Source organism: Pongo pygmaeus, chromosome 4, assembly GCF_028885625.2.
Source record: "Pongo pygmaeus isolate AG05252 chromosome 4, NHGRI_mPonPyg2-v2.0_pri, whole genome shotgun sequence".
In the NCBI taxonomy this organism is placed as follows: Eukaryota; Metazoa; Chordata; class Mammalia; order Primates; family Hominidae; genus Pongo; species Pongo pygmaeus.
Window position 1 is genome coordinate 10,463,799 of NC_072377.2, and position 121,491 is coordinate 10,585,289.

At 41.6% G+C, this 121,491-nt stretch overlaps 3 protein-coding genes across 4 annotated transcripts; all 3 read left to right on the forward strand.

The window, feature by feature from the left end:
• Positions 1-9,221: 9,221 nt before the first annotated feature.
• MARCHF6 (membrane associated ring-CH-type finger 6) lies at positions 9,222-88,512 on the forward strand. The gene is made up of 26 exons (XM_054489768.2): positions 9,222-9,647; positions 31,904-32,000; positions 32,863-32,936; positions 35,913-36,056; positions 41,089-41,161; positions 44,420-44,588; positions 45,631-45,820; positions 48,191-48,252; positions 48,856-48,888; positions 51,373-51,424; positions 54,957-55,015; positions 56,226-56,306; positions 56,551-56,619; positions 56,700-56,774; positions 57,557-57,691; positions 59,754-59,873; positions 61,293-61,393; positions 64,793-64,930; positions 66,005-66,209; positions 69,111-69,180; positions 70,166-70,347; positions 71,947-72,081; positions 78,405-78,494; positions 81,064-81,196; positions 84,558-84,693; positions 88,106-88,512. Exons 1-26 carry the CDS (start codon positions 9,629-9,631, stop codon positions 88,194-88,196), a joined length of 2,733 nt encoding a protein of 910 aa, XP_054345743.1. The 5' UTR covers positions 9,222-9,628; the 3' UTR covers positions 88,197-88,512.
• Positions 88,513-89,906: 1,394 nt separating this feature from the next.
• Positions 89,907-120,043, forward strand: ROPN1L (rhophilin associated tail protein 1 like). 2 transcript variants are annotated; one of them, XM_054489769.2, is made up of 6 exons: positions 89,907-96,455; positions 96,579-96,750; positions 102,408-102,531; positions 104,112-104,273; positions 116,212-116,387; positions 119,865-120,043. In XM_054489769.2, the coding sequence occupies exons 2-6, from the start codon at positions 96,620-96,622 to the stop codon at positions 119,962-119,964; spliced, it is 693 nt and encodes a 230-aa protein (XP_054345744.1). In that variant the 5' UTR covers positions 89,907-96,455; positions 96,579-96,619; the 3' UTR covers positions 119,965-120,043. The 2 variants fall into 2 exon arrangements, with proteins under 2 accessions (XP_054345744.1, XP_063520731.1); XM_063664661.1 differs by having other exon boundaries at positions 89,907-96,750.
• On the forward strand, positions 118,987-119,607 carry LOC129037534 (uncharacterized). Its single transcript, XM_054489770.1, has one exon. It carries the CDS (start codon positions 118,987-118,989, stop codon positions 119,605-119,607), a length of 621 nt encoding a protein of 206 aa, XP_054345745.1.
• Positions 120,044-121,491: the final 1,448 nt, after the last annotated feature.

Sequence of the window (121,491 nt, forward strand, 5' to 3'; positions counted from 1 at the left end):
CATAGACTGAGTGGCCTAAATCCTATAAGAACACTAATCCCATCATGGGGACCTTGTCTTCACGACCTCATCTAAACCCAATTATCTCCCAAAGGCCTCACCTCCTAGTACCATCACATTGGGGATTAGGATTTTAACATATGAATTTTGGGGGGACATAAACATTCAGTCCATGAAACAATAAAGACACACGAGAAGCTAACGAGAGATTCAGCGTCAGAGCTCAATAGTTTCCATGAATAATGGAGTGAGATATGCCAGATAATTCCTCAAGGTTCCTTTGGATTCCATGTGTCTAAGATAAAAACTCTTAGGAAGAGTTTCACTTTGGAGCAAATACACAATTTCAGGTTAGAAGTCAAAATATTAGATGAAAATGTATGATCTCTCCACAACATCTGTGGGGGACTGGTTTCCAGACCCTGCACCCAAAATCCATGGGTGATCAAGTTCCTTATATAAAATAATATAGAATTTGCATGTAACCTATTCATATCCTCCCATATACTTTAAATCATGTCTAGATTACTTATAATGCCTAATACAATGTAAATGTTATATAAGTTGGCATACTATATATCTATGTTTGTTTGTTTGAGACAGGGTCTCACTCTGTCGTCCAGGCTGGAGGGCTGTGGCGTGATCACAGCTCACTGCAACCTTGACCTGGGCTCAAGTGAACCTCCCACTTCAGCCTCCTGAGTAGCCGGGACTACAGGCACACACCACCATGCCCGGCTAAAAAAATTTTTTTTGTACAGATGGGGTCTATGTTGCTTAGGCTGGTCTCAAACTCCCGGGCTCAAGCAATCCTCCTGCCTCGGCCTCCCAAAGTGCTGTGAATACAGGTGTGAGCCACCATGCTTGGCTTGTCATACTATTTCATTTAGGGAATACAGACAAGAAGAAAAGTCTATACATGTTTAGTACAGATGAACCTATTCTTGATCCACAGTTGGTTGAATCCATGGATGCAGAACCCATGAACAGGGAGGGCCCACTGTAGATTTATTTATTTATGTACGTTTTTTTGAGACAGTCTCACTGTTGCCCAGGTTGGAGTGTAGCGGCACAATGTTGGCTCACTGCAGCCTCTGCCTCTCAGGTTCAAGTGATTCTCCCACTTCAGCCTCTCGAGTAGCTGGGATTACAGGTGTGCGCCACCATGCCTGGCTAATTTTTGTATTTTTTTAGTAGAGATGGGTTTCACTATGTTGGAAAGGCTGGTCTTGAACTCCTGGGTTCCAGTGATCCTCCCTCTTCAACCTCCAAAAGTGCTAGGATTACAGGTGTGAGCAAGCCCCAGCTGTATATTTAAAGAGACTCATCAATTAGAGAGAGACTCAACTGCATCCTAGGGAGCTGACCTAAGAATCACTGTAGCCATATGCAGCACAGGAGCCTGAAACTCTAGGCTCAGCTGCAGCCTTTTCAGTGATGAAGTCAATGCTTAAGTCTAGACTAGTGATGAATAAGGTAGCTGTAAGTATGAATAGAATAGTTTGTCACCCACTGCTGGGTTTGCGTCCTCCTCCAAAAAGGCCCTCTTTATTTGCTTCCTGTGGCTGCTGCAGTAAATTATCACAAACTGGAAGGCTTAAAACAACAGAAGCTTATTCCCTCCCAGTACTGGAGTTGAGAAGTCTGAAATCAACGTGTTGACAGGGCCACATTTCCTGCCGAGGCTCTGAGAATCCATTCCTTGTGTCCTTCAGCTTCTGGTGGCTGCCAGCATTCCTTAGACTGAAGCTGCATCATTCCAATCTTTGCTTGAACCCAGGAGACAAAGGTTGCAGTGAGCCGAGATTATGCCACTGCACTAAGAAAAAAAAAAGAAAGAAAAGAATTGGAGATTGACACAAACAGAAAAAAGAGGTTTTATTTTACTGGAAAAATTATGGGAGAATTTTGTGATAAAGAGCTTAGAAGGTTTTGTAAAATAAACTTATCTTTATAAATAACAAGAATGTTTTTAATAACATGAACTTTCAAATTTCAGAATAATTTTAAAATTTGACTGTCCTGCTTAATGAATAAGATAAGAATGAAAGGATCTGAGGACTTACTTCATAGAATACTCAATAAATGGTGAGACTTGGCAGCCACCACTTTAACCAAGTACTCAAACTCAGAATGTGAATCATGGCACAACCTGACTTTCTGGCCTCCTGATGTACTGTAATATGAAAAACACATAAGTGGCCAGGCGAGGTGGCTCACGCCTGTAATCCCAGCACTCTGGGAGGCCAAGGTGGGCGGATCACTTGAGGTCAAGAGTTCGAGACAAGCCTGGCCAACATGGTGAAACCCCTGTCTCTACTAAAATACTAAAAATACAAAATTACAAAAATTAGCTGGGCGTGGTAGTGTGTGCCCGTAATCCCAGCTGCTCAGGAGGGTTAGGCAGGAGAATAGCCTGAACCTGGGAGGTGGAGGTTGCAGTGAGCCAAGATCACACCACTGCACTCCAGCCTAAGCAACAGAGCGAGACTCCATCTCAAAAAAAAAAGAGAGAGAAAAGAAAAACGCATAATCATCTATCAAATATTCTTGCAAAAACATGTTTAATTTGAATCAGATTAAGCCTCTAAGCCTACCTGCTAGTTTATAGGAAATACGGGGCTAAAGGAACAAGCTAATGACACCAAGAGGAATCAATCAGATAAATCTATAATGAAGGACATTCATTGCATGAAACAATTGTTCTATGGTCTTCCAAAAGGCATTGTCATTGGAAAACAAAAAGTACTAGGACCATTCTAGACTAAAGGAGATGGACTATCGAGACCAAACCAGTGGCAATAAGGGAAACCAGATTGGACCCCTGTTAAACAAACAAACAAAATTATAAAGGTCATGCTTGGGACAATTAGAGAAACTTTAGAGTCTATATATTATTAGGGTGTGGAAATCATTTTCAAGGAGATTATTCTAACCTTAGGAGATACATGCTAAAGTATTTAGGGGCAAAGATGTTCAAATATATATATTTTGGCCAGGCTCGGTGGCTTGTGCCTGTAATCCCAGCAATTTGGGAGGCCAAGGTGGGAGGATCACTTGAACTGAAGAGTTTGAGATCAGCCTAGCTAACATGGTGAAACCCCATCTCTACTATAAGTACAAATGTTAGCTGGGTGTGGTGGTGCACATCTGTAATCCCAGCTACTTGGGAGGCTGAGGCACCAGAAGTACTTGATGCCAGGAGGCGGAGGTGGCAGTGAGCTGAGATCACACCATTGCACTCCAGCCTGGGTGACAGAGTGAAACTGTCTCAAAACAAAACAAAACTATATGTATATACATATTTTTGGAACTGTATAATATAGATATATTATATATAATATATATGGTTCCTTTCTGTATCATTGGAAATATATAATATATGTTATATATATAATATATGTTACATACTTCCATATATTATATAATAAATATATTATGTATAAAATATATTATGTATAATATATTATATATGATATATATCATGATATATTATATATATAAATATAACACCTCATATATAATATAGATTATATATTTCCAAATAATACAGAAAGGAATGATATATATATTATATATATTATATATATAAAAATATAATATCTAATATATAATATAGATTATATATTTCCAAATGATACAGAAAGGAATGATATCATTAAAATAAATATGGCTAAATATTAACAATTGTTGAATCTAGGTTGGGCATGCAGGTGTTCATTATACTAATCCTTTAACTTTTCTGAATATTTCAAAATGTTTATAACAAAAGTTTGGAGAAAAGAACAACTGGTCTTCAAGGCCTTCATTTTAGTGACAGTCTGGGTTAAATTGTAAGTAATTTTTATGTGAATATTGTATAAGAAACACATGGTGCTCTATTTTGATTATTTGATTTAACTCAGTGTATATCACTGTTGAGCATATCTGCATGAAGTACTGACAATGAATTCATTATAACCAAGAAATCCCAATGTAAGAGCATAGGCACACTAACCCTAATGTATGGTTGTTACTGGATTGATTTTTCAGCTATGGTATGAATTTGTCTTTTCCTAAGAAAAGCATTCACACACATGTTGCTATTTCAGTGACATAAAGTATCTCCTGGAAAATCATACATTACTCATTCAGCCAAAATTTAGTGACACCCTACTATGTGTCAAGCCCTGTGTTGGCCTCGGGATACATCAGTACATGAAACGAGGCCTCTGCCATTGGGAAGCCACAGGCCGCAGACTCTCACATGCCTAAGGACAGCCGTGCCCTCACCCATTGAAAAGTGCAGGGTTCTCTGAAGATTTTGCTTGCATGCAACCTAAAAAATTATGCATTGCATATCCTCATTTCTTGATGAATACAATTTTATATTTTATGTTTAAATGGTGGCAAAAGATGTAATTCCAGTTTAAAAATTGAGATTTTAAAATAAAATTGTTTCATTACTCTTTTTTAAGTAGTCATAGTGTAGTAGCTTTATAATCTGTGTTTGCTAACTTCCACACCTGAGGTCTTTGTGGATGGTTTCTTCTACCTGTTGTGTGTTAGTTCTTGTGCTATGTGTGTGTTGTCACACACACACACACACACACACATCTATCTGTCAAAGAATCTCCACAAATAAATTTCTAGGGACAATGAGTAGCACACAGGTATATTCTTCCACAGAGAACTTGTGTTTGCTTTTGCCAGGTGCTTAGGGGGTCCCAGCAGTCCAAGATTACTTCAAACTAAACTCACTGCTTAAGATTATTGGATCACTAGGGTATGAATTTGGGGTACAGTCTATGCCAGGGCTGATTCATGGGTATAAATTTTCTGGAACTTTTGAAAAATAAGGCTCAGATAAGTTTCCTAGAACTCTCCAGGAGAAGTCAGATTTACTTGGTTCACCATTCCCCTGAGATACCAGCTGTGTGGGTCTTGGGTGAGGATCCTGGTGGAAGGTCTCTTAACAGATGCCTTTCCTTGGGCAGGCTCTGGGCTTTGACAGTCATCCTTTTTACTGCTAGAAACTGTCAAATAGAAGTTCAAGTTTGCCTGGTTCAGCAAAACAAAAGCAGCCTTCATGTTCCATTTACTTTTTGGTATTCTCTCTTGTCCTTAGATTTTGGCCTGGTAGGCCAGGCATGGTGGCTCATGCCTGTAATCCAGCACTTTGGGAGGCCAAGGCAGACAGATCACTGGAGGTCAGGAGTTTGAGACCAGCCTGGCCAACATGGTGAAACCCTGTCTCCACAAAAATTCAAAAATTAGTCAGGAGTGGTGGCACATGCCTGTAATCCCAGCCACTCAGGAGGCCGAGGCGGGAGAATTGCCTGAACCCAGAAGGCAGAAGTTGCAGTGAGCAGAGATCACACCACTCCAGCCTTGGCAGCAAAGTGAGGAAGACTCTGTCTCAAAAAAAAAAAATTTGGCCTGGTAGTTACCTTACTATTTTTGTCAGGCCTTCAGTGCTTTTAGGAATCTGTTTTCTATATTTGATATAGAATTTCCAATTGTTGGTCTAAAAAACCCAGTCTGCCATAGTCTTAGAAAGGGAAGTGAACATCACTACTTTTCTCAATACTTTAAATGAGAGGTTCTTTTAACCTAGGATTCATGCATGGAGTTCAAGGCATCTATATACCCCCCTGAAATTGCATGCAATGTTTCGTGTTTAACCAATTTTTTCTGGGAACAAAATCCATAGATTTTATCAGATTGTTAAAGGTGCCAATGATAGAGACACCCTCAAATTTGATAACTATTGCTTTAGAGTTCTATCAGTACCTAGTAATTTTAATTAAAAAATGATTTTAGAATGATTTCAAACTCACAGAAAAGTTCCAAGTAGAGTGCAAGACAATCTCCACATTGTCCTCACCCAGATTCGCCAATGTTAACTCTGCCCTGACCCCACACACAATTAGTCTTTTTCTGAACCATTTGGGAACAAGCTTCAGACCTGAGTCCACATTACCCCTAAATGCTATAGTGGGTATTTCCCCAAACAAGGATCTTCCAAATCGAGAAGTTAACATTGCTACAAGACCATTCACAGAACCTACATAAGTTTCAATTTTTCAATTTCAACTGTCTCAAGAATATATTTTTTTAAAAGTTGGGCTGGGCGCAGTGGCTCATGCCTGTAATCCCAGCACTTTGGGAGGCCGAGGCAGGTGGATCACGAGGTTAGGAGTTCAAGACCAGCCTGGCCAAGACAGTGAAACCCCATCTCTACTAAAAATACAAAAATTAGCCAAGCATGGTGGTGGGCACCTGTAATCCCAGCTACTCAAGAGGCTGAGGCAGAGAATTGCTAGAACCCAGGAGGCAGAGGTTGCAGTGAGCTGAGATCACGCCACTGCACTCCAGCCTGGGCAACACAGCAAGACTCTGTCTCAAAAAAAAAAAAAGTGTGTAATATTTACTTCACAGGATTGCTATGGATGTTCATTGGACATAATAAGGAGTTTGGTTAGTTGTCATTGTTAGTTTGTTACAGTTACACTGTGTCCCCCTACACTTCCTCTCTTACTCATTGCTTATTGGGGTATGGAAAGCCAGCATTGCTGTAGCATTCTCGCAGCACAGTAAACACACACACACACACACACACACACACACACACACACACACACACACACACACACGAGGCTGGAATCATGGGTATACTATGTCTTTAATAAAGTATCTTTCTTGGCCAGGCACAGTGGCTCACACCTGTAATCCCAGCACTTTGGGCGGCCACGGTGGGTGGATTGCTTGAGCCCAGGAGTTCAAGACCAGCCTGGGCAATATGGTGAAACCCCATCTATACCAAAAACAAACAAACAAAAAAACCACAAAAATTAGCTGGATGTCATATGCCTGTAGTCCCAGCTACTTGATACCCGGGAAGCTGAGGTGGGAGGATCACTTAAGCCAGGGTGGTGGACTGTTGCAATGAGCCAAGATATGCCACTGCACTCCAGCCTGGGTAACAATGTTTCAAAAAAAAAAAAAAAAGTATTTTTCTTGATTGGACAATGAGAATTCTAATTATAATGGGTATCTATTGTTTGGTCCTCCCCCTTCTTGTGGGAAACGGTCTTTCTCTACTTCCACAAGGTAGTGTCCACTGTTCTTACCTGAAATGGCAGTTACAAGAACATGACAATGTCCATGTTCTTAAAGATCCTAGATCTTTGGCACAATCATTTTATTCAGGGACAGGCAACTAGCTGGACCAATGAACTAGCCTTCCCTGAGAATTTTTAAGTTGGGACTAGAGATCATCATCCTTACCTCGCCTGTCTGATGATGAGACAGAAGATGAAATGTTGGGAGCTGTCAGTGGCCTTGTTTCCAGACATATGGAGGAAGCTGGTCCAACAGCATGAAGCCAATGTGCAGAGAGAGTGGCAGAGCTGAGCCATGGGGGCAGGGCGGCATTCTCGTTCTAGTAGTCCCAGCAGTCCCTCCCCTTCTTGGAGTCTGTCCGTATCAACAGTACATTCCTCCCTTCTGCCTAACAGTTGAGTTCCCGTCAATGGCAACCAAGAGAGGTGTGACTGATTCATGCATTGAAAGGGCTGTTGTGAGAACTAGTGCCTGACTCACAGTGGGGACTCAACAAATGTTGGTTTATTACTCTTATATTTAACGCCTAAAGTCTGAATGCGAAAAGGTTAGGGCAATTCCAGAAGGAATTACTATGCAGAAGGGAAAACTGGTTAACAGGTTAACTTTCCTTTGAACATAAGGCACCTAAAGACAAAAAGAAGGCTTCCTCCACGCCCCCCATACACACACATTCCCTTCATCCTAACCTGGCTCTGCAGCTCCGAGGGTCACATACCTTCCCTTGGCACTACCAGTACTTCCTTCAGCAAGTCTCAGTCTTTCTTTCAGAATCCTTCGCCCTTATGCCATATAACATCTGATCGTCCCCATCTTTGCCCCTAGTATCAGCAGGCCAACACGTGCTCTGCTACAGGTCTTACAGGGAGGGTGAGCTCTTGGAGTTGGATCAGAAGGAGAGGGGCTGGGGAAAGAGCGTCTTCAAATTGTTTCTTTGGAGGTACTATATATAAACATATTTAGGCAGGGCATAGTGGCACATGTCTGTAACCCCAACACTTTGGGAGGCCGAAGCGTGAGGATCGCTTAAAGACAGGAGTTGAAAATCATACTGGTCAACATAGTGAGATTGCAGTGAGCCACTATCGCGCCACTGCATTCCTGCCTGGGTGACAGTGCGAGACCCCTTCTCAAAAAAAAAAAAAAAAAAAAAAGGAAGAAAAAAATCATAAGCAAACAACAACAAAACAAATTTAAAGACTGGCTGTCTGCTTTAATTCTCAGGGCCAGCCCTTGAAATCCGTGGGTATTATTATATAGAGTTTGAGTTCTTTCCTCCCTTGAGTAACATGAGTGACATCAGTAACATTAGTCAAGCGCTGCTCTTTTTGAAAGACTGTATTTCATTATTTTTATTCTAAACCTTACTCTGTTTGATGAAGATTGGGGGAGGGGCCCTCCCAATTCTATCACTCACACATAACAGAGGTTGCTAGCATTCTTTATTTGTGCTAGGTCATCTGCATATTGTTTAAACATTTTTCGAGGCTGGAAAGACAGCTCCCACTCAGGCAATTCTGACGTGGCGGCCCTTCTAATTTATATTCTCTAAATAATTCTTCATTTAGAGAAACAGTCAAGGATTACAGTGAGGGAGGGTGACGTGCTGACGAGGACAGAGCTTGGCTTTTGATCATTCTTCCCTTAGCTCTGCCCAGGCAAGCGTCCCTAACTCAGGGTATCGGAACCGATCTCCCTTAGAGGAGGATTATGTTTCAACCACCAGCCTCAGCGGTTTACTCAAACAGTCCTTCCAGCCAAATGGAGAAGTCTCCCTGAGAGTAATTTTGGTGAAGTCAGCTTTTGCCTTTTTCATCACAGGCAGGCTTTAGTAGTTCCTCAAAAGGTGCACCACAACTGCCCGGGTGCCAAACAGAAATGCTGATGCCTGGGCCCACTCTAGCCATTCGGCCTCGGCATCACGGTGCGGGAGCGTGGGGCGCAGACTCGCATTGTCACAGGCACCTCCCGGCCTTCCGAAGAGCCCCGCGCCGGGGCCTGTGTCTCGCACGTCGGCTGGGGCGGGAGCTAGGTTCTCGCAGCCTCCTCCCACCGCTCTGCGCCTTCTTTGCCCCTCCAGAAGCCGCCATCAAAGCTCAGCTCCTGATTAGGTTTAGGCCCCGCTGTCCGGCGCAGTCTCGGCGACTACCCCAGGCGGCCTGGCGCACGCGAGGATTCGCCGCGCCCCAGAGGATGGTGCCTCCCCTCCTTAGCAGCCGACCGACAGTGCGCGCCGCGGCCGCCGGAAGTGACACCGCCTGTCGTTGGGGAGCTGCCGCCCCTTCCGCCTCGGCGCCCCGCCCAGGCCTCGCCCCTAGGTGTTCCCGCCCCTCCCCCTCCCGTGTCGCTCGCTTTCTGTCAGCCTCTCTCCCTCTCCCTCTCCCCTCTCCTTCCTCTCGCTTCCTCTCTCGCACCTGAGCGTACGCACCTGCCCGGGCCCGGCTCCCTCCTCCTCTCCCCTCCCTCTTTCCCCGCCCGGCCGCGGGAGCCTCGTGGCTGCGTCACCGCCGCCCCCCCAGACAAGATGGACACCGCGGAGGAAGGTAAGTCGGCGACGCGCGGCGCCCGAGCCCTTGCGTCGGCGCCTGGGTTCGTGCCCCGGCCAGGTCCGCGGCGCTCGAGGTGGGCTGCTGGATCGCAGCGGGGCGGGCGCCTGGGCCGTTTGTCCACCCGCTGGGCCTCTGGGCCGGGGAGCGGAAGGTGACCCTCTGCGCGCCCCCCGCCGTTTCCCGCCCGCGCCGCCGAGGGGGGCGGGGACCCTGCCGGGCAGGGCCCGGGGCCGGGGCCTCGGGGCTGCCCCAGGTCGGCGTGGCCTCCCTTGTCCCCGCCGTCGCGCGCTGGCCCAGAAGAGGGGGCCGCTGTCGCTGCCGCTGCCGTCCGGGGGCGTTTTCCGCACCCTTCCCCCACTGGGTTTTGTCTTTACGTCCTTCTGCGTATTGCTCGCCAGGCCCTACCCCCCCTCGCGACAGAACTTCTTTGTTGACTTTGAAACTTCGCGAAAAATACCCCGCCAGGTGACGGCCGAGTGGAGTGAGCTGACCCCTATTGAAAAGCCTGGTCCTCGGCTTGCCTGCCGCTCGAGAATCTGTTTACTAAACGGGGAGGCTCTTTTGTTGCGATCCATTTGGTTTTAAATCCTTGACACCTATAAGCAGGGTTCTTTTTGTTTTATTTTGCGATTGCGTGTGTTTTGGATACGGTTACATTGAACAGACTGAACCTTGTAAAATGAATACTTAAGATATAAACGTCCACACCTTATGTCTCTTCAAGCGCATTTTCTTACCCACTGAAGGTAGTAGATTATTTTTAACCAGCTGTGTTTTTACATGGGTTTATAGAGGAAATTACTAAATTTTGCCTTTTTTGATGTTCCGGTTATCGTGCAAATGCTTTTCTACTTTAGGTATATTTATGGGGGTATAAGCGTCTTTCAACCTTATGGGTTGCGATTTTGGCGATTTTAAACGAAAATGAATTATCAAACGCCGTCATGGAGTGCAATAATGAGTGAAAAAAGTTTGATATTATCTATGTAATGAGTTGATAACGACTTATTTTTTTTTAAAGAAGTCTTGCCTTAATAAAAACCTCAACTATAACATGTGGCACTTGATGTACATTCGCGTTCCATCTTCGTAAAAAGCCTGTGGAATAGGTAGGTATTATCTTTTATACATGTGGAAATGTAGGCTTCGTTATTTTAATAGCTTGTCGAAGCTTTACACAGGTAGTAAGAGACAGATTTGAACCTAGGCATTCTGATTGCAAATAATTTCCCTTTCATTATGCCACAGTGTGTTTATTATATACACTGAGTGTAGCTGATCGCCACTGGAGACGCCTTTGGAAAAAATAGTAAAGCGAAACTGCTGAAGGTTGGGAACTATTTCTTTTTGACAGGTGGTCCTTGCGTGTAAATTTCCATCTACGTAGGTTTCACATCCTTTTAGATTCAGGTTTTAATGAGTAAATCTAGTAAGGCATGTATTTATCACAGGATAGGTACGGACGTATTACATTCAATTCTCATTCTTTTGGCCTGGGCATTGCTACTTGCATACTTTTATGGTGTGACAGTAATCTGTGGTAATTCAGGAATTGCGCTCAAAGCACATATGGAATCATGAAATATTTTCATTGTACTTCTAGTGCTTGAATATATTTTTTCTCTTCTAAAATTATACTCAGGATAAGGTATACATAACATTTATTTATTGAATACTGTTCCCTATTAAAATAACATGTGCTGAAGACTCAACGTGTAGTATGTGCTTTACTAAACACTTTATATACATTTCATTTAAACATCGTTAGGTAGTCGGCATTTTCATTTTACAGGTGAGGAAACTGATGGTTAGTATGATTAAGTAACTTGTCCAAGATAATACAGGTAGTAAATGGCAGAGGCAAGATTCAAGCTCATGTCTGTCAGACTCGCACTTAAATTAGGTATTTATTTATGAGTGTATACTAGAAGTCCAATGTTGAAATTTATTTTTGTCACTCCCTCTATAGGATGAATCATTTATATAATTTGGTGGACACTTTATTTTGCTTTATTTTGTTTTATGAAATTATTAGTCATGAAATGCAAGTGAATTTTAGTGCTGTACTCTCATGCCTGCTTTTGCAAAATTCCAGTTTGGAAGTCTTCTGCCATTTTTACAATTAAAATTAAGTTGAAATAACACTTAAAGAAAAAGGGAGGGTTATAGAGGATTAAAAATGATAGAGCAAAGATGCCAAAAAACTAATAAAAAATGTTCTATTTGTGAAATCAGTTATTATAGGTTATTTCTTTAAAAAATGTGACTTAGGTTTTTTAAATCTGATTAGAAATTTTTTGGTAGGAGATATTCAAAATATGGCCAAACATAAAACGAAATTAAAAAAAAATCAGTATCACCTACTTTTGAAAACACTAATACTGTTGTGGTTCTGTTTTTTATTTATTTTATTTTATTTATTTATTTTTTCTGAGATGGAGTCTTGCCCTGTGGCCCAGGCTGAAGTGCAGTGGCATGATCTCTGCTCACTGCAACCTCCACCTCCTGGGTTCAAGTGATTCTCCTGTCTCAGCCTCCTGAGTAGCTGGGATTACAGGAGCGCGCCACCTCGCTCTGCTAATTTTTGTATTTTTAGTAGAGATGGGATTTCACCATGTTGGCCAGACTGGTCTCGAACTTCTGACCTCAGGTGATCTGTCCGCCTCAACCTCCCAAAATAATGGGATTACGAGTGTGAGCTACCGCTCTTGGCCGGTTCTCTGTCCTTTAAAAATATATTTTAATATTCTGAGCAAAGAGATTAAGAATGTTACAAAAACATCAATCGTGCATTTAGTAAGTCTTCCCTTCCTTTTAAAAATAGCACATTGCTTGCCTCTGATGGTACCATATATGATAGTCTGATGCTCAGAATGTTATGCATTTGTAGTAATACTCAGTTCCAACATGGCCCTTTCATACTAATTGTTTGCTAGATTTTAAAGATCCTTAAAGTGTTTTCAGTATTAAATTAATTTTTGCAAAATCAACAGGTTTATAATCCATTCTCATAATACAGGGATGGACAAATCATTCTTAGTGTGTATATGTTATTTGTATGAGTGCAGATGTGTTATGTCAACTGCTATCCATCCTCACATTTTTAAACTTCAGAGCTATAGGAGACCTTAGACATTTGCCCTCCTCATTTTATGGGTTAGGAGTCTGATCTTGCAATGCACTGAGATTTCTCAGTTTCAGAGAAAAATCTATCCTTTGGTCAAGGATATACTTTTTTTTTTTTTTTTTTAAAGGAAAAGCAGTACAATATTGGAATAGATGTTGCAAGTGTTGATGTGCAGTTCTCAAAGATAATATTAAACATTTTGTCATAGAATGCCCACATTTCGGCTCAGTGATATAAAGCTGAGGGTTTTTTTTTTTTTCTTTTCCATTTTGCTAAATTACTGCTTGTATTAGCACAACATAATACAAAGTCTTAGTAATTTTGTTACAGAATACCAAAGCAGCTGTTCTTTATGCTTTATGGAACATATTCATTCGAAAAGTGTGAAGCTAAACAGTGTTATGGTTGATCATGTTCTATATCACTGTGGCAAAAATTTGAGGTAACTTAAATTTGGAAGAAATGAGTTAAAAGGATAGAAAGTTGTCAGAATCAGACAGCTAGTTCCTCTCTTTCTAGAACCACAGGGTCTTCTTTGTTTCCAGAGATGTCTGCTGCATGTGTCTTACCACACATTACCTTTCACTGTTTTGGCATGCTTGTGACCAAGCATACATGCATTTATTCATTAAATGTTTATTGAGGACCTGTTATGAGCCAGGCACTATTTTATGCATTTGGGCTAGGCAAGGAACAATATAGAGAAAATCCTTTTTTTCATAGCTTACATTATAGTTATTAGCTTAAGACAAAATAAACATGTAATAAATTATATGGCATAACTAGAAGGTTATAAATGCTGTGGAGAACAGTGAATTGGGAGGGAATAAGAAGTGCCAGGATATGAGGGCACGGGTTGTTGTTTTTTTTTTTTTTTTTTTTTTTTTTTTTTGAGACGGAGTCTTGCTCTGTCACCCAGGCTGGAGTGCAGTGGCGCGATCTTGGCTCACTAGGGGTTGCAGTTTTAAATATAGCAGTAAAGGCCTCACTGAGGAGCAAAGGAGAAGGAGTTAGCCATGCAGATACTCTGGGCAGAGCATTCCAGGCAGAGGGAGTATAGCCTATGTGAAGTGTCTAAGATGGGAGCATGCCTAGAGTATTCAAGAAATAACCAGGAGAGCAGTGTAGCTGTAATGGAGTAAAAGAGTTGGAGAAGAGTAAGTATAATATGAGGTCAGAAAGATATGGAGCCAATGGGGAGAGAGCATGTAGGACTTCATTGACTTTTATAGTGAGATAGGGAGCTATGGGAGGGTTTTGAGCTGACGTGGGACATAAATTGTCTTGATATGCAGCCAGCTTTCTGTATTTGCGGGTTTCACATCCGTGGATTCATCCAATGTCAGATGGAAAATACTTGGAAAAAAATAGATGATTACCTCTGTACTGAACATGTACAGCCTTTTTTTCTTGTCATTATTCCCCAAACAATACAGTATGATGACTACATAACATTTATGTTATAATTATTCTAAGTAATCTAGAGATAAGTTAAAGTACAGTTGACTCTTGAACAACATGGGTTTGAGCTACATGGGTCCACTTACACATGGATTTTTTTCTTCAATAAATATATTGGAAAAAATTTTGGAGATTTGCAACAATTTGAAAAAACTTGCAGATGAACTGTGTAGTCTAGAAATAGTGAGAAAGTTAAAAAGTTATGTCATTAATGCATAAAATATATGTAGATACTAGTCTGTTTTACTCACTATCATAAAATATATACAAATCTGTCATGAAATGTTAAAATTTATCAAAACTTATACACACAAACACGTAATGGAGACTGTACATGGCACCATTCACAGTTGAGAGATGTAAAGAAACTTAAAGATACAATATTAAATCATAACTGCATGAAATTAACCCTAGTGCATACTGTGCTACTGTAATAATTTTGTAGCCACCTTCCGTTGCTGTTGTTGTGAGCTCAAGTGTTGCTGTTGTTGGAGCTCATCTCTCCAGTAAATTGTATATGGTAAAAAGTATCTCTCTGGATTCTCTTGTATTTTTCATTGCATTTAGTGCAGTACCCTAAACTTTGAATAACATGATGGGATCCATATGAGGTGCCACTAAGTGATGCTGGAAGTGCTCCAGGAAGCTGAAAAAAGGCATGACATGAAGAAAAAGTCAAATTGCTTCATATGTGCCATAGATTGAGGTTTGTAGCTGTGGTTGCTGGCCATTTCGGAATGATTTATCTTGTAAACAGACAGGTATCAATAAATATGGTACAGTGCTGTAAATGTAATTTCCTTCTGATTTTCTTAATTTTTTTCTCTAGCTTTATTGTAAGAATGAAGTATATAATATAGAATACAGTATATAATATTACAATACATATTGTAAGAATGCAGCATGTAATACAGTATGTGATACATATAATACAGTTTATGCATTCATGGCATAATTTTATTTTTTTTGCTCCTTCTAGGCTACACAGTTTATCTGTTTTTTTAAATTGTTGTGAATTTCCAAAAAATTTTCCAATATATTTATTGAAGAAAAAAATCCATGTATAAGTGGACCCATGCAGTTCAAACTGTGGTGTTCACAGATCTGTACTTTAAATCATCTCTAGAGTACTCATAATACCTAGTATAATGTAATACAAAGGCTGGGTGCGGTGGCTCACACCTGTAATCCCAGCACTTTGGGAGGCAGTGGCAGGCAGATCACCTGAAGTCAGGAGTTCGAGACCAGCCTGGACAACATGGCGAAACCCTGTCTCTACTAAAAATACAAAAAATTAGCTGGATGTGGTGGCGGGTGCCTGTAATCCCAGCTCCTTGGGAGGCTGAGACAGGAGAATGGCGTGAACGTGGGAGGTGGAGCTTGTAGTCAGCCGAGATCGCACCACTGCACTCCAGCCTGGGCAACAGAGCAAGACTCCATCTCAAAAAAAAAAAAAAAAAGTAATACAAAATATGTATTAATCTACTGTTTATGTTGTATTATGTTATGGTAAGGCTTCTGGTCACCAGTAGGCCATTAGTAGTATTATTCCATTAGTAGTTTTTGGGGAGTCAAAAGTTGTGTGTGTGTGTGGTGTTTTTTTTTTTTGAGACAGAATTTTGCTCTTTTTGCCCAGGCTAGAGTACAGTGGCACCATCTCAGCTCATTGCAACCTCCGCCTCCCAGGTTCAAGCGATTCTCCTGCCTCAGCCTCCCGAGTAGCTGGGATTACAGGCATGCACCACCATGCCTGGCTAATTTTGTATTTTTAGTAGAGATGGGGTTTCATCATATTGGCTTGAACTCCTGACCTCAGGTGATCCGTCTGCCTCAGCTTCCCAAAGTGCTGGGATTATAGGCGTGAGCCACCGCACCCGGCTGTATGTGGATTTTTGATTGTGCAGGAGGTCGGTGCCCCTAACTTTTGTTCAGGGGACTCCTGTATATGGAAGGATGTGCGTAGGTTACTTGGAAATACTATGCTGTTTTACATAAGGGACTTGAGCATCTGTGGATTTTGGCACCTGTGGAGTTCCTGAAACTAATCCCCCAGGGTTACTGAGTCTATCTCTTTCCTGGTTAAGACAAGTTTTTGTTTGTCTTAAATTCAAATTTCTGGAAGCTAGAATCTCACTGGCTCATCTTGGGTCAGTTACCTATCCTTTTGATCCAGGTAGCTGGGTGGTGGTGGGAAAGGTAATGGAAGAATAAGAATCGTGACTGGCTGTGTCCATTCTTGAGCTGGTAAGACCGTCTAAAAGAGATCTGCTATATTGCTCAATTAGAATACTTTTTAGACTAAAGTCCTGTGAGTGATTATTGCTGAGCTATCCTCTTCCAGACGCCTACTTCCTGTTTCTTCCAGGCCACGCTTACTTTAGTGGGTTTTACTTCTCTCCTGTAAGAATATGAAGATCACTTATTTTTAGTATAATACAGGTAGAACAGAAAGAGTTCTTAAAAAGTGAATAGGAAGTAAGAACCCCCCAAGGGAAAACTTAATAATTCAGACTGTATTTTAGAATGCTGTTGCAGTAGGCGAGATGAGATATAGGAGCTGCATTAAGGTAGAGGGAAGGCAAAGAATGGAAAAGCAGAAATAGACCAAGGTAGAATTAATGGAACATAGTAATTGAAGAGGTAATAGGAGGAGGAGGAGTTAAAAATGATTGATTTTTATATTATTTCAAATGGGAATGGAAAGAGATAAGTAGTTCAGTTTTAGACGTTGTTTTAGTTTGCAGGGGCTGCTGTAACAAAGTACTACAGACTCGGTGCTTAAGAGAAATTTATTTTCTCGACTCTGGAGGCTAGAAGTTTGAGATGAAGGTGTTGGTAGGCCTGGTTTCTTCTGAGGCCTCTCTCCTTGGCTTGTAGATGATTGTCTTCTGTGCCTTCATGTGTTCTTCTCTCTCGATGTCTTCATGTGGTTGTCCCTCTATGTCCTAATCTCTTCTTTTAAAGACGCTAGTCATATTGGATTAGGGCCCACTCTAAGGACCTCATTTTAACTTAATTACCTCTTTAAAGATCCTGTCTCCAAATATAGTTACGTTATGTATACGTGCAGGTTAGGGCTTCAACACGTGAATTACGGGGGGAGGGGCAGTGCAATTCAGCCCATGATAGACATGAATTCTTGAAGGCTTGGAAGACTGAAGCATTCCCTGTACACTTACTTTTTATAACTTAACTTCATTATAATATCTTTTTTTTTTTTGAGACGGAGTTTAGCTCTTGTTGCCCAGGCTGCAGTGCAATGGCGCGATCTTGGCTCATGGCAACCTCCGCCTCCTGGATTCAAGCGATTCTCCTGCCTCAGCCTCCCGAGTAGCTGGGATTACAGGCATGCACCACCACACCTGGCTAATTTTGTATTTTTAGTAGAGGTGGGGTTTCTCCATGTTGGTCAGGCTGGTCTTGAACTCCTGACCTCAGGTGATCTGCCCGCCTCGGCCTCCCAAAGTGCTGGGATTACAGGTGTGAGCCACTGTGCCTGGCTATAATACCATTTTTACTTTCCTGTCTCTCTTTTTCCCTTCTGTCACCTCTTAATGTATTCTGTAAAGACGGAATCAGGTTAATAAAGTATAATTTACACACAAATTTACCCTGTTTAGGGTGCAGTTCTGTTATAACACTTTTGAAATAGAATATTGGAGATTCCATGTCTTTTTTGATTACTTCCCCATTTACCAAATATTGGGTACATATCTACTACGTATCTAGGACCTGTGTAACAATGTTTTCTGCATGTTTCATTTCTTCATTCCAAGTCCTTGAAAAGTGCCAAGAGGCATTTCTATTGAATGGAACAGTTTGAAGAGCATTGATGTAGCTAGAGTAGTGGTTTCCAAAGCTTTGTCCCAGGACCCCTTTACATTCTTAAAATTGAGGACCCAAAGGACTTTTGTTTATGTGGGTTTTATATATAAAGATAGATATTTACCATATTAGAAATGAAGAATGAACACACATTATTTAGAATATTTAAAAGTAACAATAAACTCAATATATGTTAATAAAAATAACGTTATCTGGATTATTATAAGACAATTGGATTCTCATCTCTCCCTTTGCAGTCACTTTGTTAAGTGTTTTGGTTAGTGTATATAAAAATTCGGCATCACACAGATTTATAGCTTGAAAAGGGATGAATATTTTCAGATGTTTGTATATTCTTTGATACTATGTCAAAACTTGACAAGTGTTAGTTGCTTAATGTTGTATCTGAAAACATGGCAATCACCTTAAAAAATTAAATTAACTGTTAAATTATAATCCATTGGTCTGATAGTGTAGGATAGAGTCCAGAAATAGATCCACACATACATGGACAGTTGATTTTTGGACAGAAGTGCAAAAGCAATTGCATAAAATATAAAGGATATTGTTTTTCAACAAATGGCACTGGAATAGTTGAATAGTTGTAGGAAAAAAAAAGTTTGAGCTATAGCTTGTGCCATATACCAGAATTAACTCAAAGGGCTGTTAGACCTCAATGAAAAACCTAAACCTATGAAACTTCTAGGGGAAAATATAGGAGAAATTCTTCGGAATCTTGGATTAGACCAAGATTTCTTAGGTATGACTCCAAAAGCATGATCCATACAAGAAGTGGATAAATCGGATGGCATCAAAATTCAGAATTTCTTTCAAAATTAGAAAGACACTGTTAACAGAATGAAGACAGGATACAGAAAATATATCTTATAAGGGGCTTGGAGTATATAAAAAACTCTCAGAACTCAGTAATAAGAAAACAATAACTCAGTTTTTAAAATGGTCCAAAGATTTGTATAGACACTTCACTAAAAAATACATGTACATGGCTATTAAGCATATGAAAAGATGCTAAGCATCGTTAGTCAAAACCGTAATGAGATACCACTTCACACCTACTAGGATGGCTATAATCAGAAAGAACAGGTAAGTGTTGGTAAGCATTGTAGAAAAATTGGAACCTTCATTCATTACCGGTAGGAATGTAAGATAGTGTGACTGATTTTGGTAATTACTCAAAAAGATAAACTGAGTAACCATATGACCCAGAAATTTCATATACCCAAGAGAATTCAAAAAATATATTCACACAAAAACCTGTATATGAGTTAGCAGTATTATTTATAATAGCCAAATAGAAACAACCCAGTGTCCCATCAACTGATGAGTGGATAAGTGTGGTCTATTTGTAAAATAGAATATTACCCAGCAATTCAAAGGAATTAAGTATGGATGCATGGTACAACTTGGATAAATCTCATAAACATTAGGATAAGTGAAATAAGCCAGTCACAGAAGAACATATTTTCTATGATCCTATTTGTGTGAAATGTCCAGAATAGGCAAATCTATTTATAGAGAAATTGGTGGTTGTCTGGAACTGGGGAGAGCAGATGGAGTAGGAAGTATCCACTAATAGTTACAGGGTTTCCTTTTGGGATGATGATAATGTTCTAAAAGATTATGGTGATGGTTGCATAACTGTAAATATACTTAAAACAATTGAAGTCTTTAAATTGGTGAACTTTATGACATATATCTCAATAAAATTGTTAATTAAAACTACTGTGAGGTATCATTACATACCTATTACGGTGGCTAAAGTGGTAATAGAATGACTGACCATACCAAGTGTTTGTAGGGAGGTAGAGCAGTTGGAATTTTCATATACTGCTGGTGGGAGTGTAAAGTGGTACACCACTTCTGGGGAGCAGAAAGCAACCTTCCAGGGTACAGGTGAGCCAAGGTTGATGGGCAGTTATGCAGAGGGAGTTGGGATATCACTGTGTGTACCTGTGCAAGTCCTGGAGTGTGTTGGGTCCTCATCAGCAGGGCTGTATGAAGGTGTTCATTAAAACAAAACTACTGATAGTGTGGCAGGAGCTAGAAAACACCCCTTTCTTCTTAGATATCCCTCCAGCACCCTCTACTGGCAAAGTTTAACTGCCCCCAGCCAAAAAAAGAAAAGAAAAGAAAAGAAAAGCTTAGCATCCCTATCACTGAACAGGGACTGAAAGGGAGAATTTGGAGTTGAGAAGGGGATACATGAATAACTAGCTCATTACTGCTGAAATTGTTGGAATCATTCATTGCCTGTGCTGCTGAAGCTTGATGTTGCCCACAGCTATTGGCAGAATCTCCACCATGACTTGCGTATCTGTTAGCAGGAGTCTGCAGTACCTGCCATTAGCTGCAACTGCTGGTTTTTAGAAACAAGTAGAAAATGGTTTTGCTGTTTCTCTGCTTCTTTTCTATTTTTATTTTTGAGATAGAGTTTCGCTCTTGTCGCCCAGGCTGGAGTGCAATGGTGCAATCTTGGCTGACTGCAACCTCTGCCACCCAGGTTCAAGCGATTCTCCTGCCTCAGCCTCCTGAGTAGCTGGGATTACAAGCACACGCCACCATGCCCGGCTAATTTTGTATTTTTAGTAGAGACGGGGTTTCTTCATGTTGGCCAGGCTGGTCTCGAACTCCTGACCTCAGGTGATCCACCCACCTCAGCCTCCCAAAGTGCTGAGATTACAGGTGTGAGCCACTGCACCCAGCCTCCCTGCTTCTTCTGATCTCACAGAAGTGCTTCTCATTGACAGACTCTAACTTAAGCCTAGTTGGCAAGGAGGCCAGAAAGTGCAGTTTTCAGGCTTCCAGGACCAACAGTACAGGTGAATTTTTAATTTAGTAACGATAGTAATCTGGTGAGCTAAAATAAGTAAACTTTGGGGTACATAGAGAATTGGAATTTTCTTTTTTTTGAGACAGAGTTTCGTTCTTGTTGCCCAGGCTAGAGTACAATGGCGCGATCTCGGCTCACCGCAACCTCCGCCTCCCGGGTTCAAGCGATTCTCCTGCCTCAGCCTCCCGAGTAGCTGGGATTACAGGCATGCACCACCACACCTGGCTAATTTTGTATTTTTAGTAGAGGTGGGGTTTCTCCATGTTGGTCAGGCTGGTCATGAACTGCTGACCTCAGGTGATCCGCCCACCTCAGCCTCCTGGGATTACAGGCGTGAGCCACTGCACCTGGCTGAGAATTGGAATTTTTAAACTGTGTTTGCAAGACCTAATTCCCAAACCCACATGTTTTGTTTATGGGTATACGCTCACTCTCAAAAAGGAAATATTTTTTGTAAAACTTGAGCAGTTAAACATTTTTTTTTCTGCCTGTAATTGTAAAAGTAGCAATTAAACACTATCTACTTGGGGACGAGAAAGTAAGGAAAAATTACCCATGTTCTCGTCTGCCCAATTACAGTGGCTATCATTTTTTTGCATTTTCTCCTTTAGGCTATGGTGTTTTTACCTAGTTGGAAGTAAGGGAGTGTGGTCATTTAAAAATGTTATATCTCTTTCCATATTAGCAAATAGTTATATATACATGTATATATATATTTTTTTGAGATGGAGTTTTGGTCTGTTGCCCAGGCTGGAATGCAGTCACTCAATTTTGGTTCACTGCAACCTCCACCTCCTGGGTTCAAATGATTCTTGTACTTCAGCCTCCTGAGTAGCTGGGACTACAGGCGTGTGCTGCCATGCCTGGCTAGTTTTTGTATTTTTAGTAGAGATGGGTGTCGCCATGTTGGCCAGGCTGGTTTCAAACTTCTGGACTCAAGTGATCCATCCTGCCAAAGTGCTGGGATTACAGGCATGAGCCACTGCGCCTAGCCTTGTATTTGCTATTTTTAAGGGACTGTATACATTCTATATAGTGAATGTGCACCATTTATATAGCTGCTTCCCTATTTTGGGCTATATAGGTTATCTGCAGACATTTTGAGTAATATTTTTAATATATTTTCAAAATTGTCTACTATAATTGTAGCTACTAATTGTAAAAATTTTATTGATAATTACATATTAAACATTCCTTGTTTACTTCGGCCAGATGAACAAGGTCAACATTAACAGTTATATGTGGCATAGTGCCACGGTTATTACTTGAGACCGTCATTATGAGACTGAGTGAAGGGGGACAAATGTAGAAATGAAAACTTAAGACAAAAGAAACTTTTAAAGGAAGGGTCCAGGGGAAGAAAAAGAGGGCTCCCTGCTTCTAGTGAGCAAAGGCAGCAGCGTAGCTTCCACAGCCCTTTGTATTTATTGGGTAGAAAGAGCAGGGGGGAGGTGATAACGACTGGTCAGCTGCTTAATTGATCACACGTTCATATTATTACTAACAGGCTTCAGATGTACCTAATCACAAGAAACACTGAGCTTGGGGTGTGACTGCCTTCAGCATTCCTTCTGGGTGGCATAGGCAGTTTGTCAGTTTGCCAACATTCTGTGTTTATGAGAACAGTTTGCTGTTCACTCTTATAGCCTCCAGTGGTATACTGAGTTGATCACGACCCTCAATCTTTCGGCCTCCAACAGTTACAAATCATGTTGATGGCATATCCCTTGATATGATGTGATATGATAAAGATGCCACTTTATGTGATTTTTCCTTCCCAAAACCCATAGCCCCAGTCTATTCATGAATCATGCAATTTCCAATAAACAGACATTCTACAGTATACCTGACCAGTACTCCTTAAAATTGCCAAGGTCGTCAGAAACAAGGAAAATCTGAGAGACTGCCCGAGCCCAGAGGAGCCCAAGGAGACATGACAACTAAATATATGTGGATCCTAGAACAGAAAAGGGACATTAGATAAAGACTAAGGAAATCGGAATAAACTGTGGATTTGAGTTAATGACAATGTATCAATATTGGTTAAGTGTAACAAAAATGTAACAAATCCTAATAAGATGTTAATAGTAGGGGATATTGTGTGCTGGGTATATTGGAACTCTGTACTCTCTTCATATTTTCTGTAAATCTAAGACTGTTCTAAAATCTAAAGTCTGTTAGTAATAAAAAATAATCCTTTGTATATTAAATTATCACTGATTTAACACCAGAAGGTAAGTGGAGAGATTTTAAAGTCTTACATCAAAGAACTTTCAAGATAGATAATAGCTTAAGAGTTATAACATGTACCCCAAAACTTAGAGTTTTATTTTTTTCCTCATACTAGGCACTTAGGATAAATTATTGAACTGTACTGTTGGCTAGAAAAACTTCGATGAAATGGGCTGACTTCCACAGTAGGCACCAATTTGATAACCTTCTCGCATTGGTGGTGGTTTTCTTTCTTTCTTTCTCATCTCCTGGGCAATCTCCATAAGAATTTGAAAAATTACTAAGGATTTGAAGGTTTTTTTTTATTAAAAAAAAAAAACCTATTGTTTATTGAGCCAAGCTCTTTGGTGGAATCTTTAAAAGGTATGCGTGTGTAAAGACATTAGGTATTCAAATACAGCAACAAAAATTGCTACAGGATTAAATAGAAATTTCCCTTTGAAAACCAGGAAGAGCTTTGCCATATTGTTTCTAAGTAGGTTTGCGTTCATAACAAGCAAGATGCCCTGATTTTCCTTTGGCCTGAGCAAGATTCATAATTTTACTGCATAAGAATCTGATGGGGGGGAGCCTCAATCTGCCACAGAACCTACTTCGGTGGTTTAATTTTTAGTAAAGGACTTTAAGCTGAGCCTTTTGTAGACTTCACTTTTTTTGTAGCCTTGGCCTTGTTACTCTGTTGAGGTTTTGGGTGGTGGGTTTGGAACTAGTATACAAAACAGGCTATTCTTTTTTTGACTTTGTATGTTTGTAATAGTCGTACTTGCTTCATGTTTTTGCAAAGCTGCTAAGATTCTGTATAAAATAGGATCAGCTAAGTTATGTCATAGTCACAAACTACCCTAAACCTCAGGAGCTTAAAGCATCAAAAGGTTAATCACTTCTTGGCCAGGCACATTGGCTCACACCTATAATACTGGCATTTTGGGAGGCCAACGCCAGAGGATTGCTTGAGCCCAGGAGTTTGAGACCAGCCTGGGCAACGTGGTAATAGAGAGACCCTGTCTCTACAAAAAATAAAGAAAAATTTAGCTGGGCATGGTGGTGTGTACATGTAGTCCCAGCTGGGAGGCTGAGGCAGGAGGATCACTTGAGCCCAGGAGTGTTTTTTGTTTGTTTCTTTTTGAGATAGAGTCTTGCTCTGTTGGTTGCCCAGGCTTGAGTGCAGTGGCGTCATCTCGGTTTGCTGCAACTTCCGCCTCCCAGGTTCAAGCGATTTTCCTGCCTCTGCCTCGCGAGTAGCTGGTACTACAGGTGTGTGCCACCATGTTCTGGGTAATTTTTAGTAGAGATGGGGTTTCACCATGTTGGCCAGGCTGGTCTCAAACTCCTGATCTCAAGCAGCCTGCCCACCATGGCCTCCCAAAGTGTTGGGATTACAGGCGTGAGCCACCGTGCCCAGCCAGGAGTTTGAGGCTGCAGTGAACTATGGTTGTGCCATTGCACTCCAGCCTGGATGGCCTGGATGACAAAGTAAGGCTCTGTTTCTTTAAAAAAAAAAAAAAAAAAATTCCAATGTGGGTGGAGGGGGAAGTGCTTTTGCTAACTGTAGTCACTGGGGAACCCAGCTTGATGGAAGCTCCATCCCTTACTGCATGCTTCCACGCCCGTTGAGGCAGGGAAAATGCAGTGTGATGAATTGTGTTCATTGGCTTTCAAACACTTCTACCAAGAAGGGGTACTTGTCATTGTACCTCATATTTCATTGACCAAAGTAAGTTACATGTCCATGCCTAATTTCAGAGGTGGCAGGGAAGTACAGTTTCAGTGTATGCCCAGAAAGTGGAAAGTGAGAAATATTTGGTGACCAATGCTGATGATTTCCACAGTCCCTAAACAACATCAGTTTCTACCTGGTTGGATGAAAAACATGTGCTTATTGGGTGTACACTTCAATCTACAATTTCATTAGATGACATTTTAGAGAGGGAACAAGTATTTTTTTTCATGTCATCCTTCTTTCTTATTTGTTCTTTCTTCCCACATGTCTGTGTAGACACTACTATAGAAGGCCTTTCAATTTCATTTTTCAAATTAAAGTATAATTTAAATACAGTAAAATTTACCTTATTTAATATCTATTTTGACAAATACATGCAGTCATGTAGCCAGCACAGTCAAGGTATAGAATAGTTCCATTACCTGCCCTTGCAAATATCCTTTACCCTTTTATAGTCAACTTTGTCCCCCATTTCCAGCCCCTGGCAACTACTGATCTGTTTCTATCCCTATCGTTTTGCTTTTTCTAGAATGGCATAAATAGAACCACACAGTATGTAGTCTTTTGAGTCTGGTTTCTTTAACTTAATACAATGTTTGAGGGTTATCCACATCATCGTTGCATGTATCACTAGTTCATTTCCTTTTATTGCTTAGTATTTTATTGTAGGGATGTACCACAGTTTATCTGTTACCCAGTTGTGGAATTCTTGAGTTGATTGTTTCTAGTTTTGGGGAATTAAGGATGAAACCATTATACATACTCACATAGGTTTTTGTGTGAACATAAGTTTTCATTTTATCAGGTTAAATATATGTTAGGATTTCTGGATTGTCTGGTAAGGGTGTTTTTATTTTCATTTTTTTGCCCTTTCAATAAGTATGGGAGTATCTTACTGTGATTTTTTTTTTTTTTTTCGAGACAGGATCTTGCTTATAAACCCAGGCTGGAGTGCAGTGGCGCCGTCATAGCTCACTATAGCCTCAAGCTCCTGGGCTCAAGCAATCTTTCTGCCTTAGCCTCCTGAGTAGCTGGGACTACAAGCAGGCGCCATCATACCCTGCTAATTTTAAAATTTTATTGTAGATATGGGGGGTCTCCCTATGTTGCCCAGGCTGGTCTTGAACCCCTGAGCTCATGTGATCCTCTTGCCTCAGCCTCCCAAAGTGCTGGGATTACAAGTGTGAGCTGCCATACCTGGCGTTACTGTGATTTTTATTAAAAAATTTGATTGTGGTAAAGTATATGTAATAAAATTTACTATTTTAACTATTTTTAAGTATATACTTCAGTGGCATTAAATACACCTTGTTGTGCAACCATCACCATCTTCTTGTGATTTAAATTTGCATTTCTTGAGTGACTTGAACATTTAAAATTTTTTATTCCTCTTTTGGTGTGTTCAGATCTTTTGCTGATTTTTTTTCAAACCATTTTCTTTCTTTTTTTTACCTAACCCAGCACAAAGCTGATTTGTTTTTTTAGTTTTCTTACTGTTGAGACCTTGATTAGTAAACTGGACAAAGAACTTGAACAGATAATTCACAAAGAGAACTTGGTAAACTGTGGAAATGTTCAGGTTGGCAGTAATAAAACCACTTTTTAATTAGCTGCTGTACTACCTGGTTATTTTTTATCTTTATATTTCAGTAATTTATGTTTTACTAGATGGAGCAGTCTGCTGTGCAAGTGGGAGAATATGATAAAGTTGGAGGAGCAGATAAATAGAATATTGACATTATGAAAAAAATAAAACATTCACGATAACCTGATTGCTTGATGAAGGTAGTTGTGGGGAAGAAGCATGATAAGGTCAAAAGGAGAGTACTCTTGGAATTGGGAGCTAGTTTTTAATCCTCATTTGACGCTTGGTTGATAATTACTTGGTTCTCAGTAACTGAAATAGAATTAGCTATTCTTAGATTTCCAGCCAGTTTTCTGAAAGTGTGACAGTTCAGTAATATCCTAGATCTCTTGTATACTGCCTTCTCCTTAGTCTTGTGTGGCCTTAGATGTGTTATATTACACTACCCCTTTCAACCTCAGTTTCCCAAACTATGAGATAGGTATTGTGAGGAGTAAATGACAGAATACATTTGGAGTGCTTTGAACTGTGTGTAGAGATGGTAGGTGTATTAGTCTGTTTTCATGCTGCTGATAAAGACATACCTGAGACTGGGCAATTTACAAAAGAAAGAGATTTATAATGGACTTACAGTTCCATGTGGCTGGGGAAGCCTCACAATCATGGCGGAAGGCAAGGAGGAGCAGGTCACTTACAGGGATGGCAGCAGGCAAAAAGAGAGAGAGCGAGAGCTTGTGTGGGGGGAACTCCTGTTTTTCAAACCATCAGATCTCGTGAGACATCATGAGAACAGCATTGCGAAGACTTGCCCCCATGATTCAATTACCTGGGTCCCTCCCACAACACGTGGGACTTCAAGATGAGATTTGGGTGGGGACACAGCCAAACCATATCAGTAGGTAATGAAATAAAGGGTGGTTCTTAACTGATGTCAAAGTAACAATTGAATGTTGTGCTTTTTTATACTTTTTTTCCTTTGAGGCAGTGGCTAGTCTTTTAAAATGCCTTCATTAAAGTTTCTACTACATTATACCAAATAGAAATTAAAAGACATGCAAGTTGCTGCTGGCTGGTGTCTATAATCCCAGCTATTCAGGAGGCTGAGACAGGATGATTGCTTAAGGCCAGGAGTTTGAGACTAGCCCGGGCAACATAGTGAGACTCCATCTCCTAAAAAAGTTAGCCGAATGTGGTGGTGTGCTCCCGTAATGCCCACTCCCCATAGATATTTCAAAATAGTAATTTTTATTGCTGCCAATGTGAGTAGGCCAAAAAAAAAAAAAAAAAAAAAAAGGCATGGAGACATGGAAGATCAAATGCCAATTACTTAAAATTAATTTTGAGAATATGAAAACATCATTTTGGATTTTGATGTTTTCTGCTCCATAATGGAGCAGAAAATTAATTTTCATTTTCCTTATATTTGTTTTTCTCCTAAGACCCAATTGAGGGGGGAGAAAACCCATAGCATCTTAAAGATCTTTATTTTTTTTATCATGTCTGTGTACTATTGTTAGTGGACATAATGCTTTATGAAGTGTGGTCATTTCAGTAGTTTTATAAAATATGTTTTGATTTAAAAGCATGTAGCAATAGTGATCATTAATCCATTCATTAGAATTTTTTATACTTCATTATACAATTGACTCTATGTGAAAATAGATGCTAGGGAGATTTTAAAGAGTTATTAATACTGCTTGGAAATAATAATATGTTAGAATTCCCTTTAGGATTTTTTTTTTCCCCACTTGAGACCTAACCTGTCATTGTTTTCATATAATCCAGACCACTTAAAGTAACACATGATTAATGCACTTGTTCTTCCTCTTGACGAACTCCTTGAAGAACAATTTTGGAAGTATTTATTAATTTGCTTTAAAATAACAACACTCATTATGTGTTAATGTAAATACTATTTTTTGTGAAAATAACTATTCCAAACTCCCAAAATTGATGAGGAAAGTGGATTTGTTTTATATTTGCCAATCTCTTTAATACCTATTTTAATGAGAAGCAGCTGGGTCTTTTCATCTCTAGCTGCATTCATTCTATTGTCTCATATAGCCTCTAGAAAATACCACTGCAAACTGGCAAGACAATAAGTGAAAAAGAAGTCTTAGGGGCTGGGCATGGTGGCTCACACCTGTAATCCTAGTGCTTTGGGAGCTGAGATGGGAGGATTGCCTGAGGCCGGGAGTTAGAGGTTACAGTGAGCTATGGTGGTGTCACTGCACTCCAGCCTGGGTGACACAGCAAGACCCTGTCTCTTAAAAAACAAAACAAAACAAAAACAATAACAGCAACAAAAAACTTAAGTGTTACTAGGATAGTAGTTGTGTCTTTGCATTCTCTGAGTGAGAAACTTGGGATCCCAGTTCTCTTCTCTAGGCCAAGCAGAGCTCTGGGGCTTGATTTTAGAGTTGTTGGGTTTGCTTAGTATCTTGTTTGTTGGTTTGTCATTCAGAAGGACAGGGGTCTTCTGAAAAATCAGTGCCCTAATTCATGTGTGTGTCTACATCCTTCTAAGTGGAGATCCGTGTCTCTCTCCCCACTCCACCTGTCCTGTTCCACCATTCGCTAGCTGGCCATCCACTTGGAGTGAGCAGTGCTTCCTGTGGTGAATGTGCCCTGGAGTTTGCCACTGCTTTGGTCCCGACCACAGCTTTCTCAGGCCACGCAGGGCTAGGTTGCCTAGGTGGCAGTGTTTTGTATCATTGAATGAGCCCACCAAGGGACCAATTGCTGTACCCACATGGATATCACTCCACCTGTTGTCCTTGCATCTCACAGGCAGCAACGTGCCAACAGTACTGTCTTTGCCATACCCCAGGCCATAGTCAATGGCTGACCGGTCACGATGTTCCTGGAGGGCAGCGTCCCACGGGTGGGACACCCTTTGTCATGCTGTGGCTGTTATACCCTACTTCCTACTTGCACAGCCATCTGAGTGTGGGCTAGGGAGCCCAGACCCTATGCCTGGGATCTGTACATCCACACTTGCACCCACCCTCCCTGGTAGATCCTACAGTAGTAGCACATGCCAGTCTCAAAAGTTAATCCACAGTATTGTTGTGAATGGCTGGATGAGGATTCAGCTCCTATATAGATAACTGGTTATTGTAGAACTGATCCACACCTGTGGCTTCAGTGACTCTGGTGATTCTAGGTAACAGAGATCAATCACCTTTTCTCCCCACCCCCGCCATGGCCCTGTCACTCTTAGGTGGCAGTTTTAGTGCCTACTGAGGCGACCACTGTGACCAAGAATCTTAATATAGGGAATCTCAATTTGGTTCTGCAGAGAGAGAGCCTGATAAATTAATAAGCTATCTAAAGAATGCAGCAGGCACAAATTACCCACTCCCAACCCTGGAGGATAGTGATTAAAACAACATAGAACTCTTTCAAGGCCCTGTAGTTGGAAAGAGTCCAGTTTAAATCCTTTAAAGAGGATCTATTGCAGGGCAAGCCTGGTGCTGGCAGCCACGGTAATCCCACTTTCAATGTGGTGTGCTGAATTCCTGGCAGTTAAAATGCTTGTTTTTGGATCTTACGTGCTGCCGGGGTCCATTGCAAGAAAGTCCATGCCTCTTGTCTTTTGGTACCTTACGGGCTCTTCTTCCCTGAGTTTCCCTGGAGCTGAAGTGTGCACTTTGAAGAAAATTAGTGTTCAAAGTAGCGTGGGCTGCCTGGATACTGCTGGTGGGAATCGTGGAATGGGAGCGTGGTTCTATTTTGTTTGTGTTGGAACTTTGAGGAAGCTTATTAAGCAGGGCAGTTGGGGCATTAGTATTGCACCGCTAGGACTCAAATTCTGGGCCAGTAATAAGACTGATCAGAGTGAAAGCTTTTGCCAAGGATGTTTTCATTAACCAAGAATGAAGGTGAAAGTGGGAAGTTTAAAGATGTTCAGGTCCTGTATAGTTACGAACATAAATGTGATGTTGACCACTGCATTAATGTCCATGACCCACTAGCAGCTTCCAGGAAACCAGAGCCCTTTGGGTTGTGGTAGGGGGAAGGTCTGTGTTCATAGCTGAAACTGAAAGGCAACAGCAGTAGAGACAGCTTAACTTGAACATGAGCAACCTTACCCACTTCCAGCACAGACAGGATTGTCCCATTGATAGTTATTCTGTGTGTTGGGGGTGCATGGCTTTTCTACTTGATGAGGAGATTTGACTGGTAGTTAATCAATAACCAGGGAGACTAGCGTGCTAACCAGTTAGGTGAGCATTCGGCATCCCCCAATTTAGACAAATGGCATTCAGCCATCTGAGATTGAGCAGTTAGGCTCTGGATCGCCCAACTGGTTAGCACACAGATAGATCTCTCCACCAGCCTAGAAAAGGCATGCACCCCCACCCACAGAAGAGTAGCCACAGGCCTGTGATGCTCTTCAATGCCTGTAACCATGCACCACACTGCTCTCGGCATGTGCTCACTTGAATTCGATGGATGCCAGAGACCCGTTAAGTCCATTAGTGATGGGGATCGGGATTGTAGTAAGTCGTTGTTAAGGAAGAATTCCCCGTGAGAGATTAGGCCAAAAGTGTGCATTAAGTTTCTGCCCATTCTCCCTCCGATAGGCCACTAGGGATTGGCTCTTGGCCCTGACGGATAGCTGAGAACGGTCTAAAATACAAGTTATAACCAGGGTTCCCTAAGTGGACCCGGGTAGGAGATTTAGAGTGAGAGTGCGAAGGATCAGTCGCGGTTCCTCTGCCGTCGTGCTGCTTTGGGGCCACACCAGGCAGAAGACAGACAAATGTGCCCCTAGAGTCTTGTAGTGCTGGGCATGAGGGGTGGGCTGTGGTCCAAGGACCCCTTAGCGCTGTCCCTTCTGCTTAAGGTGGCTTCTGGCTCATCTCTCTGTGGCCTGGTGCCTTTGTGGCTTTGGGGTATCCCCTCCCCCCACCAACCCTTAAAGTGTTTGTATGTGTGTGTGTTTCTGTGTCTGCCTACCTTACACTCTTGTGGGGTGGGGTGACACAAAAAGCGTGTCTTCTAACTGCTGTTATTGTGGTGAGTCCTCACATGTGTTTTGTGGAGTTTAGGCTGTTAGGACTTTAAACCGTTAAATTGTTAAGATGAGTTTAAAACTGTTAGGACGCTAATGGTTACCTGATTTTACATATTTCTGTTATTTGTTGTGGAGAGTGCAGTTTTAAATAAAACCATCTGTTTCTCTTATTTTCAACTTTGGTTTATTTAAAATCTGTCATACAAAGGAACAACTTATCTTTTAATACATTATTTAGGAGTTTTTTAGTTTTAGATATATACTTGAATAGCAACTTAATCACAACTTTCAGTTCTCCGTACTATTAATGTTTTGTCAAGTGATAGATTCTTGCTTTAATGTTCAATATTTTGGTTTGTGCTTGTTTCTTGTTTTTTTAAAAAAGTTATAACCAAAGGAAATTCAATTTTCCTTTTTCATTGACAGACATATGTAGAGTGTGTCGGTCGGAAGGAACACCTGAGAAACCGCTTTATCATCCTTGTGTATGTACTGGCAGTATTAAGTTTATCCATCAAGAATGGTAAGTCATACTTTTAGAAAGTTGTGTGAGTCTGAGCTTCAGTTTTGTCATGTATACAGTAACAGGGATCATTTCAGTGTACTTTCTCTGTAATTATTTTTAAAATTTTTATTGTATTTTCCTGAGCACAGGAAACTAAAAAAGCCCTTTTATTGTAAAAATTTAAAAATTTGGAAAAGAAATTATCCATTAATTCTTAATATCATGGCTGTTATTTTGGTGTATCGTCTTCCAGGTACACGTAATTACCCATTGTTTATTTCTACCATGGAGAGCTTATTTTGTTCTCTGAAAGTGTTATGATTTTCTAGTTTTGCTTGGCATAATAGTAGCTTACATTTGTGAAGTACTTTTTGCCAAGAACTGTTCTTAGTGTTTTGTACATCTCAACTCATTTTTAATCCTTATAAGAAAACTGTGATGAGGTGGAGTATTATTATTATGCAGATGAGGAAATTGAAGCATGGGAAGGTTAGATAACTTGTCCTGGGCCACATAGCCAGCCAGTTAGTGGCAGAACCAGGATTCAGACCTAGCTACCAGGTACCAGTATTATCAGACCAGGATTAAAACTGATGTTGATGCTTAGAGATTCTTTCATGTTCATTTCACTTTGAGGAAATTACAGTTTTGATTAATTGAACCTTTTTTAATGGTAGAAAAATGTGTTGTTTTTATCTCTAGCTGTTGTAGTTTTTTATTCTTAGAAGGCAGTTACAAAAAGTTAAGAATATTCTAAATTTGAAAATTTTGAAACTAAAAGCTCTGTGATATATACATTTTTAATAAAAACAATGTTTTCAACAAAACTAATGTTTCTTTGTTGTAAACACTGTACTTATGAATCTGTTTATAATTACAGCTTAGTTCAATGGCTGAAACACAGTCGAAAAGAATACTGTGAATTATGCAAGCACAGATTTGCTTTTACACCAAGTAAGTTCTTTAGACATTTTCACTGCATTTTTTTTGGTTATCACTCGTGGCATAAAGGTGTTTAATATGATCAGTTGACAGAGGAAGGGGGAAAAAAGTGCTTAAGCACTTTAAAGCAACTATTTTCAGCTTGATTTTCTTTGATAGTAGTAGGAAGTCTTGATATTTTATTTAGGAAAATATTTTGAAAAACTGTATGCTCTCTTTTATCACACACATATGTTTGAGATTTGTGGGGTGTTTTTTTTTTGTCTTTAAAAATTTTTTTACTTTTAATTATAGACAGGTTCGAACACATGCAAAAATCTAACAAGTCCACATGTACCCATCACTTAGTGTCAACTCATAGCCTGTCTTGTTTTACATATGCTCTTGTTCCCTGCCTCTTTATCCTTTTATTTTTTTCTACATTATTTAAAAAATAATTCTGCCATTTATAATTTCATCTGTACATACTTCAGTATGTATCTCTAAAAGGTAAGGGTTCTTTTTCAAAAAACGTAACTATAATACCATTATCCACCTAGAAAAATAAACAGTGATGCCTTGATTTCATCAAATATTCAGTACTCTTCAAATTTGGACTACATTTTGAGTTAAAGTTGTATAGATTAGAATAGTCATAAAGATAAAGCTTTTTTTTTTTTTTTTTTTTTTTTTTTGAGACAGAGTCTTGCTCTGTTCTGTTGCCCAGGCTGGAGGGCAATGGCGTGATCTCAGCTCACTGCAAGCTCCACCTCCCGGGTTCACGCCATTCTCCTGCCTCAGCTTCCCGAGTAGCTGGGACTACAGGCACCCACCACCACACCCGGCTAATTTTTTTGTATTTTTAGTAGAGACGGGGTTTCACCATGTTAGCCAGGATGGTCTCGATCTCCTGACCTCATGATCCGCCCGCCTCAGCCTCCCAAAGTACTGGGATTACAGGCGTGAGCCACCGCACCCAGCAAGCTTTTTAAAAAATAAAAATAAAAAATAGAGAGGGGGTCTCACTATATTGCCCAGGTTGTTCTTGAACTCCTGGCCTCAAGCAGTTCTCCTGCCACAGCCTCCCAAAGTGTTGGGATTACAGGCTTGAGCGACATTGCTTGGCCAAACGAAGTTTTAAATTACCATTTTTTTCATGAGGCTAACTTTTAAGGTCAGTATTTCATAAGCCTTTATAAAATATTTTTCAGCCTTTAAGGTTTTAACTATAATTCCTGTGCCTATTAATATTTAATATGTTTTATCTCAAATAAGTAGAGGACTGTGCTGGCAAATTATTAAATATTTGAAGCATAATTTTTCATTCTGGGATCCCCTATATTGCCTTCCCTTACAAAGGATTTTTGTGTTTTAGTTGTGTGTGTGTGTGTGTGTGTGTGTGTGTTTAAGCATCTTGAGCTTCTCAATATAAATGCTGTAACTTAGTGTTTTACTTTGTCTTTATTTGATGAGTATAAATGATTAAAGTTATTACATTTTCACTTTTGGAGCTGTATATTCATCATAAAAAAGTCAATTCTGTTATTTTGTAGTCATTAATTTTCTGTAGTATGTAAAAGCTGTACAGCTTGTCAAGATTCATAGGAAACTGAGACTAAATAGGTGAGTATCTTCATGAAATTCAGTTGATAGGAAATACGTGGGCTTTTACTTTGAGGCCAATAGAAGCTTGTTTTGTACATTTTAATTTTCATTTGATAGTTATATTCTCTATTTCTTTTATCTTTTGCAAAAAATCTCTATTATTCTTGCTTTTAATGACTTGCTCTTGTATACCAGATATCCTATTGAAGTCAATGATCTGTGGGCATGTGTCATTAAAAGTTGCTATTTGTGGCCAGGCGCTGTGGCTCACGCCTGTAATTCCAGCACTTTGAAAGGCTGAGGCAGGCGGATCACCTGAGGTCAAGAGTTTGAGGCTAGCCTGGCCAACATGGTGGAAACCCTGTCTCTACTAAAAATACAAAAATCAGCCAGGTGTGGTGGCAGGCGCCTGTAATCCCAGCTACTTGGGAGCCTGAGGCAGGAGAATCACTTGAACCTGGGAGGCGGAGTTTGCAGTGAGCTGAGATTATGCCACCGCACTCCAGCCTGGGCAGCAGAGTGAGACTCTGACTCAAAAAAAAAAAAAAAAGTTGGCTATTTGTCAATTATTTCTCAGTGTTTATAGGTGTGAACAGTTTTGTGATAGCGTTCTTATAAATTTTAGATCATTACTTTTAAACCCTGATATATCATAATTTCTTGTTTTGGCCTTACTGGAGAAAGAATTGTTTGTTTTTCCTTTATGTTCTTTCCGAGCTACCTGTGGTAGAGGTTTTTAATAATAGGCAGTGGTTTTTTATTGGAACCATTTTAAAAGGGAATCCTTTTAAAATGTGGCAGAACTTTTCTTTTTCTGAATGTGTTGAGCCACATTTCGCAGAGTAGTGGGAAGATCTGAATTTATCATTTGAAATTTTAAGTATTATGCTAACATTGGGAAAGTGGCTAACAAATGTCAGTGGGATGTTTGCTCCCACATGAAATGATCTGCTGCAGACTGTTGTGCTTTTTGAGTGCTATTTAATGCTTATATTTGGGGGAGTGTTGATGGCTTGTTGTCAGCTTCATCTTTTGCTCCTGTTTGCTTTATTACATCTTTTGTAGTTTGGGAAACCAGATGATTATATTGGTTGAATGTTAAAATATGTGTAAATGGGCCTTGTATGAAGTTCATGGCTATTCGGAAGGGATGTGAACATCTATTGAATTTTTTTTCCTGCCCAGAGGCCTTTATTGATTTCCACATTTCACATGTGATTTGCCTCATAAATGACTTCTTGGGTAAATGTGATATTATAACTATTTGGTTTATTTTTTTTAAATAGGAAGAAAATTAAGCACAAGGCAAATATTGGAAGTTTAGTTAATGTCTATTTTATATTTATGAATTAAGCTATTTTCGAATCTTCATGAAACTGTAAGTACTTTTTTTTCCGCTTGTAGTTTATTCTCCAGATATGCCTTCACGGCTTCCAATTCAAGACATATTTGCTGGACTGGTTACAAGTATTGGCACTGCAATACGATATTGGTTTCATTATACACTTGTGGCCTTTGCATGGTTGGGAGTTGTTCCTCTTACAGCATGTGAGTATTCATGCCTCTGATTGGAGTTATTTAAACATTGAATAACTACTTAATATTATAAAGCAATATTGCATCATATTATTATTTGACTGATGTTTAGTTATTTGATTGTCAGAATGTCATGTATTAGGAAAGCCTTACTTAGAAGATGTTCATCTGAACTAAGAATGAGTTTAACAGGTCAGTTTTTTGAATGAATGTGGGAAAGAACACAGCATACAGAATGGCTAACCATGAAAGTTCATGAAAGCATTGAAAAAATCAAATCAAATCATAATTAGATATGAAGTATGTTAGAGCTTTCAAGGACTACAAAAGACGGCTGGGCACGGTGGCTCATGCCTGTAATCCCAGCACTTTGGGAGGCCGAGGCGGGCAGATCACGAGGTCAGGAGTTTGAGACTAGCCTGGCCAACATGGAGACTGAGGCAGGAGAATTGCTTGAACCCAGGAGGGGGAGGTTGCAGTGAACTGAGATCGCACCGCTGCACTCCAGCTTGGGCAACAGAGCAAGACTCTGTCTCGAAAAAAAAAAGGACTGCAAAAGATGAATTCTTTTGGGATTCTGCAAGCCTCCTTTAAAAAAATACTCACATGGCCGGGCGTGGTGACTCACGCCTGTAATCCCAGCACTTTGGGAGGCCAAGGTGGGAGGATCATTTGAGGTCAGGTGTTCGAGTCCAGCTGACCAACAAGGTGAAACCCCAGCTCTGCTAAAAATACAAAAATTAGCCGGGTGTGGTGGTGTGTGCCTGTAATCTCAGCTACTCAGGAGGCTGAGACAGGAGAATCACTTGAACCTGGGAGGCAGAGGTTTCAGTGAGCTGAGATCATGCCACTGCATTCCAGCCTGGGCAACGGAGTGAGACTTCGCCTCAATAAAATACAAATAAAATTTAAAAATACTCATACATGTAATGGTCATAAATAATTGGGAGGCTTATCTTTCAGATATAGGAGGCTCTTTGGGAGGGTGATATACTAATCAACCCCCCTAATCAATCCAAAGAATCCTCTTGGATTCTTTGTTGTTCTTATAGACATGGAGAGAAGTACTTAGTATATGAGTGGCAGAGTATATAGGTAAGATTCATTAGAGTTAAACTAAATGTTTAATTAGTATAATTAATATCTTCATGTCTCCTTAAAATATGATAAAATAATCTTGATTACCTATGGAAATGAAATTCTTGGAAGATACCAACTAGTAGAATATAGGTACTGTTGAAGAGTGAGTTAGCTAGAAAATTGTATCAAGGAATTCTCCCAGGATGAAACTCAGAGGGACAAAGTAGTTACAAGTATGAGAAATAAATATTGACAAATGGAGGCTAGTCTGTCCAGTAAGGAGTTCCACAAGGTAAAAGAGATAATGGAGATGAGGAAACAATTGGTGTCTTTTAGATTGAACGAGAAAACTGACCACGGTAAAGGAAAAGTCTCACGAACCTAGGCATATTCTCAAGTTTTCTAGAGCTGGGTAAGGTGGTGATGGTGATAGAGGTATAGAGATTGTGTGCTTCCAGATTATCCTACAAAGTAAAGAAACGCAGAGTGGCATCAGACTTAAAATTAGCAATGTTGAATGCTAGAAGACAATGGAAACTCAAAATTTGATGTTTTTGAACCTAAAATTCCCTTTCTGCAAATTACTCTCAGATGGAAGGACAAACTACAGATGTTTCAATAGATGTGAGGGATTGGAAAGTTTACTACCTTAAACCTTTTTGAAAAAACTGAGGATATACTTTACTAAATGAGCAAGGAATCAAAGAGAGAAAGAGTGAGATACAAAGACGAAGTGTTTCATATAGCTAAGTCTCAATTGTTAATCTGCAATAATTAATAGTTTTTGGGTAACAGCCTGGAACTAAAATTCCAGATGATCTTAACGTGGGAGAAATTGTGACAGGAAGATAGAAATTAAAGCTTTTAAAATTGCTTGTCTCATTTGTGGGGAGATTATAGATGTTCTAGATGTAGATAGAAAAATACAGCATAACTGTGCATTAAAAATGTAGACTAGACTTATAACTACCCAGAACTGGACTCAAAACTACATTGTTACATTATTAATGACAAAAGTGCCACCACAGATCAGTGGAAAAAAGATGGTCTTTTCAGTAAATGGTATGGCAACAATCAGATGGCCATACAGAAAAAAATGAATCATGTCATTACCTCAGCCTAACACAGAAATTAATTTGAGATGAATTTAAAAGCCTGAATGTGAAAGTTAAAAAGAAACTTCTAAAATAAAATACAGGAGAATAAGCATAAAACAAAATATTAGTAAATTGAACATAATTAAAGTTGAGCACTTCTGTTCATCCTTAGACACTTTTAAGAATAAAAGGCAATTGAATTCTGGCACTCAAAAAAAAAAAAATTGAAAGCCATGGAGTGAGAGAAGATATTTGCAGTACACATATCCAACAAAGGACTTGTATCTAGAGTATATAAATCAATAACAAAAAGGCAAACACATCCCAATTAAGCAGTGGACAGAGGTTTGAACAGGTATTTCTGGAAAAATAACTAAATATACTAAGCTCTCCGTATCTGTGGGTTCTGCAATGCTGACTGTGGAATTTGAGCATCTGTTTATTTTGTTATTGAGGAGAGTCCTGGAACCCATTCCCCATGGATACCAAGGGATGACAGTAGCCAATAAACACATGAAAAAGTGCTCAGCATCATTAGAGGAAATGCACAAGGAGGGTGACTAAAAATAAAAAGTAGACAGTGCCAAATGTTGCTTAGGACGTAGAGCATCTGGAACACGCATACAGTGATCGAGGGGGAGTGCATATGTTATAACCACTTTGGAAAACTGGCAGTATCTACTGATGCTAAATATTACAAATACCTTGTGATCTAGCAGTTCCATTCTTGGGAATAGAACTAACAGAACAAGAACTTTCTGTTCACTAAAGGACGTATGTATAAGAATGACCACAGCAGTTTTATTAATAGTACTTAAAAACTGATATCAGTCAAATGCCTATTAATAGTAGAATGGATACATTGTGGTTTATTCATGCAACGGAATACTACATAGCAGTGAAAAAAGAGCTGACTGTTGTGACATGGAATAACATGGATTAATTTTGCTTCTTTGACAAAAACAAGCCAGGCACAAAATTGTATGATTGCATGTGTGTGAAATTTTAAAACAGGTTACATTCATCTATAGTGATAGAGATCTGAATAGTGGTTACCTTTTGCAGGGGCTGTTGCCTGGGAAGAAGCTTGAGGGAGCCTTCTGGGGAGCTGGAAGTGTTGAACATCTTGGTTTGGGTGGTAGTTACCCAAGATATACATATTTTAAGAATTCACCCATCTGTACACTTAAGATTTATGTAAAATATACTTTAATGAAGACATAACAAAACTCAAAGGCAAGTGCTAGAAGAATAGAAATAGGATGAGTGGGAAACAGCAAATAAAATTTGGAAATTTCAAACAAAGGCAGGAAAGAAAGGAAGGGAAGGCAGAGGAAGGAAGTAGGGAAATAAAATTAAATACATCTGTAATCATAAGTGTTTGGATTTCTCTGTTACAAGAGAGCTTCGTAGATGTGTAGGTATAAAACTTGCACTACTACAAGAGATAAATACAAAGGAGCACAGGTTAATGCTAAAGATACAAAAATAGTTTTGTTAGCAAATGGCTAACAAAAGGCCAGAGCAATATTAATCAGCCAGTTATCTTTCAAATACATTAAATGGGACAAAGCATTATATTTCATATTAATAAAAGGGCATAATCCACTAAGAAAATAGAATTAAAGAACTTTCATACACCAGAAAGCTGGGCCTTGAAATATGTAAAGCATTCACAGTCATAGTGAAAGACTTACATGCCTCTTTGAAATCAGTAGATGAAATAGGCAAAAGTAAGGACTTACAAGATTTAACAGTTATTAATCACAAGCTTGATTTCTGTTCTAATTTGTTTATATACAGATACACACAATTTAAATTACATCACACGATACGTATTCTGTAACTTTTCTCTTTAGCTTAGCATCGTATCCTGGCGGTCTTTCCATGTACGTGAGTGTTGTGCTGTCTTATTTATTTTTTTTAGCGATGCACAGCACTCTAGTAAGAAGGCCTATTGCATATGAATCCATTTACCTATCTAAACATTTGGTTTATCAGTTTTACATTGTTACAAGCGTACTTACCTGAGTATTTTATAAACATGTAAGTAATTTTTATTACAGAAAATCTTTTCCTACCTTTCCATTTTGACTTGGTTTTGAAAACAGCCATTGAAGTCACTGAAAATCTGAACTGAAGTCTCCGATACAAGGCTATATAGGGAATGCTTAAGCTAATACACAAATAGTGGTTTGAAAGAAAGCCTCAGGTTTTTATTCTTGTGCCCCATTTTCAAATCTGTGGTCTGTTATCTCATTCTGTCTAGAATTCTGCCTTCCTGACTAAAAGACTTTCTGCCTTGATAGCAGTACATTCACCCATACTTTGTCTTTCTTGAAATGGCCAGAATTTAGAATAATTATATTCTGTATTTTAGAGGACCTGTGAATCTGTGCTTTTAAAATATTGGTTGTCAGGTTGCCATTTACGGCATTGCAGTACATACTCTACTGAAAAATTCTCTTAATTTCAAAGACTTATACCTCCAAAACTGAAACCTTTTATTATGAGCAGACTTAATAAATTTTGGAATTCTAGAATTTAAAAAATTCTTTATATTATAATTTTGGAGATCTTTACTTTAGATTTTTCTTTTCAAACATCTAAGCTCATTCAATAAAAAAAAAGCAAGTAAACCTAGAGAGAATCTAAGCGCTAAACATGATTGTGTAACATTTACTCTTCATTGTCACTATATTTGTGCTTGACTGTGTTTTTAAAAATTTAATATTTTGAGACTTGTAAAGATTAATGTTTATTTCAGTGGCATTTGTGGCGTTCCACTTTACCTCTGCTTTCTTGAGCAGCTATGTGAATTCATGATGTGAGTTGTGACTGTATGCCATCATGCTCTTTTTCGGTAGGCCGCATCTACAAGTGTTTGTTTACTGGCTCCGTGAGCTCACTACTGACACTGCCATTAGATATGCTGTCAACGTGAGTATTGAACCTCTGTGACGAGTGTTGCATGATGTAGATGATGCTTGCTTTTTTCCTTGCATATTTATTTTTATAATTTGTAAATTCTTTTGAGAACAATAATTTATGTCTATTACACTAACAGTTATAGCTGCAGTAGAAGTAGCTGATAAATGTAAATGACATTTCTTTTAAAACATACTACCTGTTTTATAGGACTGTTTTGTAATGATGGGATGACTTTTCTTTCTTTTTTTTTGAGATGGAGTCTCGTTCTGTTGTCCAGGCTAGAGTATAATGGTGCGATCTCGGCTCACTGCAACCTCCGCCTCCTGGGTTCAAGCGATTCTCTTGTCTCAGCCTCCAGAGTAGCTGGGATTACAGGCACTCGCCACCATGCCTGGCTAATTTTTGTATTTTTAGTAGAGACAGGGTTTCACCATGTTGGTCACTCTGGTCTCGAACTCCTGACCTCAGGTGATCCACCCGCTTCAGGCTCCCAAAGTGCTGGGATTACAGGCGTGAGCCACCGCGCCCGTCTGGGATGACTTTTTAAATAGGTTGTCATGCAGTTTGAGATATATACTACTGTCTTATGTTCATAAGAGTTTTTTTTGTTTTGTTTTGTTTTTTTAAATGGAGCCTCGCTCTATTACCTAGGGTAGGGTGCAGTGGTGTGATCTCTACTCACTGCAGCTTCTGCCTCCTGGGTCTCCTGCTTCAGCCTCCTGAATAGCTGGGATTACAGGCATGTGGCACCAAGCCAGGCTAATATTTTATCTTTTTAGTAGAGATGGGGTTTCACCATGTTAGCCAGGCTCGTCTCAAACTCCTAACCTCAAGTAATCTGCCCGCCTCGGCCTCTCAAAGTGCTGGGATTACAGGCATGAGTCACTGTGCTTGCCCAAGAGTTCATTTTAACATGTGTTTTTAACATACGCATTTGAACTCAGATTTATTTTTTAAATGTTTTCCATGATTATTAGAATATAAATGCTAAGAACTTGCCTGTAGTTACTTTACTATATCTTGACATTAAGCATTGTTGCTTGCCTTATATTGGCAGGCTTCTTTTTCCCTCTCACCTAATTGGCTTGAGGGTCACCTGAATTGCTTTCATTAGACTACTCATTGACTCCAGAGGACCACTGGAAGCCTAGTGGGCTAGTCAAAATAAATTATAAACATGGCTTGGTTTCACAGTCCTAAGCTGCCTTTTACAGTTTGAAAAATTGAGCCAGTTTTTCTGATAGCAGTTGTGACCAAACTACTTTTTTTCTGAGTAATATTTTATACTTTCTATAGAATTTTTTTTCTGTGAAATTTTACTTTAAATTTCCTTAATGTCTTATCAGTTTCTGTGTATTCTGTAGCTCAGTAATTGAGGTCATCTCTAGGTGCACTGTATCAGTTATCTATTGCTGCAAAGCAAACTGTCCCAAACCTTAGTGGCTTAAAACAGCTACCATTTTATTGCTTATAATTCTGGGGTCAGCAGTTTGGGCTGGGCTCAGCTGAGCTTTTCCTCTATTGGGCTTGCCTAGGTCACTCAGCTGTTTTACTGGGACTTAATGATCTAAGATGGTTTGTCTGAGATGCCTTGGTTCTCCTCTTTGTGGCCTCTTATCTTCTAGAAGGCTAGTGGGGCTTCTTTACATGGTAGTCTCGGCAGCATTCTAAAAGGGCAAGAGAAGAAGCTTGCAGGCCCTCCTCTGGGCTCTGGAACTTGGGCAGCATCACCTCTGTCCAGGATTCACTAAACCAGCCCAGATTAAAGGAATAAGGAAAAAGGACTCCAGAGTTTGTCACCGAATGTTTAAAATCTGTAACAAACAGGATTATTGCTGATGGCAAGGAAGATGTAAAGGGGATATTTTAGTCCCAACCTTTCAGAATTTAATAGCCTAGAGAGTTCCTTACTAAGGTGGTAGTTTGGATTCCTCTTTTGATTCAGGACATATTTGCAGACTATATTTTCCTAGAGGCCATACCAGTTTAGTTTAAGTTTGGAGCTGCTGGGTCAAGGTCTACCAGATTGACCCTTCTCAGGTTTTCTATGGAGGAAAAAAGTGATTCCATTAAAATAATGGATTTTCCAATGGCTAAGAGTCCAGAGGTTTTTGAGTTATCTGTGAATAATTCCTAAATCATAAACATGGACTAGGGAAGGAAAGATAAGCCTCTTAAGAAAGGAAAAGGACAAAATGGTCTTCAGTATCACGGTATTTGATGCATTTTCTTGTATGATTACTAAAGGAAACATACTTTGCCTTTCTGGATTTGTTGAGAAACTAATACACTTTTGGTATGATTGCAGTTAGCATCAAAACTTGATTTGCTTTCTAAATGAAAAACTTCTTTTTTTTTTTGAGACGGAGTCTCACTCTGTACCCATGCTGGAGTGCGGTGGCTCAATCTCGGCTCACTGCAACCCCCGCCTCCTGGGTTCAGGCGATTCTCCTGCCTCAGCCTCCCGAGTAGCTGGAATTATAGGTGCACACCATCATGCCGGGCTAATTTTTGTATTTTTAGTACAGATGGGGTTTCACCATGTTGGCCAGGCTGGTCTCAACTCCTGACCTCAAGTGATCCGCCTGCCTTGGCCTCCCAAAGTGCTGGGATTACAGGCATGAGCTACTGTACCTGGCCAAGTGACAAACTTTTATAAAATTTATAATAGACCTCTTTGTCTTACATATGGCATACTGAATATCTCTCAACCTTCATTTCTTTATGTTGTCATTAGACTTATCTGGAGGAGCTTCTCCTCTTTTCTGATTTGATGATTCTATTAATTTGTGTGGGTTCAGGTGTCAGCTAATCAAGTTTTTAAACGTGTGTAAAATAAAGATACAGAAATTCTTAAGAGTTGGACAGAGTTTTAACCTTTGGTAAATTACATAAATTTAATGCATGGCCTTTGTCAAGTGTTAGACTGCTTTTGTCTTTTTTTGCTTGCTGCCTTTCTGTTTCTAGGCCATTTTCAAAAGATAGGCTATGGATAGGTAATTTCTATATAGTTCTGATGGTATTTGATGCCTAAATAAAATACATAATACAAGTACATAAATATGTATAGGTTCTCTTATAAGTAGAATTTCACCATAATCACAAATAGTTCTTTTGGAGAAACTTGAGATTTTCATCCAAAAAGTTATGATTTATTTTTCTGGCTGTTTTTTTTTCTGAGACTTTAGTATAAGAAATTTTTTTACCTTTGTTTTCCTAATTTTAAGTCTTCTTTGGAGTAATTATATGTACTTTTTTTTTTAATAGGGAAAATTTGTTGGCAGATTGTTTGCAGGGTTGTTTTGTGGTGACGTGCACACTGTGTGCATTCATCAGCCTGGTGTGGTTGAGAGAGCAGATAGTCCATGGGGGAGCACCAATTTGGTTGGAGCATGCTGCCCCACCCTTCAATGCTGCGGGGCATCACCAAAATGAGGTAACTCCCCCTACCCCAAAATTGATTTTATTTAGGTAGGTCATGAGAATTATTGTTTCTCTCTAAGTCTCAAACTCTTGACTTCCATGTCCCTCATAAACATTCTTTTGTTATTACAAAGGAAGGCAGTGGAAAGGTTTGGGTGAAGATGAAGAGAGATGTGAAAAATCAAGAAAGTAGTATTATGACTTTGCCTCTTAATTTTCTAGCTAGAGTGGGAACAGCATTAGGAGTTATACTGAAGTCCATGTGCACAGTCTTACCCACTGAGCAGAAATTTGAAAATATTTCCTCAAGTGTTTGATAACAGAGCATGTATGTATATATGTATGTACATTTTTTAAAAAATGTATTTTCATCCCTGATGCTGTCAATAAAGACAAAGGCTGTCTTATAAAAAGGACTACAGAGTGTTGTTTTTAAGAGAGCCAGATTTGTTAACCATTTTCTATAATGCTTTGTGAACTGTTAATCTGCTAAATTATACTGAATGAATATGTACACGTGTTACGAAGTGAGACTATGTTCTTATATACTAAAATTGATCCCACATCAGATACATTTAAAAAAGATGTCTTTGAAAGGTTTTCTTTTTAAAAAGAATTTAGTAGAATTTATATTTGTTTTCTAGTTTTTTGTTTGTTTTGGTTTTTTGAGATTGGGTCTTGCTCTGTCACTCAGGCTGGAGTGCAGTGGCATGATCACACCTAACTGCAGCCTCACAACCTCCAGGCTCAAGAGATCCTGCTACCTCAGGCTCCTGAGTAGCTGGGACTACAGGCACAAACCACCATGCCTGGCTAACTTTTTAATTTAAGTACAGATAGGGTCTTGCTGTGCTGGCCAGGCTGGTCTTGAACTCCTGGGCTCAAGCAATCTGCCTGCCTCAGCCTCCCAAAGTGCTAGGATTACAGGCATGAGCCACTACACCTGGCCTAGTTTTTTTTTTTTTTTTTTTTTTTTTTAGCAGGAATAATGTGATTTGGAAACAGAGCAAAACAGACAAGTGGATCTAAATTTCTGGGCTTTTCTGTGATTTTAGGCTCCAGCAGGAGGAAATGGTGCAGAAAATGTTGCTGCTGATCAGCCTGCTAACCCACCAGCTGAGAACGCAGTGGTGGGGGAAAACCCTGATGCCCAGGATGACCAGGCAGAAGAGGAGGAGGAGGACAATGAGGAGGAAGATGACGCTGGTGTGGAAGATGCGGCAGATGCTAATAATGGAGCCCAGGGTAATGGCTGCTTGTGTGTCCTCACTCTTCAGCACTGCAAATCTGTTCTCAACTTGCATTGAGGAAAAGGGCTGGCGTTTTCAAATTTTAATGTTGTGAAGTTCTATTTCTAACTTATTTTTACTTTATTTTGGCAAACTGGCATTTATGGATGTACATATGCATAAATGTGTGTTTTTCTATGAAACAGGGCATGTTTTGTGTTTTAAAATCCTTTCTACATGGGACTTTTTTTTTTTTTTTTTTTTTTTTGGGAAACTGAGTCTCACTCTGTCGCCCAGGCTGGAATGCAGTGGCGCTATCTCGGCTCACTGCAAGCTCCGCCTCCTGGGTTCACGCCATTCTCCCGCCTCAGCCTCCCGAGTAGCTGGGACTACAGGTGCTCGCCACCACGCCCGGCTAATATTTCGTATTTTTAGTAGAGGCGGGGTTTCACCGTGTTACCAGTATGGTCTCGATCTCCTGAACTCTTGTGATCTGCGCGTCTCGGCCTCCCAAAGTGCTGGGATTACAGGCGTGAGCCACTGCGCCCGGCCTACACAGGACTTTTTTAATAGGATAGATAGGAAGAAACTATTTTTTAAGTTGGATTAGGTACTACTTTTTTTAAATAAAGGACTTTGATACAGATTTACCTCATTCATTTGCTTCTCTCTTTCCATGTCTCATGAGTCAGTGCAATTTCTAAGATTGAAAAAGAATCTTGAAGTGTATACTGCAGACAAGATGCCATCTAAATATATCAACGTCTCGTTTTCTAGCAGTGTAAACTCTAGAATGTAAAATAAGATCCAAGACAGGAGATGGGTAGATCACTTGAGGTCAGGAGTTTGAGACCAGCTTGGCCAACATGGTGAAACCCCATCTCTACTAAAAATACAAAAATTAGCTGGGCGTGGTGGCGCACGCCTGTAATCCCATCTACTTGGGAGACTGAGATAGGAGAATCACTTGAACCCAGGAGGCAGAAGGCAGAGGTTGCAGGGAGCTGAGATCATGCCACAGCACTCCAGCCTGGGTGACAGAGCAAGATTCCGTCTCAAGAAAAAAAAAAAAAAAAGATCCAAGACAGGGTCTACCAGTCAGCTGTCGGTCACTCACTTCCCCTCCTCCCTCCCACCACAGTTTTCCTGTCAAGCTTTGCACTATCTCTAGTTCTACTTGGCATGCCTGATATTTTCGTGTCTCTTTGTCAGACACTCTGTTAGACACTGAGCATATAACTGTGACCAAAACATTAGGCTGCTGCATTCCTGGAGTTTCTGGTTTAGTGAAAAAGCAGGAAATACACGTCATGATAAGTGTTGTGCAGGTTGCTCTGAGGATGCTGTTGGGGAGAGACCTATTTAATTAATTTACTTTTTTTTTGAGACAAGGTTTTGCCCTGTCACTTGGGCGGGAGTACAGTGGCAGGAACACAGCTCACTGTAGCCTTGACCTTTTGGGCTCAAGTGATCCTCCCACCTCAGCTCCCCAAGTAGCTGGGACCACAGATGTATGCCATCACGCCCAGCTAATTTTGTTTTTGTTTTTGTTTCTTGGTAGAGATGGGTTCTCCCTGTTGTCCTGGCTGGTCTTGAACTCCTGGGCTCAAGTGATCCTCCTGCCTCAGCCTCCCAAAGTGCTGAGATTATAGGCATGAGCCATTGTGCCCAGCCTAGACCTATTTTGAATAAGGTTTTCCAGGTAGCTCAGAGTACGTGGTATTTGAGCTGAGACCTCTTAAGGATGAGAAAAAGTGACTTGTGTAATGGTAACAGGGGGCCTTTGCAGGGAGAGGTCAGAGGCTCTGAGAATACAGCCTGCTGCTACCCTTGGGTCTGGCCATTCTTTCTTTCTCTTGATCTAATACAGTAGCTTCTAACTATTCTTTCTCCTTCCATTCTTGCTCCACATAGTTCATATTACTCTGCTGCCTTTAAATCTTTTAGTAGTTTTCCCATTACTAAAGAATAAAATCCAGACTCCACATTCCTCTTGTATGATCTGATTTCTGTCTTTCTACTACCCATATCATTACTCAGAATGTCCTTAGTCCCCTGGCTTCCTTACTTTTCTCAAATCTGCCAGATTCAATAGCTTAGAGCTACTGAATTCCTCTCTTTCACATAACCTTATTTATTCCCTTCCTAGCATTTATCTCAATCCAGGATTACCTTACTTTATATGTATTATTTATTTATATGTATGTTTTTATTCTTATTTGTTCCCTGACAAGCAAATACTCAGTATGGAAATGTGGCTTAGCTTCTCAACAACAGCTTACAAAGTACTAAATTTTACTATTTTTAGTGCATTATATTTTTTTATTATTTATTATTTTTAGTTCAAGTTCCATCAGTAATCTTTAAATTGCAATTATATTTTCAGATGACATGAATTGGAATGCTTTAGAATGGGACCGAGCTGCTGAAGAGCTTACATGGGAAAGAGTAAGACCTTTTTCTGTCAAGTATCCTGGTGTTTTAATCCTAAAATATATTTTAAACTTTGGTGTATTTAGATGTATACACTAATGTTATCGTTACAGTTGATGAAAAGTTACTAGAATTTTCATTCCTAGTGAAAGTTAAGTGATATGCTGTTTATGGTCAAAATATTGTGATGTTGGTGGCTTTTTTTGTCTTACAAAATCTTGCTCCATTTAGGAAATGTTTTACCTGAAATTGTGGACTTTTGAAAAACAAAATAACAATTTAAATTTAAGTAGTATTTTCATGCTTCAGTTGACAAAATAATACAGTTTTATTATGAAGTAGTCTTAATTAGCTGTATATCTTGAGTAACAAATCCAAGATGGAATTTTTTTAGACTTTATAAATCATGTAATTTTGAATAAAAGGAGACCCAAAATATAAAACTCTCATTCAGAAACAGAATTTTTTTTATTTTCTGAAAATGATAGGAAGTATTGGAAAGTACAGGAAGTGGGTGAGGACTGTGTTTAAAGATATTGAAAGGAAAATGCGGCTTTTCGTAAATTAGAATAGAAAGTTCTGTTGCATCTTAATGCTTATCATTTTTGTTTATTTTAGATGCTAGGACTTGATGGATCACTAGTTTTTCTGGTAAGTAAAACTAATTTTTTTTTTTTTTTTTTTGTGACGGAGTCTCACTCTGTCACCGAGGCTGGACTGCAGTGGCGTGATCTTGGCTCACTGCACCCTCCGTCTCCTGGGTTCATGTCATTCTCCTGCCTCAGCTTCCCAGGTAGCTGGGACTACAGGTGCCCGCCACCATGCCTGGCTAATTTTTTGTATTTTTAGTAGAGATGGGGTTTCACCATGTTAGCCAGGATGGTCTCGATCTCCTGACCTCGCGATCCGCCCGCCTCGGCCTCCCCAAGTGCTGGGATTACAGGTGTGAGCCACCGCGCCCCGCCAAAACTAATTCTTTTTAATAACAGAATTGGAGTTGTCTTAGTGATTCAGAAACTTCACATTTATAGTATGTAGTAAAGGTCAAGATGCCCTTTGGCTTTTAATTACTTTATATGTTGAAGATGATATGTTTAGTGTGCTGAAAATATTGAAAAAGCATAAAGGTAATATTTAAAAAAAATTATTAAGTATTTGATTTTTAGCAAAGAAACCCCAAAGTTAATGGTAGTTAAAAAGAACTTGGTCTTCTTTTAAAGTTTCATCTTGCAGTGTTTATTGCCTGTACTGGTGGAAGCAAAGCAGTTTTGCATATTTTCACAGTGAGACACCCCAGGCTGATGTTAGATTTTCCTGTTTGCTGAACCCCACCTGTCTTTACCTAGGAACTTTGCCATATTAGTAAAGATTGCAACTCTAAGGTGAGGAGCAATTCTTTAAAGAACTTGTTCTAAGAAGAAATGGTGCTGTTTTCAGGTCCTGTAATATGAAGTTATTTGCCATTTGGGATTTTTAAATAGCTTCAGATGACTTTGGCTGCAGGTAGCAGAACCCCTACTGGTTGGAAGATTAATATAACAGGAAGTCCAGAAGAAGAATGGGCTTGAGGTTGCTTGATCCATAGGCCCAACAATGTCATCAGAGACCCAGATATCTCCATCTGTCTCCTTTGCTGTCCTCAGTGTTGGCCTTCTCCTCAGGGTGGCTCCAGATGTTAACCAGAAGAGGATGTTGAATTTAGCAGTGTGTAGGTTTTTAGGAACATATCTGGTATAATTCCACAGTTTAGTGGGAATGTGATATTAATGAGCTTTGAGTCATGGTTTGATCACAGTCAGTATGGAAAGCATTATTTGGCCACATACTGATTTATATTTCTTACCCCGTCAGTTCCTCGTAAATGAAGGACAGAAGTCGTTGAGATAGTGGTGTTAACTCAAACTCATTTGAATTATTGGAAAAACCTTTGACAGGAAGAATTCATTATTTTAGTAAAAAGTATTTAATATGTATAGTGTGCCAGCTATTGTGATAGGCACTGGGGAATTCAGTGCCTATGAATTCAATGCCTATGAATGAGACAGGGTCCCTGTTCTCAAAGATGCTCTATAGTGTGGTAGAGAGAAATGAACATGTAAACAAGGAATGTTTTGGAGTCTCAGTGACAAAAAGTGTGCATAGGACACAAGAGGGGCACAAAAGAGGGTTTGATTAGGTCTTTCTTAGTGGAATGGAGTTTGTCAGCAGGAGATTTTCAGCGAAGATAACTTAGAGGTTGAAGTATAAAATATGTTGGGGATAGGGAAAATTTAGGAGCCCTTAAGGCAGAGAGGTTGAAAAGATTGAGCCAACATGGTGAGAAGAAATGTAATAGTCATTTACAAACTAATTACCCTTCTTTCTGGTTGGATTTGTGGAAGATTAGGGGACCTGAACAGAGAAATCCTTTTTTTAGACAAAAGATCTTTGGAAGGATCATTTAACTTGATGGTTGGGGAAGGTTGTGGGCATGAATGAATTGACTTGGGCAGTCTGGTCAGTGTCAGCATGGGGCATAGCTAAAGTGTGTATAACATGGCTGAAGGAATAGGCAGATAGCTGTCACCTTAGAGGTGGGAGGTGACCAGATGGTCAGGTGAGATAGGACAAAGAAAGTCAGGGCACCATAGGGAGTGGAGGGATCAGAGGAGATCAAGCTAGAGTTTTCCAAAGGAGTGGTAGCCAGGCAGTAGTGACCTTGTAGGTGTCAAGAAGGCAGATTGGACGTTGAAAGAAACACTGCAGTTGACATTAACATGATGTTTACAATTAATTTGGCTTTCAAATTTTTCTCCATTTGAAATTTTTCAGTGTCATTTGATTTAAATGAAATCTGGTAGTTATGAAAATCTATGTAATTTGTGGTAGATTATTTCTAAAAAGGAAATGTTTATAAATGAATTTGTTTTTTCTACATGTAACATTTTTGAGTTTTATTAGGCTTAGTTGTATGAGCTATCTAATGAAAAATGAAAGTTACATATTATGTCTAGATTGAAATCCCAAAACAATAGAGGGAAAATTTCAATCTTAGCTGTTTTTACTATTTGGCTCTAGCTAAATAAGTGGAATAGTCCAATTAAACATATGTTAAATATGAATTGAATATGCTTTATTGATGCTTTTTTCCTTTAGGAACATGTCTTCTGGGTGGTATCTTTAAATACACTGTTCATTCTTGTTTTTGGTAAGTTGTGTTTGTGCTTTTTTTTTTATATAGTATTATGGTAGGAATTTAGTTTTGTAGGAGCCTTGTTATAGGTTTATTATTATTATTTTTTAACATAGAAATAAATACTAAGCAGTATATGAAAATAGTTTCAGATACAAACCCTGTATAGATAGGCCCCAGACAGACAGATACTTTCCTAAGCAGCAGTGACTGCAGTTACCTACCTGTCTCTCCCTCTGTTGGGCATTTCTGGGTTTTTTTTTTTGTAGAAGCTGGTTTTAGACCGACTTGAAAATATACAGTTTCCCATTTCTGGAATTAGTTTTATGCTGATTGTGTGTGCTCTTCCCTATGGTGGAATATCTTGTTTTCATCTGTCAAAATCCTGACCATTGCCTTCTAGAGATCTTGACTTGGGAGCTGTTACCAGAGCTGAGTGTAGGCTTGTGGGAAGACAGTAAGCCTTCCCCAAATGTGAGCGCCCCTTAGAACCAGATTCCAGCACATGCAAAATCACTTCCAAGCACTTCTGAGAGGGCAGCTGTGAGGATTCTTTGACAGCACACAATGGTCCCTTCCATTGGGAGTAGTTAGAGAAAGAAAGGCAAGGTTGAGGAGACACTGTTGACAGAGGTTTTTTTCCTTTCCAGAAGAGGTAAGGAAAACTAAGTTGAATAAACCAAGGCCTTAGAATTCAGTTTCTATATCTCTTAGGGGTGAGGAGGTAGAGTCTGATAGAATGGGGTTATTGTTAGGTGTCCTATGATTTGTGTCTCAGAGACCTCAGGCAACATATCCCTATATAGGGATAATCTATGAGAAATTCCTTCCTTAGTACATGGGATTTACCCCTCAGCTCTGCTGAAGAGGATGAGTAGAGATTTCCCAAGGCTTCTTCCACCAAATTCCAAGTTATTTGCTCTGCTGGGGACTACACTGTGGCGTGTAAAGCAGACATCTTTAATAAGAAGCCATGTGGTGTAAGGGGCTTTGAATATTTGGACTGAGGATGAGACCAGAAATTGATTTCTGTATATTATCTGTAAAAGAGGAAGATAAATTTACTTGTATTTTGTTAACAAAGTATTTCGGGTACTTCCATTGATTTCTTAATTTTTAGTAGATACTCACAAAGGTGCAGATTGATTAGGATTCTTTGTTCCCTTTACATGTGGGGGTGTCTGTGTGTTATCATGCATTTATTTTGCATTATGTAAAATAATTCATATATAGACTGAAACTGTTATGATCTTGACTGCATTTTTTTTTTGAGAGAAAAAATGATCTATAGATCTAAGTCTTTACTCTTGCAGAAAAGCTTAATGCTAAATTAATGTTTGGAGAAACAGGTCACATTTAAAACATGAATTATACCAATAAGAACTCTCATTTATAGAAATCAAATCTAAGTAAAGCTTTTTCTAATCCAACCTCCTGAGCTTATACTGCGAAAAGAATTTTCTTAGTAAACTTATGTTTTATTATATAGTTAGAATCTTTTGAAATGAAACAAGTTTTCTTCCATTAGGAACATACTTTTTCTTTTAATCATTGGGATTAAACACCCTCCTGTTTTTTTCTTGCATGTGTTGCTCTGTTGTAAGTTTTCTACAGGCAGTTTTTTGGCTCTTGTGGTCATGCTTTGCAGAAATATAATTTGACAAAGCTGTGGTCTTCCAGTAGCAGGCAGCAATCCTGAGAAATTGTCCTTAATTTCAGGATGCCTTTCCATTAGTTTGTGTGTAATGGGATGGAAATCGATTGTTGCAACTGGTGTTTAAGGTTAATAATTATTTAATACATCTGCTAATAGAGTTAAAACTTGCCCCTCCCAGGGACCTAGTTGAGTCATCTTCAGACTGGGATATGAGAGCAAAATAGGCAAAATTCAACATACAGTTTTTTTCGTTACCTTTTAAAATTTCTTCTGCTTTATATCACATGCAATATGTTAGTAAACTAATACATATATATAATTTATAAATAAATTTAAATATATTGGGAATACATGTTCAAAAAGATTCCTACCCATGAAATAGTCAGAAAGGATTAGAGGCCAGATCCCTAGTAGGTTCACTCTGACTTCTGTCTTCATGATTGAGTTTCCCACTCCCCTGGTAATCTACTGTGCTGTCGATTTGTTTCTACCATAAAGAAAAGATAACTATATTTTATTATTAGGAATGAAGTAAAATTTAGCCAGAAAGACTTGAGGAAAAAGAAGACTATAAAAATTATTGCTATAAAGATTTTAAAAAGACTTTCATACTTAGCTATAATGCCATTATCTCACCTTACAAAATTACTAGAATTTAATATTTCCTAATAATCCATCATATTCAAACTCTCTGGGTTGTCCCTTAGATACCATTTTGCAGTTGGTTTCTTTGAATGAAGACCCAAATAAGGTCCACATATTACTTTTAGTTGTTAAGTTATAAGTTATTAGTCTTTTAATCTAGAGTATTCTTCTCTTTGCTTCCCCCAACTCACCCTATTTGGCCATTGATTTGTTGCTGGGATTAGGTTAACTGTTCTTGCAGCATGTCATATTTTACATCTGTCCATCTGTTTCCTGGATGTCCTCTGCCTTAATCCTTTGTCTCCCATATTTCTCTTAAACTGGAAGTCAGATCTAAAGGCCTTATTAGATTCAGGTTGAATACATCTGGGACAAATCCATCACTGGTCACACTGTGCCTATTAATAGTATATGTGAGGAGCTGAGATACATGATGCCGGATTGTCCACTTTTATCACTGGATTCAGCTGATATCAACCTGGGCCTCTAATCTTAGGTTTTGTTTTTCCCTTTACCATTATAAAATAATCTGTTGGGAGTGATATGTTAGTGTCTTACAGTGTTCCATCAACCTTCCACTTAATGATTTTTATTAGCTCTTGATGATCCTTGCCAGAATCATTTCCTGTATTAAGGGTGGCAAAATGGTGATTTTTAAACTGTCATTTTTTACATTTATTGGCTGACTTTTCTGAAAGAAGAAGAAATTCTTATCAATTTGGGACTATTCAGTCAACCCGAACCTGTCTGTCCAGGGCAAGTAGGACAGATGCTCATATTTTTCCCATTAATTTTGGTTTTCAGAATAAGGAATTGGTGCATTAACTATTCCCGTGGGTGTGCTAACTGCTTCCAAAACATCAAAGTATTTTCTTTGATGTTGCTTTTTCTCTTTTTGTGATTATTATTTTGGACTTTTCCTTTTTTGAGCATCATAAACTCATGGATTTGTGTATGTTCAGTGTTTTTCCATCAGTTTTGGTCATTATTCATTTTGATGCTTATATTCTCCTCTCTTTGGCCTGTTTTCACAATGGTTTCTGTGTTGATTTGGCATGGCCCTATTAGACCTTAATAGCTTCGTTGTTCTCTAGTTACAGAGAATGTCCTAGGCGGTGTATTTTTAGCCTAGTTCTGGAATCTTTCATTTCTCCAAGAAGCCCGAGTTCCTTTTAGTGGGGAATTGTAGTAGGAGTGTTCATTGTTTTGATGTTGAAGTTTTCATTGAATTTTTCCCCCTTTTAGCATTTTGCCCTTACCATATTGGTCATTTCTCCCTTGTTGGTTTGGGATTTGAAGAACACGTGAGTATAATACTTTTACAAAGTTCATTCATTACTCCCAAATGTGATTATTAATCAAATAGTATTCTAAAGAGTTACATCATTTCTTCATTGGCATTATGCAAGGGAATAGTTAGGCAATACCGTGTCATTCTTTTTTAAAAAAAATAACAGTGGCTCAAGAGATAGTGGTCATGTTGCCAACTAATGAAAATGTGCTCTGAAATCCATTCAGCTGGGTGGGCCTGAGGCATACCGTGGGAAAGTTCCCCACAGGCAGATTTTCTGTCCATCTCAAGAACTTGTATGTTCTCTTCTTTCCCTTTCCCCAGGTGCCCCCTGCTGAATTTAGAAAAGTAACAATATATCAGTCAGTTAAAAAAGGGTAGACTATTTTGGAATGACGGGTTGTAGTGTTTTCTAGAGTGCTTTAGTTTTGACATTTTATCAGTATTTTCCAGAGGTAAATAAATTTTGGAAGGATTATTACTTCTCTATTGGGGCCCTAGAACAATTTAGTCTTTTATGGAAGAGCTGACTATCTGGGATCATATGCTCAGTGTGTATATTTGAGATCTGAGAGATCACATTCTGAAGTCTTCTCATATTTAGTACACCTCTGATTCTCACTAGTTGAATGCAAGAACTTGAAAGGTTCAGGTAAGTGTTTTGAAAAATTTTGACTTTCCAAACTTTTGCCACTTGCTATCTGAAACTCAGGAATCAAAAAATACCAACAGGCATTGTTACTTTGAAAATTCTTTCTGTAAGTTGAGAATGGGACAGATTTGCAGAGCAAGGGAAACTTCAACAGTTACTTCTAGTGGTAGGAAATGAGGTGGCTAGGATATTACCCAGCTGGTGGGTGACTTGGGCAGTGTGTTCCTGCTTTCAGTGGTTAGCCTTTAGCAAATCTGCTTTAGAGTGAGAGTAGAGGGCAGGCTGTTGTAATACAGTGCTCTTGTTTTTGTAAAATTTAATTCACTCTACTGTTATTTTGTCTCCTTGGGTTAAGTGTTACTTAATTTTTCTTCATTTTTTAGTAATATATAACGTCAGTGAGAGAATTTGGTTTTCAGAGATGTCATCCAAAGGAGATTTTACAGTAGTTTTCTAGTTATAAATTGTCTCGACAATTGTGTTTCAGTCATTTAGATTGTTTAATATGGGAAAACCAGAGTGTAGGACATGTTGTAAAATTAAATTTTATTTACTTTTTTCTTATTTCCAGGTCCAAGCATCTCATTTTGAAGGCCTAATCACAACCATAGTTGGGTATATACTTTTAGCAATAACACTGATAATTTGTCATGTATCCTTTAATGAACCAACTTGGGTGTTCACTAATATTATTCATACCAAAGAACTCTTCATTAATGGTGAAACTTGTCTATCCTTGTCCTCTTAGTAAAAGTTGTAGGTATTTGCAGTAAGGGTCAGTGTGGACAAAATGTGAAATAAATTAATTCTGTCAAAAAATACTAAATGTTGGCTAAGTAGTTACCTGTTTCATTGTACCTTTAAATACTCAGTTTTTCCTTGACCTGATGCTGTAGGGCTTGGCAACTCTTGTGAAATTTCATAGATCTCGTCGCTTACTGGGAGTCTGCTATATTGTTGTTAAGGTAATTCCTGTTATAACTTAAAATTGGAAATGATTTCTCCTACATTTGGGTGATACTGATGACCTTTATTTTCACTTAAGGTCTCTTTGTTAGTGGTGGTAGAAATTGGAGTATTCCCTCTCATTTGTGGTTGGTGGCTGGATATCTGTTCCTTGGTAAGTTGAGTATTCATTATTGTATAATAGCATAATTTCAAGGCTTCAAAAAAGGAAGTCTTCAGCATGGATTCTTTTTAAAGGAAAGTAAATATTTGATAATTTGCTTATTCTTTTGGCATGTGTATCAGTATAGAATCTTAATGTTAATTTTTCTTGAGTACCTGAGTTTTTGAGGCTTTGTGCAAATTTTTGATGTCAGGATAGTTTGGATGGAATCTTTCTAATAGTGGAGAATTTTATTGCCCATTTTGCTGTCTTCAATTTGTGTAGATAATGCTAAGACATTATATACATAGAGAATAATTTGATAAGGAAACTGTCTTTGTAGTAATAAATTTAACCCTAATCATTTGATTTAACTAATATGCTTAGTCTTGATTATACTCTTTAATTGCTGTTAGTGATAATCAGTTTTTGATTGTTTCAAAAATATTTTATGTGTAGAAAAGCTGCCTTTGGTTCTGAGATAACGTTTACCGTCCCATACCTTACTTCTAAAACTTCTCAAGAATGCAGACCTATAACCAAGAAAATGTTTTACATTCATCAAAAATAGTTCTTTAATAGAATCAGTATTAATAAAGCTTTTACCAATTGGTTTATCATTCTTTATATTTGAAGCAGTAGCCAATCTTGTATATGGAAGACATTAAGTGAACTGCAGTTCTAGGAATTGTTCTTTGCATGCATATTGATTATTTATTTCCTAGAAGATGAAAATGTTAACTTGGCAAATGTAGGGGGCACAGATCTCTCTTACCTGTCCTCTTTTGGCTCAGGAAATGTTTGATGCTACTCTGAAAGATCGAGAACTGAGCTTTCAGTCGGCTCCAGGTACTACCATGTTTCTGCATTGGCTAGTGGGAATGGTATATGTCTTCTACTTTGCCTCCTTCATTCTACTACTGAGAGAGGTAAGTCTACAGGGAAATGCTGATGCTGTACATTTATAAAAAGGACTTTCGCTTTCACCACCAGTCATGTCTCAAAGGCTATGATGATTTCCTACCTAAATCATATTCTCTACTATTTTATTCTAAGAGGGAATAACTTATTGGGGACTTTGACTTAATTACTTTAAACTGTTTCAGTTGTTTGTGTCCATAATTGGCAAGTTTTAATATTTCTGTCTGAGTTTGAAAGACGATTCAACTGAGGAAAAAGTTAAGAGTACTCATTTTGTCATACTTCGTATATACTTTAGCCATCCTCTAATACAGACTCTTGGAATTTTGTATGATGTGAGTGTGTCTCAGACTTCAACGAACTGTACTGCTGGAAATAACCAAAAGGATATGGTTTTGCAGGATCAGACATTTAAAATCATTTTGATTTAGGCGCCTTAAGTATAGAATTACAATGAAGGTCCTTTATGATTCCAGTTCACTGGCCTGATGGATTACCTTTATTTATTTATTTATTTATTTACTTTTTGATACTGAGTCTTGCTCTGTTGCCCAGGCTGGAATGTAGTGCCATGATCTTGGAACCTCCACCTCCCGAGTTCAAGCGATTCTCCTGCTTGAACCTCCCAAGTAGCTGGGACTGCAGGCGCCCACCACCATGCCCGGCTAATTTTTATATTTTTAGTAGAGACAGGGTTTCACCATGTTGGCCAGGCTGTTCTTGAACTCCTGACCTCAAATGATCCACCCACCTTGGCCTCCCAAAGTGCTGGGATTACAGGTGTGAGCCATTGTGCCTGGCCTGATACCTTTATTAGTCCTATTTTGGAATCTGGTTCTTAGTGATTTGAAGATGATGAAAGCAGTTGAGTATTTGATTAGTGTACATCTCAAGCTCAGTCATTCCCCAAATACTGAATGGTCACTGTGTGCCGGACACTATACTGCATTCTCGGGTGTCAGCGAGAAACAAAGGCACAATTCCTGTTCTCCTCGATTTTATAACCTGAAAATGAATACAGCATTGAAGATGTCAGCTTACACGGAGACGGGTGATGGAGATGTACAGGGTGTGGAGGACCAGGTTGACAATTCCAGTGGGAACGGAACACAAAAGCACAAAGGCTGAATGCTGCTCTTGGTGTATTTTGTTCTTTGAAAGATTTGAGGAAGAGGAGGAGGGAGGGTTCAGGGACCACAGCATGCTCCTGAATCATACAGTATAATTTCAGTAAATTCTCTTGGTAACTAAAGCTTTCATTCTTTCTTTGAAACAAATGATTGAGAACTAAAGCAAGTACAGAAATGTGTTTCTTAAAAATGTAATTATATGTGAACTCCAGATTACTTCATTAAGTGAATAAAATGCTCTATAATGATTTCTTTCATTTTATCAGTGTGGTGATTTTTGTTGATATAAAATTTTAGTATTTGGAACTTAGGCAGAACCTTAGAAATCACACACTGTAACCCCTTGTTTAGGAGATGGAGAATAGAAGTTTGGGCAGATTAGATGCGTTACAGAGGACAACTCAGTGAGTTTGGACCACATAGAACTAGTACCCAGACTCTTCCTTTACCCTATCACCTACAGCCTCTTGGGTGATGATTTTCATTCACAGGGGGAAGGCATAGGTAGTAAATTGAAGATACTGAGGCTGTAGGGTTTCTTAATTAAGGTAACTCCTGTGTGTAAGTGTAAGACTGAAATCAGACCATCTATTTAGGACATTTATAAATTGCAACATAGCCCTTTTATGATAGTAATGGTTGTATTTATTTTTCATTTCAGAGGTCTAGATTTCTTGACACATTGGACCCAGTGAATGTTTTTTCCGCCCCCCCGCCCCTAGTGAATGATGATGTCAAAGGACATCATCAGACACAGGGTAGTTTTCATAAAGATTCTGGTTTAGGAACTTACTTTCCTAAGAATACCATATACATTTTCTGGGGCCCACTTTAGATGCCAGAATAATTCTAAGTGCTTATCTTTCTGTTAATGTTTTAGCTCATATATAGAATTTGAAGACATTGGTGAATATTCATAGTATTTAAAATGTATTTGCAGGTACTTCGACCTGGTGTCCTATGGTTTCTAAGGAATTTGAATGATCCAGATTTCAATCCAGTACAGGAAATGATCCATTTGCCAATATATAGGCATCTCCGAAGATTTATTTTGTCAGTGGTAAGAAGATGTTTCCATTGTTTTTTTTTGAATAAAGTGTGCTAACCTATAGTTTTGTTTAGGTTTTTTTTTTCCAGTTCTCAAGTGGGCTGATAGAGCATATTGAATAATGTATTTATCTAAGCCTGTGGTATTCAGTTGTCAAGTAGCCATTTTATTGGTTACTTTGTTAAAATAAATATGTAGAAAGATATTTACTAAAAGGAAGATACTTCCTTGTTCCATAGTAGTATAATTCAGGGGTCCCTAGCCCCCATGTTTTGGCTGGGTACTGGTCCGTGTCCCATTAGGAATGGCCGCACAGCAGGAGATGGGCAGCGGGCAAGCAAGCATTACCACCTGAGCTCCACCTCCTGTCAGATCAACCTTGGCATTAGATTCTCATGGGAGTGGGAATCCTATTGGGAACTGCGACTGCAAGGGATCCAGATTGTGTGCTCATTATGAGAATCTAATGCCTGATGATCTGAAGCAGAACAGTTTCATCCTGAAATCCCATTGAAAACTGTTTTCCATGAAACTGGTCCCTGATGCCAAAATGGTTGGGGACCACTGGTATGATTGATTGCTAAATTACGGTTGTCTGAATTGCGTTTAATTTGCATTGAAGCAATGGAGACTTATTACTGGCTTGTAAATTAAACTCTTAACAGAAGCATGTCAAAGTTTCCCCACCCAGAAGAAGACTTACATAGTTAAACCTAATTTCTTTCTTTTTTTTTTTTGAGATGGAGTTTTGGTCTGTTACCCACGTTAGAGTGCAGTGGTACGATCTTGGCTCACTGCAACCTTCACCTCCCTGTTTCAAGCAATTCTCGTGCCTCAGCCTCCCAAGAAGCTGGGATTACAGGCGCCCACCACCACGCTCAGCTAATTTTTGTATTTTTAGTAGAGGCGGGGTTTCACTATGTTGGCCAGGTTGGTCTCGAACTCCTGACCTAGTGATTCGCCCACCTCGGCCTCCCAGAGTGCTGGGATTACTTCGCCCAGCTGTAAATCTAAGTTTTTCTAAAATAAAATTCTTAAAGTAACATTATGTCCTTTGAAAGCTTTTGTAGCCATTAACATAGAGTCAAGTCTTAGCTGGTTACAAGTGATTTATTAAGTTGCAGGCATTTTTGCTTCCTCATTTTAAGTTTCTAGCTCATTCCTTAGGTAGCAAGTGGTGATTATCCTTTGTGGCTTCTGTTTTAGCATTTGTGTCCTAGATGGGAGGTCCTTACAGGAAGGGGGCAGGCATCTTAGGAAAACATTTTTATACAAAATGACTCAAAGATAATGTGTAGAGTGGGAACTGCTTGGGCTTTGAGTAGACGCAGGCCTGGACTGCATATTGCTTGAGTGTGCTCAGAAGTCTGCCTGTCTTGCACAGGAGCGATTGACTCTTACAGTGGTGTCATACCCTGTTTCCTTCTGCAGATTGTCTTTGGCTCCATTGTCCTCCTGATGCTTTGGCTTCCTATACGTATAATTAAGAGTGTGCTGCCTAATTTTCTTCCATACAATGTCATGCTCTATAGGTAAGTTTTAAAAATTTAGAATAGCTTTACTAATTTATCTCTGTTAGGGATTTGATGTTCAGATTACATTAAACATTTAAAACATTTCTTATAGATACTGGAAATCATCTGACAATTAAATTTTGCCTTATTCTGCCTTTATTTTTATTATTTTTTAGATTAAATTTAATGTTTAAAAAATTTTCTGGACCTTTTCCACTTTGCATAAATTTTGCCTTATTTTAGATCAGATAAACATTAGTACTTACATTTTCTAAAGGAAGATGTTAATTTTTTCTGCGCATAAAGTATGCATTTGCACAGCATTGAAATGTTTTACCATACCTAATGAGAGTGTATTAGCATCATCTTTATTTTGAAAAGCACATTATAAAGAATAAAGCCAGAGTTGCACATTTAATTATTAAAAGTAGGGTACAAGGCTTGTAGATGGAAAATCTTTTTTGCTTTAAAAACTTAAGTGGGCTAAGGCCAGGCGTGGTGGCTCACGCCTGTAATCCCAGCACTTTGGGAAGCTGAGGCAGGCGGATCACCTGAGAATGGGAGTTTGAGACCAGCCTCACCAACATGGAGAAACTCTGTCTCTACTAAAAATACAAAAAAATTAGCCATGCGTGGTGGCGCATGCCTGTAATCCCAACTACTCGGGAGGCTGAGGCAGGAGAATCGCTTGAACCCAGGAGGCAGAGGTTGCGGTGAGCCGAGATCGTGCCATTGCACTCCCACCTGGGCAACAAGAGTGAAACTGCATCCCCCCCCCAAAAAAAAAGCCATCTGGAAACCTACCACTGCCGGTAATCTCTGCCACTCATCCTATATGCTCTTTCTTTAGGGATTTGTATTATCCCCACAGTCATTATCCCAATTGCAGGCAAATTGGATTATTTTGTCAAGTTTACTTCTAATGAGTCTTTAAAGTATTGTCAATTCTAATTTCTTAAAATCTCTTACTAATCTAACTCGATTTGCCACTTACTTAATTTAGGCCTTCTTCTTGCTCCATTCATCCTCAACACCTCTGCCTCTAGATTTTCTAGAACTTTGATTATTTTACCCCTGTGTTTAAAAGTTGTCAGCACTTCCTCTGTAATCTATGTGATATCTACACCATTTAGAATGAGATGCAAGACTTGGCATAACCTCATGTTGCTTTTTCAATGTCTTGTCTCAGCATTGACTGACTTCAATTCTTTTAATTGTGTTACACTGCCATTGAGGCTCCCCTGATTACTTAGCTGTTTGTCTTTTTCTCTCTGTTTACAATGACTTGCTTGTGCACGTTTGAGTGGCAAGCATTTGATATTCTTTTTAAAATCCAGATTAAGGCTTTTAAATTTTATTTTATTTTTTATGAGAAAGAGTCTCGCTCTGTCACCCAGGCTGTAGTGCAAGTGGTGTGATCATGGCTCACTGTAGCCTCAACCTCCCGGGCTCAAGTGATCTTCCCACTTCAGTGTCCTGGGTAGCTGAGACTACAGGCGCAAGCCACCACACCTGCCTAATTTTTGTATTTTTTGGGGAGACCGGGTTTTACCATGTTGCCTGTGCTGCTCTTGAATTCCTGAGCTCGAGCCATCTGCCTGTCTCAGCCTCCAAAAATGTTAGGATTACAGGCATGAGCCAACTGTGCCTGGCCATCATTCCATCCTTTAAAATTGTCTTCATCATTGTATTTCTTTTTATAGCATTTGTTACATTACTTTACAAATATGTATTGTTTTATCCAAGATGGTAGAAATCATGTCTTATTTAGGTCTTTTTCTCTCTGTCTCTCTTTTTTTAATTTAAAAAAATATTTTGTGGAGACAGGGTCTGACTATATTGCCCAGGCTGGTCTTGAATTCTGGCCTCAAGCAATCCTTCCACTTTGGTCGCCCAAAGTGCTGGGATTATAGGTGTGAGCCACTGCGCCTAGCCTCTTATTTGGATCTTAATGCTTTGCATAGGAACATGATTGTTCAAAAATAAAAGGTTTACTGTACACATAGTAAAATCTCAAATTTGTATTTTATTAAATTAGAATTGGAAAATACTTATATCCTGATTATTTAAAGTGGCAGAAAAAATGCCAGTAAGTAGTTTAAAATGCAGCATCAGTTTATGACTTCTAAAATTGTTACTCTTTTGTGATAAAACTTTATTTTTCTATACTTAGGGTTTTTATAGATTTGGAGGATTTCTTACCTTTTAGTTCATGTATAGTATGTATATGATTCCAGTCATAGAACCAGGAAACACACACAGGTCCAGCTTTATATGTTGTTGGGATAAACCCATTGTGGTGATCAGTTATACCTAGAAGGTTAGCAGAGTTTTTGTGCTATAGCAGCATTTAGTTCATTAAACAAAATCGAGAGTCCATTATGTGCCGGGTACTTTTCAGTGTGCTAGGGACATAACAGTGAAAAAAACAGAATCAAGAAAAAATCCTGCTGTAGTAGAGCTTGCATTTTAATGGTGCAGATAGACATTAAAATAGATGAAATATACAGTGGTGCCAGTGGTCATAAGTGCTATGGGGGAAAATTCAAGTTGGGAAAGGGGATAGAAAGTGGGCAGGATGGGGTTACAATTTAGGAATAGTGACTGGTAAAGACCTGAGGGGGTGACAGTTGAGGAAAGCCCTGAAGGAGTTGAGAGAGTGAGCCACGTGGATCCCTGAAGGCAGAATATTCTTGCAGAAAGTAGGTGCAGTGGCACCCAGGTCTGTTTGAGGATCTGCAGGGAGGCAAGTTTGTCTGCAGTAGAAGGAGGAAGGCAAAGAATTGGCCCTGAAGTCAGAAAGGTCATGGAGAGCCACCTCCTAGAGAGTCTTGTATGACATAAGCACTTTGGCTTTTGCTTGAGTGATTGAGGAGCTCTTGGAAAGCTTTGAGCAAAGGAGTGATCTAACTTAGGTTTAAAGAGGATCATTCTGACTGCTGTGATGAGAGGAAACTGGGTTAGAGTGGCTAGGTCAGAAACAGGAAGCCAGCTGGGAGGATAATGCAATGATCCTGGTGAAAGGTGAGGGTGGCAGAGATGAAGGGGAGGTAGTAGTGGAGGCCTTGAGAAATTTTTAGGATATTGTTAAGGTACAGTCAAAAGTATTCTGTAGCTGTTTGGATGTGAGGTGTCAAAGGAAGGAGTGACCTTTTGTGTAACATGCTACTAATATAGCAAGTGAGGAGAGAACCAAGACCTACCCATCAGTTTAGCAAAATGAAAGTCTTTGGTGACCCTTATCAGAAACAATTTGGTGGAGTTTGTGGGGAAAGCCTCACTGAGTTGGAGAGAGAATGAAAGGAGAGGTAATAAAGACAGTAAGTTTGTTAGATTCTTAAGAAGTTTTGTTGTAATCCCATTAAATAGTAGTCATATGCAAAATACAATTCACATTATAAATCCTGGCTGTTTCAGTGATGCTCCAGTGAGTGAACTGTCCCTCGAGCTGCTTCTGCTTCAGGTTGTCTTACCAGCATTACTCGAACAGGGACACACGAGGCAGTGGCTGAAGGGGCTGGTGCGAGCGTGGACTGTGACCGCCGGATACTTGCTGTGAGTATGGACAGCTGACTCCTTGGACATGCATGTCATTTGTGACTATTGAGTAACCTTTCTGGAAAAAGTATGTTCCATGGCCCACTCAAGAAAAATTAGTTTTAATAAGAGACAATTTAGTAATATTTGCAAGTGCATATAATACTTCTAAATAAAATTTTTTTTCTTATTATTGTCCATCCTTTCATGGAGAATATATGCATATTTTTGCCCTCTTATAGAAGTTTGCTGCTGGTCCAGCTTTCATGGAGTAAATGTCTTTTTTTTTTTTTTTTTTTTTTAGCACATTAAAAACAAACCAGTTTACCTTTATTTAGACCAACTAACTTACCTTTATTTAGTGCTCATAACCTGGTAAATGGATTCTTCTCAGATTTGATTTCTCAGTCTTTTAGTGAACATGTTGCATTTTTTTTTCCAAGCTTTATATACTCTATATTTATTTAAAAGTTGAATCTTTAAAAGTTTTTCAGTTTGGCATCTTGTAGGTATCTTAAAGGTGAAGTACAGATTTGGTTATATTTGCTTGAACATCTGTCCTTCTCTAACTGCTTCCTCGCCCAGTCTCATTTCTGACCTAACTGATTTATAGCTTGGAGGTTTTACAAATTTATAGCTTGTAGCTACATGTTGCAATAGTCATCTGTAGAGAAGATAAGAAATTTTTCTTTTCCTCCTGTAGATCCTTAACAATATTGTACATTGTAAGTATGTACTTACACCTTGTGCTTGTAAGTACTTACATCTTGTACTTACAAGTGTACTTGTAAGTATCTTGTACATTGTACTTTTTTCTTTCAGTTACTGATTTCTTTTCAGATACTGGCTGAAGAAAACGTAAAATAGGTTGAATTTATGGGATATCCTACAAGTTAATTAACATTAAATTTAGAAGGGTTTAATTTAAAGCAGGTACGAACATTTAGACCAAAATTAGGTAATAATGTGGTGCACAAATTCTGTATTATACATTTTCTACCCTTAGTAGTAAATATGAAGAAAATGAGTGTCATGTCTGCCATTTTATTGTGACCTGAAGTGAGACTTGTTACTGATGTAATTTTTGCACAGGGATCTTCATTCTTATTTATTGGGAGACCAGGAAGAAAATGAAAACAGTGCAAATCAACAAGTTAACAATAATCAGCATGCTCGAAATAACAACGCTATTCCTGTGGTGGGAGAAGGCCTTCATGCAGCCCACCAAGCTATACTCCAGCAGGGAGGGCCTGTTGGCTTTCAGCCTTACCGCCGACCTTTAAATTTTCCACTCAGGGTAGGTGCTATACAGACTTAATCACATATAGAGGTTTTTTTTGTTTTTTTGTTCTTCAAATTGCTGTTGAGAATTGGTGCTGTTAGCATGCAGTCCTCTGTGTAGACATGTTCCACATTTTATGACCCTCATTATGTAATGTAAATGATTAGGTAAGTTTATCACATTTTAGAGCTAAGTCAAAGAGTTGGGATTCCCTGGGCTCTTGCTCCCTATTTAAGAGGAAAAGACTCTAGAGTAATTAAGAAACTAATGTTATTGATACATTTCAACAATGTGTCAGGAACTAGAATGGGCATTTGGATGTTTTCTCATTTAATCTCCACTGAAATACTGCAAAGTATAGGCGATAATTTCATGTTTATAAAGCTAAGGAAACTGAAGGCATTATTGGTTAAGAATGTGCCTATTCCATGTTCGTTAGCAAGTGATCAATCTTTGTGCAACTCAGAATTTTGTCAGAAATGTAAGCTGATGACTGCTATATGATTACAGTGAAGTCATCATTTATATCAAGTCTGTTATTTTAAAATGCCCTTTAATAATGATGTGGGCTTGTGAGTCTGATCATTTTAAAACTTGGGCAGGTTATTTAACCTCTCAGCCTCGCATTTCTTTTTTTGTAAAAATAGTCATTATTATACCTTTGTAGAGACTGTGGGTCACGTGTTCATTCAGTCATTCAGCAAACATGTCTTAAGTGTCTATGATTGATATTTTCAGTGTGTGTGAGGATATAGAGAGCATACGTGGTCTTTGCTTAGAAAGAGCTTACAGTCTACTCAGAGATGAGAAAGACAGTGGCAGATTTGAGTTCTCATGCTGGTGTTTACAGTGGGTGCTGTGACGCCTTCAATCAAGAACCACTCGTTCTTAATATGGGCCCAAAGGAATCTTCCTAGAATAGGTGGTGCCTGAACTGTCTTAAACATTGAGAGACCTGTCAGAGAGTGGAAAAAAAGGAAGTGGGAAGGGCATTCCAGGAATATGTCAGGACAAGGGCACATTAGGCATGGTGGGCTTGGAATTGCAGTTAAGGGAGTTGTGTTGTTTTGTTTTTGAGACAGGGTCTTGCTCTGTTGCCCAGGCTGGGTTGCAGTGTGTGATCATGGCTCACTGTATCCTTAACCTCCTGGGTTCAAGCGATCCTCCTACCTACTCAGCCGTCCGATTAGCTGGGACCACAGGTGCATGCCACTACACCCGGCTAATTTTTATATTTTTTGTTGAAATGGAGTTTTGCTATGTAGCCCAGGCTGTTCGCAAACGCCTAGTTCAAGCAGTCTGCCTGCCTCGGCCTCCCAAAGTACTGGGTTACAGGTGTAAGCCACTGCACCTGGCCTAATTGAATATATTTAGAGGGTGAGGTGTATGTCCAGGAGAGGTGAGGAACAAGGGGAGAGATGAGGGGCCATGGGAGCAGTGAGGGATAAGGTCGGGAACAGGTGAGGGACAAGAGGAGTGGTGGGAGATAATGCTCTTGAATGGGCAGGAACCAGATAATGGAGCACCTTGAGCACCCTCTGCACGAGTCCACACTCACTGAATTGTTCTTCTGCTCCTTTGTCCCTTTGAGGGGCATATCTCTGTTCCTGATCCAGTGGCTTATTCTAGAGGACTTTGCTGCATAACCTTGAGGAAAGCATGAAGGTCATCTTTTCCTTTATCTCTTATAGCAGATCTCATAGTCAGCTCCCTTTTTTTCCCCTTGGTCTTTACTCAGCTCTTTTGCCTCTCCAGAGACAAAAAAGGCCTTCTGAGCAACAGTTACTTTCTGGCCAGATCAGAGACAGACTCAAAAAATGACTTTTCAGGCAGTTACAGCTGACAAAGCCTCAGAGTCTCCTGGGTTTTGTCATCTGTCCTTTTCAGGCTTCCCACCAGAGCTCTGCCCCCTGGTCTTGTGGAGATCCACCTGGTAAACTAGCAGGCAAGCCACAGTTGCCGCCTTTCTGCTCAGGGAAACTGGTTTCCTCCTCTCTGTGTGATCGCTTTTTATCTGCACTTCTGTATTAGTCTGTTTTCACACTGCTAATAAATACCTGAGACTGGGTAATTTATAAAGGAACGAGGTTTAATTGACTCATAGCATTCACATGACTGGGGAGGCCTTACAATCATGGTGGAAGGTGAATGATGAGCAAAGTCACGTCTTACATGGCAGCAGGCAAGAGAGCTTGTGCAGAGGGACTCCCATTTATAAAACCGTCAGATCTGGTGAGACTTAATCACTACCATGAGAACAGTATGGGGGAAACTGCCCCATGATTCAGTTATCTCCACCTGGCCCTTCCCTTGACATCTGGGGATTATTACAATTCAAGGTGAGATTTGAGTGGGAACACAGTCACACCATATCAGCTTCTCAGTACAGGAGCACTAGTTTATATGGCTATTTACATTTCAATTTAATTAAAATTAAATAAAGTTAAAAATTTCATTACTCATTTACACTAACCACATATCAACTGCTCAGCAGCCACATGTGGTCTAGTGGCTACTGCATTGAGCAGTGCAGATCTAGACATTTCTGTCATTATAGAACATTCTAATTGGATAGCACTGTTACTTGATTAAAAGGTGAATGTTTGTAATTTGTAATGTTTTGTTTTAATAACAAGGGAAAATTTAAGCTGAATTTTTTTTATGCTCTGTGATTAAAACATATTTGCCATTTACTTGTGGGATATATCTGATTATGTGAGAATGGATACTTATTTTCATTTTGGCCTAAATCATAGGTAATTTTACTGAAAATAAAAATTTTATGTGAAATTGCAGGAAACCTGGCAACACAAATATAGACGATTTCTTTTTAATGGGAAGATTGTGTTGATTATTTGATAAAATACATTGAGCACGTGTTCTCTATTTATGCACTCTTTATGTTTTACTTTGCAGATATTTCTGTTGATTGTCTTCATGTGTATAACATTACTGATTGCCAGCCTCATCTGCCTTACTTTACCAGGTATGAGCTTGTGCTAGCCTTCAGCTAATAGCATCATTAAGGTTATTTATTTAGCTATTTGACAGTCTTGCTCTGTTCCCCAGTCTAGAGGGTAGTAGTGTGATCATAGCTTACTGCAGCCTTGAACTACTGGGCTCAAGCAATCCTTCCACCTCAGCTAGGTCTATAGCTGTACTTAGGAATTCAAAAAGTATAGTACCATATTAGGAAGACAATCTGTAGGAAAAAATATACTGGAAATTTGGGTCTTGCTGTTCTCTGTAGCCTATTGAGAAGTAATCATATAAAGTAAGTTACTAAATTATGTAAACGATCTTATCCAAGTGATTGTTGTGGGATGCTATAGAGTTTATTCCGAACAACTTTTTGTATGAGGCACTCCCTTAGACTGCTCTCAAATCCATTTTTCACATACCAGTATATTCAGATAGTCTTAACTTTTTCTAAGAAAATTAATATGGTATTCTTTGATTATTGTGCTTTAAAATGTTATTTTGCCCACTCCTTATTAAAATAAGCTTAGTTTTCTGTCTTGATGAATGAGCCAATTGGAAGAAAGTTACTCTAAATTATTTGTAATGTTTCTAAATATTAAAAGTATTGACATCACAAATAAGAGGAAGAAATTCCCCACTTTTGTCCTATTATTTGCATAACAGTTTCATTTGGTGATAAAAACAATGAAAACATTAATTCCCTCAAAAGCTTTTTTAGACCTAAAAGAATAAGTAATTGGCATGACACATCAGAGCGTATGTCCCAGTAGAGCTCGCCTCCATTGAACTTACCTTGTTTTGGTTGTGATTTCATCAAATTGTGTACTCTTTAGACATTGTGGTTTTTGTCTTTTGTTTTTTTGATGAAGACATTGATACATTGAATGTGATATCTTTTTCCTAATGTGAAAATACTAACATAACAACATGAAGATTACAATTCTCTTTACCTAGCCACATGCCTCATTTATCAGCTTTTCTATTTTCAGTATTTGCTGGCCGTTGGTTAATGTCATTTTGGACGGGGACTGCCAAAATCCATGAGCTCTACACAGCTGCTTGTGGTCTCTATGTTTGCTGGCTAACCATAAGGGCTGTGACGGTGATGGTGGCATGGATGCCTCAGGGACGCAGAGTGATCTTCCAGAAGGTTAAAGAGTGGTCTCTCATGGTATGTGTTTGTAATAAAAGACTGATCTTGTCTGTTAGGAATAGTGAATATTTTTCCAGTCATCTTAAATTTTTTTTTTGGCACATTTATTTCCTTACTATGTTGTTTCAAGAGAGTTGATTTTTTGAATTAGAAGAAATACTCTTTCAAGATAGTGGCTTTCTGGTTCATTCTTGTTCAGAGTCCTACATTCAGATATATGAGGTTTAAAAGAAAAACAGGCTGGGCACAATGGCGTATGCCTGTAATCCCAGTACTATGGGAAGCTAAGGCAAGAGGATTGCTTGAGCCCAGGAGTTTGAGACCAGCCTGGGCAACAAAGCAAGACCCCATCTGTATTTTAAAAAGTATATGTATATAATATATTTTTACTGGATCATTTAGTAGCATGTTTTTCTTTATACACGCACATGCACACACCCACACATGCTTATATTACTTACTTAAGGGCCTTACTGGACACTTCGTAACATTATTGCTCTCAGTAACACGTATGACTCCCACAAATGTAGGATAAAAAAAAATACTGTAAGATGATTATCTGAGTGCAGTGATTTATGTCTGTATGTGTGTAATGTTGGCTGCAACTGGTAACTATGTTTAGGTTACTGCTTACACCTTTTCATTTGTATAATCAACTCTAATTTTTTATCGATTTATATTTTGATTTTGATTTCATTAGAAGTTTAATATCCATTTAATATTAATGTTGAAAAATATAAAATCAATTTTTTATAGTGAGAGATCCATTATATATTATGGAGGGTGTAATTGCTATTTAATCCATAAGATAATGAGACAACCATATTTAAAATACAGAATCCAGCTAATTCCAGTTTTCATTTGATAGTCTTCCACATTATTAGAAAGTGCCATGTAGAGAAACAAGTACTTTGTCTTCCACACACATTATATTTAATCTCTTGTTGAAACAGGTATGTTTTCTGAGGCCACCTGAAGTAAAAGAGAGGTCATCAGGATTCAAGGCCACTTTAAATCATTTTTTTTTGGTCAGAATTTCATCATTACTCTTTTATAATGTCTCCTCTCTGTGTCAGCTTTATTTTCATTTTGCCATTTAGTCCAGTTGCTAGAGCTGCACTGTCTGGTATACTAGTCATGTGGCTAAATGGCTACCATATTTGACAGATGCAGGGCATTTCTATCAGTATGGTAAGTTCTATTGGACCATGTTGTTCTTTGAGGGAGCCAGTTTGATCAGCTTTATTAATTACTTGAGGATTGTGCAGAGCCCTTCCTGTATACCAGTCCACCTCAAGGTTCACAGATCAGCCTGTGTATGGGTGGGCCACCGTTGGAGCAGGGGCCTTGGCCACTCGGTGGCTTTTCTTGGCAAACAGAAAGCTAGTCCTAAGAACTGGATTGTGAGGAAAAAAACAGCCCAGCCAGCTGTAAGCTTTTTATGTAAGACACTTGAGCACCTGCAGATTTTCTGGGTCCTAAAACCAGTCCCTGTGCATACTAAGGGATGACTGTGGTTGCTCTGTTAGGCATCAGTCTCAAACCTCAAAATGGAAATAGAGTTTGGCTCAGTCAGAAAGATCCTCTTTAATGATGTGGGCTCCTGTTTCCTAATAGATCATGAAGACTTTGATAGTTGCGGTGCTGTTGGCTGGAGTTGTCCCTCTCCTTCTGGGGCTCCTGTTTGAGCTGGTCATTGTTGCTCCCCTGAGGGTTCCCTTGGATCAGACTCCTCTTTTTTATCCATGGCAGGTAAATGTATGTCTTTTGCTCATGTTATTTCATTGAGGATTTGAGATCAGAAAATAATCCTAGCCAGGCATGTGGCTTACGCCTATAATCTAGCACTTTGGGAGGCTGAGATGGGAGGACTGCTTGCACCCAGGAGTTCGAGACCAGCCTGGGCAGCATGGCAAGACCTAGTCTCTATAAAAAATTGGCTCATGCGTCTGGTCCCAGCTACTTGGGAGGCAAAGGTGAGAGGATCACAGGAGGTTGAGGCTGAAGTGAGCCGCGTTCATGACACTGCACTGTAACCTGGGCAACAGAGTGAGAGTCTCTGTCAAAAAAAAAAAAAAAAAAAAAAAGACAAAAGGAAAAAAATATAATTTTTAATTATTGTAGGTGATTTTAAGCAGCTGGTTTAGAAAGACTCTTTTTTTTTTAATTCTAGGAACTCATAAAATTGTTTAATGCTCTTTAATCGATCTTTTTGTTTCAGAATATGCAGGTGTTTTAACTCCTTTAAAAGTGCTTACTTTATAGGTTAAAATGTTACTAACCATTTAGTCTTCTCTAATACTTGAAAATACAAACTAATAGTCATTAATTTTTGTTCACCTTTGAAGTAGAGTGAATTGTCTTACTCCTTTTGACTTGGAGGCTTTAATACTTTTGAATTATTATAGCATGTTTTCCCACAAAGTCACAGATTCATTAAAAAGAGTATCCTGGCTGGGTGCAGCGGCTTATGCCTGTAATCCCAGCACTTTGGGAGGCCAAGGTGGGTGGATTACCTGAGCTCAGGAGTTGAAGACTAGCCTGGAAAACATGGTGAAATCCCGTCTCTACCAAAAATACAAAAAATGAGCCAATCGTGGTGGTTTGGGCATGTGGTCCCAGCTACTCGAGCGGCTGAGGTGGAAGGATCTCTTGAGCCTGCGAGGCCACGGTTGCAGTGAGCTGAGATCATGCTACTGCACTCCAGCCCGGGTGACAGAGTGAGACTCTGTCTCCAAAAAAAAAAAAAACCAAGAGCATCCTGAGGGAACCCATGTAAGTCACAGCAAAGGTCTTAAAGCTCATGGAAAAAGAAATGGGACTTTTCTATTGTATTTAGAGCCTGAGGTTTTTAACATCATAGAATTAAGATCTCAAGTTCTTAGTAGGTATTGGGGGAAAAGAGCTAGGTATTGACTTCAGTCATTCAAAGGCTTTTTAGCTTTGTTTTTATCTCTTAGTATATTGCAATGGATTTTTCAGAAAATGAAAATTATTTGGGCCATATTTCCCTTTTTCTGCTTTCCAGATGGAGAACCTCCACAAACTTCATTTACCAGAAAATTTTTATTTAAGTGCTTTTAATGGTGTACCCACACCCTGGATTGTATCACCCAGATGAAAATGAGGCTAGTGCAGTAATTTTCCTGAGGAATTTACACACTCTGATGGGAAAGCTAGACAGGTACACAGGTGTTGTGTGGTGTGATTAGGGGAAGCACAAGGAACTGTGGCATTGTGTAGGAGAGACATTTAATCTAGCTTTGGGAGTTTCAGGTATGGTTTTCCATAAGAGATAGTATCTAAGCCAACCTAACTAGTAGAGAACAGAGAAGTGGGTAAGAAAGGAAGAAGTATATTCCAGGAGGGAGATGGGCAGACCTGGCGTGAGACAAGGCATGCATATGTGGGGAACTGCCTCTTTTCTAGTCTGGTTCATAGACTAGAATAGGTGAGAAATAAGTAATACAAAGAAGTACAGAACTGACTTGTGTTTTGATTTATGACTTTTTAACTTTTTGATGGTTGAAAGCGATACACATTCAGTAGAAACTGTACTTTGAGTACTCCTACAGCTATTCTGTTTTTCACTTTCAGTATAGTATTCAGTAAATTGCATGAGATATTCACTACGTAATTATAAAATAGGCTTTGTTAGGCCTCAGTTATACTACAAGGCAAAAAATAAAATAGGTTTTGCATTAGAAGTTTTTGCCCAACTGTAGGCTAATGTAAATGTTCCGAGGACATTGTGATAGGCTGGGCTAAGCTATGATGTTTGGTAGGTTAGATGTATTAAATGCATTTTTGACTTACGGTGTTTTCAATTTAAGATGGGTTTATCTGGACCTAACATCATTGTAAGTTGAGGAGGATCTAATTAAGCATATGTTAGGCCTTTCTGTAAGAGCTGTATTCCAGAGTAGTCAAATAGTATCTGTAATTGAAGGAAAGAGCTACCTTTTTTTTTTTTTTTTTACAGAAAAATGCCAGCAAATAAAGGTAGAGAGATTAACACAATTAGAAAATACTATTTTGCAGTACCTAACAAAATAATTGATTATAGCAAGGATTGTTAATGGATGTTGAACCCAACAGATGAAAGGTTAATCAGTCTTCAGTTGCTATTGCTGTGTAACAAGTTATCCCACAACTTTGCGGCTTAAAACAACCATTTTAATTTTGTCCATAGAGTCTGTGGGTCAGATATTAAGGCAGGGCATATCAGTTTGTCTCTGCTCTGTGCTATCTGGGACTCAGCTGGGAAGATTCTATGGCTGTGAATGATTTGACAGTTATGGATGGAATCATTTGGCTGGAAACACACAACTGGTGGATGGTTCAGGCTGACAATACCCTAACCCAGTCAGTGATCACTGAACAGTGTGAGAGTTGATGCTTGTTGTTGGTTGCTACCCATCTGGGGCTGTTGACTGGAGCTCCTATATGTGCCTGGGCTGCTTCATAGCTAAGTAACCTCAAGGTATTTGGGCTTCTTATGTTGTAGTTCAGGGAAATGAGTGACCCCACAAACAAGAAGCTGCATCATCTTTTATGACCCCATGTCAGAAGGCCTACAACATCACTTTTCAGTACATTTTACTGGGTATAAGCAAGTAACAAATGTTGGCTAAGATTCAAGGGAAGAGGACATAGACCCCCTACCACATGATGGGAAAAGAATTTGCAGGTATGTTACATTGCAGTGTGAAAGTGGTTATTTGCATGGTGGCACAGTGTCACCTTATGGATAACTTGATGGCTCAAAGGGAAACACACAACTAGTGGAGGGGTCAGGCTGACAATACCCTAATCCAGTCATTGATCAAGCACAGTACTGCTGCAAATGGGACAAACAGATACTGTCTGCCTTTTAATGTTACGCAGCATGAGCCCTGAAAAAGGCCAAAGCATCCCGTGACATCAAGGAGCCATCTTGGCACTGTTAGCCAGGCCTTAGTGTTCTTCTGTTGGACATAAACAATTTGACAGAACATCAACATCATACACCGTCACTCTATGACCAAGATAGAGGAAGACAAAAGCAAGACCCTCTGCAATCATATGTGAACACAGACAGAACATGAGCATTATTCAAACCACAGTAATGACCAAACATTCCCCTTTACTGGCTAACATGATTGGTTACTGCCTCATTACCAATTACAGTTTTAGCTTCTGCCACTTTTTCTAGATAAGATTTATTTATTAAGACAACCATTCACAGATTACTCTGCTTTCTAATAGCATCTGATACAGACCAGATTCCTGCTTCTGAAATCCTCCCCCAAATCCCTAACATAAGCTGAAATTCTATAATAACCCCTTTCTAGCACTCTTACTGAGGGGCCCCAAGTTCTCCATGCTGTGTTACTCCCTTGCTGCAATGAGTAATAAATGCAACTTGTTCTAGTTATACTTGTATTTTTGGTGGTCTTTACAGTACTGAGCATTACTTGTGAAATCATCATCACCTTAGAGAATTCTTTGGTACTATCAAAGTTTAAAAATGCTTATATATTATGACTCAGCAGTTTGGCTTTTCAGAATCTACTGCGAGGCATGAGCAAGGCTGTTTCTGCAAATATATCATTTTTTATAGCAAAAAATGAGAAGTGATCTAGATGTCCACCAACAGAGAATGCCCAAATAAAATGTGGAATATCAATGCAGCAACTGAAAACGTGAAGTAGAGATATTTGTTTTGATATCGATAGCTCCCAGACATGTTTCTGAGTTGGGGGAAAGCACAAGCTATAGACAGATAATGTGCAGCGTGCTATCCTTAATGTTTTGCATTAAACCCCCAAGTTTTTGAAGGAACAGCTTGCTTTTTCTTCATTCATGACTTTAAGCTACTTGCCTTTCCTGCAGCAAGTGGCTGCAGCTCTGTGGGATAGTGGACCACTTGGAATTCTAGCAGAGCAGCTAGTGTGGTGTGTCCTGTCTGGCAGGAGAGGACTGCAAAGCAGTGGGTTTTTAGAGAACGTGAATCACAGTGATCTTGGACCTCCTTGGGTAAACATTAATCTCATTTGGGTGTCTGCTGGACTCCCAGAAGGCCAAGAGAAAGCTGAATTGGTGGGTTGTTGCATCTTCCCTGCCTGTGAGAAAAAGCAGGGAGGCTTTCTTCATGTTCCTCAGTAGGAGACTGTTGGACGGCTATCCCAAAGGTCTGAAGAGGTAAAAGATCCTTTTGAAGCCTTTTAGGATATTCTCAGCCAGGCCCAAGCCTCCTTGAGGCTGCAGAGGAAATTATACCAAGTGCTTTATATGCAGGAGGCTCAGCAGCCACAGAAAGGAAGTTAAGGCAGAGCAGTCAGAACACATGCCAGTTTGACAGCACTGCTTGCAGAGCCATGAGCTTCCAGAAAGAAGAGCAGACACACAGGACGCCGAGTGTAGTATGTTCACACGCACATACAAACAGCTCTAAAGCAGAACGCAGTTGTTGTGGAGCTGTATGACATAGATTTCAGACAAATCTAGTGAAAAAAGATGTGGACAGTCACCACTGGGCTTGGCTTGAAGGCTTGGAAGATGAATGCAAAGCACTGGGCAAAACGGAAGAGGAAATTGAGAAAGAGAAATGTTTTGGAGGAAACATCTAGGAGACTTAGCGTACTGATAACGGGGGTTCCAGAAGGAACAAATGTGAGGCAGCATTAATACAAAAATAGGAGAAAATTTAACTGAATTGAAGAAAGATCTGATTCTGTAGTTTGAAGGGGCTCATGAGATTTGGTAAGATTGAGATCCAAGATAAAAACACGTAACTGGGTGTATCTTATTAGACACAGGGAAATCATACAAGCTTCAAAAAACTGCACTGTCATTGGACTTTTTTTCTGTAGCACTGAAAACCATAAGATCAGAGAATTTATAGACGACTGGGTAAAAGGGACAAAAACCAAGCTTCCTCTACCCAGACAAAAAATCATTTAGCTGTTCACCTATCAGGGTGAAGATTGATATTTGAGGGTGTTCAAGAATTCAGTGTGTGTATCAACCTCTCAACCCATTTGAAGAAGATCCTTAGAATAACCAATCAAACCAGTAAAGAAATGGGAACATTGGCCTCAAGATGGTAGACAGTGAAGAGGAGAATTAACAATGAGCAAAGTCCATATAAAAATGATACTGCATATTTTCTATGGGATATAGATGTATAGATGCAGCTGAATGCATGGGGAAAAACATAGATGGTATGTACCAAAATCTAATAGTGGTTATTGCTGGAGAGGGATCAGGATTTAAGGTAGTGGTCACAGAGGACTTCAGTCTTCTCTGTAAAGATTTTGGTTTTATGTAAGAATCAGTCTAAATGTTACATGTGGTTTCTTTTTTTTTTTTTTATACCGTTTTTTGTTGTCGTTTTAAATAAGCTAGATAGAGACCAGGTTATAAAGGGTTTTGTGTGCCCTGCTAAGGACTTTAGGGTTGTTAAGCAGGGAAGTTACATTCATGATCTGATTTGCATTTAAAGAGATACTTGGTGGTGGTGGGGAAGGGGGCTGTGGGGAGGGAGGAAGTAGTCATCACTCTGACTGTCTGATGGAGAGCTGGAGGGTGGGCAGGCCAAGAGTCCGTTGCACCATGAGGAGGAACCTAGTAACAGTTCCCCAGTAGAACCACAAATGCTTCAAGCTAGAAGCTATCTGTGAGCCTTTAGAATGGTTTCTTAGGCCAAACTTTGCTCCACAGTCTTAATTTGACATAAATCAGCTCACTTGAAACCAATGAAATAGCCTAAAGATAGTTTGAAATAAAATCTTGGCATTTATTTTATTTGCGTTTTCAGATATCCATTAATATCCAGACTTTCTCTAACTCTTGGGAAAACAATATAGATTTTTAAAAGATAGAAGAACAATTTTTGATGGAAACATTGAATTTGAGCTGTTGAAGAAAAAAAGTTCTCTGAGTTTTCAGTACGTTAGTCTTTTGTAAAATTGTTGCCAGTCCTATAGAACTTCTGTTTTGATGTGAAATAATGTAAGAAAATTATACATCCCCTCTGCTGTGTTATTGTTAAAAAACAACAGAAATATGTTAAATGGTTTTTAATTCCCTAGGACTGGGCACTTGGAGTCCTGCATGCCAAAATCATTGCAGCTATAACATTGATGGGTCCTCAGTGGTGGTTGAAAACTGTAATTGAACAGGTAAGCAAAATCAGTTTTCAGAGAAGGACATTCTGGAATTGGTTGTGTTTATGTTTGGCAGCTATAACTCTTATTTCTTATCTTCCTACCTTGCTGAGTTTTCTACATTTTTTTGATGGGCATATATAACTTTTTTTTTTTTTTTTTTTTTTTTTTAAAGACAGCAGTTTTGTCTTACCACTGTATGGGAGGAAAATAATTTTTTTCTCAACCCTTGTCTTTTTTAGTTAAAATGGAACCCTTTAATAAAAGACAACAGAAAAACAAAAGTTTATTAAAGTACCTATTTCATATATACATGCAGATACCCAGGGAATGAGTAATTTCAAAGAGGTGGCTTTGAATTCCAACGAATCTTCAACAAAGAATAATAAATTTTTAGAGAAGTGACAAGATGAAGGAAAAGGCCTTGGAGTCTCTAGGGGTGGCAAGTGGGAAGCAAACAAATGGCAGATGCGGCTCCTTAGTAAAGCTTGGCAGTGTTGATTCCTCTGGTGCCATCTAGAGGCCCAGAAAGGCCCAAAGCTCTCTTCAGTGGGTAATCTTTGTCCTTCGTGGTGGAGGGAAGTGGGGTGGGCTACCTTTTGTCTTTATACATTTATATTCTGCTTCTAGGCAATAGAGGGAGGACAGAAAGTTTTCCTGCATCTATTCTTTCTCAGTTGCATTCAACTCAAAACAATCCTTATGCCTAAGAGGCATATTTTTAGGGTGGCATATTGTGGTTTTCTATACTCCCATGAATTTTCATCAACCACGTGTAAGCCATCCTTTATCTGAAGGCTAACCAGTAGCTTACAGTATCTAGAACCCTGTTCATGGTGGAGACAAAAATGAAAATACGTGCTTTTTTTCTGGTGAAGGTTGATATTAATGTTTCTAAGCCTGTAGTAGATTTGGAGTGGGGGAAAGGTTATTGCTCGAGGTAATAAAAGAAGACAGAGGAAAAAACATTACAAAAGGAGAGCTGTTTTGGCTTGATCTAGCTACATAGTACCTAAGACTATTATTGTATTACAGAACTGCCAGATAATTTGATTGTTGTGGCAATACCTTGGAAAAGGTAGACTGTGCTTTAGCACTCCGATAATAAGACTAGGAGGTATGGTAATTCATTTAAGGAAAATTTCTATCCAAAATGGCCAACATAACAGATTTTGCTACTTTACGCTTTAGTTATCTAGCAAATGTACTTGTGGGGACTCCTCTTATCCTTAGGCCAGTGCCACATAAATAAGACATAACAGTTCTGCAGCAGTAAAGTACACCTCTTTTTGATGTATGAGAAGTAAAGACAGTAGTTAGCCAAGCATGCTCAAGAAAATCTGTTCAAAAAGTGCCTGTATTTCAAGATTTTGATTCTTAGGAGTGGGGGGGTTAGGGAGCCAGCAAATTGCAGTGTGTTTGTGTGTGTCTCTAAAGTATGGGCCAATTCTGAAGTCCACCAGGAGTGTGATGGATTGGGGGCTTCTGGCTTCATATCCCTTCAGGATCAGAGTGCAGGCCAGTACACTCTAGAATGGCCAGGTTAGCCTCTGGCCCTTGAAAAAGGAGCATGGAGATGGGGTTTATTCATACTGGAGGCTGTGGAACATCATTGATCTTCTAAATAATTTGTTATCTTATTAATTGTTTTCTCTTGCATATGTGCGTGTGTGTCTCTGTAAATTTAAGAAAAATGGTTGGAAATGGTTGAGAAACACTGGGATGCCTTGCTTCATTGATTAAAATGCATTTGGGTTAACTAGGTGTCTTTGGGAATGGCAGCATGCCTTTAAAAGGTTAAGTATGTTTGCCATTCAAATTCTGAGGTGATGGGGTTGAGTTATGCTACATTCAGTCACAGCTAAGAGAGGTTTAAGTGCTGCTGGTGAGGCAAGAGGAGAAGAAAATAACAGCCTTCTAAGCCTTGTTTCTGTCTGCACTCCATCTAAATTTTCTGTTCCCAGGGTTTTCCCATTTCCATCCATTCTTTCCTCTGCATTACTCTTGTAGAATTTTCTGGATAAGATGATGGAAATATTCTAGTAATTCTTGTACTTGCTTTTTTTATATTCACTATAGAATTCTTTCATACTAAATTTTTAAATACCTTTTGATTTGTTAAAATTTGATTTATGCAAGCTTTTCAGAAACGTTTCCTGCTTCAGTGTTTTCTCATCATACTCAGATAAAATGAATGCAATATTGTATAATAACACAATATTACATATTACATATCTCTTACATAAGATGTATGAAGTTACTTCAAGTAATGTGGTCTTGAATGAATACCACTGAATGTCATCTGGTATTGTATAGTGCGAGTAGAGTATAAATTATTCTAGATTAGTGTCTTATTTCATCACTTAGCAGAGCTAACTGCAGAGCGTTAGTGGGTAAATACATTTCTTCAGAAACTCGTGGGCACTATGCTTATGTTGGTATACCAGAATTTGCCTTGACTTTAGAAGAAGTAGCCAGTTTGACTATTTTTGGGTTGGCAGATTGAGTTGTGTGGAGATTGCTCTATTAACTTGGAGGAATTTGTCTTGTATCTTTGTTCTAATTGCTTTTTGTAATGTTTCAGGTTTACGCAAATGGCATCCGGAACATTGACCTTCACTATATTGTTCGTAAACTGGCAGCTCCAGTGATCTCTGTGCTGTTGCTTTCCCTGTGTGTACCTTATGTCATAGCTTCTGGTGTTGTTCCTTTACTAGGTACGTAATGCTGGTTGTGGAGCCTTGAAGGAGCACTTTTATTAACATTGGACATTCTCTTTACCCCTAGTAAAAAGGATGTCTCACTCCATATGCTTTATTTGTAAATGTGAATCCAGCTAAAACAATGATTTCAAAATACCACTTTTCTTAGATTTGACTACTCTGGGTAAGATTAGAGGATCATAAAGCTCTTTGATACAGTTCTTTCTCTACCAGAAGATAAAATTTGAAATTTACATGCTGTACAAAATAGGCAGGATCAGATTTCCTTCAAGTTGTCTTCTTCTGACTAGAAGTGCTGTGATCATATAAAATTAAGTAACAGTGTTGTTATATTTAAGTTTTAAAGAAATATTCTTTGGCATAAAAGATCCAAAGAGGAGATGCTAATGGGCAACGTGTTTATACTTGGAAATACACTGTCTTGTTGCTTGTGTAGTGAAGACTCCTCATAGCTCCTTAAACCCAGCATATTTTCAAAATTATAAGCAGAGACTTTTCCTTCGCATATCTTTTTCTTCTCCAGAATTCCGTCTCTCAGCAGCAAACATTATCATCCAACAAATTGCATAAGTCAGAAACCTTGAAGGCTATCCATGTCACCTTATTCTGTCCTCCATGTCCCTCTGGTCTCCAAGTATCCCATTCTTCCCTGAAGAATCTGGTCTCTCGTCTCTGGAGCCTTTGCTCCTGACTTTTGTTGAGTCATTCGTCTCCTACCCTAACTTTGGCACCTTCCTATCTGGTTTCCCAGCCTTGAACCTGCCATCACTAATTCCTTTTCCACACTGGGCACAATGACCTTTCAAAAGAATGAATCTCATTGTACCTCTTTAGTGAACATTTTTTCATTGGTTCCTCTGTGGCCTTTAATGCAGTCCAACCTTTTGGCATAGTTTACAAGGCTCCTCCTTTTGCTTTGATGTGGGCTTCAGTTTGACCTCACTCCATGTCATATACTCTGAGTTTTGATTAAACAACCATGGAATGGCCTCTTATCAAACACACAATGTCCTCTTCTCTCCATAACTGTCTCCACATTTTCATTTGTCTTATCCATCTGCCAGAAATGAGCCTGTCCTCCCTTTAACCATGAGAGAAGAGCTTAAAAAAACACACACAACCAAACTTGCAGTGTAACGTGTATACTTGTATGTTACCTTACTAGGTCAAGAAATAGAACTTTTCCAGCCGTTTGGAAGCCCTTTGTGTGTGTGCCCTTCTTTACCTTTTGCCACTGGTTTGACTTCTAATAGTCTCATTGCTTCTTAGACAGTAAAGATATTAGCCATGTGCAGTAGCTACTTGGGAGGCTGAGGTGGGAGGTTGCTTGAAGCCAGGAATTCAAGACCAGCCTGAGCAACATGGCGAGACCCAACCTCTAAAAAAAATAAAAATAAATTATCTGGGAGTGGTGGCGCACACCTGTAATCTCAGCTGCCCTGCAGGTTGAGGCAGGAGGATTGCTTGAACCCAGGAGTTCAGGGCTAACCTCAGGTTGTGACACTCTAATCTAGCCCAGGCAACAGGCCAAGACCCTGTCTCAAAAAAAAAAAAAAATTGCTAAACACAGGTTTGTATAGAGAGAAGCTAAGCAATGTATCCCTCAGTCTGCAGGATGGCATGGGAAACAGGGAACAGTTAAGCTGAGGGCCCACAGTCTGCAAACTGCATCGTTTCCTGGTTCCTTCTAAGTAGAAACTTGAAGGCTTTTATTTGGTTTGAATTGTGACTATGCCAAGTATCATAAATACCATGTTAAAATGCAAATATATATTTCCTGCAAAATATATTTCAAAGCCCATTGCTTATTAGTTTTTTTTTTTTTTGAGAGACGGAGTCTCGCTCTTTTGCCCAGGCTGGAGTACAGTGGTGCAGTCTCGGCTCGCTGCAACCTCTGCCTCCTGGGTTCAGGCGATTTTCCTGCCTCAGCCTCTTGAGTAGCTGGGACTACAGGCATGCGCCACCATGCCCAGCTAATTTTTGTCTTTTTGTTAGAGACAGGGTTTCACCATGTTGGCGAGGCTGGTCTTGAACTTCTGACCTCAGATGATCCACTCGCCTCGGCCTCCCAAAGTGCTGGGATTACAGGCATGAGCACCACACCCAGTCCATTGCTTATTAGTTGAATACGTCTTTAAAATTAAATTATTTTGACTCTTTAGAACAATCTCTTTACTGGTTTTGTCTAGAGTAGGAATGCCCTATTTTCTTTTTTATTCTAATTAGCATATATTATTGTCTGCCCATTAATAGTATATAGACTTAAGAATTTGGATTTCCAAACCAGTCATTCATGTTTTCATTTTTAAAAACTTTATTGTGAGCTTTTCTGGAAAGACTTTGGAAGGGAAAAAGAGTGGCAAATGAAAAATGTTAGTACCTGTTTTGCCCTGTTTAGATGCTTTATGTAATTCTTACATGTTATTCTTAGGGTAGCTTTTTAATATGTTTTGTCAACTCTGTTTTAGAAATGGGAAATTGAGGTTCACAGAGATTGAGAATCTTACCCCAAAGTCTAGTTTTTAAGGAGTAAGAGCAGCATTCAAATTTCAAACTCAGCTCCAGAGCTTATGCACAGCACATTATTGTGGTGTTTGGAATAATCCACCTGAGGGTATTAATTTTCTGATGTCCTTGGAAGTACTTGCTCTGATTTTAAAGCCCCCCAGTCCCCTCTGCCAAAGAAGTATTAAAACTCATGAGTTAAATATAGAAAAATAAATACATGTGTGTTCTAAAAGTTTGAGGATTTTTTTATTATATAAGCACAGTTTTGGTTTTGCTTTTTTAAACTGTGGTGCAGTTGAAATATATCAGTGACACCACTGCTTGTGGAACATGAGAAGTCAGTCTCGTCCAGTTCCTTTTTTTTTTTTTTGAGGCGGGGTCTCACTCTGTTGTCCAGGTTGGAGTGCGGTGGCATGATCTTGGCTCCCTGCAACCTCCACCTCTCAGGTTCAAGTAATTCTCCCACCCCAGCCTCCTGAGTAGCTGGGACTACAGGTGCAACGCCACCACACCTGCCTAATTTTTGTATTTTTTGGTAAAGACAGGGTTTACCATGTTGGCCAGGCTGCTCTAGAACTCCTGAGCTCAAGTGATCCGCCTGCCTCGGCCTCCCAAAGTGCTGGGATTACAGGCGCGAGCTACTATGCCTGGCCTCCTTGTTTTACAAATGAGAAAGTTGGGGGTCAGAAAGGGCTGATGACCCACACAGACTGTAGAAAGTTAACAGACCTGGGGCTTAGAAAGCTTGTCTGCCCCAGTCCATTCTTCTAGGGGAAGGACGTGTTTACGTTTCATGTCACTGTTATTTCACATACACACTTAAAGTTTTTCTTTTTTGGTTTTCTAGGTGTTACTGCGGAAATGCAAAACTTAGTCCATCGGCGGATTTATCCATTTTTACTGATGGTCGTGGTATTGATGGCAATTTTGTCCTTCCAAGTCCGCCAGTTTAAGCGCCTTTATGAACATATTAAAAATGACAAGTAAGTCTGGCGTTCTGTTCGTCTCTTGTTTAGGTGTTTTCACTTCTTAATTTATGTATCTGATGTGACAAATCATAGGAGGAAAAAAAGACTGGGAGAAACTGTTTTGGAGAGGGAGGTTTTTTTTTGGTGGTTTTTTTTTTTTTTTTTTTTTTTTGAGACGGAGTCTCACTCTGTTGCCAGGCTGGAGTGCAGTGGTGCGAACTTGGCTCACTGCAACCTCCACCTCCCAGGTTCAAGCGAGTCTCCTGCCTCAGCCTCCCAAGTAGCTGGGATTACAGGTGTGCACCACCACGCTCAGCTAATTTTTGTATTTTTAGTAGAGACAGGGTTTCACCATGTTGGCTAGGATTGTGTCGATCTCCTAACCTCGTGATCCACCTGCCTTGGCCTCCCAAAGTGTTGGGATTACAGGCGTGAGCCACTGCACCCAGCCAAGAGATTTTTTAATGCCCATTCCAAATAGTTTTTCAGTTTGTTTTCAAATGTTCTGGTCTGACAGTATATTAAACAGTTTTAGATAAAAATAAGAAGCCTGCATTAGAAACTAGCAGTGCCTGCATAAGCCCCTCTTGCTTATGGAGGGCCACTAGGTTACTCTGAGGTTGCACAGAGAGGCTTGAGGGTTACTGCAAAAATGTTGTGGGACTCTCTGTTTTGAGGAAACCATTGAAAACTCTGTCACTTGATGTCAGTGAGAGATTGAGGAAAGCCAAGGAAAACACCTTCCTGGGATAATATTTGACCTTTATGTCCAAACTGTAGGCTGAATCATCTGCTTCAATGGGTTCTAGCAGAGAAAGTGAGTTTATGGTTTATCCATCTCAGTCAGCCAAGAGAGTCCCAGTTTATACCTGCTGCCTTTGTGTCATTAACACTACCCCCTTTTACTTGTGTTTGTCCCCCCCTTGCACAGCAAATTATAGAGTTACCTTATTTACTCTGAGGAGTAAGATTTTTGAGAATGAAATTTATAGTGTTCAAGACGTCTCCAAAGCATTTACTGACAGTAAAAAATACAAGTACACTTAGGCAGTCAGAGCACAAAAGACTGTCAACTGAAAGAAGGGGAAGGGGTATTTTCAATGATGAAAATCAACTTCTTAGCACTCAACTTTTTGGCAGAGGAGTGAATACTGCAAACAGAATTGACAAGCAAGACATGCCCTCAGGGAACTTTCTGCCTGCTTCTTTCTTTACGCTGGGCGCCTGCCTTTCTGCACCCTGCCCTTCTCAGCCTTTGCCAGGGGTCTATTCCCATTGACCTCTTCTTTCTCATGCTTTATCTTCTGCTTTTTCCTGTAGCCCAGTGTCCTCTTTCCTCTTTTCCCATCTGTTCCTTTATGCAGAAAGGTGTTGAACTATAGACTTAAGTGAGGGCATGTCTTGTCAGCTGTTGTATATGTACTCTTTAGCACAGGGTTTGGTCTGTAGGAGGTGCTAAGAGTGAGTGTGTGTGTGTGTGAGAGAGAGAGAATGTGAGTATGTGTGTGTGTGGTGGGCTTGAGTATGAGAGAGTGAGTGGTGGTGGAAGAGAGGGAGTTGGGTTCAGAGTCTCCTTTCTCTGCCACTGAATTACTCTTTGGGCTTGTACAATTTAACTTGGTTTCTGTGTGCTTTTTATTTACTTTGTCATTGCCATAATGCTGACCATATTTTTAGTGTATCTTGCTATTTAGTCATTACTGTGTGCCAGGTAGTGCTATGTATATTTTAGTAGATATTGCTCAGCCTTCACTGTTTAAAATATTTACAGAATTCTCAAAGTTTTAAAATCAGTGGTTGGTTGGGGAACAGTGGGGTAAGGAATGGCTAACTTCAAGAAAAGAAGGTAAGACAAAAGAAAAGGAATAAAACAGTGACATTATGGATAAAGATGCAGTAAGATTAGCGTACTTTTAAAAAAGTGACATATTAAGCTACTGGACATAAACTGCCAAAATATTTCCTTAGGCTTGTGTGCATTTACAGAAAAGTGATAGATGAAAGTCAAGGTGGAGAAGGTATTGGTGAAAAGTAAGAGTTCCCACAGTGAGCCCTTAGAACATGCTAAGCCTTTGTCACCGGGCTTCATACACTTTCCCTTTCTTAAAACAATGCTGCAGCGTGGGACTATCGGTCTCATTTCACTGATGAGTAAATGCAGGAAAGGGACGAAGGAAAGCTACCTGACAGCCTGTCATGTGCAGGTTTCATTCTCCCTCAGTCTCCTTCACTCAACTCTGTGGGCTTTTACTGGACATTCTCCCTGATCTGCATCTCTGCCTCCAAATGGGTGCCGTTCACACTTGTGCCCAGCCACCTACAGCTTGTTGCTCTCCAGCTTTGTTCCTGCTGTCCTCTTAGGATCAGCCTGCAAGCCATCTGCTCACATTAAGTAAGGCAGGCCTTCAGTGAGCCTTCGATGCAGCTGTCGCCCTTCCCTGGCATTGGAGATGTGTGTCTCCTTGAGTAGGATCTCCTGCCCTGTCGCTCCAACTACAGTAACATCTGCTTTGTTTCTGCAGCCCTGTGCCCTTTGCCATTGCCTTCTCCTTTCATCACATACATAAGTTAGGAACACTTGCCATTCTGTTGTTGAACCATATTCTCCCACCACCTGTCACTCACACTCACTCACTGTAATGCTGTCTTCCCTTTGACTTCACTGAAATTTCTCCTTTGATTTCTCCTTTCTTCTCTGTAACTAGAGCTTCCAGTTTTACTTTCATCCCTTCCTACCTTTTTTTTTTGAGATGGAGTCACACTCTGTCGCCCAGACTGGAGTGCAGTGGCACAATTTCAGTTCACTGCAACCTCTACCCCCCGGGTTTAAGCAATTCTCCTGCCCCAGCCTCTCTAGTAGCTGGGACCACACACACCCAGCTAATTTTGTGTTTTTAGTAAAGATGGCGTTTCACCATGTTGGCCAGGCTGGTCTCAAACTCCTGACCTCAGGTGATCCACTCGCCTCGGCCTCCCTACGTGCTGGGATTACAGGCATGAGCCATGAGCCACCGCGCCCAGCCCCTTCCTAGCTTTCTGATGGTCATGTTTTTAGTCTGTCTCCTTAGATCTGCCCACTAAGTTGTTTTATAAAATCTTAACCTTAACAGATAAATCCGCTGCATAAGTTTACTGTATCCCTCCTGGCCTCCACATGTCTGAGTTTCTGAGACCCCCTAAACCACTGACTGAAGCATGTCCTCCATTGCACAGCATTGGAGGCCTTCCAGCCTTTGCTGCTTCTGCAGCTTCCTACAAACCCATACCTAGGTAGACGTGCCAGCCTTTACAGGTGTTCACTCCGGACTCCCTTTGACTTGCCCAACCATTGACGAGTTTTAAGTAGGAGTTAGATTTAAAAAGACATATGAATGTTTTACTCTGTAAGTTCATACAAGAGAATAACCACCTTGTTTTTGCAACCTAGGTACCTTGTGGGTCAACGACTCGTGAACTACGAACGGAAATCTGGCAAACAAGGCTCATCTCCACCACCTCCACAGTCATCCCAAGAATAAAGTAGTTGTCTCAACAACTTGACCTTCCCCTTTACATGTCCTTTTTTGTGGACTTCTCTCTTTGGAGATTTTTCCCAGTGATCTCTCAGCGTTGTTTTTAAGTTAAATGTATTTGACTTGTGTTCTCAGCATTCAGAGAGCAGCAGTGTAAGGTTCTGCTGTTCTCCCTGGATCTTCTGACATTACTGCTGTCTGAGATTTGTATATGTGTAAATACAAGTTCCTTGATACCCTAAAACCTTGGATTAAACAGAATGTGCATTGTACATCTTTAAACAAAATGTATATTAATTTATTAAATCTAGTTGTCACTTTATTTTGGACCTGCTGTGATCTCGACAGGAAACGTGCCACAGAGCAGTAGTGCACAGGCAAGACTTTTCAGTGACGCCTTGTGGAACGCAGTTCATGATGTCCTAGCAGCTCTCACTAAGGGAACTGTACATTCTTTCTTTCTTGGCTATTCAGACCTTACCAAGAACGTTAAAGGAAACAAGTAGAAATCAGCAGTGGAGTGTCTGTGGTAAGAAAACATGAACTTTATGCTTCACTGTTAGTTGTTTGTGGAAGTTATTTTGTATAACACCAAAGCTGTTGTACATTTTCTACTGCCTGATTTTTTTTCATGTGTCTGTGTTTGTAATATTGTGTAGTATCTTGTGCTAGGTGAGGAAATTATTTTTAATTTTGATAATTTAATATTCCTAGTGTGATCAGCATTGGAAGTTGGGTTTCAGTGCTTGTTAGGGGCATACCTATACTTAGAGAAAAAAAGTCCAAATGAAGATTTTCATTAGTCAGCCCCCCCGCCCCCACCCACACCCGCATCCTTTCTTTTCCACACAACTATCTCTTTATTTTTCATAGCAGTGGCCAAAAGTCCTGCAAGGTCATAAATCTTTCAGAATGACATCACCAACTGTACTGCATCTTACTGGATTTAGGACTTCTGAGATGCTGGTGAAGTATAGATGTGGTTGTGGTCTTAGATTGACAGCATTAGAGAAGACTGGTTAGAACATCTGATCTCGCTGGTTAGTGCCTCGTTGGCTGAGGACTAGGTGTGCATTTCTCCTAGCTTTTCATCAGGAAATCCCAAAGTTTCCAAAGCTTTTTGTTTACAGAATAAAACTTCAAATAAAACCAATTCATTATTTGTCCAGAAGGAAGCTTGGCTGAGCTGGCCTTTTAACATAGGAATGTATTTCATTGGAAACATTCTGAAAAGTCTCAGAGAACTGAACCCTTACAAACTTTGTTTTCCCTCATAACCAAAGCTTCAGATTAGAAGTTTAGAAAAATAGAATGGTTGGGTACATGATCTAAATGTTTAATGCTAAAGGTATATCGTAAGGGTAGTGTTTGTTTTTGAACAATAATTTAGAAGGTCTCATAGAAAGTGTATAACATAGGTCTTCAGAAACTATAAAGGAATTTTCATATAGTATTAAAATCCATAGACTAAAATCTGAGAATTTTTTAACATATGCAAGTCAGCCAAACATAAGCTACCAAAATAAAGAGCAATGTGTTCTGACTGTTTTATACTTCAGCAATTTTTTCCCTAAGTGGTAAGCAATTACTTTAAAACGTTTTTAAAAACATCAGTATCGGGAGCTGCGGTGGCTCCGGCCGGTTGTCCTGGCACACAAGGAGGCGAGGCTATGCGTTCGAGGCCAACCTAGGCAAAATTGGAAGAAAAAAAAAAAAAAAAGTATCAGAAATAATGCTTGACATAGGATTCAGTGTTACACTCTTTGGCACTTTAGAGTAGCCTTTTCTCTCATTTGAAATAAGGTCTTTGTTAGCTCTACCTTTACTCAGAAATTTAGTCCTACTATAAAAAATTAGGAGGATTTTAAAATATAATGCTGCCTGTCATAGTGTATTGCTAAATTGCTCTGAGAGAAAAACATTATTATTGAATTGGGCATATAACTTGAGATATATATATATATATATATATATATATTTTTTTTTTTTTTTGCCCCTGAGACAGAGTGTTACTCTGTTGCCCAGGCTGGAGTGCAGTGGCACGATCCTGGCTCACTGCACCCTCTGCCTCCCAGGTTCAAGCGATTCTCCTGCCTCAGCCTCCCAAGTAGCTGGTACTACAGGTTCGTGCCACCACGCCTGGCTAATTTTAGTTATTTTAGTAGAGATAGGGTTTCACCATGTTGGCCAGGCTGGTCTCGGAACTCCTGACTGCAAGTGATCCGTCCTCCTTGGGCTCCCAAAGTGCTGGGATTATAGGTGTGAGTCACCACACCTGGCCAACTTGATTATATTAATTTTGGGTTTTGTTTTGTTTTGTTTTGTTTTTTAATTTTTCAAAGAATTTGTAGATCTTGATATAAAGTCATTGGAACATATCTGTTTTATCAGCAAGAGATCCTAGGCAGATACTTCAAAAGGTTAAAAATTCTTAATCCTACAGAATTTTAAATGAATCTTATCAAATGTTTTGTAAACAAACAATATGAATGGCCAAAAAATTGCCCTCCATTTTACTGGCAGGTAATTTATATTGTCTAACTTAAGAATTCTCCCCTAGTTTTTCAATTGTACTTTACCCTGTTGTTTTTAATGAGATAAGTATTTTCATAGGGAAAGCATTTTCCAGCATAATGTTTGCTTGGGTAGCATCCAGGTTTCAGTATTAACCAAGAGAGCCTTTTAAATATTGAAAACCCATAGTTCAGAAAATGTTAGTATTGCTGCCCTTCTTCACATAAATTTTTTTAAAAATTATACTATAATTTTGCTTAATTTTATATTGGGTTAAAACAACCTTCAAGAAGGTTAACTAGGAAAGAAGACCTTTTTGTTTTATTTTTACTATTTATATATAGAAGACAAATCAGCATTTGGGGTTAGTTTTACATGACCAGTTATCAAACGGTCATAGTATGAAGTGTGCAGTTGTTCATTATTAGTAAATTATGTTTGATTTTTAAACTATTTAGTACTAATAGTTGAGATGAAAACTGAAGAAAAATGCCAATGTGACGTTTGTGTATAGCTAGCCTTAAAAAACTTCCCATGTTTTTAGGTGATTTTTCTCCCCTTAGTACTCTGGAGAAACAATGAAGATGGGCCATCTCAATTCCAGATGTAAACAAAAAGTAATTTTTATTTCAACATTTAATGTAACTGTTATTATTGTGGATTCTTGTCTTGTGTATTTTCTTTCCCTTATTCAAGTAATATAGAATAACTTTCCTTAAAATGATTTGATCCAAGATACGTCATTTCTATATTGGCAAAATGCCACTATTAAAGTGTAATTCTTGAATTTAGGTTGAATTGATGACTTTTTAAAACAAAACAGAAACACTGGGCATTTCTACATTGTATTGCGTTTGCGAATGTGCGTGAACACACGCACACGTGCAGGAGAATGTAGTGCCATAAGAACACTGGCGCTTTTTAAAACTTTCCAAGCTAGCTACTTATTTTCATTTTTCAGGGTTGAGTACTCTAAGCTCTCTACTTACTGTGAGAAGTTTTCTACATTGTAAAATTAAAAGATTATATTTAAAATACTCCTTTAGGATGTTATTCAGCCATCAAAAAAAGAAAAACAACTAAAATGTCTTACCACTAAAGTATTATATTAAAAGCCTCATTTGTGGAGATTCGCTGACTTCCTTAGTTAAGCTGTCTTGTATTTACTTAATTTGTCCCCTCAACCAGGTGTTTTCTTTTCAGCCTGTTACTGTCCTGTGCCATTTTTAAAAATAGCCATAATGAGTAAGGGCTTCTTTAAAATAATCCCTGACAATATCTTTGGCATTAATACCACATAAAGATAAGACAGTGTATGTATGTTTTCATTCCTGTTTTGTACGAGTGCTACATTTTGTAGTCATGAAAGTAACATAGTACCTTAAATAAAAATGTAATGACTAAGGTCTAGGAATAACTATTGTAGAAGCTAAGTAGAACACTTAGTTTGGGGTGTCAATTTTCTATCAACGCAAACACCTTAGGGTACCCAGACCAATTTTATGTATATATATTCTGAAATGCTCCCTTTTTTATGTGGTCATTTGTTGCCTTCTAAGTTGAGAGGACAAAACTGAATAAAGTGAATGTTAGTTGTAGTCTAGTTTTTTTGTTTTTGTGTTATTGCAAGATTGCTTTAAGATTGCAGAAATATGCATTATTAGCCAGCATAGATAATCCAGATGTTTTAATATAATAGGAAGGAAAAATAACTCCAGTTAAATGTGACTGTGGCGACTCCTTTTTATGTATAAATTTAAATGCATAGTTGCAGAGGACACATCCCTCCCCTTCTGTCTCCCTAACTTGAACTGTAGACCATCCTCACTGGGAAGAGTAAGGCCCCACATTTTGTGCAATAGCAAGCTACTGCCCACTTCTGCATGTCTGCTACGAGATCAGAAAGTCAGTTTCACTAAGGTTGTCTTTTAGCCGAATACTTAGAGTAAAACCAATCAAATCCATTGTACATACTTGACCATATGTCCCAGATAAAAAAGGAAAGACTTGCATGATGTTTTTTTCCTTCTGAGTACCCTGAGGAGATCCTTTTGCTTCAGACTATTTACAATTTTTCTTTGTTTATAGGTTCAGAATTTTTTCCATGATTGTTTTCCCCCAAACAAGTGCATTTTTATTTACTTTAAATGCAGGGGTGATAGAGGAAATGCTATTTGAACCATAGACATCTTTAATCTGTGAAGTTGAAATTTTTCAGCAAAGGAAATTGCATGGTGAAGTTCAGAAACTGGCCATTAATTTCCCCCTTCCACTCCACAGTTCATAGCTACTCTTGTTGCAAACATGTAGTGATAAGGAGAACTAACATGTCAAGGGGCTGAGAAGGTAACGTTTCCCTCCTCCTCCTCAATGTTTTTATTTTGGTGTCTGTTTTGTTTCTAGCACTGTATTCAGTACTGTAGTTGAATGAGGTATGATGTCTCCCTTCAAGGAACTCAGAATGGAACAGAAACATGAGCAAAAGATTGTATTACAGAGATATGAATAAAATGCCATGGGAAACACAGAGAAAGGTTCACCCAGAGAGATGGCCTAGCCACTTCCTTAGTGACTGTTTGGTATATGTAGGTCCCCCTGCCATTACTCTTTCAGCCTTGTGCAGTCTAGTTCTACTTAGTCACACACTTCTCTAAGACCACTCATACATAAACACTACGTAGAGGCCCCTTGTTGCCTCATTTTACATTGTTTAGTTATCATTTTGAAACTTTTCTTTACATATGTAACAGTGCCGGAGGTTTTCTGCTTCTCTGTGTTTGTTCAGTAACTCTTCTTTAGGATACACCTAAAGATGAGAAGCTTCATACCCAGTACTCCCATTCATTCACTCATGTTTTTGGGATCAGTCCCTTCTGCTGGCTGTGCATTGGTCTATTGGAACAGAATAGAGTCCAGAAATAACCCAACATGTATGTGGACAACTGATTTTTGACAGAGGTGCAAAGGTCTAGAAAAAATGATGCTGGAATAATTGGGCATCAGATGCAAAATTAAAAACAAACTGATCCATATCTTAACACTGGCAAAGATTAAAGTCAAAATGGATTATAGTTCCCCAAAACTGTATAATTTCTGGAAGACAACAAGGAAAATGTGTTCAGCCTTGGGTTAGGAAAAGATTTCTTAAATCCAACACCAAAAGCACAATCCATGAAGGAAAAATCGATCAATTGTACTTTATCAAAATTGAGAACTTCTCTTTGAAAGGTACCATAAGGAGAACAAAAAGACAAGCTGTAGAGTGGCAGAAAATATTTGCAAAACATTTCTGATAAATGACTTGCATCTAGATTACATAAAGAAGTCTCAAAACTGAACAAGTAAACCCATTGTTTACTTAATCGCTCTTTCTGCTGAGCTTGCTGCCTCTGCCCCTGCTCTGTCTTTTTTCCATTTGTTTTCAACATTGAATCCAGAATGTTCTTCTTGAGATCCAAGTCAGATCACACCAACCCTCAGAACTCTCCAATAGACGACCATGGCACTCAAAAGTCCACAATAGCCTTCAGTGCTGGGCAAAACATGATGCACCCCTTTCCTCCCTTCTCTGACCCCATCACCTCTGTGTTCACCCCGCTCCTGCCGTCCTCCTTGCCTCCAAAACAGGTCAGGCCTTAGTGCCTTTGCACTTACTATTTGCCATACCCAAATGTTCTTCATTCAGGCTCTTTAGCCTCTTCATTTCTTTCCTGAAGTGTCATTCTCACTGAGGCTTATCTAAAGCTGCAGCTACTGGGGCATTCCTGTCTCATCTCCCTGCTGTATTTTGTACTCCCGGCTCTCTTTTGTACTTTTAAACATACCATATGGTTTACCTTTGTTGTTTATATTTGCATGTTTTTTCCCACTTGAATGTAAGCTCCAAAGATTTTATTTTTTTAAACTGAATTATTACTGTATTCCCAGAACAATTCCCTGGCAAATATTTGGTACTCAATAGTAATGCTAAGTTAGTAAATAAATGATGAATTTAGAATCAAAATAATATGTCTATGGCCAAAATAAAACCTGAAATCCCTGTCCTATTTCCCAGAGGTAACTGCTGTTAATAGTTTAGTTATGTGCTTCCAGACATACCTTCACAGAATCATTTATCACAATAAAGGTGTCATACTATGCAGATTGTTCGACAAGATGCTTTTTTTCACTTTACACGGGCATCTTTTCATACCATTGTGTGGCCAGGCCATGATTTGTTTTCCAAAAGACATTTACCCAATTTATATGGTGAAGATTTTTGTCCATATTACTTTTTATAGTATTTCTGTAGGGTAAGTTCCCGGAAGTAATATTGCACAATCATCGAAAAATTTTAGTGTTAAATTACTGCCCCATAAAGGTACTAATTAACATCTGTTTCAACAACATAGAAGATTACTTTTTTTTTTTTTGGGTGGGGGGGGTGGCGGGGACAGAGTCTTACTCTGTCGCCCAGGCTGGAGTGCAGTGGTGCCATTTCTGCTCACGGCAACCTCCACCTCCCGGGCTCAAGCTATTCTCCTGCCTCAGCCTCCCAAGTAGCTGGGATTACAGGCACGCGCCACCACGCCCAGCTAATTTTTGTAGAGAAGGGGGGGAGGTTTCACCATGTTAGCCAGGCTAGTCTCGAACTCCTGACCTTGTGATCAGTGCTGGGGTTACAGGCGTGATCCACCTCGCCCGGATCGATTTCTTGTTTTCATACTGTCATCAACTTTAAATACAAGTATTTTCAGTTTTTGCCAATGCTGTTAATTTAGAAATGTGTATGTATATATTGTCTGGTGGGTGTTTGGATGGAAACGATCAAAATCGGGCAACTTCCCCAGTTTCCTTGAAGGGCTTGCCATCGGCCCCTCCGGGAAGTAGCTCGCTGTAGTTCTCCATCTTCCTGTTTTGAGGAACGCAGGAGGAGGTGGATCTGGATTCTCATCCATACGGTGGCTGTTAACGGCAACTGCAGTAGCCAGCCAGGTCACCCCCTAAAGCAAAGTTAACACCTTGCATGGTGCCTTGGTCAGCACCCATCAAATTCGAGGTTTCTCCTGTCCTTCGACTCGAGGCTGTTTTGACAGATGTGATTTATTTCCTCCTAGAGCCAGTCACATTGGCTCAAGCAACCTATCGTAAGAAAACCAATACAATATTGTTTTAGCTGGAAACTGCCCACTGTCTAAGTGGCTTTTTAAATGAAGAACTCAGGTTCACTACGGGACGGCTTAGGCCACGGAACAGCATGTGCGAAGTTCGAAGCCCGAGACGTTTGGAGGAGCGGCCCCAGGCGCAGGCGGGTCCCGCAGCAGGGCCCGTGCCGCCCAGGCGATCAGCCCCTTCACTTAACCCGCTTCCCTCCTAGCAGGCCCGAGTCCCCTCGCCTCAGCCTCACGCAGCCAGAGCAAGGGGAAGAGGGAGTCCTTCGTGAGCTCGCCGCTCACATTCGGCGGTGGGAGACCGATCCGAAGATCCTTTTGTAGGCGAAACGCTCAGCTCGCGCGGCTCTGAACCACTGGGGAGCAGCGGCTGCTGCGAGCCGGACTGCGCCAGCACCTCCTTGTCCAGCCCCGGAACAGCCCCGCCTCGCTCAGGGCCGCGTGCGCGTGCGCGGCTCGAGGGGCGGGGACTGCTCGCGTCCCGGTTGCCTGGATACCGAGCGCGTCCGTAGTGGCGGCTGGCGCTCGGGAACCGCAGGGTCTGGGGTGGTGTTGGAGTGGCAGTTGGTCCTAATTTCTCCCGAAGCCCGCGGAGGAGCGGGTAAGAGCCCCGCAAAGCCGGCCCCAACCTCGGGAACGGGATGGGAGGCGGCCCTGGCCGCAAGCCCCGCGCTGCTAGCGGCTCCACCGCTCCCTAGCCGACAGCTGCCCTTCTTCCTCGCAGCGTGCCGCGATTCACCAGCCTGGTCCCTTCTGCGGAGAGCGATGCCGCTTCCCAACACCATGTTCTGCGCTCAGCAGATCCACATTCCCCCGGAGCTGCCGGACATCCTGAAGCAATTCACCAAGGCTGCCATCCGCACCCAGCCGGCCGACCTGCTGCAGTGGTCCGCGGGGTAAGCGCCCTCGGCCCGGGGAGCTGTCCGGTCTACGTGCCCAAGCCAGACGACCCCAGAGAGCCCTCCTCCTGGACCAGGGGCTCTTCGCGGCGCTCAGCGTCCTTAAGAGTATCAGGCAAAACTTTCCCCTTAGCATTGGTGACATCTATACTTGAGTGTCTTATCTAGGAACCATTTCGATTTATCGACTATGAGACCTGAAATCATTGCAAAATGCTCACTTACCTACAACGTAATGGCAACTCAATTGTTTAAAAGTGGTTCTGATGAAGATAGACTAAAACTTAACAAAGCAATTGCATTGGGCAAAAAAGTGTCTACATTATGTTTAAAAAATTACACGGTTGCGGTCACTTTGTGAAATGACTTTACAAAGAGGAATATTTTAGCTAAGTTCCTCATCTGCAGAGAATCCTCTCAGAGCTATGTATACCCAGAGCTGGTTAAATTTATTAGAACCGGAACGACCGTGGTCATACTGAGATCATCATCCCTAGAGTGCTCAGGGTAAACTGTCCAGCAAATGAAGCTTCACAGTTTTTTTTTTTTTTTTGCCACAAACATTCCAACATTTTCCAGGAACAGACATTCATAATCTCAAAGTTACAAGTCAACGGATCTTAGAGGCATTAAAAGAAATCCTCTTGGTTTTACAGGAGAGCTCTTTGCCCCTTTTCAATAAACAGATGTAAAACAAAAGCTCACTTTTATGATGACAAGAGTCAGCACAGGTGTAAATTTAATTTAAATATTTTAGTCATCAACATTTCAAATTTTGGCTGGGCTTGGTGGTTCATGCCTGTAATCCCAGCACTTTGAGGAGGCCAAGCTGGGAGGATCACTTGAGCCCAAGAGTTTGAGACCAGCCTAGGTAACACAGCAAGACCCCATCTGTATTTTTTTTTAATAAGAAAACTAATTTAAAAAGAAAAAAAACAGCCAAATTTTGCTGGCTTTCTCTAAACTCTATAACCAAGGTGAATTAGTTTCCTTCGGCTGCTGTAACAAATCACCACAAAACTTGACAGCTTAAAACACAGACATACATTCTTGCAGTTCTGGAGGCCAGAAGTCCAAATTAGTTTCACTAGGCTAAAATCAAGGTGTTGACAGGGCTTTGCTCTTTCCAGTGGCTCTCAGGAAAACCCAGCTCGTTTCCTTGCCTTTTCTGGCTTCTAGAGCTGCATTTCTTAGACTCCTTGGCTCATGTCCCCTTCCTCCATTTTCAAGGCCAGCATCTTCAAATCTCCCTCTGCCTCCTTCTTCCAAGGACACTGGTGATTGCATTCAGTGGCCATCCAGATAGTCCAGGGCAGTTTTCCCACCCAAGATCCTTATCAGTCCACAAAATCCCTGTTACCATGTAAAGTAACATTCCAAGGTTCCTGGAACATGGACCTGGATACCTTTGGGGCTGTTATTTTACCCACCAACTGAGCTACTTGTCCATCCAGTGCTTGCCTTGTGAGAAATGCTTTTATCAATGGTTTCTGAAAGACTGTTTCAAAGTTCTTGCTAAAGAAATACAGCCTCTGGTTTTAACCATTATTCAAGCTTAAATAAAAGGATTTATAAGAGTTTGTGCTCTACAAAAAATTCCAAGATTTAGCAACATCTTCTTGGAACATTAAATTATATTTAGTAATACCTTAGAGATAGTTAGTTTAAGCTTCACTTTATTTATTTATTTATTTTTGAGACAGAGTTTCACTCTTGTTGCCCAGGCTGGAGTGCAATGGCAAGATCTCGGCTCACGGCAACCTCTGCCTCCCGGGTTCAAGCGATTCTCCTGCCTCAGCCTCCCAAGTAACTGGGATTACAGGCACTTGCCACCACACCCGGCTAATTTTTGTATTTTTAGTACAGATGGGGTTTCACCATGTTGGCCAGGCTAGTCTTGAACTCCTGACCTCAGGTGATCTATCCACTTGGGCCTCCCAAAGTGCTGGGATTACCGGTGTAAGCCACTGCACCCGGGCTAAACTTCACTTTAAGAAGCTTAATCAGGCTGGGCACGGTGGCTCACACCTATAATCCCAGTAGTTTGGGAGGCCGAGGCTGATGAATCACCTGAGGTCAGGAGTTCGAGACCAGCCTGACCAACATGGTGAAAACCCGTCTCTACTAAAAATACAAAAATTAGCTTGGCATGGTGGCACGCACCTGTAATCCCAGTTACATGGGAGGCTGAGGCAGGAGAATTGTTTGAACCCGGGAAGCGGAGGTTGCAGTGAGCCAAGATCGTGCCACTGCACTCCAGCCTGGATGATAGAGCAAGACTCCATCATAAAAATAAATAAATAAATAAAAGACTTAATCAGGAACTTTCCAAATGTACCACGCTACTAATTTCTCTCAAGAGCCATTTATTTATTTATTTTTTAGATAGAGTCTTTTTCTTTGGCCCAGGCTGGAGTGCACTGGTGCCATCTAGGCTCACTGCAACCTCTGCCTCCCAGTTCAAGCAATTCTCCTGCCTTAGCCTCCCAAGTAGCTGGGATGACAGGTGCGTGCCACCACGCCCAGCTAATTTTTGTATTTTTAGTAGAGACAGGGGTTTCACCATGTTGGCCAGGCTGGTCTTGAACTCCTGACCTCAAGTAATCTGCCCTCCTGGCCTCCCAAAGTGGTGGGATTACAGGCTTGAGCCACCGCGCCTGACCAAGAACAATTTGTGAGTTTAGGAGAAAACCCAGGCATTATTCATTCAGCAGTATATATGTAATTTTAGGCTCAAATGTGTTTCAGCTGTCACAGGACATAATCTGTTAGGGAGAGCTATTCAAAAGTAACTTGAGTAAGGCGGGACTTGGTAAGTGCAAAAATGAAGGGTCATGAAAGTTAAGCAAAGTAGTGGCTTGGTCCTTGAGAGATTTTGTAGGCAGAGAGATTGGGGCTTGGGCGGGGTGGAGAGGATTCCAGGAAGAGGAAGCAGCACAGGAAGAAGGGGGTGGAGACAGGAAGAAGAAAAACCATCAAAACCAAAACAGGAAACCAGGATACCCACGGACATAACTGCTATGGAACAAGCAAGTAGGCTGAGCACGGTGGCTCACACCTGTAATCCCTACATTTTGGGAGGACGAGGCGGGCAGGTTACTTGAGCTCAGGAGCTCAAGACCAGCCTGCGCAATGTGGCAAGACCTTGTCTGTACTAAAAATAAAATTAGCCGGCCGTGGTGGTGTGTGTCTGTAATCCCAGCTATTCAGGATGCTGAGGCAGGAGGATCACTTGAGCCCAGGAGTTGGAGGCTTCAGTGAGCCATATTCACAACACTCTACTCCAGCCTGAGTGACAGAGCAAGAGCCTGTCTAAAAAAAACAAACAAAAAAAAGATGAAGCAAGTAGGCATTCCTCTTTCCTCAGGTTAGGGTTCTTTTCAAAGGAGCTTTTCAGGTAGGCAAATATCAAAGATGAGCCAGCCTCCCCCTAGGCCTGTGGACTCCACTGTGAGGGGAGTCGGCTGTTCCTTATGATACCATCGTGCAGTTGTGCCTCACACAGGACAATGAACGTAAGAATCAGTCAAGTAATAGAGGCTGCTTTGGTTGGCGTGTGCCTCAAGGGAACTGGCAGAGGGCAACATTAGTTTGTCTCACCTCAAAAGCAGGCTTTCCCAGCCTCGGCCCTACTGACAGTTGGGGAGGGCACAGGAGGAAGGGGCGTCCTGTGCATGATGGGACTCAGCAGCCTCCTGACCTGCACCCACCTGATGCCTGGAGTACCATCCACCATCTGTTGTGACAATCAAAAATGTCTCCAGGCTGGGTGCGGTGGCTCACGCCTGTAATCCTAGCATTTTGGGAGGCCGAGGCGGGTGGATTGTCTGAGCTCAGGAGTTTGAGACCACCCTGGGGGCAACATGGTGAAACCCCGTCTCTACTAAAATATAAAAAATCAGCTGGGCTTGGTGTTGCACATGTGTAATCCCAGCTACTCAGGAGGTTGAGGCCGGAGAATAGCTTGAACCCGGGAGGTGGAGGTTGCAATCAGCTGAGATGGCGCTACTGCACTCCAGCCTGGGCCACAGAACGAGACTCTATCTCAAAAAAAAAAAAAAAAGCGTCTCCAGAAATTGCCAAATGCCTTTTGGCTGGGGAGGAGGGTGGCGGGTTGGGGAAGGAGGAGGAGCATTATCCCCCACTGAGAACTCTGCCTCCATAGGCTGTATCTAGCTCGGGATTCCTTGCCTGAGTTATGAGGAATTACGCCCATGAAATAGGTGAAAACCTTGATTAGTAGGAATGTGGCAAAATGAGGCACCTATTCTTCACCCGCACCCTTTAGGTCTTTAGGTTCACATTTGTCTAACTCACTGCTGCCTTCAAATCATTAACAAAGCCACAAAATGGAGCTGAAGTTGTCTTACAAAGCAAGAAAACAAAGTCAAATTTGAGGGGCGTAAAGAGAGAGAAAGGATGAGATATGAAGTTTATTTTAGTCTATCAAATATCGACTTATCCATATTTATCTGTAGCAATGTTTCTAAGTACTCATGGCTTTAAAATTGTTATCTGTGGCCCTGGTGGATGCTTTGATGTTCATTTTCCTGGATATGCTGTCTCTTTTCATCATGCTAAAGTCATTAGGGCCCCAAATGATGTGGCTTCGGCATCACCTCCTCTGGCAAAGATACCAAGGGGCATGAGTTTCTCAGAAGGTCTTGCCTGGCACCCCTCCCACCACGAACCAGGGGCTGGGTGTGGGTTCCCTCTTGACTTATTGCTCCAACAGTTTCCCACTCTTGCCCCCAACATAAGCAGCAATATCAGTGTCCCAGAAAGGAACAATTAAGGGGAATAATACCAGGCAGGAAAAGTGGAGGTGGGGGGATGGGAGCCAGGCCAGCACCTGCCATTCCCAGTGTGGAAGTAGGTGACCTGTGTGTTCCTGGGCTGCCTCAGGGTTGAATATGAAGAGACGCTTAAAGTCAAGCACCTCAAAAAGCAGCAAGACCAAACCCACCTGTCAAAAGTAGGAAGACGGCCGGGCACAGTGGCTCACGCCTATAATCCCAGCACTTTGGGAGGCCAAGCTGGGAGGATCACTTGGGAGGCCAGGAGTTCCAGACCAGCATGGGCAATGGAACAAGACCACATCTCTATAAGAAATAATTAAAAAGATTAGCCAGGTGTGGTGGTGTGTGCCTGTAGTCCCAGCTACTCAGGAGGCTGAGGCGGGAGGATCCCTTGAGCTTGGGAGGTCGAGGCTACAGTGAGCCATGATTATGCCACTGCACTCCAGCCTGGGTGACAGAGTGAGACCCTGTCTCAAAAAATTTAGGAAAAAAAAAAAGAAAGAATAATACATGGAACTCCAGCTGATTGTGAAGTGGCAGGGAGGAGGGGAAGAATCACACATGTTGAAGGGGCTTCTGTGAGTGCCAGCCACTGCGCCAAGCCCTTCTCACACAGTGCTCCCCGACCCTCCAACAGGGACTCTCATTATCCCCTTTGCTAACAGAGAAACTAAGGCATGCAGAGAAGGTTAAGTCAGAGAACTAAGTGGAGGAAGCAGGACATAAGCCCGGGATGTTGGTCTTCAGAGCTGTCCTTCCTAATTATCGTTGTTTTGGGGAGTTATTTAAGAAATTGCATCGCATAGCTGCTTTTTGTATATTGATGAGCTTTCAGAGATGTCTGTTATTTATTAGCTATTTTTCAGCTTTGTCGAGAGGAGATCCACTTCCTGTAAAGGACAGAATGGAAATGCCCACGGCAACCCGGAAAACAGACACAGGCCTGACTCAAGGACTCCTGAAAGTTTTGCACAAGCAGGTATGGGGGGTCTGTGGCCTCAGGCAGCTGGCCTGTGCTTTCCTTACCGTTCACTGTGCATTGATGACAGAGCGGGGCACACCCCAGCAATGTATCTCAAACCTCCCGAGGTCCCTGAAGTCCTGCTTTCCCTGCCACGCATCGTCAAGGTTGATTCAAGGAAGAAATATGTTGTGTTCCGGAGGTCTTTTTCTAGCTTCAACAGCCCCAAGTAACTATCCAGGGCTAGATTTTAGAAAAGTGAAATATAATTTCTTTTAAATACAAAATTTACATGACACTAGAATCTGCTGGGCAAAAAATACAAAATTCCAGAACCTGGGGTGTTTCCAGTCCGTTCTCCAGGTGTGCATTTGTGAAAGCTGTGTGCAGGCCTGAGTAAGCCTCTGCCTTCTCTGTCTGGAAGGCGGGGCTGGCCTTTGGCCCCCAAGGTGGGCAGCAGCCTCTGGTGTCCAGTTCTGTGGAGAGCCTGGGCCCCCTTCCTGCCTTGCACTTCTTTGCCCCACACGCCATCCTATTTTCAGAGACATGAGTTACTAGAAAGTGGGTCACGGAGCAAGGCTAGGCATTCCTCATGACTCGGTTCTTTTGCTAAAAGAGACACCAGTGGCATAACCTTGATTTTCAAACTGACTTATTCCCATTCTACATTGTGAAATGCTGTGCTTCTGCGCAGGATGCAGTGAATTCTAAAACTAGGACTTTTTCTTGGCTACCTTAAGGGAAATGAAGAACTCTTGAATGGTGTAGCTTGGGAAAAGACCTGCTGAAATTGCTCAAAGCCTTTTCATCCAAGATACTGCTAGCAGATTGCAGAAGTTACCAGTTTTGATAGATTGTTTAAAATAGTAGAAGGAAGGCCGGGCATGGTGGCTCGTGCCTTTAATCCCAGTATTTTGGGAGGTTGAGGCGGGCAGATCACTTGAGGTCAGGAGTTCAAGACAGCCTGGCCAACAAGGTGAAACTTTGTCTCCAATAAAAATACAAAACTTAACAGGGCGTGGTGGCGCGCACCTGTAATCCCAGCTACTTGGGAGGCTGAGGCGGAAGAATTACTTAACTCTGGGAGGTGGAGTTTGCAGTGAGCCGAGATCATGCCACTGCACTCCAGCCTGGGCAACAGAATGAGACTGTCAAAAAATAAACAAATAAATATATAGTAGAAGAAATAAATTTATTTTCAGTTTTAAGATCTCTCCTATCTAACTGTTAATGCGTTTAGGGGCTGGATTTTTAAAATGTTTTTTACTGAGGTTTATTTTTTATTGTGAAGCATTTCAGACAGATAGTGGAGTATCGTATACTCAATATCAGTATGCCTGTTTCATTAAGTCATAACATGATACCGTATTCGCTTCACCGTCCTTTTTTCATTTAAGAAATAAAAGGTTGTCTCTCGCTGCCTTCCCTGCCTCCCCTCCCCAGGGCTGACAGAACCCACTGTCATGCATTTGGAGTTCATCTGTCCCCTGTCCCCTGCACGGGGCGGGTTACTTGGTGTATGTTGAATATTCACAGCATTCTATTGTTTCCCAGGTTTTAAAACGTACATAAATTGTCATACTGTGTTTTCCAAACAGTGTCACCACAAGCGGTATGTGGAATTAACAGATCTTGAGCAGAAGTGGAAGAACTTGTGCCTGCCGAAGGAAAAATTCAAAGCGCTCTTACAACTGGATCCTTGTGAAAACAAAATCAAGTGGATAAACTTTTTAGCACTTGGATGCAGCCTGCTTGGCGGGGTATGTACCTATAAACAGCATATTAGTAATTCTGTGTCCTCCTGGTCCCAGCTTAAAAATAATTTAGGTTTCAGTGACTAAAGGAAACACTTGTAGTAACTTTGTCTTAGAAAAGCATTTCCCCCCGCTCCAGGCCTATTATATTAATATTTTCAGGCATACAGTTATTTTAATTTACAGAAGTTATTTATGAATGCCTCAATTTAAAAGTTAATAGTAGATGAAAGATATGGATACTATTAAAATATATTTAGGTTTTAGAAGAAAATGCATCAATGACTTTTTAAAACTACAAATCGTTTTGTAAACTGATAACTGTTTTGCTCATCTGTGGAAAGAGGCATACAATTATTTTCTACTTTAGTAGAAATCTATTATTATTATTTATTTGTTCATTTTTTTTGAGATGGAGTTTTGCTGTTATTGCCCAGGCTGGAGTACAATGGCGCAATCTCGGCTCACCGCAACCTCTGCCTCCCAGGTTCAAGCAATTCCCTGTCTCAGCCTCCTAAGTTGCTGGTACCTGGGATTACAGGCATGCGCCACCATGCCTGGCTAATTTTATATTTTTAGTAGAGACGGGGTTTCTCCATGTTGGTCAGGCTGGTCTCGAACTCCCAACCTCAGGTGATCTGCCCACCTTGGCCTCCCAAAGTGTTGGGATTACAGGCGTGAGCCACCGCGCCAGCCTTAGAAATCTATTATTAATAACTAATAGATACAGTGCAACTTTGCTGATGTTCGAGTATAAGCCAAGCAACTTAGGAATAAGATGTGATCCTCCAGGTGACGAGGCGAGCCTGGGAGGTCGGGGCGAGAAGGGAGAGGTTGGAGCTGGGATGATGTTGGCAGGGCTTCCTTTGCAAACCCAGAGTCAGTCTTCTCAGCTAAAGTCTTGCTGTGAGACATGGTGGTTGGGTGAAGGAAGAGTAACCAGGCATCTGCCATGTGAAGCTTATGAAGAAAGGAGGCAGAGAAAGGAGAACCAGCTCCCTTTACTACATAGATGAACAATTTGATTTTCCCCCTCCCTTCAGTCTGTGGGCCCCAGCGTGTATAACTGGGTGCCCATGGTCCTTGCTTCACAGCCCTCACTCAGCTTCGGTCCATGCACAGAGCTCTTTCATTCCATTTTCATTAAAACAAATTACTTGAAATGGGTGGTGGTAAACACCCGCAAGCCTACGCAATGTGGCCACTAACACACCAACAGTCACTTCCAACCACCCGTGGCCTCCTCCCGCGTCCTGTCCCGCTGCCTGGTGGCCTGAAGCAATGACATTTCTGAAGTTCCTGCTTCTTGCTTCCTGGCCTCTGAAACACATGCTTCTGTGTGTCCCGCAAGAGGTATGTTGTGGAATTTTAGTTGGTTTTGACTTGATGAAAAGGCAATTGTGTTGTCAGTAATTTTCTGAAATTTTCATCCTAAATTATATGACTAGGTGTATTCATCTGTACATCACAGGCCGCGTTGTTCATTCCCTTCCTCTGCCATGTCACGTCTGAGTGTGGCGCAGTTCACCAGCTCCGCGGATGGCCCCAGTGGGAAGCTCTGTGCCCTCAGGGAGTCGGGTGTGGTGTGGCTGTAGAATGAGCAAGAGTTTTGTTGTGTAGCTGCTCAAAGGCAATGGAGGTGCTTCCTGTCAGCCCCAGGCTAATTGTGCGAAGGCCTGGATGTTGGCAGGCACGGTACCCTCCAATAGCAAAGATGGGTGCAGATGGCACCAGGGGAGTGTCTCAGGGGTATTATCAAGATAGACAAAAGCAAATATGTTTAATTATTGGAGACATTTTTATGTCACTTTGTTAATCTGGAACTCTGTGAAATCTATCTATCTATCTATCTAATCTATCTATCTATATCTGTATCTAGCTATATGTTTTTTGAGATGGAGTCTCACTGTGTCACCCAGGTTGGAGTGCAATGGTGCGATCTTGACTCACTGCAACCTCCCAGGTTCAAGCGATTCTTCTGCCTCAGCCTCCCGAGTAGCTGGGATTACAGGCATGCACCACCATGCTCAGCTAATTCTTGTACTTTTAGTAGAGATGGGGTTTCACCATGTTGGCCTGGCTGGTCTTGAACTGTTGACCTCAGGTGATCTACCAGCCTCGGGTTCTGGGATTACAGATTACAAGTGTGAGCCACTGCGCCCAGCCTAAAATATATGTGTGTGTGTGTGTGTGTGTGTGTGTGTGTGTGTATATATATGTATATATATTTTTTTAGACAGAGTCTTGCTGTGTCACCCAGGCTGTAGTGCAGTGGTGCGATCTGGGCTCACTGCCACCTCCGCCTCCCAGGTTCAAGTGATTCTCATGCCTCAGCCTCCCAAGTAGCTGGGATTACAGGCATGCACCACCACGCCTGGCTAATTTTTGTATTTTTAGTAGAGACGGAGTTTCACCATGTTGGCCTGGCTGGTCTTAAACTCCTGACCTCAGGAGATATGCCTGCCTTGGCCCCCCAAAGTGCTGGGATTACAGGGGTGACCCACCACACCCAGCCCTGAAGTCGATGTGTTAACAATATAAAATTGTATGCAATGTTTGAATTAATGTTGATGGTTTCTGCCTCTAAGCTTTGTTGTAAAACTTTGATTTTAACAATGATGAGAAAGTAGAATAATTCATGTTTTTGGATCCATCTTTATAGTTTTCACCTTCCTAATTGTGAAAATTCAGCACTAGATTTAAAACACAGTTGAATCTGATTTGAAAAATAAGGCCTCTTGTCCATGTAGAGTGTGTGACACTAGATGGAGACATTGTGTTAAGGATAGAGCCTGGCCGTCTAAGCTGACTCCTGGGGAAGAGACATCACAAACAGCACACATTCTTTTGGGTTCTTCCTATCATATGTTACTTGACCCACAGAGAATAAATTGACACCAGGAAGCATGCTGTGCGTCACTGCGGGTTCCTGCCTGTCTCCTAACTTGAGCCACCTTTGCCAGCAGGACTCCAGATTTGCCCTTGACTCCTTCCATAGGTGCTGGAGGCCCCTCCTGGTTGTAGAAAGCCACAGCCACCCTCTGCTCTGGTCCAGTGCGGCTGTAGAGTCAGGGTCAGGTTCAAGTGTGGAGGCTGACCTCTCCTCCCTCAGAGGAGCGTGTGCTCGTCTGGGATCCATGTCTGCTGCCAGAGATGCCTGCTCTGCCCTGGCTCCCGTGGCCCACAGAGTTCTGAGCACGAGTTCAAACACCTGTCTCGGGGCGCTGGGTAGACAGGAGGTGCTCGGACCCACCAGGCCTTGGTGTGGACACTTGTGTTGTTGACCTTGTTGTTCCTGGGTGGCTTGGAGGTGTGCTAAGAACACAAAACTGTGAATTCAAGGAGGGGTTTCTTCATGTTGTTCAGCATCATAAGCGTTCGTTTTTATGCTTTAAAAAAATACCTTCAAAAAGGAGGAAGTAAGTGAAGTGCGATGAGAAGAATTTGTAGTGGATTACCGCCTGTGGAAGCTTATTTCACATAGGATGCTGTGTAATTGGTAGCTAGCCGCTGCCTGCGTGAGCGGGATAGATGTCATTCCCGCTCCCTGTGTCTATGGTGGGGGCATGGCTTGTGGCAGGTGTACTCTCTGTGCTGTTACATTTCTCTTAGAAATCACTCTAGTCAAATTCATCGAGTTGAAGATCTCTAAAAAGACTGGAAACCTCTGCTTCAATTTTTGAGTCATACATACCATTCATTCCACAAATGTTTACTGTGCATTATTTTGTGCCAGGCCCTGTTCTAAATGCTGCAGGTTCTGGAGTGAACAAAACGGGCAAACATCACCAGATTCTTGGAGCTGATGTCCTGTAATATCCTTGAAGCCCTGAACACTGCTTATTTATTACATTAAAAGCTATCAATTCAGGTTAAGGGGCACTGTGAGCTGCTCCAGGCAGGTGAACAAGGACATTAAATTGCCATCTGGATGTTAAGAGATTCCTGTCCTCTTTCTCAATGTTTTGATGTGCTTGCATGGTAAAATGACCATATTTATATGTTGTGGCTTTAATTTAATTTTTTTTTTTTAAGAGACAGGGTCTCGTTCTGTTACCTAGGCTGGAGTGCAGTGGCATGATCATAGCTCCCTGCAGCCTCAACCTCCTGTACTCAAGCGATCTTCCCACCTCAGCCTCCCAAGTCACTGGGATTACAGGCATGCGGCACCACACCCAGCTAATTTTTTATTTTTTGTAGAGACAAGTATGTTGCCATGTTGCCTAGGCTGGTCTTAGTTCCTGAGCTCAAGCAATCCTCTCGTCTTGGCCTCCCAAAGTTCTGGGATTTATAGGTACAAGCCACAGAGCCTGGCTGACTTTTATATTTCCATTTCTACAATGCCATTAATGATTCTGAGCATTAAAGCTGTGGATCAAAATGTTTTGTTTTGTCTTTTAAGCATGGAGATCTATTTTTTTTAAGATAAGAAAATTGTGAACCAAGTCTTTCATCCCCATACTCACACTGACAGAGTCAGTCCGTCATGATCAAAACAAATAACATTGACTTTAGTCAGGCTTTTAAACACATTTGAACTTTCTGAATCACAGAAGCATCTCTCTTCGTTTACAACCACAGATGCACATGTGTCTAACTCAGCTTTCCATCCCAACACGGTGCACGCAGTGGGCATGATTTCTAGGGTTTGACCATGTGCGGGAGTGCACAGAGCCCTGCGTGTGTATTCTCTAGAATCCTCCCAACAACCTTTTGAGGAAGGCACCGTCAGGATTGCAGGCTGGTGCCCCAAGGCAGAGAGAAGCTGAGTCACAACAGGTGACTTGGAAGTGGGAAGAGGGGAGGGTTCCTCCTAGTGGCTCCATAGCCCAAGGAGTGTGCAGCCCACAGGTTAGGACCACCTTATTCAAGTTTATGCCTGAGATTTCCTGTCTCAGAGAATAACAACTCCTCAGGACAATCATCAAAATCATTTCGTGTCCTGAAGTGATTCATCCCCTGGAAGGCATTCAGCCTCGGCCTCCTCCGGACAACACTCACTTGGGAGCTCTCAGAACATCGCCCCATCCAGCTGTGCTACAGCATGTCAGATTCAGTGACTGACCTATCGCGGTACCCTGTTGGTCCGATGTGATGGCCACCTGCGCCAGTGACAGAGGCTGCATCCTGGCTTACTCCTCGCTGCTGCCGTTTCCTTCCAGGTTTCTGCAGCTAGGGCTCGAAAGCCCATTCGGAAGTGTCCAAGAAAGGCCAACAGAATTCCTCATAGCCCCTGCAGCCGATGAGAAGACACAGCCACGCCCCCACCCCCCAGTGGGAGCCTGAGGCCACAGGCATGTTTAGGAAGCTGTCCCTGAAGACAAAGGAGCTGCTCGGGCTCCTGACTCCCCTGGCCCCAGCTCCAGTTCCCCTGATTGCTCATGTCCCTCCCTCTGTGGGAAAGAGGCAGGGGCCGCGCTCCACTGACCAACCTTGCCCCGTCCGCCGGAGATTCCCATGGGCCGCTGATGCGGGCCTGTGTGGCCTCCCCATCCCTGTCCTGCACAGGATATCATACCCCAGTCACGGGGTGAACTGCTCCTTCCCATTCAGGGCCTCCTACCCCTACCTGCTGTCAGCCCCAGAAATGGTTTCAAATTAGAAAACTCTAGAGGATAATAGAATTCGATGAAAAGGTCCTTAAGCTCTTGAAAACGCAGTGCTGGGTTAGAGGCTTTTAAAAACCAGTGCTGGGTTAGAGGCACAGCTTCACTGGAAGTCCAGTCTCTACCCCCAGCATAGGCAACCATGCCTCAGAGGGGGACTTCCTTTGTTCTGATTCTGTGTAAAACGGGCCTATTTTTTTTTCCATGCCAGCTGAGAGGTGCCCTTGGGGAGGTGTGAGGTGACTGTTGAGGGGCCTCGTGTCATCACGAGAGCAGCTATAATTTGGAAACTGAAAAACCCCACAGAGTTGGCATGCCAGAAACGCCCGGAAAATAGTGGGTGCCCTCGTGCCTGTGTTCTTCACACATCTCCACTTGAATTTCAGATTATGGATCAGGTGTAAATACTTGGTTAAAAACTAAGGGCTTGGCTGGGTGCAGTGGCTCACGCCTGTAATCCCAGCACTTTGGGAGGCCAAGGCGGGTGGATCACCTGGGGTCAGGAGTTCGGGACCAGCCTGACCAACATGGTGAAACCCCCGTCTCTACTAAAAATACAAAAATTAGCTGGGCATGGTGGTGGGCACCTGTAATCCCAGCTACTCAGGAGGATGAGGCAGGAGAATCGCTTGAGCCCAGGAGGCGGAGGTTGCAGTGAGCCGAGATCGCATCACTGCACTCCAGCCTGGGTGAAAAGAGTGAAACTCCATCTCAAAAAAAAAAAACAAAAAAAAACAAAAAAAACTAAGTGCAGCTTGCCAGTCACCTCTGCCCAGCACATATCGCACATGGGAGAATAAATCAGCAACACAACAGACGGCAGCATGGGGCAGTCATGCCAAGGAGAGGGTCTTTTGGCTGGTGTGCAAGTGACCGTGCCACCCACAGGCCTTTGGAATTGAGAAACAAATGTTAAGAAATGTAACTCGCAGCACAAGATGAAGCGAGTTGTGTTATGAATCCTTCTGGGTATAAAAATTGCTGCAGATCTTATTGTCAGAAACGTTGACATGGGTAGTGTCATCACGCCTTTGCAGAGGAAGTGATGCTCGAGTGTTTTGATGTATTTTTCCTTAAATACCGCTTCCTCTGAAGCCTTGGAACAGCACGTTACACAGATCTCATCTGCCTGCTCCATCCACGCCAACTCCTTCCTTCCCGACTCATCCTTCCTGAGGCCCCGCAATCCTGCACACGGTGGTGACGGACTTCCATTTGTGTCCAGTGTAAAAGCAAATCCCGTCATAACAACACGTCTTTGAAAGTTTCAAGCAAGGAACATGGATTGTGAAATACACGACTCTACTTTGAGCAAATCCTGTCTTGGGGACAGTCTTTTAGAGGAGCCACGTGTGCAGTGGTCCTGGAGTGGTGCCTGCAGCTCTGCAGAGCGGGTTCTGCACTTTTCCTAGAGAGAGCATCACGTTGCCCTGGGAGCTGCACTCACTCCCTAACCGTGCTGTGCACCTCGGCAGCACCAGGTGCAGCCGCCACCGGCACTGCTGGTGTGGGAAGGGGATGGAAGTGAGAGGAACTGCCCCAGCAGGCCGCTGGGGACAGGGAGATCAGTTCTGTGCAGGGCTCCATCTCCTGCAGCCAAGTATCTGGGTCCTCAAATCGGCGACTTCTCTGCCCCAGGTCTTGTTCCCAGAGCCCGCCTGGCGGCTGATAGACATAATAAAATGGAGTAGTCACTGGGGTGAGCTCAGAGGCCCACCGGCTGTGCTCCAGTCCTGGCTGGGTGACTTGGGTGATTGCTGAGCCCCTCTGGGCCTGGCCAAGGTGTCTGTCTGCTCCTCACAGCAACCACACAAGGTGACTGTCATTATTCTCACTCCCAGAGGAGGACAGCGGGCCATGTTATCAGCCTTGCTCTGACCCTGGTGTTCTGTAGGGAAGGCTCATTTTGTCCCATAGCCTGGAGCCGGCTCAGAGCCCTTTCCTGTCCCTGAGGATGTGGGGTTTATTCCTGACACAGCCACTGTGGAGCCAGACAGGCCTGGCCTGGCTTGCGGTGGCCCTTTCCCTGCGTCTGCAGCTCTCCCGTGAGGAGGGTGCTCCGCGCTGGCCCTCCTGTGTTTGTTTCTTGCGCTTCCCTCGGAAGCACAGCTCCAGATTCATCCCTGCAGGCGATTCCCCGGAGATGCCAGCCGCCTCCGTGGCTGCTGCAAGCAGGAGCTCTCAGTCTGCCCTCACACCCCACCCCAGCAGCCTGTGGGGTACCAGCCTGCTCGGGAAGGTGCTGGTTCTCAGTCATGTTTGCCAAGCGATGTGGTGTAAATACTCCCAGTGCGGCTGAGCTCAGGCTGCCAAGGTGAAGCCCTCCAGCTCGCACAACTGCTGGAAACTTAGCAGTGGGCTCATGAGCCGGCTCCAGCACAGCACCGGGCTCCGAGGAAATCCTGTGCCACCCGCCAGTCCTTGTCCTTCCTGGCCTGTCCTGTGTGCTTTGACACAGGAGATTGCTCTCTCCACCAGGAAACGCTTTTCTTCACTCACCAGCAGCCTCCCTCCTGGCTGCGCCTTTCAAGTCCCCCTGCTGGTCCCTCATCTCCCCAGCTCTTGGTGGTATGGCGTGTCCATGCACTGTCCTCCCACCTCGGCAACCTCATGGGGCTCGGCATGACCCCACCCGTGTATACCCTCCCCACCGTGTATACCATCCCCCTCATATATACCATCCCGCTGTGTACACCATCCCCCCCGTGTACACCATCCCCTTGTATACACTACCCCACCCGTGTATACCCTCCCCCCCATGTATACCATCCACCTCATATATACCATCCCACTGTGTACACCATCCCCCCCGTGTACACCATCCCCTTGTATACACTACCCCACCCGTGTATACCCTCCCCCCCATGTATACCATCCACCTCATATATACCATCCCGCTGTGTACACCATCCCCCCTGTGTACACCATCCCCTTGTATACACTACCCCACCCGTGTATACCTTCCCCCCCATGTATACCATCCCCCTCATATATACCATCCCGCTGTGTACACCATCCGCCTCGTGTACACCATCCCCCCCCGTGTACACCATCCCCCCCGTGTACACCATCCCTCGTGTACACCATCCTGCTCATATACACTACCCCACCCATGTATACCCTACCCCCCCCATGTATACCCTACCCCCGTGTATACCATCCCCGTCATATATACCATCCCGCTGTGTACACCATCCCCGTCGTGTATACCATCCCCCTCGTGTACACCATCCCCACTGTGTACACCATCCCTCGTGTACACCATCCCCTTGTATACACTACCCCACCCGTGTATACCATCCCCCCCGTGTATACCATCACCCTCATATATACCATCCCACTGTGTACACCATCCCCGTCGTGTATACCATCCCCCTCGTATACACCATCCCACCCGTGTACACCATCCCTCGTGTATACCATCCCCTTGTATACACTACCCCACCCGTGTATACTCTCCCCCCCGTGTATACCATCCCCCTCATATATACCATCCCGCTGTGTACACCATCCCCCTCGTGTACACCATCCCCCTCGTGCACACCATCCCCACCGTGTACACCATCCCTCGTGTACACCATCCCCTTGTATACACTACCCCACCCGTGTATACCATCCCCCCCGTGTATACCATCCCCCTCATATATACCATCCCGCTGTGTACACCATCCCCCTCGTGTACACCATCCCTCTTGTGTACACCATCCCCCCCATGTACACCATCCCCCGTGTACACCATCCCCTTGTATATACTACCCCACCCGTGTATACCATGCCCCCCGTGTACACCATCCCACCCGTGTACACCATCATCCTTGTGTACACCATCCCCTCCATGTACACCATCCCGCCCGTGTACACCATCCCACCTGTGTACACCATCCCCTCGTGTACACCATCCCCCGTGTACACCATCCCCCGTGTACACCATCCCCTCGTGTACACCATCCCCCGTGTACACCATCCCCCCGTGTACACCATCTCACCCATGTACACCATCCCCTTGTGTACACCATCCCCCCTGTATGCCCCACCCTCCCTGTGTACACCATCCCCCCGTGTACACCACCCCACCTGTGTACACCACCCCGCCTGTATACACCACCCCGCCCGTACACACCATCTCGCCCATGCTCCCGAGTCTCCTCCGTGAGCACTAGGCCTACTAAGTAGCCACCTGAGTCACCAGTTCCACTGGGCGCCTGACAGACATGTCAGTGGAAGCCACCCCAAACTCAGCTTCTCTCTGGAACTTCCCAGTTGATAGCAAATCTACCCTTGCAGCTGTTCAGGCACCAAACATTGGAACCACTTTTCATGGTTCTGTCTCTGCCCACATGCAACCACCAGGGAGTTCTGGTAACTCCACCTTCAGGAGAGGCTGAGTCCGGCCCTTCCCAGCCGTCGGCTGCTGCCACCCAGGCCCCTGGCTGGATTATTCCAGCAGCCTCCTCGCCAGGTTCCCGCCTTCCACCCTCCTCACCGGGTTCCCGCCTTCCACCCTCATCACTGGGTTCCTGCTTTCCAGCCTCATCACACATCGGCACATTCTCCTCTTCACACATCGGCAGAAGGACTCCTTAGAAACACTCCACAGTGCTCCGTCTTTGTTTGAAACCCTTTGACACCTTTCCATAGAACCCAGCCAAAGCCCAAGTCTTCCCTGGGTCTGTAAAGACCCCCGTGATCTGCCCCCACCCCATCCCGCTGACCTCATTTCCCACATCCCTGCCTGTCCATGGCCTGCTCTAGCTACCCAGAGCTCCTGGCTGTTTCTGGAGCACACAGAAGTGTCCCTGGAATTCTCCCAGCATCCCACATGACTGGCTCCTTCCCCCTGGGTCTGTGCTTACCTGCTCTGACCTTCCCTGACCACCCGATTGAAAATGTCACCCTCCACCCCGGCACTGCCTGCCTGCTGCTCCAGGCATGCCCCCTTCCAGAGCACCCTAGAATCCAGGTGTTGCGGCTCTCCCACTTGACCGTGGTCTCCACATGAGCAGGCGTTAGGCGTCTGTTCACTGCTACATCCTGGTGTGTAACAGGCACTTGGCGAATGAGGAGGGAATGAAGGGCTGTTGCCGTGTGTATGTGTTGGCGAGGGGGGTTACATTTAAGCAGCCACCTGTGTGAGTTCACCTTCATCAGTAGGCAGCGTGACCATCCAGGCAGGTATAAGATAGCCACTCTGGCAAGGAGGCCTTCACAGAAGGGGCTCGAGGTGGGGACTGAGGGGAGGGTCCCATAGGCCAGCTGCGGAATTAGGACACCTGCCCCCACGGCTTACCCTGGCCAGGGTGTTGAAGGCTGCAGGTCATGATGTCTTGGTGCAGAAGGAGAAAAGGAGACCTGGGCTATGTGTTCTCTTTTGAAAAGATAGTAATCTTATGTTACATGGTTCCCCTACCTCCTTCAAACAAACAAACACACAAACAGCTCATGTTTTTTCAACAAGGATGAATTGAGCAAGTTGGTGGTGGGAGGCCGTGGGCTGGCCCCGGGGGGCCCTGGTGCCCAGGCCCTGCAGTTCCAGTGCCATGCAGCCTGGTCTCATGAAGACGACCTTGGCCTGTTAGCTGCCTCCTGCCCCCGCAGGGACTTGGCTGGGAGGGCAGATGCTAAAAGTGTCTGCCATGTGGAGGCAGGAAAGCTGCTCAGAGGACGGGCTTTCCCACTGAAAGCGGAGGGTGGGCTGCTGTCTGGGATGAGCCCAGCAGTTTGGAAGAGTGTGAGGGAGATGAACGGTCTCAGGGAGGAAGTCCTGTTGCTGTCCTGGAGCTGAGACAGAGCCCAGAGCCTTCTGTGTGAACAGGGACAGAGCCGGGACAGAGCCAGGGCAGAGCCCTCCTTTCTGCTCAGTGGGCAGGCATCGGCAGACACCCAGGGCCTCCTTGTAGGCATGCAGGCCGTTGGCTGCCAGCCCGGCCCTCTGCAGGCAGCACCTCTGGCTGGTGGCAGAGTTCATTCAGCCCCTGGGCACGTCCCCGGATGTGTCTCTGGGCCAGATGGGGCTGCAGAGTTCTGCATTAGCTTAGGAAGTTGGTTTTAAAGACATTGATGCTTCCTTTTGTTTGTAACAGTCATTTATGTTTTAATAGAAAATAAGATCTGTGAATTAGAATTTTTTCTTGGTCAATTGCACCCCATTCGAACCTTTCCTTTTGATTTTTCATTATGACAATTGTACATTCACCTAGTTCTCAGTTCAGACGGAGAGCATACTTTTTGGAGAATTTCTGTCAAATATGCTAGAGTGTTGATTCTGCTGGTGCCTGCTTTCAATGTGAGTGATGCCAGGAGTAACTGTTTTTCTCCCCACCTGGCTGTGGCACTCCTAGTCCTTGAACACTGCGCTGAAGCACCTGTGCGAGATCCTCACGGACGATCCGGAGGGCGGGCCCGCTCGCATCCCCTTCAAGACGTTTTCCTACGTCTACCGCTACTTGGCCAGATTAGACTCAGACGTGTCTCCCTTGGAGACAGACTCCTACCTTGCCTCTCTAAAGGAAAGTGTGTAAGTATGCACCTTCTCTAGGATTCAAGTATGTTGACCATGGGTGAATCTCCTGTTTCACTTCCCTCTTGTAGGGAAAAAACTCAGTTCTTCCATTGCTCTCACACCACAACAATAATCAACACAGAAGACTGCTATGATCAAATGTGTGGAGGTTTTTCCTCACCAAAAAGCAAGCAAGCAGTCCTGCAGCGGACACCAGCTGTGCGTTCTCATTCCGTCTCTACCCTGTCTACCTGGAGATAGCGTGAGATCCCACAGGTTGAGGGTTCAGTCCCCAAGACTGCCCCCACCCTGCCCCATTTCTGATGCTAGTTGCAAGCCCCAGGTTATTTTGCCTGTGCTTCTGACCGACTGGCTCTAAATCGGGGTTCCCACAACCCCTCCTTGGGTCAATTAATTTGCTAGACTGGCTCACCGAACTCAGGGAAACACTCATGTTTACTAGTTTATTACAAAGGATATTTTAAAGGCTACCAACAGTCAGAGGAAGACAGACAAAGAGCGAGGTCTGGAAGGGTCTGGAGCATGGGGTCTTTTGCCCCCATGGAGTTGGGGTACGTCCCCTCCCTGCCTGCGAATGAGCTCTTGTTCACCTTCCTGTTGGTCTCGATGTGTTTAGCTTCCGGGAAACTTTCTAAGCCCTGTCCTTTTAGGGTTTTTTTTTTTTCTTGGAAGCTTCGTGATTGGTTAAATCATTGGTCATTAGTGATCACCTAAGCCATCAGCCCCTCTCCCCACCTCCAAGGTTGGGCTGGGCTGAAAGTCCCACCCCTCTAATCCTGCCTTGGGCTTTCCAGTGACCAACCCCATCCTGAAGCTACCTGGGCCATCAGCCAATCACGAGCATAAAGAAAGAACTCACTTTGGAGATTCCACAGATTTTAGGAGTTGTATGCCAGGAGGCGGGGTTGAAGACCAAATATGTATTTCACAATATCACGTCCCTTGTCTGCAATAACTTTGTCCCAACGAATCCCGTGTTTGGCAGAAGGTTTAGGCACACCTGATGGTATTCAGGGTGTGCATAAGTGGAGCTGCAGATCAAAGGCCATCAGCGAAAGCAAGCAGCACCTCAGAAGGGAGCCCAACCTCTCCTGTGGCTCCCACCCATGCGGGCTGAGGCTCAGGTTTCTTTAGACTTTAGAGGGAGAGAATGTATCCTGTCATTAAGACTCGTTTATCCCAGATCTATCCTGATTCCTATGTATAGCATGTCAGGTGGTATTAAATTGTAGCATGTTGAAAAGTGAGATAGAGGCTGGGCACGGTGGCTCACGCCTATAATCCCAGCACTTTGGGAGGCCCGGGTGGATCACTTGAGATCAGGAGTTCGAGACCAGCCTGGCCAATATGGCAAAACTCCATCTCTACTAAAAAAATAGCCAGGTGTGGTGGTGGGTGCCTATAATCCCAGCTACTCAGGAGGCTGAGGCAAGAGAATCTCTTGAGCCCGGGGGGCAGAGGTTGCAGTGAACCAAGATTGTGCCATTCCACTTCAGCCTGAGCAACAAGATCGAGACTCCATCTCAAATAATAATAATAATAATAATAATAATTTAAAAAGTGAGATAGAATTCATCTCTCCATAATGAAACGTATATATGGATTACTGCTGGTGGACAGCCTGACAGTAGTGCCACAGACGCAGGATCATTTGCAGAAACTTGAGGATGTCATTGACATCAGTCACGCAATTCTCGCTCTGATGAACTTGCTATATGACCCCGACACATTGCATGTTATGTTGTATTTGCACCAGGCTGCATGTGATGTAAGGCTGGTTCTGCTCTGAAGCATGACTTGGAGCTAACGTTCGAATATATTGTCCAGTGTTCTGATCACCTGTAACATTTTTTAACAAGATTAATGAATCCTCCCTTTATAGACAAGATGCAGAGTAAAAAGGAACAAAGCTCTTGGGTCCTGCGGAAGTTCTCATTTGTTCATTCCCTAAACCATCATCGGGTGCTGACTCTGCACCTTGCGCTACCTATGGGGAGGCAGAGAAAGCAGCCCAGGGCTGGTGGGGTGTGCAGAGGTAGTGGTGACAACCGCAGGGTCCAGGGAGCTGTGGTGCTGCAGAGTAAGCCTGGTTAACAGCAAGAAAGGGCCTTCTAGGTGCAAGGGCAGGAAAGGGCCCAGGTCCTCCAGGCTCCAGCCCCAAGGGAGATGGGGCCCCTGAGGTCTTCCCAGCACTTTCCCTTGGGACCACTGCCCCCCAGGTGCTGGTTATGGTTTGTCCCTGAGCCCCACACCTCTCATCTCGAATTGCCCACGGTACAGTTTATTGAGCACCTGCTCTGTGCCGGGCATTGGCGCAGGTGCCGGGGATGTAGTCAGTGACCAGGTCATGCCCTGACCCCTGGAGTTTTGCCCTGTGAAGCAGACAAACATCAGACAAGCAGATTTTAAGATAGCAGGTCACGCTGAGTGCCAAGAGGACAGTAAGCCAGGGACAGGGACCAATGAGGGCTGGTCCCAAGGCCACCTTCTGGCACAGCACACATCCCTGCTCGCCTCAGCCTCCTGAGAAGCCCCCTGGCCTGTCATCAGCACCCAGACTCTTGTCCCCTCCTCCCACCCTTTCCAAGCGGCCATGATGCCGCCTAGGATGCAGGCCACGGCACCAGGAGCTGGTGCTCAAGTGATCCACCAGCCTCCGCCTCCCTTCCTACCCCAGTGGAGCCTGCGTCCTGCGCCCTGCCCCACCTGTCCCAGCCGTCCTCGTCTCCTTGTCCCTTCCACATCGTTTCCTCTCCTTCCTTCAAACTCACATCCCCTCTGCCCACCATGGGCTGAGCCTCTGGACTCCATGGTCTCCCTTTTTCCTCCTTCCTCTGTCATCCACTGTCACTCCAACCCTCCTGTCCTCATGGAAGACGGCAGCTCCCAAGCCGTCCCTTCTCTCCGCCTTATTCTTGACACCATCCTGGCTGGTGTCTGCAGTCACACGGATGACACAGTACTTTGTCCCCAGCTCTCCTCCTGGTGCCCACAGCCTCTGCTTCTGCACCGCCATCCGGGTCATGCTGGGCCCCTTCTCCTGCCAGATCCGCGCACCTCTTCTCTTCTCTTGTGCTCTCTGATGCGGCTACTCCACCTGATGGAGCCGCCTGGGACATGGGTGGTTCTGTCTCATTCCAAATCCATGTCCCAAGCCTCCAAAGAACTGGGACCCTGTGCAGCAGCCCCTTCTCCCACCACTTTCCTGAGATAACAAGTCATCAAAGAAGAAAAACCTATGCATATAGTACCCATCTTTTCACCTAGAAATAAAGCTACATTTATTATACGTTTTGGTGCACTTTGCACAAGAAAATAGAATGCTTTATTTTTGGAAGTAAGAATTACTGATGAGCAACCATAAATGGTTTTTAAAAGTAGACCTTTTAAATTATATTGCATTTTATAAAAGTGTTACTAAGTATGTGATGAGAAATTACTAATAAATATCTTTATCTGTTTCCAATTTAGAGACGCCAAGAAGAACGGCATGATAGGACTTTCTGATTTCTTCTTTCCAAAGAGGAAACTTTTAGAAAACCTTGAAAACTCTGAAGATGTAGGCCATTAATACAGAGAAGAATACATTTTAATGTCAAAATAGTGCTCTTTAAAATTCTGGCACCAAATACAACTTACCCTGAATCACACACCTCTGTAGTGTGAGTGTTTCTCTAAATGGGAATTTAGTGTGACAGTGCTTCGTGGGGCCTGATTCATGATTGCTTTTCACTGTGTCTTTTAGGGACCTTAAGTGTAAGAAGTTGATAACAGTAAAATGATCTCTTTTAAGAAAATAATCTATTTGGAGACTGCAGAGTCAGAAGTGGGGCTGGGCAGTTTGAAAAGTGGCTTTTTGGGCCAGGGGCGGTGGCTCACGCCTGTAATCCCAGTACTTTGAGAGGCCGAGGCAGGTGGATTACGAGGTCAGGAGATGGAGACCATCCTGGCTAACACGGTGAAACCCCATCTCTACTAAAAATACAAAAAAAATAGCCGGGCATGGTAGCGGGCACCTGTAGTCCCAGCTACTTGGGAGGCTGAGGCAGGAGAATGGTGTGAACCTGGGAGGTGGAGCTTGCAGTGAGCCGAGATCACGCCACTGCACTTCAGCCTGAGCGACAGAGTGAGACTCCGTCTCAAAAAAAAAAAAAAAAAAACAACAACAAAAAAACCCACAAACAAACAAACAAAAAAAGGGGCTTTTTGGCCGGGCACAGTGGCTCACACCTGTAATCCCAGCACTTTGGGAGGCTGAGGTGGGAGGATCACTTAAGGTCAGTAGTTCGAGAGCGGCCTGGCTAACATGGTGAAACCCCGTCTCTACTAAAAATAATACAAAAATTAGCCAGGCGTGGTGGTGAGCACCTGTAATCCCAGCTACTCAGGAGGCTGAGGTAGGAGAATCTCTTGAATCTGGGAGGCGGAGGTTGCAGTGAGCTGAGATCGCGCCACAGCACTAGAGTGAGACTCCATCTAAAAATAAAAAAACAAAGTGGCTTTTCTTCTTGACTTCAAGCTGGTGGAGGGGCTCGCCCTTTGCTCCCCGCCCACCCCTCCTAAGACTCCCTGGGAAGGACATTGGCAGCTGAGGCTGGATCTTTTCTATGAAAAGTGGACCCCAGGGACCCTGCTGCCTGGCCTAGCGTCCGTGGCTGGGGGAAGTGTACTGGACAGCAGCGTGATCCACTTGAATGGAAATAAGCATCCAAGATCCTTTATTTGCTTTCCTTTTATAAAGTTTTCGAAAAGGCCAATACCAGTGAATACATTTCAGGTTAGCTTCCAGGCCAGGGCTCAGGCCGTGGAGAAAACTCATGCGAACGCCTGTCTGGGGGGCCCAAGGAGCGAGTGTGGGCCCCTCTAAAACTTAGAGGGACAGATTACATGACGACTTTGGGGACAGCTTGCTAAGTGTCCATTTGGCAGCATTTGGGATGAGACGTGCTTTCACTGTGACTATCTTGTTGGGAGGTGATGGGGAGGGGGAATAAAGCCCCTGCCTCCTCTAACCCTGGAGGCTGCCCACGTTTACCAAGAGAACCTCATCCAATGCTGACCAGCTCAGCGTGCAACACAGCATCCCTGGGCCCAAGAA

What these genes read in the sequence shown, in the direction of transcription:
- MARCHF6 (XM_054489768.2), top strand. An exon ending in GTTTGGGATTTGAAGAACAC is followed by an intron (nt 55,016 to 56,225) that starts GTGAGTATAATA and finishes TCTTATTTCCAG; the next exon opens with GTCCAAGCATCTCATTTTGA. An exon ending in GAACATATTAAAAATGACAA is followed by an intron (nt 84,694 to 88,105) that starts GTAAGTCTGGCG and finishes TTTGCAACCTAG; the next exon opens with GTACCTTGTGGGTCAACGAC.
- ROPN1L (XM_063664661.1), top strand. Translation starts at nt 96,620, where the DNA reads ATGCCGCTTCCCAACACCATGTTCTGCGCTCAGCAGATCCACATTCCC. An exon ending in TGAAAGTTTTGCACAAGCAG is followed by an intron (nt 102,532 to 104,111) that starts GTATGGGGGGTC and finishes TTTTCCAAACAG; the next exon opens with TGTCACCACAAGCGGTATGT. An exon ending in GCCTCTCTAAAGGAAAGTGT is followed by an intron (nt 116,388 to 119,864) that starts GTAAGTATGCAC and finishes TTTCCAATTTAG; the next exon opens with AGACGCCAAGAAGAACGGCA.
- LOC129037534 (XM_054489770.1), top strand. Translation starts at nt 118,987, where the DNA reads ATGATGCCGCCTAGGATGCAGGCCACGGCACCAGGAGCTGGTGCTCAA.